Raw genomic sequence first — 144,179 nt, 5'->3', positions numbered from 1 at the left:
AGAATCCTGCAGACTTAATATCACGAGGAGTTTTTCCTTCAATGATTCAACAATTGGACATTTGGTGGAATGGGCCTTGTTTTCTTTCATCTAGTAGCTGACCAAACTTCAATGACGATCCTGGTGTCTCAGACGGCGAATATCTTGTTGAGGTGAAAGGAACTGCACGGAACTCAGAACATGAATAAGGATCCTATGATTAACCTTTCCATTTGTAATAATCCTAGTTTTTTAGAGTATCTATTAGAAATAAGTAACAATTATAGTAAAAGTATACATGTTTTAAGTTATGTTTCAGGTTTGGCAAGAACCTAAAAGACGCAGTGAAGACAACAGGTCCACTGAATGCTGAGGAGTTGAACTATGCAGAGACATATTTAATTAAAAATGTTCAAACCCAAGAGTTTGCTAAAGGCATCAGTAGTCTCCAAAAACACCACTGTGTGCCTCCTGGTAGTAAATTAAAAACGTTGAATCCTTACTTGGACTCTAAAGGATTGTTAAGAGTCGGGGGACGGTTGGGTAATAGTAATTTTAGTTTTAATAAAAAGAATCAAATAATTTTACCAAAAGTCCACAGGTAAATTCTAATTATAATAGAACATTTTCATAATAAATATTTACATGTTGGTGCTTCTTCTTTACTATATCTTGTTAGATAAAATTTTTGACCTCGGAATAGACGTAATGGCTGCAAAAAAAAATCGTTCATCAGTGTATCATTTGTTTCAAAGTCCAACCAATTGTGCCTACTCAAATCATGCGCAATATGTCCAAGGAAAGAAGGCCTCCATATTTTGTTTATAATTGTGCTGGGGCCGATTTCTTTGGGCAGTTTTCTATTAAGAATAAGGCTCAGCGTAAGGATGCTTTACAGAAAATTTATATTTGTATTTTTGTATGTTTTTGTTTTAAAGGTGTTCATATCGAAATTGTTTCAGATTTGACTTCTGATTCCTTTATAGCAACTTTAAAAAGATTCATGGCTCGAAGAGGTAAGTGTGCTAAATTGTTTTCAGATAATGCTAAGAATTTTGCAGGAGCTAATAAAGAAATTTAAAAACTTCATGAAATGGTTAGAAAACCAGATGAAAAGCTGGCAGGCTATTTAGCTGCAGATGGTATTGAGTGGAAATTTATTCCACCAAGATCCCCATACTTTGGCGGTCTTTGGGGGTCAGCTATAAAGTCATTTAAATACCATCTAGAAAGAGATTTTAAGGGAATAAACTTAACTTACGAAGAATTCCTAACGGTAATTGTGCACACTGAGGGCATTTTGAATTCTCGACCACTTTGTCCTTTGTCAGTTAACGAGGGCGATTTTGAGGTTCTTACTCCTGCACACTTCTTAGTAAATAGGTCTTTAACCTCTTTAAAGGAGCCTGATTTGACAAATTTAAGAGTCATCTCAAGAAATGGCAAAAGGTTACTAGACTTGTACAATGTATGCGGAAATTTTGGCATCGTAATTATTTAAGTCAATTACAACAGAGATCAAAATGGATGTTTCACAAAAATAATGTAAAATTAGGAGAGTTAGTGTTATTAATAGAAGATAATTTGCCTTGTTATAAATGGGGTAGGATAGTTAAAATTTATTTTGGTGAGGATAAGAAAATTCGTGTTGTTAAGATAAAAACGTAGTCTAGTACTTGGAAAAGAGCCATTTCTATAATTTGTGTATTGCCTATGGAACATAATTAATGGAATTATGGAACATAATTTAATTTTGTAAGTTTAGATTTTTTATTTCTTAAAGGTATTGATTATTATGTATCTTGTGTGTTTCTTACTAGCTTTGTGTAAAGGTTGTAACATTGTTTATGTTATTGAACATTGTAATCACTTGAAACCCTGGGGTTTCAAGGTGGGGAGAATTTTTCAGGTTCACGCCCATAGATGGCGTTTCTGTCGAGTGAGAAATTTTTATTCATTCGTTTTGTATCTTAACGTTCAGTTGAAGAACGATATTCTGTTTTCGAGACGTGGTACCCAATGCTAGTATTGAGAGAGGTTTCCTAATCTGTGATAGTCAACTTGAAGTGGCACAAAATGTGCACGAAAATAAAATGGTGTTAACAAGACAAGAGTTTTTATCTGAAGAGATTTACAAATTACACATTGTCGATTTTTTTAATAGTAGGTAATGAAAGAGTTGTTGAGTTTATTCCCCTGAAAATTATCATAAATCAAAGTCAGTATTTTTCATTACAAGTCGATTCAATTTATAAATACTTACTTGTGAGATCAAACCAATTGTTTTTCTTTTAACTTTATGAGCCCGGCCAATATGAAAATTCAAGACCAGATCACGAAACTATATTGGAGTCACTCATATCTTCAGAGAAAGACGCCTACTGAACTATCCGGAAAATAATGTAAAGACACCATATGTATGTCATTTGCGATTTGAGGGAAGGGTTTGTTGTTACACACATATTTGTTTCGATGATTTTATTTTATACTAGCCGCCTTTGGCGTCCAGCCGGTTCGCCATTCTTAATGTTCGTTTAAATTTTAATAATTAAATAGGTTGAACCGGAGTTTAACCCCCTTCTTCGCCAAGTTGCGATAACGCACCAAAGCTGGCAATCTTTATTATGCACTATAATTGAACATCTGCTTCTTTGCTTTTGATCATTTCGCAAGGTCGTTGTTTGCGATTTTTAAAAATTTCGCCAAGCAGGGGATAAAACTCCGGTCGTACCATTAAATATTTTACGCAATTCCAACTTTAATAGATTCTTCAGCAAAATATTTTAAAACTTCAAATTTTGATAGTCATATAATTCACTCATAATATTATAAAGGCCTTCAGTTATAGCGTGATATGTATCTCTCTAATTTTCTGTTACCCCTCGTAGAATGTATGCTTTAAATTAAAGTGTAAATGATTAATCTGCAATTAATATAATAATATTTTTTACTGAAACAAAGTATTTTTTTTTTGTAATATGATTATTGAAAACAGTCACTGAGTGTTTAAACTTTATGGGCACTAAAGAATATCTTTCTTAATTTATGTAATAGTTCAAAAATTTGTCAACAAAATTTTCTCAGATTCATCATGACCAGATTGATCAATTAACAATGTTTAATTTTAAATGCATCAAACACTAAAAAAAAAAAAAAGAATCGTTTAAAATAATCGGTCGAAAACAGGTTAAAAAAAACTACTTAAAAAACGATGTACTTAAAACTATAAGCATATACAAAAAATATATAACTAACATAAATACATTTTACTTACAAAAGCATGCAACTAACCTAAAAATAATTTAAATCGTTCGTTGGTTGTCATGCCAACAATCAGAACAATGCGCATGCGTGGATTTTCTTCGCCAGTTACGTTAACGCAAATGCGTAAGTTTTTCTACGCCAGTTGGGGTAACGCTATGCAGATTAGACATTTTTAATTTCCTTTATTCTGTGTTATTTTAATTCAAAAGTACTTCAGAATGAATCTGAAACATGGATTAATTAACAATCTTTAATTTTAAATGCCTGAAACATTAAGAAAATAAAGAGGATCTTTTGTAATAATCGATCGAAAACATGTTAAGCCTAATCTCATTACTGTTGGGAGAAAAAAACAACTTATGCCTTACTTATTTGGCGGTGGGGAAAATGGAAGATTTTTTTGGCGGAAAAGTTGGCGGTGGGGAAAATGGAAGATTTTTTTGGCGGGAAAGTTAGTTTTTAATTAATAATTAAAATTATAATTAAAATTTCAAAAAAAGGGGCCCCAGGTGCACATTCCCGACCTCTAAGGTATACATGTACCAAATTTGATAGCTGTATGTCAAATGACCTGGCCTATAGAGCGCCAACACACACATACACACACATACACACACACACACATTGAGCTTTATTATAAGTATAGATTATCTGTGTGTATGCATCTCATCCCGGCTATATTATTAATAGAAAATTTTAAAACATAAAATAAGAGTAGACGAAGCAAACATAAAACAATTTTATGCTTAGGGGAGAATGTTCGATACAAATACATATTTTAAAACTTTTTTTAAAAAATGTATTTGCTTAGTTTTAACCCTAACTGGAGACGGGAGTAAAAACGACTCCGCGTTGTTCATTAGCTCTGATTATCATGCGGTATTTTGTCCTTGAATACAATCATCTCAATACCTTCAAGTTGTTCTTTCAGCAGTATGTTGGCAAAAGTCTTAAGTATGAATACGTATAACCGAGTCATTCTTTTTCAAAGTTTTTATTGTTATTTATAGAGTTATTGACTCCATATCTCTGAAACTGCTTTTAATATGAATAATGCAAAAAAGAAAGAAATATTCTTAAAATAATATTTTAAAATATTATATTCTTCATTTTTGTTTGTTAAATTCTAACACTTCTTAACATTAGTGCAATTCCGTAATAACTAAACTAAGTAAATACTCAATAAAAATTGTTTAGACTTTTCTTATAATTCAGCAATTAGCATCGCCAATCGGTCGTGGGAAGGACCTTTGTGTGATGCACCTTTCACAACTGACTATTCTGGAACACGGAGTTATCATAGTCCTTTCACAATGACAAACATTTAGCATCCAGTTGTTTGGACACCCCTTTCTCTTTGAAGATACCATCAATGCCTCTTGGACGAGGAATTCCACATTTTGTCTTTCACTATAGTCTCTAATGAACAGATGCGAGACCAACCAGGTGAAAAGATCCACCATCTGGCTATCTCGAGGAGTTTAGTAGTTTACAGCGTCGACACAGCTGACTGTAAATGTCTTATCAGTACTGGGAAACGGGGAATGTTACAACTCCCCCACCCTTGCAGAAAGGATTTTTTCTTGGTTTTAACGAGAAAAAATTCCTGATTATCTCCAATAAACTTGTTCATACTACTGACAGAGGCCTAATTACAGCATTTAAAATTTAATCTTCCTGAATACAATATATAAACGAAAATAATAATAATAACATATTTATACACTTTTTACGGTATGGCAGCTCTCTGCCTTAACTGCTAAATCAAATATCATTTCTTAAATTTTTTTTAACAAAATTTTAAAAAAATAAAACCAAAAAAATTCTAATTTGCAATTTCAGTTCGAATTTACTGCGGCTAAGAGAGTAAGCATTTAAATGTTTTTTTCCTGCCTTGTGCCGCACTTTATATTGGAAGAGTTGTAATTCCAAAGACCATCGCATAAACCGCGCATTCGATCCGGAATTTGAATTCAACCCGACCAAAGGATTATGGTCCGTTTCAATTACACATTTCTGTCCATCCATATAGTATTTCAGTTTTTTTTATCGCGTAAATAATGGCTGCACACTCTCTTTCCGTTGTACTGTATTTGCTCTCAGTATTCGAAATTTTTTTACTTAAATACAAAATGGGATGTTCTTCTTCCTTTGAGTCACGTTGTGACATCACGATCCTTATTCCGATATCCGAAGCATCCGTCTGGAGGATAAATTCCTTTTTATAGTCAGGAGCGTACAATATTGGTATTTGGTCAGTCTGCGCTTTAACTCTTCAAAAGCCTGATTACATTCTTCTTTAGAAGTAATTTTTTTCTCTTCATTTTCCCTTTTAAAACATTTTTTAAGGGGGCTGCAATTACTGAAAAATCCTTTAAGTAGTGAGCGTAATATCCCGCTAATCCCAGAAAAGCTCTAATTTGCGTTTTTGTAGTGGTTGTAGGAAAATCTAAGACGCCGTGATTTTGGATTCCGCGGATGTTCGCACTCCTCCTCCTACGATATGTCCCAAATATTTAGTATGATTTGGGGCAAATTTGCATTTAGACGGTTTAATAGTTAAATCTGCGTCGCCTACTGGTTTTAAGACTTCTATGTGTTTCAAGTTATCCTCCCAATTCTGCGAGTAGATCGCTATGTCATCTAAATACGGAATGGCAAAGCTTTCACAGTTCTCTAACACCTGTGACATGAGCTTTCTAAAGAAATACGGGGCGTTAACCAAACCAAAAGACATTTTTAACGGGACATAGGTTCCGAAACTTGTCACAAACTCGAAATTTATGACGTACTGCGTTTTTGTCGTATCAAGTCTTTCGCTTCGCCTGGGCCTACGTCATTCTTTCCACGGCTAATTCCTGGCATCTCTTTATCCTGTTTATAAGGTCGAACATGTATTCGACTACAGAGGAGTCTGTTTCTTGGGGCTTCACCCAATGTTCATATAATAGGACTTCCGGCGTCCTTAATCATTATCGCTGGATTCAGGGTGGTGACAATAGCTTTCGGGGGAGATTATTTGGTGGCTTCGGGTAATCACCGCATTCAAATTCGTGGTTTGTTTTTGTTCCGATATCAGATTCGCGGTTCCGTTTCCTAATAAATAAATGCCATTGTCTAGACTGGAGTCTATGATGGCTGCGTTTGTTATAATGCGTCCAAAATCAGGGCTTTGAAGCTCTACTTTTGCGAGAAGAAGGCAATTAAAATTTACATCTAATGGTTGTTTTACCCAGATGGTCTCCCCTCTATAATCTTCGGCGCGGACATAATTACTACTCAATAAATCATTCGTCGCTCCCGAATCTCTCAGAATAGACATTTCTACATTATTTACAAAAGCCTTACTCATATAAGGAGCAAATAAGACTTCCGCACCTTTAGTCATCCCTACACAATTTACAAACGTATTAGGTTTATTTTTTCTTAATTGTGGACAATTCGGTCTTAAATGTTGAGTGGAGTAACAAACATAACACGCTGGTGCTGTCCGTCTTTCAAAATTGTCCTTCCTCCAATTTCCCTTTGCAGTGGATTTTTTCCAATACTTGTGGGTCGGATTTTTCACCGGGTTTATTTTTAATTTCTTTCATCGGCAAAGTAGGTCCAGCCCTTTCAAATGATTTCCGCTCGGGAATTTTAAAATTATTCGGTTTGCGGTTATTCCTGACCGATTCGTATTGGTCTATTTTTCCTGCTAATTTTAATGGGTCCACCAATGTTCCCCATTCGTCCAGAGAATGATCTTTCACCTCACTCGGTACGCGACGTTTAATCTGATCTGCGATCATAAGATTTTTCAAGATTTCGAAATCTTTAACTTCTGTTCCCTCCAACCAGCCTTCTAAATAGTTTCGGAGTTCAAAAACTAATTCTTTCCATAATGCGCCGGTTTTTTTCTCATGCTGCTTAAATTTTAATCGGAAAGTTTCATTTTAAACCTATCTAACAAAACTTCCTTTACGTTGCCATAATCCTGCATTTTTTTCTTCTGGCTCTATAATTGTAATTTGTGCTAGATCCAATGGTAAAAGTGAAATAAGTTGGGACACCCATTCTGTTTCCTCCAGTTCTGCCATGCGAGCTTGGCGCTCAAATAAGGCAAGGTATAAAGAAATATCTGTGAATTGTGCATCAAATTTTTGCATAAGATTTTTTTAGACCGGGTCGGTGTTTATTATTTTCTCTTCGATTTGAAATTACACTAATTGTTTCCGCGGCACTAGTTATTCTTAATTTCTCTAATTCGAACGCCTTTTCTTCAGGTTCTCTGGCCTAAGAACTTTCTTCAGCTTCTCTGGACCTAGAACTTTCTTCAGCTTCAGGTTTTCTGGCCCTATCTTCCACAGTCTCACGTTCCTGAACTATAACTTCCAACTAATTTTTAACAAATTCCTCTTCAAAATCTTTGAAACTCTTAATATTCCCGCATATGTTTACTACTCTATCAGCAGGAGTAATTTCAATCCCTAATTCCTGAGCTTACGTGGTCAAATCTACCTTCCTGAATTTCGCTAAGAAAGCCATTTCCTTGATTTTTTTTTAAAGGAATTTAACAATTGTCTATGAAACTAGATATGCCCTCACAATTTCAAAACAAAACAAAAAATTTTTACATTAACTGCATACTTAAATTTACTTTCTATTCAACTATATAAAAATACACAGCACAATTCAAAACTACAAATCAGTGTCAATTTTTCTAATTTGCATGATAATATTATACTATTAATTTCAATTCAGTTAAATACAATACGAATCCCTGAATAAAGTTTTAATTAACTTGATGATACTATCACTGACAAAATTATTCTTAGCCTCATGAACTTTTGAACTTAGACTTACATACAAAGTACAATCTACCAATTTTACAAAGCACAGCAATGAGAAAACAAATTCAAAATTAATCTAAAAATTTAAATTTAGCTGTTAAATTTAATAACAATGGACTGCAAAACAAAAGTAATAAAATGAATATATATATATATATATATATATATATATTATTTAGAAATAAATGTTCACTATATTTTTCAAAACTATTCGCCTCTGACAGTAGAAAATAAACAAGCTTACCGTTTGGTCGACTGCTCGTTCTTTTACTGTTTTCCAGGCTGGTTCCTTAGAAAGAGCTATATGATCTATTCTGGTCGTTTCTGGTTTCAGCCACTTCTCGGCGTCTCACTGGTCTCTGGAGTCGATTCTTTAGAAGAGCGGTAGGGTCTGGTCTTCCACGAAGACCACTGACGAAGGCAATGTATAGATTTTTTTGGGGGGACTAGAAAACTTCGGTTCAACTTAAACGTTGTAGCAAATTTTCTCAGGCTAGAAAGAAAACTTCTAAGCCCATACGCAAGTCCAGATATCTAATGATAGCTTACTGCGCAAAGTTCATCCTTTACCGCTGCCACCAATTTTATATAAAGCTGTAATGTCTTGATCTAGACTGATCAAATTACGAAGCAGAATTTCTGGACAATTCTTTATTTTACAGCCCTATATCTACAAAAGAATAACTTGTTTTAATCTTGGTTAAATAAATAGTCATTTACACCTGTAGTAGGAGACGCAACAGTCAAAGTCGAAGGCTTTGTTGAAACTCAGTTGGTTCTCGGACTCTGAACTCGTGGGCGTAGTCCAGCAGTCCATCTGCAATTCGTTTCTTCTCTCATCCTAAAAAAAAAATCCCGCACTTTATTTCGATGACAATCTCGGCCTCTTAATTTACATTAGTCATATAAGCTCTCTTTCGGCCAATCGGGGTTCAGCAATCTGCTCTCTCAGCGGCGCCAGTCGGTCGTGGGAATGTCCTTTGTGTGACGCACGTTTCACAACTGAATAATCTGGAACACGGAGTTATCATAGTCCTTTCACAATGAGAAACATTTAGCATCCAGATGTTTGGACACCCCTTTCCTTGACGAAATTATACGCTTCAGACCTTCTTGAGTGCGAAAAGTACAGGGTGAAGAAAACAGAGTATAATTTTTCATAGTCTCTGTTTCTTCCAACTGGGACCAAATTTCGATATACAGGGTGTCTTTTTTTAAACTGACACTGTTCAGAGATCTCTGTAGCTGAAACTATTTGCTGGAAAGCCCCAAAATTTGGTTTGTAGACTAATGACGACATCAAAAAAAGGAATCTACGAAAAAAAAATTAGTTCAAAAAGTCTTCGACAGGGGGAAACTTGGCGCTTTTCATATAAATTGGAGAATTAACTGCAAAATAAAATTTCTGACTATGTTTAAAAAATACAGTAAGCAGACAAATGACTGAAATTGCAGTCATTTTACTAGAAATGTGTTTTATTCAAGAAAATAACCCCCCCCCCAATGGTCGAAAATAACAAATGAAAAACAAATTTGGAATTAATGTTCAATTTTATTTCATTCTCTGTTTATTTTTCTTTACTCAGTAGTTTCATTTTCTCTGAGAAGAGATCGATAATTTTCAATGTGACCACCCAAGCAGCAAAAGATCGTCGGCCAATCATTGGCCAAACGTTGTCCCACGGAACGCGCGAGGTTGTTCACGACCTTCGTAATACCTGTTTTACGAAGGTCGTGGGTTGGGGTGAGATCGCCTCCAATCTCGCCCGACATTGGTCATGTCCGTCGGTGGGACGCCTCGCGATGATCGCCCCTGCTTGTTTCCGACGAATTTGTCGATCTTTTTCTGGCGTATAATATCACGGGCGACTTAATACCAAGCATTTTCCGATGTGTTTTATCAATGGGAGTCCCAATACCAATAATTTCCCCATGTATTTTAACAATGGACGGCCAAATGCCAATCATTAGACGATTTATTTCTGAACACTTGCCGGCGTCAAGTTTAAATATTAGTTTATTGGTTATTCAGTTTTCTCAAACTATAAATTAGTGTCATAATATTTAAAACTATCATACTTTCAAAATTTTGTCAAACGACTGAAAGTACGAAACATTTTGAGTAGTTTACTTTTTTTTTTTTTTACCTACGAATAATTTTGTTTGTTACTTATTTTAATAAATTTAAAATTCCATAAAGCACTTGCTTTTGATAGAATGACATTTTCCATAATTTTAACTTTTCTTCAACTTTTTTAACTATTATTATAGCATTTATTTTACCACTATCTTACCCTATAAAATTTTTAATAACATTTTTTTTACTACTCTTTAAGAAACGTTAAAATTATCTGTTAACGAAAAAATAAACGTTAAAATTATCTGAAATAATTTTAAATTTGATCACCTGCACATCTATCTATATATAAGATTTATTTCCTTCATTTATATTTCTTATTTATTTTCATTATTTAATGCATTGTTTTATGCAAGAAATGTTAACATAATCATAGTTTCAATTGTATAATTAATCAGTATAATTTTACTGATATATATATAAATATATATAATACACCTACTTTTAAATTTCTAATATTGCCTGTATCATCTGTTTTTAAAAGTTCTGTTCATAAAAATTCAAAACAGAAAAATATATAATTCTTATTAAAAAAATATTTTCTTTACTATACACACGTTTATATTGTTTAATATGAGAAATAAACAAAGAATTACTAAAAAATAATGAATAAAACACAAATTACTATTTTAATGTATTTTGAACACCCTACCCCCCCCCCTCCCTTTTTTTTTTTTTTAATGCATTGGTTAAAAATTCGTAAAACACTAAATTAAAGAATTCCTATTATATATTTCTTCAGTAGACAACATTTTACAATCACAAATTAATAATTTACTTCAAATTTCTAATATTTTCTTAATCTATGTTTAGTTTTGTGGCACAAGAACCAAATTTGATTAATGATTAACTATGAATATTTTACAAATATGTTTCACAAAAATTCCATACCCAAAAATGCAACACTTCCTCCCATTATAGGAAATTTTATTTACTATTAATTTACAAAATTACTTCATATTGCATTAATTTTATACCTCATTATAAATGTTAGTGTTAGCTAATCTTCAATAGACAACAATTTACAATCACAAATTAATAACTTACTTCAAGTTTCTAATATTTTCTTGATCCATGATTAGTTAGCTTTTGTTTTGTTTCACAAGAAACAAATTTGATCTATGATTAACTCAGAATATTTCAAAAATATGTCTCTCAAAAATTCCATACACAGAAATGCAACATTTGTTTCACTTATATGAAATCTCTTTTATTTATTATTAACTCACCAAGTTACTTCATGTTGTAGAGATTTTATACCTCTTTATAAATGTTAGTATTAGCTAATGTCCAATAGACAACATTTTACAAGCAAAAATTTATAATTTACTTCAAATTTTTTTTTCTTCTACGATTAGTTTGGTTTGGTGTTATGGCACAAGAACCAAATTTGATCTATGATTAACTCTGAATATTTCACAAAAATTCCATACCCAAAAATATAAACACTACTTTCAATTATACGAAATTTCTTTAGATAAATATTTTTTTAAAAAGCCTATCATTTTGCCCTTTTTATTTTTTGGAGAAAAGGAAAACAACTATGCAAAACAATTTATTTACAAAGACCTTCATTAAATAATATTTTAAAAATTCAAAGTAAAATAATTTACTTCAAATTTTTGACTGAATTTTCTGTAATGACTTGTACAGCCAAATCCTGAAACTAAGACTTTCAAGAATAACTGTTGTCACAAAGTCATTTATACACAAATTTATTTAACCTTTATTTACAATATCTGTAATACTTGAAGAGTTTCTAAAAATACACACACATTTACATAAATATTATATATAACTTAATCATCAGCTACTATCAATATATAACTAATCAAGAATTGTACATAAACATTTCCTTTAGATTCACTTTTCTGTTTTGATGACCTAGAAAACAATTATAATAATAATTGAGTTTTCACTTCGTTTAAAAGTACAAATAAAATATTTGTTAACATTTAGAGATATGTAATTAACAAGCAAAAGTCATAGAACTTCATAAGCATGATAATGTTTTCATTCTGATATTGGACTGATGAGGCAAAATTTATGAAAATGTTTAGAATATTAGAGAAAAATAACTCGAACTAATGGGAGTAAAATTTATGCTACTATTTTAGGAAATAAGAAATAATTAGAAACTATTCATAAAAGAGTATTCAAAAATGCTTACATAATCAAGATTTAAAGATTTTTTTAAAAAAAAAAATTGGCAATAAATATATTCTGCTAAGCCTTTTTTTTAGCCTCATGTCAAAATAAAAATAATTAGACAAATGTTATTGCAATACCAAAATATAAGAATGTTATTTACTACTTTTTAAAACTTCTTTCATTTGAGCATGTAAAAATGTTAACAAAAAGAAAGATATCGTAAATGAAAAGGAAAATTAACTAAGGTAACTTGAATTAAATTCACTTGAATTGCCATTCTGAAAAATTAATGAGGGTGTCATTCAAGCAAATTCAAAATATATATTAAAAAAATCAAAGTTGTACAAAACAAAATATATGCCTTTCTTATATAGAAGAAAAAGTTTTCATATAAAAAAAAACAGAAATTGAAATTAACCTACTTGTTGCAATGTGAGAGGTTTGAATGACGTTTGGAAATACATTTAATTACATTTTTCATGCAGAGACATTTCATATTTTGGCACTTTGTTTAACCCTCTCTAAGGCCGTGGGAAATATGCTTCCCACCAAATTTATCAATCTTTGTATGAATTTATGTAGGTTGGCATAAGTTCTGACACATTTTTTAGAAAGACAGAAACTTAGATGCTTCAATTCTTTATCTCACACAAAATGATATGTTTTGATTTGTTACTTAATTATTGATTAACCAAATTAATTAATTAATCAAATTAAATTTATCTAATAAGCTAAATGAATCCCTTTTCTTATTCTAATTTTAAGCCTAAAAATATTTTAACATAATATGACTAGAAAAAAATGGCCCTTTAAAGGGTTAATACATGCATTTGATAAATCCTGGGTTCTTTCACTAGGCCGAGCAATTGAAACTAACTTGAGAGGAATTTCGTGGTCTGGAATATCTACAATTCTAAAAGTTCTAAAGGCATAAAGTAAATTGAGATCTTGCATAAAATTGTTTTAAATTTTCTTTGAAGTTCCAAGTCGGTAGAAACCATACTCTGTCATATACATTATAATTGCCAATATATTGCGCAAATCATTTTGCCCCTCGTTGACTTCAGGATTAGGAACTCGCACAGTAGTTTCCAAAGAAACAGTGAGAAATAATTTTTTGCTTGTAATTCCAGATTGATTTTAGAATTTATTTTACCTTCAATTGCATTTTCAGTTTTGAAACAAAAGGTGCACAAAATTTTCATTTCATCAATTTGGAGATACATTACATACTTTTATAGGTTGTCATTTGGGATTCTATAGAATGCTTAGAAAATGTATGAAATATGAATTGTTTCATACGTTGTCAGCTAGTTTTAGACATTTTACGCAATGTCCAAGCATTCTATAAAATGTTGGATTTCATACTTTTCCAATAACGCGGATAAAATACTATACATATACTTTTCTTAAGGTTCACTTTCTCTTTTTGGCCAGATTTGATGAAGCTGCAAAACATATTTCTTAATTAGAATAATGATTGAGCTTTCACTTCGTTTAAAAGTATAATAAAATATTTGTTGACAATTGGAGATGTGTAGTTAATGAGCAAAAGTCTTATGGAACTTCATAAACATGATAATGTTTTCGATCTGATAATGGACTATGTAGACAAATTTTATAATAATGGATAGAAATAACTCAAATTATAGGATAATAGAGAGAAATAAAAATAATTCAAACTAATGGGAGTAAAATTTATGTTGCTATTTTATGAAATATGAAGTAATTAGAAACATTCATATAAGAGTATTCAAAAATGCCTAAATAATCAAAAGTTTAATTTTTTTTCTAAGCTTACAATAAATATATTATGCTTTTTTTAGCCTCATGTCAAAATAAAAATAATTACATAAATGTTATTGCCATACCAAAACATAAGAACGTTATTTAATACTTTTTAAAAATTTCTTTCATTTGAACATTTGAAATTGTTGTTAACAACATGAAAGTAATTGTAAATGAAAGGGAAAAATAATTGCAATAATTTAAAAACACACGGAATAAAAATCTAACAAGAAATAAAATACGAACAAGAAAAGAAATGACGATAGCTCAATTAACAAAGTAAAATTTCAGCACTTAGATGAAATCGAGAGATTAACAGTGGATCGTTAACATAAATATTTATTCCGCTTTATAGTCGCTTACATCTTACTCTAATAACATCACATACAACTCCATGTTTTAGGTAATCAACAAATTCTGATAACTTTAACAAAAATAATCTCTTTTATTCACTATTTAGAATAAATACTATACTATTCGCAAATACAGAAAAATAAATAAATTGCGTTTACCAAAATTCTTGGAATGACGGCATGCGTTGCTAAATAAATTCCAAAACAAGCCAGGTGACTCATGGGAAATTCCTAAAATATATTCGCATAGCTCCATCTAGGAAAGGCCACTTTCCAGACATCAGGGTGAGTACGGGGCGATTACATTAAAACGACAATTTTCACAAAATCACTGTGGGAACTCGCCCCGATGAAAAGGCGACCTATAGGGCGATAGAAAAAAATCCGATATCGCCCCGACCCAAAGGCGAGTATCGCGGAAAATGTGCGAGCTTTAGCCCAGCGATCCGATCATTGGCCAATCATTTAGTGACCACTCTTGCTGCTTGGGTGCCGTTTTCTTGGCCCAAACATACCATTCTGTATACAACATTCTCTACGACTGATCGTAACATATTACTAGGAATGTTAATGACAGTCCGTGATATGCTGTTTCTTAAACTCAACAAGTTCGACACTCCACCGACATAAATCTTCGATTTTAAATAACCCCATAGAAAATGAAATCACCGGGGAACGAAGCGGCCAAGCAACAGGAAAACAGCGACTGATAACCATTTCATCTTTAAAGTGATGCCGCAATAATTGTATCGGTCGACGAATGTGTGGTGGTGCTCCATCCTGCGTACCCTATCCAATTACTGCCTTCGTTGAAGTTGTGAAATTACAAAATTTGTCAGCATAACCTGATACTTTTGGGTGTTGAGTGTACAGGTCTGTGGTCCTGATTGGGTAATAGTCTCGTAAAATAATGATTCGATGATGAAGTCTGCAGTAAACTTAGTTTGTGCGAATGGAGTTGTTGATGCACATGACTTCTCAACCTAACCGAGATGGGTATGTGCTAATGGAGTGGGATGTCATTAACCACATGGGGATGTTCGGATGCCCAGATTCTGGAATTCTGAGTGTTAACAGTCCCATTCAAATGAAAATCGGCCTCATCAGTCCACAGAATTTTCCACGGCCAGGAATCGTCAACCTCCATTCTGGCAAGAAAAGTCAGAGCAAATGTTAATAGCTGAACATAATCGTTGGGTTTTAATTCCTGCAGGCAGATAATTTTATAAGAATAAAACTGGAGAATTTTTCACAAAACTTTCCTTACTGTTGAAGCACTTTAGTCGAGCTGTCGTGCAACTGTTCGTGCGCTGCTACTGCCAACAGTGGTAACCTGGGTGCTTTCAACAATTGCAGTCGCAACGTCAGTAACTGTTTGTTCTCATACCAGCTTCCGTCCTCTACCTTGGCGAAGTGCAAGATATCCTGTTTCTTCAAATTTCTGAATCATGGCTTTCAATGCATTAATCGATAATGGGCCTTTACGCAAATTATTTAGACTTCTAAATTTTCGAAGAGCAGCCGCAGCATTACATTGGCTGAGATAAAACAGCTTCACAAGTAACGCACGTTGTGGTAAAGTGAGACCCATCTTACAGTCGACTAATGCTTTCGAATTGCTACTTCTTTTATAACCCAGATTACTGGCGCTACTGTCGACTACATCATCAAGAATTTGCATTTTGCAGTTTTACTGGAGTTTTCATGCAAAAATTCAGCTGAAATAAAAAGTAAAGCGCCACTTTGCCACCTATTGGAAGAAAAATTATTTTCATTCTTTAAATTATTTTCATTATCTCTACTGAGTAAAGAAAAATGAACAAAGAATGAAATAAAATTGAACATTAATTCCAAATTTGCTTTTCATTTGTTATTTTCAACCATTAGGGGAAATTATTTTCTTGAATAAAACACGTTTCTAGTAAAATGACTGCTATTTCATTCATTTGTATGTTTACTGTATTTTTTAAACATAGTCAGAAATTTTATTTTACAGTTAAATCTCCAGTTTATGTGAAAAGCGCCAAATTCCCCGTGTCGGTGAGTTTTGGAAACTACTTTTTTTTTCCGCGGATTCCCGTGTTGTGATTAGTTCCCAAACCAAATTTCAGGGCTTTCCAGCCAATAGTTTCAGCTACAGAGATCTCTGAACAGTGTCAGTTTAAAAAAAGCCACCCTGTATATCGAAATTTGGTCCCAGTAGGCAGAAACAGAGACTATGAAAAATTATACTCTGTTTTCGTTGCATAGGCAACTGGAATTAATATTAATTTAAACATGTCGATCAACTTTGATGAACTACATCTTGTCATATGAAAAGAAAGTATTATTTTAAATTAAACTTGCACAATACTGATAGAATACTGCATTCTGATTGATTAGCTATACCTGAAAGTTACGAAAGTAACTGGTGAAACAGATTCAGTTGTTGACATTGAAAACTTTGTCAAAGTTTTGCAATATTTCTCAAAATGATGCGGAGGGAGTTGATGACACCACTGATGGCGTATCAACGGGACATGAGCATTCATATGAAAAAAAATATTCGAAATCGGTACAATATTTGTGGCTAGGGAACTGACGATGTTTTCCACTCCAAAAATGTGGAGTGATGCGATATAATTTTTGTGCTTTATCTCAAAATTGGAGAATTGTGAGAACCAAAGTCCCATCAATGGTATTCCTAGACACAAGTCTAGGTCTCATGAACCTTCATATGAAGAAATAAAACTTTTGAAATTGATTCAGTAGTTGCAATTGGTTTTCCTTATTACTTTAAATATATATATATTATTATTTATTGAAAGAATCCCCCCCAGAAACTTGCGCTTCAAATATCTTACTGCTGGAGAAATAAGAAATTTTCCACCAATTGAAAAAAAATTAAATTATTCAGAATTAGTAATTTTTTATTTAGATTTTTTTAAGCAGATGAATCTTGCAAATCAATTTCTCAAAAGCCTCAGAAGTTTTTATATTCAGTTTTCATCATTCCTTACATTCTATTGAAATGAAAATTTTGTCTAATATTTCTAGTAATTGTAGTGTGATTTGGTGGCATCAGAGACCAAATCTTTCTATACTACATACATAACTTAATCAAAATCACTAGTGAGATGAATAATTGAAAAAGAATAATGACCAAATAATATTGTAGTTTCAATAAAAATTTTCAGTTTTGAGAATTATGAGACCGATCAAAGAGCAATCATTGTAATACATTGTTCTTTTCATCACAATTCGTAATCTAATTATTTGCTTTTCCGTACGTAAGATGAATTGAGGTCTTCTTAGTCATGTATAGAGGAGTTAACTAGTTGGACTAGATGAACGGAAAACGATCTTGCAATGCATCAAATAGATATCTATGTAAACAGTGAGGATAATCAGGATAATCATTCCTTATCTAGTCATAATCATTCCTTATCTATCCATTCATTCATTATAAAACATCGAAACATTGAATACTTTCTTTGCGTCGTCATGTCATTAACATAAAAAGTTTTTAAGAATATAAATTAATTTAATAGTATTTAGTTAAATCTCGGAATGAATTGAAATAAATATCAAAACTAACGAAATTTCTTAACAAAATTCAAATATAACTATTGTCTAGTAAATTTTTTTATTTAAAAAAGCATTGCACTAAAGATGGTTTTTTTTCTTGAATTTCTGTATATCATAATAGGATAATTTCAAATTTCTCCTTATATCCAATAGTGACAATTATATAGTAATGTGCGGTAAAATTCAGGAAAGAAAAGAAATTTGAATAAAAGGATTCTAAAAAATATATCAATAAAAACGCCAAATTATCGTTACGTGTTGCTAAACTATTTGAAAGTTAAAATATCTTTAATTTTATTTTATTCTAAAATTTATTATTTGATGCCGAGACTGGAAATTCCAGAGCCGATAATTGCCTTCCTTTGTTGGGCTCCGTGGTGGGTTGCGCCTTCCGGCCCCAATCTTTTCTCCATATCATATGGGCTTAAAAAATAAGAGTAACTTCAGTGGGCGTCACATTATACCGATCACTTCAAATTTTGAGAACTATTTCGATAGTTTATTTATAATAAAACGTCAGTCAGAAAAAAAAAAGAAAAAAAACCGAATATTTTGAAGCAGTATCTCAATTCTTAGTTCAAAACGCAGTCACTGTAACTGTTGATGAAGTAAAATAAGTTAAAAAGATGCGATCTGGGACTTGTTTGTAGAGGTCAATTCTCGAAAGCAAGCCCAGAACATACAAATATTGAAAGCTATCGCAACAATCTCAATCAGTGTCAGTCACCATTAGGGATTGCAATACCGGACCAAAATTTCATTACCGGTATTCGGTATTTTATAAATCTTAATACCGGGATACCGGTTTTAATACCGGTATTAGAAATTTTAGAAAAAGTGTTTTATTTGCCAGTTTTGTTAGAGAGTGTAAATATCACAAAAAATAATTTGTAACTTATAAATTATAACAGTATATAATCACAAAAAAGTAAAGGAACAACTTATTCATTTAAATCACAATAAAAGTGTAAATATCACTATTCAGTCTGTGGTACTATTACAAATTTTTGAAAAGTGATCTTAAAAAAACACAATACATCAATTGTACTGTCATTAAGTCTGAAAAGTAATTTTGTGTAAAAATTACCAGCTGTCGAAAACGCTCTTTCGGCTTCTACGCTAGTTGGTAGTACTGTTAGCAATGCGCGATATACTTTTTCCAAGTATTTACCTCTAAATCCCTCACCTTCAAACAAATCGATTTCTCGGCGGATGGTTTTGGATATAGCTGATTTCTGTATTGTATTTCGGTTCGTTGAATTTTTTTTTATTTATCGCTAATTCTAATTTTTATTCAAGAGACAATTCCTTTTCACTATCGACAGAAGTGACATCATAATCTTCGATAATTGAACCAAATTCTTCTGAATGTGGATAGGTTTGTGGGTAAAAAATTTTAAGAAAATTTACTATAAACTTAATCAGATTTGAATTGGTTATTTTCTTTTCTTCATTTTCATTTTTAAAATCATTATAATTATGTAAATAATAAGACATTTTCTATTTCGGTATGCCTATCTTCTGTACGATTTTTCAATGTAATATATAATTCTTCAGATAGTGATGTGTACTGTTCTTTCAGTGACTGCAACATGAAATTTATTGTTGCGACTCGAATGAATTTAATCTCCTTTTGCTCGGCTCGTGTCTGCACCGCAACACCCTCTCGTGCTTCTCGCGCCCTCTACAGACGTTTGCGACCCCATGTTCCTATGCGATTTTTGATCCTTGTTGTATGACTGATCTGCCATGTCATTTTGTCCACGTTTTTTGGGAACACCCTGTATATTATAGTAATATATCCTTTTTATAGGAGAACGTTATATCTTAACAATTTTTCGAACTTTATAAATTATAGGAAACAATTCTTGATAGGTTAATATTTCATCCTCATTAGCAATATCTTCTTCAAGAATTACATTGTCATTATCTTCATTGTCAATATCACTCTCACTCTTACACTTTTCAAAGTTGGAATTCGAAATTTCTATATCCACAGTATTTGGATTCTTCTGTTCTTTATTTTTTTGGTATAATACATCTATTACTCCTAATTGAATTCCGTGTGCATAGCACAACTGCTGATTTGCACCAATCAACTTTCCAACTTTTTTCATAATTGTTGCCCCATCAGTCGTTATGGATACAATATTTTCTTTCAGGGATAATCCATGTTTCGCTAATTTAGATTTAAGCCATTAATTGAGTAATTAATTTCGCCCTTTAGGGAGACATAAAAACAAAAATGTATACTATTTTGCTATGTTCGCGATACCTGAACATATAGTGGAGACAATTTTAAAAATTTCTAGTAAATACCGATTAACCGGTATTTAAACTTGTGAATACCAGTATTACGAAATCGTACAAATGGCTCAAAATACCGGTATTCGGTATTGCAATCCCTAGTTACCATGCATTTTAAACACTTTCAAAGGTGTTATCACTTGTGGAGAAATTCTGAATCTCTCTGTTGACTTAATAACAGATGAGTTAAAAACGCAAGGAGTTCCACATGAAGCCGAATTGCCATCAGGCGTTATGGAGAAATTATTGATACCAAACACCATATCCTAACATTTAAATCTCCAAAATTACCAGAATATATCTATACAGGTTACATAAAATTACCTCCAAGACCATACATCCCGAACCCACTCAGATGCCAGCGCTTTAGCCATTCAAAGGCAAACTACCGTTGCACTTTCACTTTGTGCCCGCTCCCCCAGAAAAAGGCCAAGATAGCCAACAGTGTGCCGCAACTAAAAAGTGCGTAAACTGCTGGGGCGATCACACATCCTACTCTTAATCCTGCTCAAGCTCAAAGTTTGAAAAATAGATCACAACTCTCACAATTTGAAAAATAGATCACAACCCTCACAATTTGAAAAATAGATCACAACTCTCAAAATTAAAGAAAATTTATCTCATTTTGAAGCCAGGCTTATGGTTGAAACTCAAACTCCTACTCCTGACATAATGTACGCTTCCGTTGTACAAAAGGCATTTTGTGCAAACTATTCTTTTATAAACTGTGTTAAAAAGCCACAAAACCAAACACCCTAGAAAAGTTTCTTGTTCAGATAAGGCAAACTCCATCAATAGCATCCCTGAAACTTCTATAGTATTAAAAAAGAAATCAGAGGAAAAAAAACTAGAATATCACATATAATATGCTTCGCCATTTGAATCCCACTTCCCTTTCTAATCTGTTTGTGTTATTCAACAGAATTTGGAATGAGCAGAAGTATCCTTCACAATGGCGCGAAGCTATTGTGATTCCAATCCTAAAATCTGGCAGAGATTCGTCCAACTCTGTATTATAGGCCAATAGCTCTGATGAGTTGCCTTTTGTATGATTTTTGAGCTCATGGCCATTGCTCGCCTAATTTATGAATTGGAGAAACATGGATGCAACTCCCCGTTGCATAGTGGTTTCCGTAGAGGTTCATCTACCTTCGACAACCTCGTGTTATTGGAAATCCAAATTCGTAATGCATTTGTTAGGAGAAACCACTTTGTGTTCATATTCTTTGATGTAGAGAAAGCCTACGACAGTGATGGTTCTGTGGTATACTTTCAACACCCTTTAACTTTGTTTTAGGGGAAATTTTCCGGTATTTTCACAAAACTGTTTATTGCACCGAACATTTCGAGTTCGTGTTGCCAATTTTTATTCTAACCATTTTATTCAAACTGAGGGAGTTCCACAGGGAAGTGTCCTCAATGTCACATTTTTATCCTTCAACTCAGCTAAATCTTTAATAGTTTGCCTGCATCTGTATTTTGCAGTTTGTAAGTGTACGATCTGCAGATTTCTTGTGAAGGCAGTAAGTAACATGAGAGACAGTTACAAAACGCTGTTAGTAAAGTGGTGGCTTGGTGTAATGGCAATGGGTATGCTATCTCTCCTGGGAAGAGTCGCTGCTTACATTTCTGCAGGAAGAGAATGATTCATCTAGATCCAAATATTTGCCTTGGGGATATTTCTATTCCTGTGATGCACGAAAAACAGTTTTCAGAAGAGATTTTCAATAGTAAGCTCACTTCCGTTCCGCATACCTTTTATCTGCGGAAGAAGTTTGAAAAATCGTTAAATATTTTGAAGGTACTCTCCAAAGCATCTTGGGGAGCTCATCAAACATCCTTACATCGTATTTACCAAGCAGTAATTATCTCCCGATTAGATTACGGTTACATGATATACGGCTCAGCCCGTGCATCTGTTCTTCAGCACTTGACCATCATCATTCTGCTTTAAAGATCTGCTCGGGGGCATTTTGAACCTCCCCGGTAGAGAGCCTGTATGCTATTTGTTACGAACTATCTCTTTAAATAAGAAGAAAGAAGTTATCTGCCCTTTATCATTTTCAAACAAAGTCTATTTCAGATCATCCTATTTCCCAGACGACTTTACCAATTGGTCTTCGAAGACTATGATGCCCGTCCCTCTCCCATTCACTGAGAGGATTCAAGTTTTCCATGAGTTATATATTAGTGATGTTTAAATAAAATCTCATGATTTCTCTTTCTTTCCTCCCTGGGATATCCCAAAATTTCCCTTTTCAAATGCCTTCTCAGGATTCGACAAATCTTCAACTGCTCTAATTGTAACAGCTATTTAACTATCATCGCTGTCGGTATTCTTTGTTTATATCAACATCTACTGAAAGTTCAAAACCATTTGTTGTTCTATCCTATGGCATTTGCCATCGACAAGCCCGCTGTTACGAAGACAGTGATTTTAAGCCGGTGGGGGAGTGTCTCTTGTCTTTATAGTAGCACCATTTAGGGCCAAGAGAACGACTTAGCTACACACACGTTACAACCCTTTTTACGAGGCGGACTTCATTCACTCATCGTAATTTAGACCTGAATCAGAGAACGATCACCCTTGATCCAGTACCCCCAGTGGTATTACTCTCAACATGGAGGACTTTGTGACCACGACAGATTTATACGCGCGTCAGCCACCAAGCACGCGGGGAATCTTCGGTCTGCGGGGTTTGAACTCGCAACCTAAGGGACGCGAATCCAACGCTCTACCAACCAGGCTATCCCGGCGTGATCAAAGTCATTTAGTCATGTTAGTTGTGGCATAATTTCCTCATCTGATTTTCTGAGCAATCGTTTATATAATTACTGCTCTGTATTTACTGCTGAGCTGGTGGCTAATTTCTGCGTTCTCTAGAAAATTTCCTTCTTAGCTCAGTGGAATTTTATTATTTACACCGATAGTATGAGCGCTTTGGAAATGCTTTCTCATTACCTCAATCGGATGCATCTGATTCTAATAGCATTTTATTTACTTTGTGTCTTCTGAGAATCGGCGGTTTTAATTTCATTTTTTGCTGGGTGCCAAGTCACATTGGGAATAAAGTGGCAAATTTTTCAGCTAAATCTGCCTCACCTTTCCTAAATCAAGGACTCCCATACTGTGATGTAAAGAGATTATTGATGTGTCGCCTTTTGTTTACAAGAAACATGGGATCTACTGATCAATAATAAATTGCTCTCTGTCATGCCGACCATTAGTATGTGGCAAACTCTTCTTATGCATGAAGTTGATGTTAAGCTAACACGCCTTCATGTAGGAGATATACCCTATACTCACAGACATCTGATCTTTGGTTAAAGTGCACCAATGGACCAAATGTGTCATGTTGATTTTAGCATTAAGTATATTTTAATCGGATGCCCGTCTTATTATCTCCATCGCCTTCGTTTCTTTCATACACCATCCTTAACTCTACCCGACATAGTGAGTGAGAAATAACACCCAAATATTTTTAATTTTTTAAAAAGTTGTTTCTCTTTTCACTTGCATCTAGCTGTTTTTTTAATGTTTTTCAATGTTTTATTTTGATGTTATAATCATTAACGTCACATTTTACTTTGCTTCAAAATAGTTTTCCTTCTGAGGTCCTGTAATTTTAAAATCTTATCAATTGATTGTTACATCTCTTGTATTTTATGCATTTTTGTTTAAGTTAATATTTATTTATAATCTATTGAATGGATTTGTATTAATGTGCTCTTAGAATAAAACTTAAGTCTGATGCTGTATGGCCTAGCATGGCCCTTGTGCCAATAAACCCTACCTACTTACCTACCTCCCCTTTTTCCCTATTTTCAAACTTGGAATAAATTTAAAAAAAAAATAAAAACTGTGATTTGAAAAAGAATAGTAAAGCACTAAAAATTTCTTTGATATATCTCATTCATAATTTTCAAAAATGAATCACGACTTTACTTTTAGCGTAATCTATCTGTTCAAAATTTTGATTTGTTCTGTTAATAATGCAAAAATAAATTTGAATCGTCAACAATATAATAATCTAGGATGTTACACTAACTAGGACTCAAGATCAAGCTGAAAAAATTGTACACTCTAATTTATCTCAGATTTGGTTAAATCCAATTTTTTTAAAAAATTTTAAAAGAAATCTCTTGAATTTTTAACAATTTTGAACCTTTTGTAACACTTTCCAGACCATGCGTAAAACCTGTTGAAACTGAACTTTGCCAGAAATCGAAAAACGTTTTGAAAATAATTAATGCATTCTTAATAGTTTTGTCAGTTTTAGTTTCAAAATCATACCAAAGAAATATTTCAGAAATTTTTTAAGAAATATTATTTTTTTTAAATATTCAGTACAAGAATAATAGCATCTTAAAAATACTTTATATAAAGTTCATAATTCTATCAATATGTATAAAAACAAAAAGGTTATGCCTTATTACATGATGATAACCCTATAAGACCTAATGTCTCTGACATTCAAATATTGTACTTGTTCAATGTAAAAACAAACAGAATGATCCTTTCTTCTGTAACATATTAATGATACTTAACAAATTCTGTATTCAGGATGTAAGACGAGAATATAATTTATGTAAAAACTATGGTTTATAAACTATTTAAAAAACTATAGTATTTTATACTTACATAATATTATTCTCCCCACAATCAACTCTTCTGTAAAAAATATTTATTTCTAAATATGGAAGGAAAATTAACTTTGTGTGTGTGTGTGTGTGTGTGTGTGTGTGTGTGTGTGTGTGTGTGTGTGTGTGTGTGTGTGTGTGTGTGTGTGTGTGTGTGTGTGTGTGTGTGTGTGTGTGTGTGTGTGTGTGTGTGTGTGTGTGTGTGTGTGTGTGTGTGTGTGTGTGTGTAAACTGCTCTTTTCAAATACTAGAGGCTGTTACTATTAATTCTCTCTATATTACGGGCACTGGCATTCTTATATTTACGCTTAAACAATTTACAATCGAAGTTCCTCAATCCTTCTTATCTCCGTCCAAGATCAGATAATTTATTCCTTTGCAGAGTGGCTAACCAAAATCTTGTTGTCATTTCGAAATCCTCACTTACTTAAGTGTTTAATTCATATATTAACAAAATCCTTATTTTTAGCATACAATCAAAGAATGTTTTGAAATAGTAAATAGAAAAGAGAACAATTTTTTTAAGGGAGTGATCTTTCTTTAATTGTTAAAATAATTGATACTTCTTTCTCAGAAAAAAAAATTAATCAGCCCATATTAAAAAAGAAACGGTCAATTCACAACAGATTTCAGTTATTAATGAAATATTTTGTTTAGGTAATAACTCAAATTCGCTATAATGTTATTTAAAGTAATTTGTAAAATATGTCGAGTTAGATAATATTATTATTTTTATAACCGGTTGGTTGGTTTTGGTTTGTATGATTCATTGACGCAAGAGCCACACCTATCCGTACTGTGCCACTCATATGGTAAAATTAGAATAGATTTAAAAACACATTTATAAAAATATGAAGTACAGATGTGAAGATAAAATATCCTAAAATATGACAATGAAAAGGGTGGTTTTCGCGTTTTAAATTATAAAATTAAAAAAAAAAATTATGATTCAAGCAAATTTAAAAATCTAATGCAATGTAGAAACATAAAGAGAATCGTTAAATACCAAATGGAAAAAATGTTAAATATAAGTATAAAAACCAATCGCTTTTAAGAGTTTAAAAATATTTGGGTGGTATGTTTCACCCACCAAGTTCTTGTAAACTTTAAGGAAGACGAGGAAAAATACGAACACGCTAGAACTGAAAACAGGACAGTCAATTAAAATATGGTGAATAGTAAAATGTAAACTACATCTGTTGCATGTAAGCGCATTTTCTCCAAATATCAGATGCCTGTGAGTGAAACGAGTGTGTCCTGTACGGAGAAGAGTCCATTTAACATCCATCTCACGTATAAAAGGAACAGGCCACAAAATAATGTCAGTTTTTACAGAATGTAACTTATTTTCGATCTGCAGATCACATGAATTTTGCCAGTTAGAAAAAATGTGATGAGATATGGACGTTTTAATGTAATGAAAGGAAAGTTCTATGCTTAAAAATGCCATTGAAGATTTTGCAGCTGAATTCGCTTTTTCTTTTCCATAAATGCCTACGTGACTCGGAACCCAACAGAAAAACAACATCATTTTGTAAAAGTTGTAAAGTGAATAAAATTCTAATAGCAATCGGATGCATCCGATTGTGGTAGTGTGAAAGAGTCTCTAAAGCACTCATGCTATCGGTATAGATGGCAAATTTACTCTGAGCAGAAGCTGACATTTTCTGCGGGGCAAAGAAAGTAGCCACCAACTCAGCAGTAAAAACAGAAAACAATTGTGAAGACGGTGACTTAGTATATTAGAAGGGAAAATTATGCCGCAACCAACATGACCTTTCGATTTCGAGCCATCCATGAAAATTGGCACAAAAGATAAATACCGATAGCGATGTAGTAGAAAAAGCTGTTGGAAAATAATATGAGAGGCTGAAGATTTATCAAATTCACAGAAAGGATTCAAAAATGTAAATTGCGGAATATCCTAGGGTAGGAAACTAGAGAAGTCAACAGCTTTAAAATGAACTGAGTTAAGATCCGAGTCATGCAGGAGTATTTTGCCTAGGGCGTGCAGATCCATACACCATGCATCCATAATCTAGACGAGAAAGAATGACTGTCTCATAAATACGAAAAAGCGAGGTTCGATCGGCACCCAAAGATGTTTTGGAGAGTACTTTTAAAATGTTTAGAGATTGTTTACACTTCTTCAAGTGTAAAATATGTGGAAAGAAATTAAGCTTGTGATCAAAAATCACTCCCAAAAGACGTAATTCTTTAGCATCAGGAATAGGAAGATTTCGAATATGAATGTTCGGATCAAGGTGAATATTTCTTTTCCTGCAGAAATGGATGCACCGACTTTTATCGGCAGATATAGTGCGCCCAATATTATTGCCCCACGTTAACTTGCTGACTGCGCTTTGCAGCTATCGCTCAATCAACGACATGTTCTTACCTTGACAAGAGATTTGAAGGTCATCGACATATAAACTTCCATGAACAGATGGTAGCAAATTATTTAAAATCTGACTAAGATGAAGGATGAATAATGTGACGCTTAGAGCACTTCCTTGCGGGATAGCCTCAGCCTGGATGAAATTATCAGAATAAAAACTACCCATGCGAACATAAAACATTCTAAGAGATAAAAAAATTTTATAAAAATATTTGCAAATTATCTCTAAAACCAAAGTTAAAAAGAGCAGAAAGTATGCCGTGTCACCATGTACGATCATAAGCTTTTTCTATATCAACAAACATAGAGATAAGGTGGTTTCTTCTAACAAAGATGTTTCGTATTGGGTTTCCAGAAGAACGTTGTCGAAAGTAGACTGTCTCTACGAAATCCACTCTCTAATGGGGAAATGCCTCCCTGTTTCAGCTTATTTGAAACTTATGTTATCATAAAAAATAATTGAAAAATATATTTTGAATTTTGAAATGTACACGTTTTATTGCTGATTTAGATATTTGTTATTGTTTCAAATATACAGAATTTTGTTAAATATAGTTTACAAATTTAGTAAGTTTTTTTATCTTTTTTCTTCGCTGATTCAAACAAAAACAATTTATTTCTACATTTACAATATTATAAATTTGTATACGACCAAAATTTTACATGAATTGACTTCTTTTTCTTGAAATAAATATCTAAGACCTGTTTTGTATACATATAAATTCATGTCATCCTATTTTGCATATCGGGAAAACAGAGAATAAATAAGGTAGTAAACAAAATAGCACTTAAATCTTATATTCCGAACTGAATTTGAAATTTATTTAATGCTTAACGAGGAAGTGAATACCCCCTCCCCATTATTTATAAATATAACAGTTTGAAGTATTAATCATTAACCGGTGCAGCCCAATAATTTGCAATATTTAAAAATCTCAAAAATTCGTAACAAAAAAAATCGCTAACATTCACAATACCTAATAATATAAAAAAATTCACAACATGTAAAAATCACAATAATTCCCATTAAATAATTATCACAAAAATTCATAATATAAAATAAAACAATAATTGCAGCTTTTTAATTGAACCTGTCGTGATATTTCACTGTTTGTTCTTAAATCAACACACAATATGCTAACATGACTGTATCTCATTCTTATATATATTAATTAACGAATATTATTGATGTTTTGTTGTAAGATATATGTAAGCTTCTTCATAAATCTTCTCATAATATGGAAGTAGCAACAAAAATAATAAAATGTTTAATGTAGCAACGAAAATAATAATAATTTCCTGTTGCGATATGAATCCAACATTTTTCAATATTTAAAAAGAATTTGCTGTTCATGTACCGTTGAAGCAATTATCTAGATTATTTTGCCCTAGACATCCATAAAAACCTTTAAATCGAATTTGTGCTCTGATTCATACAAGTTGATAAAAAGCTATTTAATATATCTATTCGAATTTTATCATTTATAGAAGAATGTACTACAGTTAAGTTACAAATGTTATCAGGCTCTTTATATTCGTAATACATTTACTCAAACATCTATTTACTCATTCTATCTATTTTCTATTTTATTCATTGTTTTCATCTATACTCATGACCATAAATTAAGGATAATGCAAGTTTAGGAAAAGAAAGAGTCAGAAGCAAAACATTAATGTGACTTATTTGTGAAGCCTATTTATTAAATAAAAGGTAAAGAGCAAAAGAGATGCTATATGTTTGATATCATTAATAAAAAGTGCGATTTTTTCCTCCCTGGAGCGAATTAATAAAAAAAAACTATTTACAAAAACCAATATTACATGGTTGGTATGATGGTTAATACATAGTATGTCTCCCAGACGATGCAATACAATCCGTACAACGCCTAGGCATGCTGAGTATCAAATTATCCATCTGATCTTGGGGAATATTACACCATTCATCAAGCAATGCTCTCCGAACTTCCAGTAGACATGTAGAAGGTGGTTGACGGGCTGCAACTCGTCGGCCAAGCATGTCCCACACATGCTCTTCTGGATTCAAGTCCGATGAGAATGCTGGCCAGCCCATACGGGTGATATCCTCGGATCGAAGGCATTCGATTACGATGTTTGCACGGTCAGGACGGGTGTTGTCATCCAAAAACACGAATTCTGCGCTCATGGCGCCTCGAAAGAAAAGTACATGTTGTTCCAGAATGACGTCCCGATAGATTTGTCCTTTCATTGGAACCCAGAAAAATTTCTCCCCAAACGAGCAATCCTGCACCACCGTAACTGTGTCGTTCAATGATGTTCTCTTGGTGGTAACAGATACCTGGCGCTCTCCATATGAAAGTCTGGCGAGAATCAGACTTCAATCTAAACCTGAACTCGTCGAAAAACATCACACAAGCCCACTGTTGCAGTGTCCACAATGCATGCTCTCTACTCTAGGCTAACCGTATGCAACAGTGGGTTTCAATAAGTGGAACACATCTGACAGACCTACGAGCATATAGACCTATCTGCCCCAAGCGTCTGTACACGGTCTGCCTTGAAGCTGTGCTCCGTCTGTTTCTTTTGACAGTAACTGTCAAATGTCGGTCCTCTTTCAACGTTGTAACTCGGGGGTGACCTGTGCTGTAACGTCTACTCACATTACTATCATCTTGGAATCGTTGCCAAAGCCTGGATATGACACTCTGGGCGATTCCAAGTTCCTCGGATACTTCCAGCTGGGTACGCCCACATTCCAGACGGCCGATAATTCTACCATGTAAAAATCATCCAATTGTGTCCTTTGTGTCATAACTATGTGGTTATTGCACTGAAAGATTTATAAAGCGCTTGCGAACAATTTTACTTCTTTGCCTGTATTCCTTATACATCACTCTCTTACGCTCTCGTCATTGTGATGTACTATCGGTGTCATCTGGTGGCTTCCTGCAATTTGCATACGATTTTTGAAGATGTGTGTAGTCATTTTACGGGTGATATATGTACTTTAGAGTTCGATTTCCGCGTGACTCTGAATTATAACAGGAGTGTATTTGAGGTACATTAATGTGCGTAATAAATATAAATGACTTTCCAAATAAAAATAGTTTTAAAAATAAATTTTCTAATTTGTATTTTTTATGACTTAAAAATTATTTTCTACAATTCATTAAGGAAGTTTAAAATATCATCACGCTTAAAAAATGAACACAAACACCCACGTATACTCAAAAATTTAAAAAAAAATTTCTTTTTATCAACGCAATATTAAACGAAATAACTACTTTACACTGAAAGAATGAATCTACATCTGAGGATAGAAACAATATAACAATGTATTTTTTATATATTTCTTGAAATTCAAACTCTTTTGATTTTTTTTAAATTGCATCGGCTCATTTTGTACGAAGAAAAAAATTGTTGGCAGAGATTAAAATAAAAATTATAATTTAGTATCATAAAGAGAGTTGAACTAAGAAAAGAAAAGCGTCGGATAAAGAAACACGTTTAACTACATATAAATAGCAGTTTTTACCCCCTTCGGAGTTTGTAGTGCTTCGATGCGAGGTTTAATCCCAAGGGAGCGTAAAAGAACATTTTGAATAAACGGAATTTAACAACAACATTTCGATTAAACCAGCTATTTGATAGAAATACTAATTGAAGCAAAATACAATTTCATTCTAAGTCAACATAAAGCCATTATGGTAAGAAAATCCTCTTTCTAAAGAATGGCCCCTGAACGCGAGTCCCAGGCCTAAAGAAATGACATCTAAATGACCGTAAAGCCTTGTCGGAATTCATTGTATTGACTACCCTTCCATCTATCAAAATGTCAAACCTGTAGGGGGAGAGAACTACGTTGAAATAAGTCCGTGGAAACCGACCACACGTCGAAATGCTCCTGGACCCCTTATATTGCCCATATTGGTGCAATATCTTTCTAAAAAATGTAATTTGGAAGTCATAATTCATTGCCATTATTATCTGGTATATCTGCTGAATTTTTTTTTAATATTTTGCTATTTGAAACGAATCACCGTAAAATGAATTGAATGATTTTTGTAATTGTCTGGCGATGAATTAAACGATTCATGTCTTTAGAAATTGAAGAAATATAAATTTTAATTTATGTATTTTTAAAAATTTTTAACTCTATTCTTATTTTTTTAAGACTTCATTACATGCTCAAATGGCATTTTATAATATTCTCTCCTTAAGCCATCCTTTATTTAACTTTGTAGAAGTGAAAGAAATCCAAACCTATCTCTGTCATTCATGCCATATTAATTGTTCTCAATAAACGTAAGGGAATTTTTCCCTTCTTGTAAAAATAAAACTGTTTCCGAACTTTTCCGAAGATTCAATAAAGTGGAAGCAACTTCTTTAAGTCTGAATTGAAAATCCACCCACCAGTGGGAATGGTCTCCCCAAAACTACTCAATAAAGATGAGTTTGTGTTTTTGAGGCGTTTTCTCCCAATCATTTAAGACCAAAATTTGCCAATGAAATACAATTGCAGTCACAAAATCACATAAAAAAATTACTAAATTTAAGTCATCGCGTTTTTTGAACTATCGCGTTTACATGCTTCTGAAAGTAAAGACCGACAGACGTTCAACACTCTTTTTTTTATTTTTATATTTTTTTTTCACAAAATTTGATAAGTGTCTACACTATAGATGTTCAAATCGTGCACCAAATTTTATTCACCTAGCTGTCTTCGTTTTGTAGTAAACGTATTAACTTGTATTCCAATAACCGAACTTCCACAATAGATTTTGCTGAAAATTTGATATAAATCTACGAATTTGGTGTAAACACATATACCAAATTTCATTCATCTCTCAAAGCTTTTTTGAGTTATCTTTGTCACAAACAGACAGAAGGACGGACATTTTTCGAAAATGCGTTTTTTAAACTCGGGGGGGGGGGGTCTAAAACATAAAGATTTGTCAAAATCGATTTTTTTTTTTTTTTTTTGACGATTACAGTATATTTCGTATACGAGAAAGTAAAAAAAAAGTACTGTTTTATTCTTAATGAATTTGAGTTCGAACTAAAGCTCATAATAATACTTTCTGAAAAAAGCGAAATTATATATTCAGCTTTTTAAAAAACAGGTGTGAATTCTACGCTCGACATTCTCATTCGTTTACATCACTATTTTCAAGTAACTTTGAGTTTGCATGGAAGCGCATTTATAAAGTGGGGCCAAAAATAATCGTGCCTATGCGCTCTGCATTAAGTAAAGAATGTTGTTGCTCTGGAGTGGAAGTTTGGAAAGGCGGGTGAACCGTTCGTTTTATTCATAGCTGGTCTCTTTTAATGGCCAGCTGTTTCTCTGGCATCATTTGATTTCTTTGAAATCTTTTAGACATAACTTCATATCCATGTTTGTTTTAAATTATCTGGCATTTAAACCGTGTTATTTTGTCTTCCATCTGTTCATTGTGCACATGGACTTTTCTAATGGAGACTAGTTCCATCACAACATAACTCTATTAAAAATGCAACTGGGCAGTTTGACTAAATTTCACCTTTTTAAATTGCAAAATCCTACTCTTTTCATTTTCAGCAACGGTGATTAAATATTTGTAACAATGAAAACGTTTTGAATTTCAGAGCAACATTGTTGGAAATAGGTTAAAGAAAAAGAAATTGCTGAAATTCAGGAAAAATGTGCACTACTATTAAATTGTGTCATTAATTTTTTTTTTTTTTTGAAACGGTATGAAATTCATTCTTGTGCTATAACATTTTTTGAAATTGTCGCTGAAAGACGCCAAAAATTTGCTTAGTTTTTAATTAAGTAAAATTAAAATTAAAATTTCAACAAAAAAAATTGCTCAGAGGTGTACATTCCTACTCTTCATATTATATATGTGAAAAATTACAAATCAAATGGTTTTCCCTATACAGCGTCAACTCACAGACAGACAGACTTAGAAATGCGCGTTCCTCTTTATTATTAAGAAATACAATTTCTTCTCCAAAATAGCACTCGGTGCTTGATAACGAGAAGTGAATCTATATTCAATCAGGAAAAGCACTTAAATAGATGAAAACCTATGAAATCGCTTCACAATAGAAACTTTTTGTGCAATTTAAGATTTAAAAAAAATATTAACAGCATTTTGAAAATTAACATAGTAATTGCTGTTACCTATTGTACTTTCTAAATAAATTTTTTAAACTAAAAAGGTTTAACTGTGGTACTAGAACAATTTGAATAATTTTAAAGCTTAGGTCTTTTAACAGTAGAATGAACATGCAGTCGGAGTCATACCCATATATTCAGAATATTTCAAACCCGTTATTACTGAGGTCTTTAGATCCTGTTAGTCCAAGAAAGACAACAACACAAACCCTGCTGTTTTCAGTAGCTATAATAATTGCGCTAGCACAGTTAGTGAGAAAAAAAATGTTGCTAAACTTAATTCATTTGCTTTTGGTGCTTTAACTTACATTAGCACAAGATAAAACTTGTCTTTAAAAAAAATCTTTTTCTTGGCATTTAGATGACAAACAATCAAATGAAATGAACAAAAAAAAAAAAAAAAAAAAAAAAAAAGAAGAAGAAGAAGAAGAAAAGGCAAATAAGAATTTCAAAATATACACATTGGCCACTCTTAAAATAATTCAATAGTTAATTTCTAGACCATTAAAATTAGGAATATACTCCCAAATGGAAAAATTTTTTAAATGGCGCAATAAACCGTATTTTAGAATGTTAAAGTCAATAAATGGATTTCTGAAAAAAATTACGAAATCATAATTTATAAGCAGTTCATCAGTCTTATTAGTCACACTTAATAAAATACTCTTGAGACATTAACATTTTAAATAGAAAAAGTCCTATTCTTCTACGACTAAAACTGATAATACAGCTTTGAATCTAATAATTTTAAGCCAAACAAAGATGGTTTCGAGCAAAAGTCACCGGGTTATTAATTATCTCCGAGATAAACTATTGAAATCGCCTAAAACAATGAAATTCAAAGCTAATATAATTCGGTTAGTTTTAAGCGTTGGAAAAAAAAAAGTCTTTTCTGTTAGAAATGAGTATCAAGAATATTTTATTAAATACTAGCCGCCTTTGGCGACCAGCCGGTTCGCCAATCTTAATGTTCGCTAAAATTTTAATAATTAAATATTTTATGCAATTCCTACTTTAATAGCTTCTTCATCAAAATATTTTAAAACTTCAAATTTTGATAGTCATATAATTAATTCACTCATAATATTATAAAGGTCTTCAGTCATAACGTAATATGTATCTCACTAATTTTCTGAGATTCATCATGACCAGATCGATTAATTAACAATGTTTAATTTTAAATACATCAAACACTAAGAAAATAAAACGAAAAGTTTAAAATAATCGGTTGAAAACAGATTAAAAAAACTACTTAAAAAATGATGTACTTAAAACTATAAGCATATACAAAAATATATATAACTAACATAAATGCAATTTAATTAAAAAAGCATGCAACTAACCTAAAAATAATTTAAATCCAGTCCGCATCCGTTGTTAATAATTGTCAACAATCAGAACACAATGCGCATGCGTGAATTTTCAACGCCAGTTACGGTAACGCAAATGCGTGAATTTTTCTACCCCAGTTGGGATAACGCTATGCAGATTAGTAATTTTTAATTTCCTTTATTTTGTTTTATTTTAATTCAAAAGTACTTCAGAATGAATCTGAAAGATCAATTAATTAACAATGCTTAATTTTAAATGCATCAAACATTAAGAAAATAAACAGAATCGCTTGAAATAATCGGCCGAAAACTCTTAAGCCTAGCCTCATTAGAGTGGGGAAAAGAAACTGAATCCTTACTCATTTGGGGGTGGGGAAAATTATAGGATTTTTTTTGCCGGGAAAGTTAGTTTTTAATTAATAATTAAAATTCTAATTAAAAATTTTAAAAAAAAGGACCCTTGGTGCACACTCCCGACCTCCAAGGTATACATGAACCCAATTTGGTAGCTGTAGGTGAAACGGTCTGGCCTGTAGAGCGCCAACACACACACACATTGAGCTTTATATAAGTATAGATGATAAGTAGAATCGATCAGTTGCATAAAATTTCTTTTTTTTTAATTCATTTTTGCGTCATGACTTTTATGAACTCAAACAACACAAAATATACTTTACGTCACTTAATATATATTTCCATTTCAGTTATGCGCTCATCTCTAATGAGATATGCAAAGATTTAGAAATTAGCTATTGGAACACGACTAAAGTGGAACCCTGTATAAAGAGAATTCTATAAACAAATTATTTCTATTTATTAGCAAACAATTTATCGTGTGTCGTTTTAGTACGATTATCAAATAAAAACAAGATTATGGATTAACAGAGATCTTAAATTTATTTCCTCTTGAAGCTTTCAACTTAACACAAGATAAAATATCCTGCCCCTGGAAACGATTTTTTTTTTATAAAATATAATGAAGTCATAACGAAGGACAAATTCAATGAGCTAAGGAAGTTTAAAAGAGAGTAAGAATGATAAATACAAAATTTTAAAAAAGAAAACAAGCTTGTTGTTATATAAATAATCAATATGGCGATGTCTGAGAATTATCTCAAACAGTCAATATACATTTGAAAAAACTAATACAGACACATATCGAAATGTAAGCTATGTACAGAATCATCCCATGAGTTAGATTTCTGTTTGCAGTACATCATTGTAAATACAATTATTCAAGCATATTGAGAATCTTGCAAAAAATTATTTTTCCTTCGAGCTAAGGGTCTTCAACTGATTCAATTGCAGGTTGAAATGGCTTTTGAAAATATTCAATAACACGGCTGAGAATGATGTTAAGTTTAATGGTAAGAAATTTCAAACCAAACAAGATTCATTTGTTTACGTTTGGAAAGTGAAATAACATGATCTATCGATTTTCTACGACTGCTGTCCAATCCTATAGCTAAATAATGTATTTTCGGGAACATATTTTTATAGATGATAATGCTACATTTACGACGTGACAAAAATAAGCAGGAAATGTTATATTTATACCCTTCCTTTTTCTCATTCTTTCTAGAAAAAAAAAATGGTATAGGCTTGATGTTCTTCAAATAGGTGAGAAAAAGCAAGGATCAAAATTCATCTCTATTACAAGCTACTCAAGAATTAAAAAAATTCAATTCAAATTTTCTTCTATAATGTCTTTAGCTTGCTCTTTATTTAACAAAAATAAATGGGGGGAAAAGTGAAAAAATGGAATTTCTCAAAATGAGATAAATTTATCTGAATTCTAAAACTGTTGTTCCATAAAAATAAATATGGAATCATTTTAAAGTAGTTGAAACCGCTAAGAATCATCAAAATGTAGTTTATTTCACAAATTGATTTGCAGAACATATATTCATCTTTTGCAAAACCATGCCATTTTTGCCATTAACTACAACATAGTTTTAAATATACAATTAGATATTAACTCACAGCATACACACAAAAGCAAAATATTACATAATGTCAAAGAATTTTCTTACATCTAAATAATATGCAATTATAATTCAAAATAATTTTATATACATATTTTAAAAAATAAAATAACTTACTAATATTTTCTCTACGTTTTAAATCAAATACAGCTACATTAATACTACAATTTGAATTTAAAGTAAATACACTCAAAAGTAATTTATCAGCATGTTTAATTTTTTTTTACTAAGTGTCCTTGAAATTCTGTTTAATCAAACTACTAAATAAAATTTGAAACTACAGCTTATTCTTGTATACTGTGCAGATTTTCACTGCCTATTGGAAATTTCTGATTTGTCACAACAAAACTTTGCTAGATATCTAGAATTATACTAATCCTATAATAAATTGTTTTTTTTTTAAAGAAAACATACCAGAACTCGAACTCAATCAGTTTTTACAAAATCTAAGCTTCAATAACAAATTCAATCATATAAGATATCATTACATACAATTTCATTACAAATACAATAAAATAGAAGCCTCTTTTATAGCATAACTAAACATTTTGCAGAATAAAATTTAGTATTTACAAATCTAAATTAAAAGTCAATAGAGGCAAAGGCAAAAATAGCAGAAATATTTAGGACAAGTAACAGAATCATCTTACAAAACGTCCCTTTCAAAAATTTCAGCTGTTATGTACATCAAAATTCTTTTTTGCACTTGATTAAGAAACATGAATAAAACTTTTTTAGATATATTTAATGAATTAGTATTTATTTAGAATTATTTTCCAGTTTATTAACAATTATTCAGTTATTTAACTAAGTAAGATCAATTGAAAATAACTAAGTGTTAAGGATGAATAAATTTATCATAAACGAGTAACAAATAATTTATAGACATTTTTTGCCATCATTGTACTTATTACTGCAATCAATATGGTTCACTTTACAATCCTTAAAAATTTACATTACTTAATTCACTTTTACATGTTAATCATACAATGCAATCTTAAAATGCAATTACAATAGATAAAACATAAAGATGAGAAAAATAATTTTTGTAAAATTTATAATATGGTATCAAAATAAAGAGAAAATCATGCTAGGGTGCTTTTTTGACAAAAAATCAAGCTGTAAAACAATTTTAAATTTTTCATATTTCATTTAAAATAAAAGATGAATTAAAAACAAAAATGGTGAACACAAGCTAAGTAAGTAAAGGAATTACATTTTTCAATAAACAAAATCATTATATATGTATATATATATAGATAGATAGATAAAGAGAGAGAGAGAGAGTGAAAGAGAGAGACAGAGATTTGTTTAATGACACATAAGTAGAGGAGTTTATGTAACAATGTCATTTAAGATATCATAGATTAGAATCATGACAATACATTATAGCACAGAACAAAGAGAAATACATCAAAGATTAAGTCTTGAGACACACATACTAAAAAAATTCAACTTGTTTGTTTAAAATGACAGAATATTTGTAGTGAATATTGAATATAGTGCCCTGTATTTTGATAATATGACTACTATATATATTTTTTTAATTTTAAATAAATGAAAATAAATGAAACTATAAATCCGAATCTCAAATCTTATGAAGTAAAATACATTTCAACAATCATCAGAATGTTTTAAATAACAATAAAGTAATTCAGTAATCTTACATTATAATAAAACAAAAATAACACATATATGTTCCTAAAATAATGCACTTTCTCAAGAATTAAAGCATTTTAAATATAAATATTATTCACTAAATTATAGGTTGCATTCAAAATAAATTAAATTTATTTTATATAAAATTCAAAAATACTACTTGTTATAGTTTTATTTTAACTTAAATGTACATTACAAAATAAGATTAAAGAAATATTCAAGCAACACCAAGAAATTATGCATTCTCTATTCTTAATACAACTATAAAAGTTAGATCGGAAAGAAAATATAAACATGAAATCAACAAATATATGTCACATCATTAATAAAACATAGTAATCACTTCTCATAGAGGAAATTTAAATATATTTTGAAAACATTTTTTCCATAATTTCTACATTGCCATATGCATTTATTTCTATGCATAATAATAAGATTGTTAACACAGAAATTATATTTTAAAGTGAGATTGATATTTTGCAAGTCTAGTGAATAGGATTGATTTATTTTTATCCTCTTTTTATTTTAATAATTTCTAATGGATCTGTACATTAAACTATATATTCTAGTCATTAAACAATTTCTCCAGTAAAAAAAAAATAGCTTAAAACAAAAAATTTACCAAGCTAATTACATAGCTAACAAAAACAGATAAAAAGGAAAATAATGTCTTGTAAACTGAAAAATAATTTTCTTAAATAATCACAGAAGAGGATATATGAAGCTTTGAACAAAACCATTTAATGATAAAATATAATACTTTCCAGTCTTATTCAAGAAAATATTTTGATTCCTACAATGTATTATTATTTATTTTGTGATGATAAGAAAATTATCATAATTCATTTTCATAATTATATACAAGTTTTGATAATTTTCAAAAAAGAAAACTTTTATCAATAAAAATAAATTTAATGTATTGATAAATTAATTTTAGAAATCACAGCTAACAGTAAATAATTTTATTTACAAACATAAAATAGAACGCCTACATAAATGCCAAAGATATTTATGATACATTTAAAAAGAAAAATGGAACAGTTAATGTAACAGAGTTGCCACTCAAAACTGGAGAAAAAAAATCTGTTCTTTCTGTGTATATATATTCCAAGATATGAGGAAATGTACAAATTGCACTCATGTGCTAGTTATAATGCAATATGATATTAAGGAGTGTAAAAAGCAAGGAAAGGAAGCAACAATTTAACATTATTCGAAACAATAGCATATTAAAAGAAGGTTTATATTTACATACAAAAAAATTATATTTATTACTTAGAATTTAGCAACACCAAATATATACATTAAGCGAGGAAGATATATTACCTCTCATGCTCTTTAATTGGAAGTCACACGAAATTAATTAAGGACTCGGATGAAATAAAGCATTTTTGTTTTCATGATACAAATCATTTAATGATTACTTTACAAAAAACATTACAAAGCAGGATTATTTTTTTAAAAATTATTTATTCCTTTTTGCCAATTCAAGTATTTGGGCATCAATTTCTGCAGATTATTCAGCCATTAGTTTCATGGAGCTAATCTTTAACAAATAAGGTACAGTATTTTTGTACGACCTAACGCACATTTTTTAGTTATTTTACTTTCAGTAAACATATATGAAAATATTTCCTTTATTAATTCCGTTGAAGGCATTAAAGGGCGAATGTGACGCAACAAGTTTCAATGCCCATAAAAAATTCAGCTTTAAATTATTGCTCTTGAACTAAATTTAATATTCGAAATGGGTTTATTTTCGAATATTAAATTTAACGCTTTCGGATTGTACATCTTTTCCTGTATTCCTTTTTGATAATAAGTCAAACATCAATGATGCCGCTTCTGAACTGGCATGCAGTCTTGTATGTTTTCCCCTTCTGGCATGACTAGTAAATGCCTGTTTTCCCATAACCTGATTTTTTTAAAACTGGTTTAAAAATTTGATTTCAAGATCTTTTACCTTTGTTACATCACAATAGTATACGAAAAAAAATTTTTGCTGATCAAACAATTTTAAGTCCCATAATTTTAAGGTACACATATGTGTACCTCGGGTCTTAAGTAAGTCAAAGCCTCCTCAACAACAACAACAACAAAAATAAATAATAATAATTTTCCTGGTTACTTAATAGCTATACTTTTCTTATTCTAAGGCCTTATTGATGAAAAAAAATACAAAATTTATTATATTAATAATCTATTAAACCTTATTTTGAAGGAAATTTCATTTTTTTATATATATTACGTAAGTAGATACTGCATTTTGAGCACTTGACTCTTCTCCTAGAGGTGCATGCATTTCGATATATACTTATCGTCCATGTAATGTTGCAGATGGCTTGACATATCTAGTCTTATTTCTTTTTTAATTGGGAAAGGACAATTTTTCTTGCTCTTTTAGAGGTATTTTAACCATATGGTGGTAATGAAATCTCCAATTGTCTTGTATTTGTATTTCCATCATTTGATGACCCTTCTCCTATTAATTTGTCTTCATTGAAAGATGAATTTTTTATTTGTTCTTGGTTTCCTTTCTTGCTGATTATGAGAATTCCCTCATATTTTAACAATGACCGAATTATATGCATTTGAAATTGCAAGAAGATCATAAGATTTTCACTTTCATTCCTAACAGCTCAACTTGTCGCTTTGCCACCATTTTATAGTATATCAAGCAATTGACAACTACTAAATCTACAAAATGCTTGAATGCTCGCGTCGGTCGGTTTTTTGTAATTACTACATACCGGTAATATGCAAAATAATGGTCGATGCCTCCGATATTATATGTTTTCATAAAAGCAGATTATTTTATATCAGCTTTTTGTTTCAATTATTTTGTCTATCTTCTGCCTATTCCAATTGACTCATTACCTATACATGTGGATAATAGTCACGGATTTATTATCTTTCTACTTGACAAGGCACATTTGACTATCGTCTGTGACCCATTCATCCTATTTGCCAGGTTTCATTATTTTTGATACATGAAAAATTCTATTGTTTCCCCTAAAATCTATTTTTCCTAAAAGTTCAAAAACCTCCTTTTGAGTTTAAGCCACTTGACGTGAAAAAAATATTATTAGCTTATAAAATTTTGTATATTCTATACAGGATGTCGGTTTGAAATATCAATTACTAACTTCAAGACAGCTATAAAATTAAATTTCTTACTAAAATTTAAAAATAAATATTTTTAAATTTATATTTTATTACATTACAGAACATAAGAATTATTTAATATAAAAAGATATACAATATATTCAAGGACAAGACATGACAATTTGAAAACAAGCACACAAAAGATAAGCAGCGCAATGGATCGCAAGCATTCAGCAAACCGGGGCGAAAAAGCCCGAGGTACACATATGTGTACCTTAGTTAAATTTGTATTTTCACCGATTCTATTATAGATCACAAGATATAATTTGGTAATGACTTTAACCAGACACTTAATATTTTATAAAAAAATATACAAGCATTTATTTTAATAATAAATATTAAAAAATGTACTTATATTTGTTGCGTTTTCTGTTCAATGACAATTTCGTTATGTCTCTAATTAATAGCGATGGATATGAAAAAAATATCGAACTGTAGCAAACTGTATTGATGCAAAATTGAAGCTTAATTCATAAAACGTTAAAATGCATGCATTATTTCGTCAAAATTTAACTTTACAGGATAAGAAAAATGAAAAAAATTACAGGTACACATATGTGTACCTCGGGACTGAAGAGGATAATACTTAAGCTTATTATCTCCTTACAAAGCCAGCTAGAAGCAATAAATTGATTTTTCAGAATTTCTCGAACCCATTCATTTTCCCATTCCCAGGATTGATTTTTTTTTATCCGTTCAATTCGTATAAAATACGGTTTTTGAGCAGTTCATTGTTTTTAAAAAAAATTCTCTAATCTACTTTGAATAATCTCTCAGTTTCTCAAATAATAAACAAACCATTCAATAAACTCAAGTCTGGTGGATTTAACATCACCGCGCTGCTTCTGCAGATTGAATGTTGCTATTCCCGCCAGAAAAAAAATGTATTATATTCTTTCACGCAGTTACAGAAGTCTCGTGCATGTTCATTAGCTGTGATTCGGGAATCTCATGGGAAAAAGAACAACTGTCTTGCAAATTAAAATTGGACTGATCTGTACAGAAAAAAAGGGGAGAAGAAAAGGAGCGTTTCAGCATTACACAATTACGAATGGTATTGTTTTATTTTCGGAAGCTATGACTACGATTTTTTATTTTTGCAATCTTTAGTGATCGACATTTTTTAGATGGGAAAAAAATAACAACGAAACTTAAAATTCTCCGTATTTTCCAGGCTTTAATGAAAATTTTCAAATTTCCCTGCATTTTCAAGTTTTTTCTGTCGATTATTAAATTCCCTGTGTTTTCCAGGTTCTCCAGGTGGCGTAGCAACCCTGTGTTAATAACTGTATACATCATCACTCAAATGAAATATGAAAAACTCCCGGACAAAAACAGCTGCACAAAGTATTGCATAATAACCACATAAATAAATTTAAAATGAAAATAGGTCAAATTAAAGTTGCGAAAATACATTAGACTAAATAAACCTAACAAGTACAGTGATTTATATAGTTACACTTTTAAACATAACAGCCATATGTAGCCAACACGCATTAAATACTTATGGGTTTCAGCCAGAGAAAATAAGTTTGAATAAGAACACAAACTTGCAAAACAATTTAAGAAGTAGGCGAAGAAGGCGGAGAAGAACTACTTGAGGAATCAATGCTATCAGGTCGGCGAGTCTGTACGATTTTTAAACGAGGACCTTCTACATTTTGATCCTCGCAAATATGCACTACAATGCCAGGTTGTGTTCTTGATGGTGGGTGCAATTCATGAGCTTCCCCTGGTAAAATAAAATAAAGAATTCAATGGTGCTAATAAATAAGAAATATAACTCTTTCTCTAAAAGTTAAATATGATCAGAGGATGAAAATATAATACTAGATAGCTGCTATTTTTCATCGTTTGTACTTGAGAAGAAAAAAAATCACAACATCCAGCATACCACTTACTGTCACTAAACCACTAGCAGTAAAAAACATTAAAAAACGTTGAACATATCAATGCTGTCTGATTTTAATTTCTACTCTTACTAGATCCGTAACTATGTATAATATACAATATTTGCTGAAATATGCTACAATAAAGAACTTAATTAAAAAGCTGCATTTCTATATCCGTTACCCGTATATAGATATAGATAATATACATGCAAGAAAGTTTTTTAATCGCGGCTTTAAGACTTCTAGCAATGTAATTTACAATGCCTTCGTCAGTTAGTTTCAGAGAAGTTGGATCTTCGACTGATCCGAGTATCCATAGGATTAAACAAATGAGCTCTGTGTTGCCAATGCATTATGAGCAAACCACATAGACAAGAAATTTTAAGAGAGCTCTATTGTTAGACATCAGAGATCAGGGTACATGATATGCTACTGCAGCATTAAGACATTCAGACGATGATACAGAAGCCAATAAGCTGTATATGATTAAATTTTTATAAAGGCATATGTATAAAGTGAAAGCAATTCTTATATATCAGGGATGTGCAAAATTATATAGGAGTTGGTCAAAACAAAATTAAGAGACAGTGTAATTTATTTTGTAACTCAAAAAAGAAAAAAAAAAACTTATTCTGATGCAATAAATGAAGGTGCAACTAGAATTTTTTTAACATTTAGACGCCGAATGCTGCTTTTACTATACATAACCAATTTCTTTTTACTAAAGTATTAAGAGAATAAGATGAACCTCTAATGGTAGTTGTTTTCAATAGTCTACATAATGAAAATGCTATTAAGTCAATTCATAAAATAAATAAATCGCGACATTCACTGTGAAACTAAAAATAAATTGATGCTTTTTACTTGTAACTGCAAGCCTTTTCAGTTCTGTTTGCACGATTGAAAACACCATAATTTATTCTGCAATGTTGAATTTAAAGCTGCTACTTGAAAAAAGTAAGATATATAAGTTTATATTTATCATTGTTCACAAATATTTTTACTCAACAAAAATCCAATGTTGTTGATTGGCAGCACTGTTTTTTAGACGTAAACTGCACTTAAAGATTTTTAAAAGATTTTCCCCGCGATTTATTAGTAAAAAACACCAATTTATATCATTTTTAAAAAATTTAAAGCAATGAAAACAAAACCTCAAGCATTTAAGGGCTAGGTTACTTATCATCTCTTTTCAGGGATGTACTAATTATGTCATTATCTTAAAACATTGTATTATCATTTTAGGATATATTATTATTTTAATATTTAACACGGGTAGGATAGAATCTTTAAGGAGGGAAGTAGTTTGCTCATTACTGTTTTAGATGAATAAATGTAAAGCGTGTATGAAAAAAATATGACATAACTTGAAAGTAAAGACCAATGCCTGTCTTTTTCCCTGGAGCAGAAATTATTAATAAGGGTAATATTTCCTTTTTCAAACAAAATATTGCACTTATTGGCTTTGAATGAATGAAATGTTTAATATTTTAATTCCCAAAAATAAGATTTTTTTTTTTTCATTTCAAATGCATTAGCTGCTAATTCTTTAATTTAAATAATAATAGCTAATTTAGAGTACAGATAATAATTCTATTCTCTACTACAACTAAAAAACAATATTATATATATATATATATATATATATATATATATTTAAATACAGGCTCACCAAAAGTAATCGCACAGCAAATTTTTAGAAATACATATTCATAAGTATGATAGAATTTAATAGAGAATGCAACATTACATAAATAAATTAAATAAGTACTTTTCTTCCTAAGATAAACGCACTATATATGCCGAAAAGAAAACTTATCAGAAATAAAGAATTGATTAAAACATGAATTAAAAAGTGGGAAGATCACTATCAAACGCAAATAAAAAACGCTTAAAAACATTTTTTTTAAAAAATCAACGCACATTCATCATTTTGCTTAGGAAACAGTCTATTCCGATCTTTTCACATAAAGAGTATGCTTGATCGCAATGAATGGGAAATTCATTGAGATGTATTTTTTGTAACTCTTGTCGAATTTCGATGAGGACATTCAAAACGGCAAAATCCGAAATGATTTCAATGTCATCCGATTGTTAATGAATCCAAAAATACACTAAATAGCTTTCACATTACTGTTTCAATTTATCGAGAATTTCAAGTCAAATCTGAAAGAGATTGATTGCCGAATGTAGAATTCTTTTCTTTCCAATAACTTTTGTTCGATTTGATGAATAGACGGTTACTATAGCAGTAACAAATTCTCTCTGTATGTCGCTTTTTAGATAATTTTCTCACAAATTTTTTGAAGATACATTTAAGCTACTTTTTTTTATGGTTTGGTTATTCATTATCCTTTTCATCTCTGCTGTTTTCAGCTAAAATTATACAGTTATGAAACATATATGTCTCATTGTTTTTACTTCAAAACAGTTGGCTATATATATATATATATATATATATATATATATATATATATATATATATATATGCATATATATATATATATATACATATACATACATATACATACATATACATATACATATATATATACATATACATATATATATACATATATATATACATATATATACATATACATATACATATACATATATATATACATATACATATATATATACATATATATACATATACATATATATATACATATATATTTCCCAATCCTAAGTATTTTCAAAGAAAATATTTGAAGAAATTAGCAGGCTTAATTATCAGGGAGACAAGCAATTACTTTTATCAATTTTGAAAAAGAAATAAGGAAGATCTGAATTTCAGAGCAAAACTTTATTTTAATGAAAGATTTTTTTCCTTCTTCTTTTTTTTCCCCCCCTGAAAGTTGTATAAAAATAAATTTATCATCACAGAAGCAGTCTTTGAATTAAATGACAGCTTAGTAAACTGAAAAAACAATTTCAAATGTTGGTGACTAAAGTTATTTTCCTTCAGCAAAAAAGCATAAAACTCTATTTGCTTTAAATTTGTAGTCTTAAATTTATATGACTATCTTATTCCAAAGAAATATTGAAAAAAAATTCTTTCTAGATATCTATGGTTTTTAAATATTAAGACTGCTTTCTTTGGAAGTTCCAAGTTTAAAATTATGAGAGCAAGAAAAACAAAACCTTCTTCTGACAAAACCGAATTCGAGTTCCACACTAAATAACAGTTTTAAGTTCCAAAATACAAAAGCCGTTTGTTATTTTCAGACGATAATCCAATATCGTTTCCTCTACAGGCAATTTTCTTTATCTAACCTATCTAGCAGCAGATAATTATGCATCTATATTATTTCTCAAGATAAAAAAAAATCTGATTACTGAAGGAGGGAACACATTTTTCCACATGCAGATGTGTGACGATGACGTCACCTACCTTATCTATGGAACTATAGAATTACTAGTATCAGGGCAAATGAGCTATCACTCGATTATTAACTGGCTCGCTCACTCATTCATTCATTCGCCTGGACTGGAGCATTCGCAGAGTTTTTTGTATTTATTGAACAATGTTACCGTAATTCTCCAGCAAGTTTGTTTCCTATGTTTAACATATTTTTAATTGTTGTTTAAAAATTGCTCAGTAAATTGAGATTAATTTTTTTTTTTTTAGTTCTGATTACATAGTCAACTAGGATGTTTGGCCATCAGAAGTCCTCCATAAGCTGTTGAACAGGGCAAGGAATACGTCGAGTTGGAAGCAACACTATCGAACGGACTGGCTGTGTGGATCAAATTTTCGAGACGGTACTCTCCCAATACTTGCTAACTCTGAGGAAGAACCGGCAATTTTTTATTTTTTTGTTACTTTTTCAGTTTTTGAATGGTTTATCGGTGTTAGTATGCCAGGTGAAGGTTAGGTTAATGAAAATTCTAAAGGTGAAGTTCTAATAGGTCGAGCACAGGTTGCAACAGAGGTTGAAGTTAGCATCCCAAATACAGCTTGAAGCTAGTTTCAGGTTAGTAGCTCTTACATTTGAGCAAACTAAATTTAATTATTTGGTTGTGGCTTTCAATCCTAGAACTTTCGCATGCCTCAGATATAGTACGAGAACCGCCCTCGCATCCTTTAAATGGCACTCGAAAATTGTCTATTAATTCGGTTTAAATTGTCTCAAAATAAAAAATAAAAAAGTAATAATAAGTAAAAATTGTGTTGAAAATTTGGAATATTAGGTGATAGATCCCCATCCATGCTGTTCAGACAAATTTGTAAATTAAGTCAAAATCATGTGAATGAAAACTTCCCAAAGAATATGAGGATAAGATGGTTATTATCTCATGCGCAGGTCGATTTGGCACGGGAGATCTTAAACTGGATAATATGACGGACACAATCGACAATTTTTTTTTTCCTGGAATGCTTCAATGTTAATGCTTCAGTTACCGGTCTTATCAATCACCGATATAAGTAATTGTTTAAAATACAACAGCAGATAGATGAGTTTTCCAGATTAATTAGGTAGGTCTCAAGGTGCATACCGCCGAGGCAACGAAGTAGATGAAGTCCATAGCGATCTAGAGGTGATAATAACAATCGTGGAAGATTGGAAACCTGGTACCAATCTAGAAATAAAGAAAAGGCGAAAGGTTGTGCACCTCCTTGTGCATTTACACAAAAATATTATTAAAAAAAAACTCGATCACCTACAGGAGTAGCGATGATTTCTATTTCTCGAAGTAGAAATCGCAGACTTTATCTAAATTATGTTAATGCGCATACAGGTTTTCTAACAGATACGAGTATTGATGTTTTCTGTTATCCTAAGTCTTTTCTTTCTACAGACTTTCTTTCGGACTTCCTACAGCACTTAGGTTATTAGTATATTTGAAAGAAGCATTGCTTGATTGATCTTACTGCAAGTGATAAATTCGTTCAATGTTATATCCTAGTAGTGAAGATCATCATCGGTAATTCGGAGCTTTTAGAAAAGTTTAAAGAAATTATAAATTTGAATTCATCTAAGAATACAATCAAGCGCGACACGGCATATTTCACTGGCCCCTAAAGGAGTTTCTGATTGGCGAATAATGGAAGATTGTAGGTCCTTGAATCGCATTACCGTACTTGATAAAAACACTATTCCTCGCATTCAGGATTGTATGTTTATGCTAAGGAAGAAAAGGTGTTTCCAAAAATAAATTTAGTATGTGCTTATCAAAAGATAGCCGTTCACCCTCCAGATATCCCCCAAACCGCGGTTATTACAACGTTCGGACTTTTTTATAGTCTGTGTATTTTCTGTAGGCGGTTCAAGGTCACATTTTCTACCGCGTTTCTGGTACCAGACAACCAATAACAAGGTAGAAAATGTGACCTTGAACCGCCTACAGAAAATGGATTATAATTACGTTCAGCAACGCAAACTTTTCATAGGTTTATTAATGAAGTTTCACGGAAACTCGATTACTGCCTCCTTTATTTGGATTATATACTGATTGTCAGTAAAATCAGTTTGAGCATAAAAAGCATTTAGAGAAAGTTTTCACCCGATGTAGGAACTATGGTATCGTAATAAATGAGTCGAAACATGAACCTGGTAAAGATACAATAAAGGCATACAATTAACAGTAAAGGGTGCACCCCACATTGCGACAAAATTAAGACAATTATCGAGTATTCCAAACTTGTATCTATTAGCGATTTACATTGGTTTTTAGGCATAGTCAATTACTACTCTAGGTATATACCTAATATTGCAACCAATTAATCGCCAATGAATATACTATAGGTAGGTGCGAAGAAATGAGATTCATTGGAATACAGACATTGAAAAAAGCCTTCAGGATATTAAAAGATGCTATGGCTAAAGCAATGTCATTATACCATCCTTTTGCGGTTGCGAAATTAACGTTGGTTACAGATTCTATTGACTTCTTACTGGGTACTACAGAATATCTCGCCTGATGGTCTTACGACTCTTGGGATCTTTTAAAGAAACTCTCTCAAAAAAATGGTTATAAGCAGAAATCTAGGCAATGCCAATATTCTAATCATGGTCGACAATTATAAACGGCATAAGTGCTATACAACATTTTAAATATTTACTATACTAGAAGCTCGCATTTTTACCTTGTACATAGATCATAAACATTTGTACATTGTCCTGAATTTAAGAAATACACTTTTCATCTTTGTCTGATTTCGAATCGTAGGCGAATTTACAAAATAATGACGAAGAGTAAGATCTTCATTGTAAGATAAAGCAAAATTTGGTGGTAATTCACTAAAAGTAAAGACACGGCATGGTACTAGGTCAATAAATGCTAATAATTCTAATGGAGAAAACAGATTTTTAGTTCCTTTACACTTAAAACTGAGAGTGATTGACGAACTACATGGTTTATTCCACCCAGGAGTTCGCGGTACAAAGGTGCTCATAAATTTGAAATACGTTTGCCAGGAATGAATAAGGGCATAGGTGTTTGGTTTAAGACTTCTATCTATTGTCAGCAATCGAAAATTCATTCACATATTAAAGCCCCCTTTGGCACAATTCCTTGACTCCGATTAGAGGTTTGCGCTTATCTATTTGGATATTACACAACTGCGTCTAGTACGTGGTATACAAGATGCACCTTCTATATGTATAGATGCTACATAACTCATAACTGATAGATAAATATACAAGACCGGCGGACGCTGCGCCCACGGCGGCTCTCCGTCGTCTTTTAAACAGGCTATGGCATATAATCAAACCAACTGGTTATATGCACTGCCTTTCGTTCTGTTAAGTCTCCGGATTGTGTTGCACGAAGATCTCAATCCACCAGCTGCGGAATGGGTACACAGATCAAGTCTTCGACAACTGCATGAAGAGATGCAATCAATGTCCTGACGTGGTTGCAATGATTCTTCAGAGTGGTTAGTCCTGTCTTTCCTCTTCATCACAGTAAGCAACAGATCCACATACCAAAGGATCTCGATACGCGTAATCATGTTTTTGTTCATCGGCCTCCATTCAAGAATGCCTTCCACATTTCTTATGAGGGCCTTTTTGAAGTGGGATGTCGCCTACCAAAAGACTTAACCATGTTCAGCAAGGAGCAAAAAAAAACTCATCTCTATGGATCGTCTAAAGCCTACTTTCCTAATGGAAGCATTTGAAGAATCGACGGCATAGAAGCAGCAGACTTACCGACAACGTCCGGGAGAGTTGTCTCACTTCCAGAGACGGGAAGGCGAATCATGTGACGACGTCATCTACCTCATCTGCGGAGCTATTGAATTACTAGTATAAAAGCAGAGGAGCTGTCACTCAATTACTGAGTGACAGCTACCCTAGAGACTCAATTACTCACTCATTCATTCGTCTGGAATGGAAACAAACGTGGATTATTTGTATTTACAGCATAATATTGTAGTAATTCTCTAATAAGTTTGTTTCTTATGTTTTAAATGTCGTTTAAAATTTTAAAAAGCTACTTAATAAAGTCAGATTAAATTGCTTTTTTCTGACTACATGGAATCGTATGGGGTGTTCGACTATTAAAAGTCTGCTATATATAGCAGAAGTCGAAGTAAGATTTTAGAAAAGCCTAAATTTTTTACCGAATTAAAAAATATATATATATTTACACTACACATTAAAATATTTTTTTTTTTATTTATACAATGATATTATTCAAAAAAATGCTTGAGACAAGATTAAACAAAAACAGTAAAAACAGTTGTAGTAGTTGGTTACATTAAGTTTTATTTCAAATTAAAAATTCGTAGAATAGTCTGATGCTATAAGTCAGGGTCGGTTTATCAAATAGGCAGAGTAGACAACTGCCTAGGGGCCCTGCAACTTTAGGGGGTTCTGAGATAAATTTTGTGGTATAAATTATCATTTATTTTGATTTACAAGGGCATTGTACTCGAACACATTCTAATGAAAATCAGCATTCATCTAACCCCTCAGGGGATCACCTACTATAGGTGAGTACGGGTGTCCCAATCCCGAGGTTCCCTGGGATCTTACTCCCTTTATGTTTACTCTCCTCTCCACCTTCTGCTTTTGACTTTCATTCTTCTTTCTTGAGAGCTTGTAAGTCATATGTCACCAGTTACCTCTTCATATACGCCGTACAAAATTATCAGTTTTGTTTTATTTCCGTACACAATCCATGCCTCATCATCCCATTTGTCACAACAAGCTTCCAGTTGGTCTACGTAGACTTTACGATGCCCGTTCTGATTGCATTCTGCCATTATCTGAGATAGCCAAAATGATACTACACGACTCGGACTTTAATGATGTAATAGTCAAAGTTCATAACCCTTTTATTTTTCCACCTTGGGATATCCCGCAATTTTCATTTCTGAATCCATTCGCTAGTTTCGATAAGTCGTCAACAGCTTCTGTAGTGTGCCAACAGCTCTTTTTACTTCATCGTTAACAGTATTGTTTATTTGTGCCAATTTTCACGGATGGCTCGAAATCAGCTGAACATGTTGGTTGTGGTATCATATTGCCATCTGATACATTGAGCTACCGATTTAATAATTGCTGCTCTGTTTTTACTGCTGAGCTGATGGCAATTTTCTCTGCTCTCCAGGGAATTTCGCCTGCTCCTCAGAATAATTTCATTATTTACTCTGACAGCATGAGTGCTTTGGAATTGCTATCTAATTATAATAATCGGATACATCCTATCGATACCCACATTTTATTCACTTTGTGTTTACTGAAAACCGTGGTTTTAATATCATTTTTTGTTGGGCTCCGAGTTATGTAGGCATTTCAGGTAATGAAAAGGCCGACCCGGCTGCAAAATCTGCGATGTCTAACTTAAGGACTAGACTACCGTTTTGTGACATTAAGATGGCATTTTCCCGCAAAATATTTTTTTCCTGGTAAGAGGTATGGGATCGGCAGACGCATAATACGCGAGTACCTATACGTGAGATGGATATCAAACTGACTCGTCTCCGTACAGGACACATACGATACACCCATAGGCATCTTTCTTTTGGTGAGAGGACACCAGTGTGTCCTGCATGCCATGTTGATTTTAGCATCAAACATATTTTAACTAAATGCCCTGTTTTTAATCCTGAACGTGTTTACCAATTTTCTACATCTTAAACAACTTTAGAGGACTTGGTGGGTGAAAAATTCCCCCCAAACATTTTTAACTTTTTACGAGCCATTCGTTTTTATACTTGAATTTAGCACTTTTTACCGTTTGTTTGTGTTTTGCATGGTCTCATTGTTTCTCATTAAATTTTCATTGTCATACGTTAACACTCATGTTCATATTGTACTATCACAAATTGAATTTTTACAGTACTGTATTTTAACCAGGTTTATGTTGATATAGATTTTATATTTCATAATCTGCTCTGATTTTATCGTCTGCTTGGCGCAGTATAACCAAATATGGGTTTTGCGCCATTAAACCACAAAACAGCATTCATTTAAATTGAAACACTTCGTGAGCTTAGGGTTTGCCACTATTGCAAGAAATTCTTTGCAAAGAAAAGGAAGTGACATTGGCTTCCTTTGACCTTATGCGGAGGGGTTGAAAAAATATTGTAGATATTTCTGAGTCTTTTCGTTTATTATCTGTTATGATTTATTAAACCGTAGCTTCGATTCCTAGTATTACTAGAAATAAAAATACTTTTACATGTAATAGATTTTATGCATGTTAAAATTAATTCTTTTTTAAATATTATAATGCACAAAACCCTTTTACTTTCTGAAATGTTTTTAATTAAAATGAGAATGTCAACTGAACCAGATGATTTTAAAAATCCAACAATAAAACAGAGAGAAGCAGTATAGTAAAATTAAAAACAATATTTAGATTTTTAGTTGATATTTCAAAAAGAATCAACGTCGCAATTAAGGAAGTTGCTCATAAATTTAAAGAATAATATCAAGAGGACACTGCATTTTAGTTTGGCGAAGTAATGGTGCATTTTAAATATTTCAGACACAATTTCTCGAAGTAAACGAAGAAAAAAAATAGTACATGCAATGGATTATAATAAACTGATGTATGATAAAATAGTACAATCAACTTTTGCGACTGTTGAAGGCGTTGAAAATTTACAGAATGCCAGATGGTCACAAATGAGTTTTTTGAAATTCAAGCAACTGGAAAACTGTAACAGATCGTCAACAAATCAAGAACGCCCGAACTCTCTGCCTATTTTGGATAATGAACATAATGTTAGAAAAATGATTTCAAAGATATTTTAACAGAATTTGTATAAAAAAGAATTGAGGATAGTTGCAATATGAAATTGTGCATAATATAATATAAACAGTTTCATTAAACAGGGCCTTTTTTAATTTTAAAAAGCCTAATTATCCACATAAGAGTATTTAGAATCTGCTAAAAAGCTTTAATATATTTTTATTATTTTGCTTAAAATTAAATATTTTTGTTATTTCAGTTTGGTATAAAAAATGTTTACTTAAAAAACTGTTTTACTAAAACATAGTTAAGAGAGTCAAATTTAAAATAACTAATTAAATTAAAAAATAAAATTTATCAAATATTATAACAAGTATGATAATAATATAAATTTTATTATTTATAGCTTGCATTTTAGCTATAAAATAATTATTTAAAAATGAAAGTAAAGGTAAAAAGTATATCGGGTTTTGAAAAGAGGGACCCCAAAAACTGATATGCTATGGGCCCCCTACTGGGCTTATTTCGGCTTTATTGCATGTACAAATAAAGAATCACGAAAACAGGAAATAAAGAATGGGAAAAATTGAGTTAAATCATATGCATCAATCTTTTATTCAAGTAGCCTTTGCTAACATAGTAAAAAATATTTTATTAATATTATTAATAAAATATATTTATTATAATGTTTAATAAATATTTTATTATTAAATAAAAATTTCTTTTATATTTGTTTCCTAGAAATGCTGTAAAAAATTCTATAATAAAGCAATAAGGTAAGTGAAATGTAGGAAAATGAAATTGCAGGCACGAATTAAAAACAGTTTTCTAACATAAATTAATGCAGTATTAAGAAAAAAAAATTTAACTATATAATGCTTTGAATTGTAAGATAACCATTCCATTTTCAAAATACATGCTGGCTGCTGGAAACAACAATTTTAAACAATGGAAATGTTTAAGGAATGGAAAGTTAAATGTTAATGTTACAATCGAAATCACAGCTCTACTCTTCAGTCTTTCGCATCATATCAATCTAAAAATATATGATCAAAAAAAAATCAAATTTAGTGTACATCACTCTCACATAAATAGCAGATCTACAGAAGCAAAGTCTGGATATGTCAGTAGAATCTTGCAATTCTTATAAGAAGGAAGAAATAAAATAAAAATTGTGATCCATACAGAGTTGCATAATGTATGAACACAAAATCCTGTATCTTTTTGTAGAATAAGGGTTCAGTTGGTATTTCATTTCAAACTTCTGTTTCCTTTGTAAAACTACAATCATTGATATTCAAAGCAGACAGTAAAAATAAAATTATGAGATCCATAATTACATCCAGTTCAAAAGTTTCCCATACTTTTAAAAGTAACTGATAGAATAAAAAAAAAGTTGTTTCAAATATCTATATTTCATATTCTACATTATGAATAGTTTAATGGATATTTTATCAGATAATGGTTTTTGAATTAACTAAAAACCATAAATAAGCATTTATTTAGTTACATTTTTATTAAGCGTTTTTTTATTCACTTTCTGTAGAGTATCAAGGTCAGACATCTGGGTAGCATTATAATGACTGTTACTGGTAATTCCGAATTGATTACACCACTTTGGTAGTGAATGTCATTGTTAACTTTTATTATCCTTTTGTGTTTGTTTATACTTATTGTTTCAATCAATCAGAGTAAGCACATTCTTGTACCACTACATCCAATCAACTTCAAAGAGTTTTTTACTTATTTATTTATTTTTCATGGAGAAAAACTTAAAACAATTACATATAAGAAAAAGATAAAACTCGAAAAAAAGTTGCTAGCGATTACGATATTGGCTATGCAACTACTGACTGAAAAAAAAAAAAAGAATAAGAAATAAATTCACAAATCATATTCACCAAAGTAAGTAAGAATAGCATTTAAGGACAGAAAGAAATGTAATTATGGATAAACTCAAGTTTGGGCTGATTTCTTTTTCGTAAGACGGCAGATATAGCAACTAGAAAACATTGATTTGCAGTGAAACAAACCACTATCACAAATATAAAAACTTTTTTTTTTAATTTTTAAAAAATAAAATAGCCATACATGATTAAATTGTTGATTATTTTTCTGCTCTTTTTATTTTGGAAAAACAAAATATCGTGAAACTTACTGTTTATTATCGGGTATTTTACACATAATTTCTCCTGTCTTTTCTACTAATACCATATTTGACATTGACAATCTCTGTTTATATCAGATATGAGACTATTGCAAACCAAATAAATAGTTTTTAAAAAAGAACAAACCAGGTTGCAGCTTTGCAAGGGCAGTAAGAAGATCATAATTTATACATGGCTGTGCTTCATCAACTGGTTCCCAACCAACAGGAGGCGAAGCTGGTGGGGATATTAGAAACTGACGAACAGGTGAAGGTGGTTGCAAGTATGAAGAATCTGAGGTTTCTCCTTCTTTATTTCCAGTTGATGTTATTGGCTAGAAAAGTGGTAGACTATGTCCTTTATTATGCACTTACTATTTTTCACTTTTAAATGAAAAGAAATGCACAGATCATAATAAAACATAAGAAGTACACAGCTTGAAAATGCAGTAAAAAATTTTCAATGGACTATAGTAAGTTATAACTTCTAAGAAATATAAGTCTTATGCATCAATTAAATTTACAGCAGAATCTTTGGTGAAGTTCATGATACAGGTTTTGACAAATTTGAAAACTGCATCTCCAGTATCTCTAAGGCAAATAAATTGAATGGTTATTTAATTAAGGATTAAAAAGACATATTTAAAATGTAATTCTTACTAGAAAGGATACATAGTTAACTGTTCTACCACTAGCATTTCAGTTTCTCTTTATTCTTTCGGTTTCGAGATGACATGTTTAACTGATATTTATGATCAGTTATTTCACAGTTGTTATTGCGAACAATCATTTTTAACAGGGTTGCCACTCAAAACCAGAAAAAAAAATCCCTGTGTTTTTCCCTGTACGTATATATACAAAATACGAGGAAATGCGCTAACAGCACTTATATGCTAATTATAATGCAATATGATTTTAAGGAATGGAAAAGGCAAGAAAAGGTAGCAACAATTTAACATTATTCGAAATAATAAGCATATTAAAGGTTTATATTTACATAAAAGAAAACAATTTCTCTTTATTTATTATCTAGAATTTGGCAAGCCACACATTTATTTATTAAGCGGGGGCGGGGGAATTTATTACCTCTCATGCTCTTTAATTGCAAGTCACACAAAATAAATGACTCACGTTAAATAAAACACAAAACAATTTTGTTATCATGATACAAATCAGTTATTAATTACTTAAAAAAACATTAAAAGCAACATTACTTTTTTTTAAATTCAGTTTTACCAACTCCTGCAGATTTTTCAGGCATCAGTATTATGGTGCTAATCCTTAACAAATAAAATACGACATTTTTGTACTGCCTAATGTACATTTTTTTAGCTATTTCACTTTCAGTGAAAATATTTTAAAATATTTCCGATATATCATTGAATATATTAAAAGGGCAAATGTGACACAACAAATAATATTGCCCAAAAAAATTCAGCTATAAATTATTGTTTGTTAACTAAAAAGTTAGAAATAGACATTTTCGGATTGTACATATGTTTAAGTAATTTTATTATTTGTAATTTTTTTTATTTAATTATTTTATTTGTATCTTTTATTCTTTGTAGAGTTATTCATATAGTAAATATTAATTAATACTGAACATAGATGGCACAGTATGCTCTAAACCATATATATATTTGGAATGTGAGTGAAGTGCACTTAAGCGCTTATATTGTACACACTTCAACTAAAGAGTTGACACGAAACTGGTGCGATTCTACTTTGAATAAGCTCACAGTTTCTCAAATAATAAACAAACCATTCAATAAACGAACGTATGGTACAGCCAGAGAAATGCATTCTATTCTTTCACGCAGTTACAGAAGTCTTGTCCATACTCATTAGCTTCAATTCCGGAATTTCATACTAAAAGAACAACTGTCTCGCAAATCGCAACTGGAATGATCTATGAAGCAAATAAAAAGGGGGGAGAGAGTGTAGAGAAGGGGCGAGTTTCCGCATTACACAATCGCCAATGGTATTGTTTCGTTTTCGGAAGCTTGACACGATCTTTTATTCTTGCAATATTTAGAGATCGTCATTTTTTAGATGGGGAAAAAAATAATTAAGAAACTTAAAATTCCCAGTACTTTTCCTGTTTTTATGAAAATTTTCATGAATTTTCCCGGTTTTTTCAGTCGATTTATAAATTCCCTATGTTTTCCCGGTTTTCTAGATTCTCCCAGTGGCATGGCAACCCGGTTGAATAGCTTTTAAATTCCAGAAATGAAAGATTCAATAAAGATCTAATAAAAGCAGCGACAGCTTGCTCTGAAATTATTTTTTTAAATTACATTTCATTCTGAGAATATAAAGTTTGCCAACTTTTTCACACTGCAAGAATAATTATCAAGAAAAAAAATAATAAAAACATGAAAATAAGGCAAAAAATGAATCAAAAAGCAAGAGAAACACAAGTCGGGGGCAATTTACGAATAGCTTATGAAAGACCATTGTACACACAAATGGTTCACTGTTTGGAGACGAAAAGAATTCTTTCAACTCAAAGGCGTCACAGCTGCGATCAGAAAAATCCTTGCGAAATAGCTCCTTTTTTTCAATTACATCCACATTCGGCTTAGTTCTCTCAGCTTACTTATCTCTCATTTTCCATTTTCGAGTTTTGATTTCGGCTATCTCGATAAAAACACATTTGGTTTTCGATATTGATTTTATTTTGTTGGAAGTCACTCTTCTAAACACGTGTATGGATAATTTTCTAAAATTTCAAGCAGATTATCAGTTTTATGTGCCAATTATTAATACTACATGCAAAAAAACATTGACTGTTGCAGATCATTTATTGACCATCTCATTTGATATTCATTTCTGGATGAGAATTATAAACTGGAATGGAGAATGTTAGAAGACTCTGTGTGGGGTGTTACTTTTATCACTGTATCATCCCTTGACCATTCACATAATTTTCTACTAACAAAAACTATAAGGAATTATATCATGTACTAGTTATTTAATATTTTTGAAATGTAATAACTTCACAGATGGATTTAAAACTAAAAACCTTAGGAAACTTATAAGTAATATATATATATTTAAATTTGCTATGTCTTGATAAATACTTTTCGCAGGACTGCCAATTTCTCAGCTGACAAACTGCCACTGTATTAAACTTGGGTTTGCTAATAAATTAACAAATAAAAGATTTAGTAAATAATAACTAGTTATACTTTATCGTAATCATATTAAAAATTTCCAAAAATTATATATTTCAATAAAAAAAATACATATCATTGTTTGCAGTATCACTTTTCACCTTTCTACATTTTATAAGAGGAAGAGAATACTGTATTTTTCACATCTGATAAGAAAATGCATGCCTCATGTGAAAAAAAATTAGAAATATTCATTACTGATTAAGAAAATGCAACATTTTTTTTTCTCATATATGATCTAAAAAAATTGAGATTCGCAGTATTGCATGTTAAATGATTATTTTTGTGACTACAGTATAATATAAACATCATACTATAGAGGTATTGTCAACAAAGCTTGATTAAATGGTTTTGAAATCTGAGATGAAGTCAATGGATAAAATTTTCTCCTAATGTGAATTTCTTAAACCCTTTTATTAAACTTTTAATATTTTACAAGGTATTATTTGAAAACATTAATTTTAAATCAAATATTATCCTCTGGTAAATGAGGAAAATATCAAAATTATAACACTAGGTCTTGATTTTGCATTGATATATATATATATCAATGTGGTGGGGTATATATATATATATATATATATATATATATATATATATATATATATATATATATATATATATATATACCCCACCTCTGGATAATAGAGCTTTTTAATATAAATAACAGAAAGCCTCAAATCAAGGCAATAACTTTCAGAAATGCTCCACAATACCGCAAAAATGTTACAGTAAGCATATGGTTAAGACGTGTAAACAATAATCAATGGCATTTTACAGATTCCAACATTCAGGAAAGACATGCTTCATTTTCAAAGGAAAATGATTTATGTGCTCCTAATAACACAGTAGTTGTCATGATAGGAAATAATCATAAAATAATAATGGATGAACAAGCAGATAAATTCATTCACAATCCAGAACTGTCATCATCACTTGTGAAACCATTGATGTAAAAGGGAGTTGTTTTTGTTAATTTCATAAAAGAAACACAAATGATAGTAGATATAAGTCAAGATCCTCAAAATCAGATATTAGAAAGCAAAATAAGTTTGAAAATCATTACTACTGTAGATAAGTATAGTACTTCATTACAGAGCTAGAAAAAAAAATATTGTAATTATGATTAAATTTTTAAACAAGTTTCATCAAATAAGAATTACCTGTGCAAAATAACAATTGACAACACTATCACCAATTTTAGTTTGGTGACACTGAATTCTTGCATTAGCAGCAGCTGTAGGATTTGTAAAATTGACACGAACTCTATGGAAGCTCTTAAAATATTGGAAAGAAGCCTCCTCATCAAACTTTTGGAAAATTTCTTCTAACTGATTCTAAAATATAAACACACATTTTTTTTTTTTTTTTACAGAATTAAAATAAATAAGAAAATTAATTAGCAATACAAACTAATACAAAAATAATTTTAGAATGTGTATACATTATGACATAATTAAGAAAAGGTAAAATTTAAAAGATCTGAAATACAAAAATAAATCATTTGTACTACTACTATATGGATTTTCAACAAGAACTGGAAATAAAAGAATACTGCAAACAGTTAATGGCTTTTCTGTCAGTAATATGACTGAAGGAAAAACCAATATAAATAATTCATATCTTTTATTGATGCTATAGGCCAACCAAGACAATGTAGAACAGTATTAAAAAATTAAATACTTATAGAAAATTAGTAGGGAGTATATCAATTGGGGCAACTTACTTTATTCTTCACAATCCAAATATCTAAGGTATTAATTGAATGTTACAATGAATCTGAACAAAGAAAGAAAACTTAAACTTCACTTAATTATGAGACAAAAATTATTCTTTATTTTGATTTGGTAAAAAATATCAATCGTGCAGTTCTAAAACTAATCAAAGCAAGAATACTTTCAATGCAAATAGAGTCAGTAACAAAAGAATTACAGATTGAAAAAAATATAATATTTGACAGCATATTCAAATTCTTCCTCTTCTGAATGCTATTTAATAAGTTTATATACAATTAAAATTGTTTAGATATAGGAAAATCCAGAACATTTCTAAGCTTAAGACATTTTTGATTCACCACTAGTTACTAAATTGTTCAAACACAGATTTTGGCCCATCTTCTAAAAATATCCCTTCAAATTTAGGCTCATCAAGAAAAGAAAAAAAAATGAGTAGTAAAAATCAATGTAAAAAATAAAAACTTGGAATGGTAAAAGGACAAATTCCATTTACTTAGAGCATCTTCTTTATGTTTTAAATTAAATAATCAGATAAAATTCCCTTACCATTATATTCGTAACATTTTCTTTGAAAAGAACATTTCAAGTAATTCTACATAGTCTAAAACAAAGATTTCAATAAAATTCTTTTAAATTATATTAAAAACAGTAAGAATAAAATAACGATGAAATAAAATTAAATTTTGAAACAAAATTTAGTTTCACTTGTTTAATTTTATTCTTGAAAAATTAGTAAAATAAAAAATAATTATCACTTTTAAATTCTGTTCATTATCTAAAAAATAAATAAAATTTAAAAAACATTAACTTACATTGTAACCTTTTTTTACTTCAAAACCTGGCTAAAATGTGGTATATGCCAACTGAAACTCATTTATAAGATTAGAAAAATATACTGCCATCTCAAAAAAAAAAAAAAAAAAATGGGAGGCATTTGACTTGACAGAAATGAAAAGTAAATATAAATAGGATAATGGGTATTAACACATTAACCATTTCCATTGCAGCGTTCCACTACATGAAACACCTAACATTATTTTTCAAACCATTAAATTCAACTATAAATGGAAAGCATTAAGTTTACAATTCACTTTCAACTTCCTTTCTTAGAAAAAAGGATGCACGAACCAAGCAGATCCATATTTTAAGCTCTGACACACTATTTAAAAGCCTGTTTTTTAAGTTTCTGTTTTACAGAATTTTTAATGCAACAAAGAAAAATTTTTGGTAAAAAATTTCCATGCCATTTTTTTTTTTTTTTACTGCATCTTAAACATACACATGATAGTCAAATAAAATTAGGTGGCCCATCAGTAGGAACACAGCAGCAATGATATCATATGACAAGACATAGAACATTTGTGTCTTTCTTTCCTGTTTTTAACTTTTTTCTGGGGATAAAGAACTCAATTCAAGAAATATTACAGAAAAGAGTTTAAAAGTTTAGTAATAACTGACTTTTAATCTCGGTCTCAGAAGCTTAGTGTTTTTTTTAATCAGTAGTCCTGGTCATTTTTACTTGGAGCTGTATGAATTTTTACATGCGATACAGAGTTTTGGAACTATTTTATATGATTGGGCAAATATTTTTTTTTAATTATATGTATATTATAACTTAGTTTTCAATTGTAAATATAACAGTAGTTAATTTTTTTATTGTCAGTTGATTACATTGGAAATGGCAAGGCAAGGCAAGGTATACTTAATCTCTTTGAAACACTGAAAATATTTCAAGAATCGCCTTTGGAAAGTGAATCTGAGCATTCTCCCTTGTGGTGCAATCTAGGGCTTGCTAATTCTGCTACAAAAATATAAAATAGTGCTTTTTCATTCATATGTAAAAGTTTTGACTCATTTTACAATTTGTTGACTCATTTTGCAGCATTTGCTTTATATTACTTTTCATAGCTCTTGTGATACAGTGATTCAGCTGATGGAACACTCATAGAATCAAAATCATGAATACAATTTTTACAAAATTTTATCAACATACTCCTTTAAGCCTAAACAGATGGCTTAAAACATCTTTTCATTTGAGCTGAAACTTTAAAGCATTGTGTATCCCAAAGGCTAAAGGGAATTAAAATATAACAATTCAACTATATACATAAAAAGAGAAAAGGCATCATTTTAATTCTTCTACATTAAACTGACACAAGGCACAATCAAAAAATCTCATTCAGCATCTTCTTGTCTAATATTTTAATAGCGTCTTACTGTTTCCACCCAATATGTAAGATAATAATTTAAAGATAATAACTCAATGCAAATGCTTGCCTATTACAATTCAAATTTGAAACATTACAAATAATAATACTTAATATGTAAATTGAAATATAAGTTAATAGAATACTAATAGAAAATACATGGTTTAAAATATCGAATCCTTTCTTTAAATGAATGAAAAGTTTTAAAAGCTTCTTTTTGCAAAATTGCTCTTAAACTCTCTTTTTGAGCTGTCTCAAAGAATTAATATTATTATTTTGCTTTTCCATTCTTTGTGCTGCTACTTTGCTTCTTTTTTTTTTTTCTTCCTTTCTTTCTTTTTATATTTGGTTCAGGAATTCCTCACATTTCAAATTAATTGTTCCAACACTTCAAAATTACTTATTCTACCATTTGCTTGAACGCTGTCTGAAAAAATTCTTCTGGCAATATGTGCTTTTTTTCATATTCTCCCACAGATAATCTTTACCAACCAAAAATCTTCTCTCAACATTATTGTTGCCATGAGAAAGTGTCATTGTAATCTTTAACAATGATATGATTATGAGGTTTTGAGTTGAGAGAAGGTCAAACCAAAATTTATTTAACTTGTTCTGATCTTTGAAAAGCAATAACTGATCTTACCAAAAGTTTCATTAGGGTTGCAGTTAGCAACATTCATCAGCTTATTACTCATCTTATAAAATTTCAAAAAGTTGTCAAACCCCTGAGGAAAATTTTTCCTAGTTGCTATTGCTATGATTGTTTCGGCACATTAGGCTTAGAATGAAGAGAAATAATAATGTAAAATCACCAACTACATGCATGCTTGACACGAAATGCACTCATCCACAATTTCCTCTGATTTTTAGACATATTTATAAATTTCCCCAGCTTTAAATTGATATTCCTGATGTCTCAATTCTTAAACTACCTTCGGGAAACAGCTCACAAATAATTTACTGATACTAACACTTAGTACTAATTTACTTTAAATAACAGTATTAAGGTATTCAAACTTTTTAAGAGTATATATAAAATTAAATGTAAATGATTATCTGACATGCCTCTATAGAAACAGAAAAAAAAACTCAATAAATTATAATATTGTTATAATTTATTGAAATTATTTCAATGAATTATATTACTGTTATAATTACTGACAATGACTAACAACATTTTCATTCATAATTCCAGCCATATAAAATCAGTAAAAAGGAAAAAAAAATCCTTTCTGTTATTAATTTAGTTGAATTATTTTTTAAAATCATGGGACACATATCACTAAAAAGTAAAACTTGAAATAACAATATAACACAAGAAAAAGTGAATTTCATTTCAAGAATTAAGTAATTTCTGAAAGAGAAAAACTGCTTGTATAATGAATAAAATTACAATTCTATTTATTTCAAAAAAAAAAAAAAAATCTAAAAATGCTAAGTTGTGTAAGGTATCAATATTTTAATTTTTAGGAAAAATATCTGAATAGTATACAAAATATAATAATGAAATAATAAATATAAGTTTTAAAAAAAATATAAAGATGGAAAAATCTAGCTAATTTTCATAAATTGAAAAAAAAAGTAAATTTTTTTAAAAAGAAAAAAATCTCATAAATCTACAATATAATTTATTGAAATATCTACACATTTTTATTATATACCAAACTGAACAATTTCTAGAGCATATTTAAGGATTTTTTTCCCCAAAACAAATGATGATGCATTGAAAATTGGAAAGTGCATAAATTAAGCCTTGTGACAAATAAAAGCCACAGATAATGGGGGGGGGGGCTACAAATACATGGATGATTCTTCACCTAATCAGATTAAGCTACTGTACTCATTCCAATATGAGCTTTCATTAAAGATTAAGTACAAACTAAAGATTAAAGGAAACAGTTAACACTTTAGTGACAGAATCATAATCAGAGGATTCTTTCAACATTCTATAAAAATAACCAATACATCTTTTCAAAGAGATAAAACTTAGTATTATTATTTGCTTTTAATACAAGAACATGATTTTATAAATTCAAAATCAATCACAAAACCAAGAATCTAGAGAAAAATAGTAAAAACATGCAAATTATATTCTTCCAGCGAACTTGCAATATTACTTCAGCTATATTTTAGGTTTTTGCATTGTTATTCAGCTTCAGAATCGCACTTGCATTATTACTTCAACTATTTTTATTTTTACTTCTTTTAATAAATTTATAAATACATCTGAATTGAAATGAAATGAACTGGTTTTACAGACCATGAGTAAATAATAAATAATTTTGACTTAATTTATGTCTTCTGATAAAGAGACTACTTTCCAAGTAAAGCCCATGCTATTGGAACAAGGTACATGGAAGATGCAGCATTATTATTTAAAAGATATATCTGCCCAAAAGGTAAAAATATTTATTTTCAAACAGTAGACAATAATTATAAAGAAATACAAAATAAAAGACAATTTTTAGAGTTGTCAGTGGCTTGAAAAAAAAATATATAATTCAATAATAAAATTTTAAAAAAATGGATAGAGAAAATCTCTGTACTTTACATTTTTCAGGGTGAAAGATGGAGTAAATCATTTTCAAAATTCATAGATTAAGACTTTCTATTATTAGGAACATTTTGATTCCACTAAAAATTTATCAGAATTAAAATTTCAAAAGTAAAGCATTTCACTTGAGCACTAAAAGTGAAAATAAGTTTTTTTTTTTTTTTTTTTTACTTGTCAAATTCAAAATATAATATGTTTTACCAAAAATGTGAATTTCAAAGGTAATAAAGTATTATAAATAATAAAAAAAAACATGCAATTGAAAACATTAATTAGACAAATAATAGATATTAGTATTTACCTTTTGACTTTCATCAGAAAATATATTATTGTCAACATTCGTTATTATTAGAGATGTAGGAAGATCAGATGTATCAGCAAGTTCTTCTGAAATATCAACATCATCTTCAATGTTATCCAACATGTTTTCGCCAATTAAATCGATATTAGCAGTAAAATATTTCATGCTTTCATAAGGTACTTCAATAATTATTGGCTCTGTATCCGATTCTGCTCTCTAAAGTAAACAACCTTGATTAAAATTTCATTAATGGGCGATTTTACAAAGAAAAAAAAACCTTGAAATATACTATTGCATAAAAAAACAAAACATTAAGTACAGTACACAAATAAAAACATTGAATAATATAACTGGTCAAATCACAAGATAGGATGAATTAAAAAAAAAAAAACAGCATTCAAGTTTCGGTACTAAGTAAAAATATTTGTAAATAAAAGCTAATATTGAATAGCATTGCCCTTCGATTTCATGATCTGTTTTAACAGGAATGTCAATACCAACCCTTTTCCCTATAAGTTGGGTGAGTCCATTGCAAGTAGTATTTTCGCAGGTATGATCAGACGGGAGTTCTTACCTTACTGTGGATGGTCGCCAAGAGATTATCGCCAAGTAGTAAACAAAGTGAGCGATAGCTCACCGACGTCGTATATAACCATTCGTTTCTTCCCTGCGAGTGTTATAGAGATGTGTCGTTAGCGAACGAACGGATCATCGAAGTAAACCAGCCGAACCACGTCGCCATTTTTCGGAGTTTTTTTTTTTTTTTTTTTTTTTTTTTGCGCAAGGGTTATGTTTGGCTATGCTGCCCCAAGCAAATGGTCTAAAACAGAGGTGGCGAACCTTTAAGGAACAACGTGCCCTTTTTTCAAAAGAAATGATCAATAAGGTATAAACGTGCTGTCAAATAATTTTGACTTGTGATTATTGGGAAAATAATAAAACTAAATACTAACAACTCAAAACCTTTTATTTATTACGAAAAAATACATTTTGCACTGTATAGTAGTAAATGTTTTTGTTATAAGTGTAATTCAAATTAAAGTAACATTGTTTGTTTGTTTCTTATGGCACTTGCCACTGACAAGCCCGCTGTTACGAAGACAGCGATTTAAGCCTGAGGGGGACGTCTCTTATTTTTTATAGCAGCGCCAACTAGGGCCAAGAGTACGACTTTGCTACTCACGCATCACTCATTCGCTTGCACAACCCCTTTTTACAGGAGGGCACATTCACACATCTCACAGATAGAACAACCATGCCCAAACCGGGACTCGAACCCGGGACGCTCAGATCACGGGGAAGACGCGCTACCCCTATGCCAGGACGCCGGCTAAAGTAACATTAAGAGTGGCTTCTGTTGTTGGAGATTAGATGACAAATATCTTCTATTAGGATTGTAAGGTGTTGCTTTTAGCAGAATGCCTGCTGAATTACGAGTCATCTGCCCAACAGTTTCTAAGCGAGTCTTTAATGTTATTCATCTCTGTAAATAATGACTCGCTGGCATAGGTAGATGAAAATATTGTTAAAATAGCATAACTTTTTCAAACAGTTGAATGTGTCTGAAATCGAATTCCATGTTTCCAAAATTTAGTTATTGGCATTTTTACTTATATTGCTTGAAAATCTTCCTGTTTCAATCTATTCCAACTTTTCTGTTGTTTCAATAAATTTTTAATTCTATATCGAACAAGACTGGAAATCAATCAGTTGCATTTCAAATTCTTCCATTTCCAACCAATCGAATTGGGGAAAAATTCAATTTATCAAATGTAGTCACATCGGAGTACATAATAAATTAATTCTCTAAATTGAGAAAATCTCGCTGAAAATTCCTTGCTTAAAGAATCGATTACCGAAATAAATTCTTCAATAATTTTCTTCGTCTGGTTTCTCATATTCATCTAAATCTGATATATAATAATGATATTTTTTTTCAAGTTTTTAGTTTCTTGTAATAATATTGTTTCTGAAAACAAGTAATTTAGCGACAGAAGCGCGAATGAAATCCATCATGAGGACATTTTTTTTATTTGTGCCTTGAATCTTTACTTTCAATTCATTGAAATGTTGGCGTATGTTCATAAAAAACATCCATTTTGAAAGCCACATAATATTCAACAACTGTGAGTATTCATCCATTCAACTTCCCCCTCATTTTGCAGAAACAGTCTGATTTCTTCCAAGCAGTCAACAAACCTTTGAAGTACGTTCCCGCGGCTCAACTAGCGAACATTATTATACGTTAGTAAACCATTATACACCGAGTTGACTTCATCCAACAAAGCATCAAACTTTCGCTTATTTAAAGCCTGCGACGATATGAGGTTAACTATTTTTGTGACTAACGCCATTACATTATCAAAAGATGTTAAACCACTCTTAACACACAAGGTTTGTTATTGAATAATGCAGTGGAATTCCAGAATTGAATGTCCTGCGTCTGTTTGAAATAAACTAATGAAGTCGTTTTATTTATTTACTTTTTGGCCCAGCATATTTGAAGCACCATCAGTTGTTACTGTGAAGCGGTAAGCGATGCGCGAGGATAGAACCTGGGTCCTTGTGGTTCGCAGTCCAGTAACTAAACCACAATACAAAAGGATATGCTCGTGTAGCGTAATTGTTAACTGGCTTATATGCTATTCACCACAGACTCTCCCTCCTGTGAGTCGGAGGTGAGACGAACGATATGGATGTTGAGTTGTGATGTATTGACTAGCGGTTGTCTAAATGGGCCTATACCCAGTTACATAGCGAGTGTGTGGGTGAGTGGTTGCTGCATCAAGTGAGTCTGACGACTTTGGTTTTGCTGCGTCAAGTGAGTCTGACAACTTTGGTTGCGGATAGATGGCGCCACAACAGCTGCTCGAAGGTTGAAGGGTCATTGTCCGAGGTCACCAATGAAGCGGTAAGCGATGCGCGAGGATAGAACCTGGGACCTTGTGGCTCGCAATCCAGTAACTAAACCACAATACAAAAGGATATGGTCGTGTAGCGTAGCTGTTAACTGGCTTATATGCTATTTTCCACAACTGAAACAATTCTTTTCAAATCAATTTCTTTTTCAGCACGCGAATTTTTAACAGCTTTACGAATATCTGTGCCCTTTGTAGTTGTTAGCAACGATGTTATTGCAATTAATTCTTCCTTAATGACGTTTCCTACAAAATATCGAGCAAAAATAGCTAAAAGTGCAGATTTAGTGATGTCAGTACTTTCGTCAAGACACAGCGATATAAAAGGAGCGCAGTTAATGTCATCTGTTACATTTCCGGGAAGTTTTAAGATTCTTTCTTTTATTGTGTGGTGAAAGCTTATAAGCCATTTAACAGCAACGCTACCCCAGCAATTGCTTTTGTATCGTGGGCATGTTAGTGGGCTGCGAACCACAAGGTCCCATGTTCTATCCTCGCTCATCACAATTCGTCACATTGGTGACCTCGGACGATGAATCTTCAACCTTCGTACAGCTGTTGTGTCCCCATCTACCCGCAACCAAAGTCGTCATACTCACTTGACGCAGCAACACAAAAAGGCCGCAACAGCACAAAGTCGTCAGATTAACTTGACACAGCAACCCAAAGTCGTCAGACTCACTTGGCGCAGCAACAACAACCACTCACCCACACACGCTCGCCATAACGCTTGGCGCTACTCAAATGGGTACAGGCGCTTTAGATTCAACAGCTAATACATCACCACGCTACAGCCATATCGTTCCTGTTACCTCCGACTCACTGGAGGGAGAGTCTGTGGTGAAAGCTTATAAGCCAGTTAACCCTCCAAGTGGCAAACCCGGAAAAAGACGGAATCTTTTCTCACTTCAAAATGGCGGACCCGTCTATAGACGGAAACAAAAACTCCCTTAAAACTGTCCCTGCCCTTATTTTTACGGGTTCCAGTTTTTCCCTTCCCCCAATCTCAAGCTGTGAGATAATGAGAAGGGAATGTGAGATAAGGAAAAGTGAATCGTTATCAGTGGACAATATAATTGATATTTTCCTGCTCGCGCTCTTTTAAGCATTTTAAAATCTCGCTTACGTTCTGAGCCGTTACTTTTGATATTTTGATAATAATTACGTATCCAAAATGAGTTTTAAATAACGAGAATAAAATTGAACGTATGAAAATATATACCTGGAATGAATACATACATAAACGTATTATTATTAATAATTTGATCCATAAGATTTTAAAGCTTTCTAGCATAAGAAAATAGTTAATCTAAAAAATAAATAAAAAATATAAAATTAAAATTTGACAAGTTTCTTTTTTATAGCGTGCTTTCATTTAAGGATTTTAGAATTGACATTGCTTATGCAACTTATTTTTGAAAATAAGACACTAAACTTATTTACAGAATTTACTTAACGAACGAAACTTTTTAACTTTTAATGAAATTTTTTTTTAGTATTCATTAATAAGTGTATTTAAAAACGGGGAGATATATAGAACCAATATATTAAAGTGCGATTTTTCGGAAAGATTAGTATTCGCTACATTAAATCCTTATTTTTATAACGTAATAAACTATATATGAAAATTGAATATTTGTTTCATTCTTTAAACCTTATAGAATTTCACACTCTTTGACGAATTCGAACAAAAATGTAAGCATTGTAGAGATATAAGTTTCATTGTTTTTATATTTTTCCTCTGGTTTTTAATATTTTCAAAGTTAATATAAGCGCAGTTTTTATAGGTTCTATTTTTTGTATCGAAATATTAATCTTATTTCACTGTACAATCTTATATATACATCGCACGATTCTGTTAATGTGAAACTGGTTTATATTGACATTTTTACTCTTAATGCTGAGTAATTTAATCCACGAATTTTAATCCACTTGAAAGTGAGTGAATGTGCGAGTTAAATGTGAGAATTAATAATTGTGCCATTATTTTAACTCCTTGGTCTAATTTTATCTCATATGTTAGCATTTAAAAATTTTTTAATGCGTACAACTGGCATTTAGACTATTTTCTTCTCCTGTTTGATCAATTCAAGTTCACTGGATGTGATTTTAACAAACAAGACGGGATATGAACTTTGTTTTATTTTATTTTTGATCACGAGAGTAAAAAAAAATTCGGAAACTCCCACTTCCAAGTAATTTGAAATTCTTTATTCTTAATAACCTTTAGCCTTTCATTTTTTAAAAACAGAACTAGTTTGAACAAGGGTGTCAGACATGAAAGCCGCTTGCGAATATTTCTATTAAAGTAGCGAATATCTCTAATTATAATGAATGTGAATGTTCGTATTGGCGATCTCCAGATCAAACTGTTTGACCTAGAGCGAACACACTTCGCCCTTAAATAATTAGAAAACTGTAAATGTTCACCTCGAGATGAAATTTTCAAAATTTTAATTAGAACTTCTGTTAATTAAAAATTACTTAAAATTTTACCATTTATCAGCGATAAAATCCGAAATTATTCCAATACAATTTATACAATGTGTCATTTATACATTTGAATGTATCACCAAGAAAATTCATTCTTTGAGGTAAAATTAAGATCTTGAACTTTTAGTGTCTTATTTATTGAGATGCTAATTATGGAGCATTCTCTTCAGTCACATGGTTTATTTGTATTTCAGTAAAGAAATGTTTACCCCTTTGCTTTTAGCTTAGATCTTTTTAACCTTTTAACTAAATCATCATCAATGGGAAAAAAGCCGGAATGAAATATAAGGATAACAATGAAAACGTTTAGTTTCAATTCAAAAATAAAATATATTATTTAAAATATGCTAAAATATTTTTATTTTAATTAAAAGTGGGAAAATTACATGACACAAAATTTCGCATCATTGATAAAAAAATTCGAATGCACAACTAATGTACAAATTATTTTTCTACTGTGATATTTTCGAATGAACTTTAAAATTTTAATAATTTTTATTAACCCTTTAAAGGGCCTTTTTTTCCTAGTCATGTTGGAGTAAAATGTTTTTTAAATTAAGATTGGCCTAGGAAAAGTAATTCATTCAACTTATTAGATCAATTTAATCTGATTTATTAATTTATTTTGCCAATTAATAACTAAGAAATAAATCAAGACACTTCATTTTATTTGAGATAAACAATTGAAGTTTCTGCCTTATTGAAAAATTCGTAAGAATTTATGCCAACTTACATAACTTTATTCAAAAATTGATGAATTTGGTGATGAGCATACTTGCCTTGTCCCTTGAAAGGGTTAATTAAAATTTTAAAGAAATGATTCCCACTGTCCAAAGTATGTATCTGCAGATTTTGGTAATTCTATTTCAAATCGTCTGGTCTGAAGAACACCAATACAAACAGACAAATAATGACACACACACTCGTCCATTTTTATTATTAACGGAGACGAATGTTTGTGCGTGGCGTCTATTAGAGCTTCCATATATATCTTAGTGGAATATACATCTTAGAAAATGAAAATGTGCACTATAGAGAATATTTTTTTTTACTTCTGAAAAATTTTAAAAATTATGAATTAAAAATAAAATGAGATTTTGAAGTGTATTCCATCATAACTTTCAAAATTATTACAGAATAAGAAGGAATTTTTGGAAATTTTTATTGAATAAGAGATATGAGAAATCATCTGAGACATTTCAAAAATTAAAAAGAAATATTCAATAGTATACATAAAACTTTATTGCTGAATGATTCTATTCCCTGTATTTAGAAATTTAATAAGCCTGATTGGTTTCAACAAAACAGGTTTTGCATTAATTGAAGTATATTTACTGCAGTTTTAAATTAAGGATTTACTGTCAAGGAGCTGACAGAAAATTCAAAAAATCTGCAATACAGAATGGTACAATGAGTCTGCAATAGTATGAATTATATGACTATCAAAATTTGAAATTTCAAGACGTTTTGCTGAAGAAAACATTTAATTAAAAATTTTATATTGGCTAGTAACCTCGACGTAACACATGTGTTGATCACCAAAAGCAATAAATAATGTAAAAGTAAAAAGTAAAAAGATCAATGCAACTGTATTTGCAAAGCTTTTAAATTCAGGTTTTTCTTTTTAATGATTCGTTTACCCGACGGTTTGTCGTTATCTAATTGCAAAATAGTAAGAGCTTTGATTCTAACCCGAAAAACTTAAAAATGAGATTTTTCAAAAATTGTAATTTATTTTAAAACAGTACTTAATATTCTGTAGGAACTTGATTTGAAGGTATTCAAAAAATTCCAGTTGCAAATAGTTAATTATGAGTCTAAATAATCTGTATTATTTGAGTCATTTTTCCAAGCCAAATTTGTATCATGAATATTACAAAGAAATATTTTGACAATTATTTTTATTTGTTACAGTCATAAGGCGTATCGACCAGTTATTTCAGCATTACTGAACAACTGACCAATTAGCTTTGCCAATTAAATATTGTAAAATATATTTAATTATAAAATTTTAATCATGCAGATAAATACTGAAAATCGATATGTTTGGAAGTGAAACATCGCATAAAATTCCCTAATTACACAATTATTTTTTTGAATACTGAAGAAACAAAGTTATAACGTAGTGCTACTTATCGCAATTAATGTTTTAAACACGCATTTTAAAATATTAAAATAAATTGGCAATGCGCTGAAAGGGTTTTTTTAAAAAAAAATTAAATTGCCTGTACGTAATTTTGAGAAATAATTTCACAGTACTATGGAATAAAATAATTTGCGAAACATATTGCAATGAAAAAACTATTAGACGTGGACTTTCAATTTATAAAAACTAGACTAGTATCAAAATAAACATGATAATAACTTATTCCTAACATAAATTTTATGTATCGTTTTATAAAATAATTGGAAAACCTCTAAAAAAACAATCACATTTTCGCATTCTCAATCGATGTTATTGTCAATCTCTTACTAAGCACTGAAAGAAAAATGCTCTTTGAAATCAAAAGACTACGATAAGCAACACCTGTCACTCACGCCATGAAATTTGCTAATCACTTCCCACCTGCAGCGCTGAACTGACCGCAAAAGGGGAAAGCAATCCTTTTGACCAAACCGCGACATTTTTAAGGTTGAACCTGTTATTCCGGCGTGCCACTTTCTGTAAGGATAGCAATCTGAAAGCCGCCGGCAGGAGGGTTAACAGCTACGCTACCCGAGCAATTGCTTTTGTATCGTGGGCATGTTAACTGGGCTGTGAAGCACAAGGTCCCAGGTTCTATCCTATCTCATCCCAATTCGCTACAATTGTATTTCTGGATGGAGGAATATCTTTGATGCGCTGAATTATCTTACCAATATTATCAAAATTCTCAAAAAGTGAGGAAGCGCATGCTAACCAGGCTTCCTTCAAAAACTCGACCTCTTGAAAAGACTTACTACAATATTTGCTAACATATTTAATCATAGATGTTGATTGTTTAATTCTGTCTTTTATTGCACTTGCAGTAATGGGAATATGCGCACCGCAACCGATCACTCGCGCTTGTTCGTAATACTTCATAGCGAACTTTGTTATTTTGAACTAAAAGGCAAACCGTTTTGATCGGTAACGTGCCCAAAATATTCTGCCGCGTGCCATCAATGGCACGCGTGCCACTGGTTCGCCATTCCTGATCTAAAATCCCACTAGATAAAAATAATGCATCAATTAAAATATAAAATCATTTGGCTGCAGTAAGATAATGCAAAAAATGATTAAATTACAATAAATAGATAAAATTCAGAAATTTAAAATAAGAAATGATGATTCAAAATTGTAAGTAAAAAATGAAAAATAATAATGTTATTTTTAAAGCTGTCACACAAATTGAAAACACACACAAAAAAAATGTATTAGATTTATGTAAAAAGGCGAATAGCCTTTAAGAATTTGAAAATATTTTGGTGGTACATCACTCCCATCAAGTCTGATAAAGCTGATGACGATGTTTTAAAAAACGAATTCTTTGAGAAATAAATGAGGAACATTCGATAAAAATGTATTTAATGCTAAAAACGACCCGACATGTGCGGACTTCGGTGCGCTGTCTCTAAAAATGAGATGTTTATGTGTAAAACGTGTGTGTCCTATACGATGACGTGTCAGTTTAACATCCAGCTCTCGTATAGGAATCGTCGGCCATAAACTAATGAATGGCTTGATGGAATGTAACTTATTTTCAGTTTGCAGATCCCATTTTCCTTGCTTGGACGGGTGGTGCACTGTGGTCTCCGGTGTATCAATCGGCTGTTAGATAGTCATATGAGTGATTAGCCTGCTAGGGATCAAGCGAAAGGGTTACTTATTGGGCTTGGCGTTAAAGGTGGCCATTGTCCCCGGGGGTAACGCTAAGTGTACAGGTTCCGTCTAGGACTAAGGTAAGCGCAGGGGCTAGGAATGGCCAGAGCCGATGGCTGCCTTCCTTTGTTGGGCCCCGTGATGGGCGGGCCTGAATTTCTCTCTATATCACATCGGCTCCTCCAAAAAATCTCCCTTCAGTGGACATAAATAATTTAAGAATTTAAGAGTGGTTATTTGTTTCTCGAATGTCCAACGTCTGCATAGACGCGAAAATTATCATTACCACGATTGACGCACTTTCCCAGCGTAGTGCACTCCTGGCTTTCATGACCTCTTTCAGCACATAGATCACAAGTTACTATCCCGAGGCAATTAGCTTTGGATAGGATAGGATAGTGGGATTTAGTGGCGCAAGAGTCATATTTGACTACACTGTGCCAGTCGTATGGTTAAAATATAAAATTCTGTAAAATTATAAACTGATTAATAAAATTGCAAAGCCATGTCTAATAACATTGTAAAAAAATGACAACAAATTGAAATGTTGAATAAAAAGGTAAAAACCAATTGCTTGTAAAAATTTAAAAACGTTTTTGTGGGGACGTTCCCCATGAGCATTTGCATGTCCACTGTTGAAGCATTAAAAAATCGTAAGCGATGACGGTCAAAATTAGGACACTCAAATAAGAGATGAAGAACCGTTAAAATCACTTGGCATCTTGAACAGAAAAGAGATCGATCGCCGAATAAAAGGTGTTTATGAGTAAAATGAATGTGACCAGTGCGGAGTCTAGACAATTTGACGTCTAGCTCTCCCACTGGTAAACAAGGCCAAGATGAAATGATAGGTTTTATGTTATGAAGTTTGTTATTAATATGATTATTCCATGATTCCTACCAGAGTTAATAGAGATGACGTTGAAAAATACTTTCACCATCAGAACGGGATGTATCGCTGTAAAAGCCAAGATGCACTCTTTGCTACATTATTTACCAACTGATTACCAGTGATTCCGACATACTCGGAATTCAGCAAAATAATATCTCAAACTCCCGGTTCTTTTAAGTCCTTAGAAGATCAAGGATTTCCACGGCAACTGGGTGAATCTGATTATTACAATTTGAAAAAGTTTTCAATCAACTCATGCTGTCAGTATAGATACAAAATTTAGGAGCAGAAGAGAGTGAAATCCTCTGAAGAGTATAAAAGATTGCTAATAATTCAGCAGAAAAAACAGAAAGAGATGAATCTAGACGGTAACTGAATGTATCGGTATCAAAAACAATACCGCAATCAACATGACCATCTGATTTCGAACCATCCATAAACATTTTTAAGTAATCTGAATACTGACAGCAATGAGAATTAAACAGATTCTGGTATACAATAGGGGAAGTACTCTGCTTCTCAAAACCAGAGAAGGGATTTAAAAATGAAAACTGAGAGAATATTCCAGGGAGGAAAGGGAAATAGATCGGTTGTCTGGATTACCTTATTATGAAGCTCATAATCACGAAGGAGCAGTTTAATTCTCTCGCAGAATGGAAGTATGTGAGAGCGACGAACACTATAAAGTATCCGAAGACTAACCGGAAATAGAAAACAAAGGGTGCTTCGGAATAGGCAGTGCTGGAAGATAATGTTGGGCAGATAATTTTTCCCGCCGTAAACTTAATGGTAGATGATAGCAGAGAACATACAGACTATTCACTGGCGAGGTGCGAAATGCTCCTTAGCAAATTCTCAAAGCATAATGATGTATAGTATCAAGTCTGCGTAGAACCGTAGGACGAGTAGAGCCATACATCATACATCCGTAATCAATACGGGATAAAGTCACTGCTTGGTAAAACTGAGCAGGGAAGTGCGATCTGCTCCCCAAGTGGTTCTGGAAATTAGCCTGAGAATGTTTAATGACTTATCACACTTCTTCCGCAGATGTAGGACATGCGGAAGGAAAGTGAGCTTACGGTCAAATATTATCCCTAAAAACTTTATTTCATTTACCACAAGGATGCTAGCATTACGAATTTGAATTTTGGGATCTAACTGAATACTGAATACCCCGCTTCCTTCAAAAATGGACGCATTTAATTTTTTTCTGGAGAAATCGTATGTTCTGTTTCATTGCACCAATCTACAAGTTAGTTTACAGCAACTTGAAATTACCTCTCTATCAAATGCATATTGCTCCCTTGGCAAGAGATCTACAAATCATCTGGATATCTGGAGATCATCAACATACAAAGTGCCTTTCACAGATGGAGGTAATTGGTCTAAAATCTGACTAAGGTGAAGGATAAAAAGTGTCACACTGAGGACGCTTCCTTGGAGAACTCCCTGAGTTTGAATAAAAGGGTTGGAATTAGAACTTCCAACGCGTACTCTAAAAATGCGAGAGGATAAAAAATTCTGAATAAACTCGGCAAATTGCCATAAAAACCAAACTTTAAAAGTGATCGAAGAATGCCATAAAGCCAGGCTCGATCATAAGCCTTTCCTATATCAAAGAAGACAGAAACAAGATGATTGCGTCTTACAAAGGCATTACGTATTTCAGTTTCTAGAAGCACGAGATTGTCTATAGTAGACCAGCCCCTAAGGAAACCACTTTGTAAAGGAGGAATGCAGTTACGTATCTCCAATTCATAAATAAGGTGGGAGTTGATCATGCGCTCTAGAGTATTACATATGAGATTTGTTAAAGCGATCGGCCTGTAGTTTAGAGGGTTGGTCGAATCTTTACCAGGTTTCAGAATCGGAATAACAATAGCTTCATGCCATTGTGAAGGAAACTCTTTTTCAATGCATATTCTATTGAAAAGGTGTAAAAGATTAAAGAGAGAAGCTGTGTTCAAATGGCGAGGCATATTGCATGTAACTCCGTCAGGTCCTGGAGTGGTATCACGAACTTCATTAAAAGCCATTTTCAATTCAAACATCGTGAATGACGAATTATATAAAAGATGTCTGTTGGTTTTAAAATGTAAAGGCTTCTGATCAGCGCGTCTCTTAGTCTCAAGGAATGCTGGACTATACGAGTCTGCGCATGACACTTTCACAAACGAGTGTCCAATGATATTGGCTATATCTGCTGTGGATGAATACTGAGTATTTCGAGTCTTCAATACTGGAAAGGAAAACTCATTGTATATCCCATTCGCAGCTTTAATTTTCTTCCAAATTTGTGCTTTAGATGTCGAAGATGTAATTGAGGAAATGAAGCATATCCAAGATTCCCTCTGACTTTGCCGACGAGTGCGACGGGCATCAGCTCTAGCACGCTTAAAAGCAATTAGATTATCAATTGTGGGATACCGGTGAAAAATATTCCCTCACCCTTTTTGTTCTTTATGCTGTCGTAACATGCTCTATTCCACCACGGTCTATAAAATTTCCTTGGAGGAGGAGAGCTCTTTGGAATAGTATTGTCAGCAGCAAGAATTATACAGACTATTATCTTTTGTATTGCTTCTGTTATGTTTTCAAGACTGACCACAGTTTCAGTAATTTCTGCCAGTCGAGAGAAAGCAACCCAATCTGCTCGCTGGAATAGGTAGCGTGGGGGAATTTGTCGTATCAGCTTGAGAAATTATTATGGGAAAGTGGTCACTATTATTAAGACCACTTTCAACCATGAAATCATGCAAATGGTAAAAGTTCAGGGAAACAAATAGCCAAATCAAGAGTATGAAAGGTGCGTGTGGGTTCATGGAAATACATTTTCTCGTTATTGTTAATAAATTGTTCGATCTATCGCCCTCGAATATTCGTACCTTCCGATCCCCACAAATGACTATGCTCATTAAAATCACCATTACAAAAGATGTCGGAAGCTGGTCAACCAAATTATCGAGATCCTGCTGACTTACACTGTCATGTGGTGGCAAGTAAACACAGCATATTGTAATAAGAGATTTAACATGGACTTGAATTGCCATAGCTTGTAAGGAAGTGTATAGTGGAAGTGGTAGATTAGATATAGATTTGAAGTCAAGATGCAGACTCCACCGGAAGTACATATGTCAGTTACAGCGTCTTGACGAACACTATTATAACCACGTATTTTGAAAGGAATATCCAATTTCAAGAAACTTTCTTGAAATTGGATATTCCTTTCAGGGCGATACAAAAGGGATGAAATTTGTTAATGAGAGATTTAATGTCCATCATTTTTGAGCGAATGCCGCGACAATTCCATGAAAGAAATGTACCCATTAGGAAATTTGAGGTGTAAAAGAACTGGAGGCGGAAACATTAGGAGTTGGAGTAACTTCGCAACTCATCTTAAAATCTTCATTTTCCTTCTTTAATGGATGTAGGCTAATTTCAACAGAACTTTTCTGGACGCACCGAACAAAGAAGGAAAATCCTTATGTACGAGGCCTTTCTTCGCAATACTCAAGGCTAAAGATTGCTTTTTTGATTATTTCTTGAACGTCTTTGCCAAATCCTTGTGAGAAAAACCGTGCTTAGAGATTTTAAACTTTAAAGACTTTTCAGCTTTATAAGGATTCTTACGTTGAGCTTTAACTGTTTCTGAGTTGATCGTATCAGAAGTATTTGTATCAGTATCAGGGGGGGAAATCTTTTATTTCCTATTGTGTACTTTGGTTAACAAGCGTTTTCTTCAATGCCGAAGCATAAGTACTACCAGACGTCGTTGTCCGAGCTTTGACAATCCGTCGGGCTTCGGGATAAGACATCTGTTCTTTGTATTTAACCTCAATGACCTCTTTTTCAAACTTCCAGACAGGGCAATACCGGGAATATGAAGTGTGATTGCTCTTACAATTTACGCATTTCTCTGTTGCTTTACACTCAACGTTATCATGACCGACTTTCGCAGAGCGAGCACAAGCAAGTTTATTGCAGCAAGCAGTTTTCGGATGACCAAAACGCTGACAATAAAAACAACGTAAAGGAGTGGGGATATATTACCTGACTGGGCAGTTAATATATCATGCCTTGATAGAAACGGGAAGTTTTGGAGATCTGAAGGTCAGGATCAGATGTTTCGTTGGAAGGAACTGTCCACCCCTTTCGTATGAAAATGCGTCGCACATATGTAATTCCTTTTGGTTTCAATTCATATGTGATTTCCTCTAAAGGAACGTTAAAAAGTTCTCCAAGGCTTATGATGCCTTTAGCAGAATTTAGAGTTTTATGAGGCTCCAATGTTATTTTTATATCAGCTAAAGCTTTAATTTTCATAATTTGTTTCGCCTGCTTAATAGAATAACTTCAACAAGTAGATCTGCTGAGCGAATTTTCTTTATTGATGTGACATCTACAAAAGTAGCAGAAATAGCCTTTTGGACAAGGAAAGGTAAGACATTCTCAAAAGTTTCGTTATTTGTGGAAATACGTTTGACAAGAAAGAAAGAATCAAAATTTGTTGCTACGTTTTGAACAGTGACATGCTCACTTAAGGTACGCAGTTTGCCTTTGGCACCCATGCAGCATGAAAAAGAGAATTCGGGCCCCGACGGCACCGCCCACCACCGAGTCCAACGAGGGAAAGCAGCCACCTGCTCTGGCCACTCCCAGCCTCAGTGCTTACCTTGGTGCTAGCCCGAGCCTATACGCTCCGAGTCATCTCCAGGAACGTCGACCACCCTTAACGCCAAGCCTCAGAGACTGACCCTTTCGCTTGATCCCTAGCAGACTAACAAAATGGTTAGGATACCAGCCGATTGATACAACGGGTACCACAGTGCCCCGCCCGGCAAATGGGTCGCCACGCACGGCCAGCACGTGGGGTTTTTACTGCCCATGAGAAGCAAGAAGCAAGAAGCAAACAGAGCTGCGACAGCTTCTCATGGAGAGCTCCCTCGCTTGCCGTCGAGGGATGGAAGGATCAAGCAGATAACAGAAGGTATAGGTGAGAGTGAACTGAAAGGGAGTAAAGATCCCTGGTTACCTCGGGATTGGGAAGCCCGTACTCACCTAAAGAAGGTGATCCCCTGAGGGGAGTAAAATTTTTGGATCCAAATGGAGTTCACGTCTTCTGAAAAAATGTATGACATTTGTCTTTTGAGTTTAAATCTGGAATCCATTTTCTCTGCCCCATTGGCTGATATTATTTACTGCCTCTTGCAATTCCTTCTCAATATAGATCATATCTGTGCCGGAGCTGTGAATCGCTAGATCATCTACAAAAAGAGAGCTTTCACACATATCAGTAATTGCTTCATGACTCCATTTATTTTAATAATGAATAAGATAAAACTAAGAACGCTACCTTGAGGAACACCCTCCTCTTAATAAAAGTTGTGAGATAAATATTTCCAATTCGAACTTGAAAGGTTCTTGTCTTTAAAAAGTTCTTAATAAAAATTGGGAGATTGCCTCTAAAACCAATTTCATAGAGGTCTTTTAGAATTCCGTATCTCCATGTTTTATCATAGGCCTTCTCCATGTCAAACAGAATTCAAACAAGGGTTTTTTTGCTAACGAAGGCCTCTCGTATTGAAGTTTCTAGTTGTAAGATGTTTTCCGCTGTTCCTCTACCGACTCAGAAATCGCTTTGAAAAAGTGACAACCATTTATTTTTTTCAGAACATGTATAAGTCTAGAATTTACCACCCTTTCCAATATCTTGCAGAGACAGCTGGTGAGAACTATAGGTCGATAACTGATAGGATTTTTAGCATCTTTCCCAGGTTTTAAAACAGGGATTACTATGGTTCTTCTCCAGGAATTGGGGAACATGTTCTTTCCATATTCTGTTCAGTAAAATTAAAAGTTTATGCATGGACATCTCAGTTAGATGAGTGAGCATGAGGAGATGGATCTTATCAGGACCAGCGGAAGTAGCATGATATTTACTCAAAACCTGTTTGAGTTAATTAAGATAAAAATCAAAATTATATTCATCGTCTGTAACGGTATTAAAATTTATATCATGCCTCTCTTCATTTGTCTTGAATAAAATAAAATTTGGCGAATATGAATTCGCACTAGAAACAGCAGAGAAAATTTCTCATAACGTGTTTGTAATCTCTTTAGCATCTGTTATGACTTGTCCATTGTATTTCAAAAAGGATAATGCTGGGTTATCATTATATCTACCAGAAAGTTTCCGTATCTTGTCCCACAGCTTTTTTGATGATATTTCCTTATTTACGGAGTTAATGAAATTTTGCCAAGATTTCCTTCTACTTACGCGTTTGATTCTTCTAAAATTTGCTCCAGCCAATAAGTTGAACGATAACGACTCAAAATTATAACATCGAATGTAAACAAAAAATCCGCTACATACTTGGCGGAGAACGTTAATGGCAGACTGATCGACGAAAGCGGTGCGGATGAAACTTAAATGTCATGTGCAAGAGGTACATAACATGTGACTTTTACGTCACATGAATTGACCCCGATAGGTTAAATGTAGTCGGATAGCATCGGAATTTTCCCCAAGCTTTCCTTGTATCTTTCATAGTAATTCGGCATTCTTGATTCCACCAGGGTTTCCATATTTTTGTGTTTTCCTTGATGTTTTAGGGATAGTTATATCTGCTGCTTGAATAATTGAATTTGTAACTTTGTCAACCGCGTCTTCTATGCTATACTCTTCTACCATTTCCAGTGTTATTATATCAATAGTGAATATAGAAAATAGTGCCCAGTTTGCCTCCTAAAATATGAATTTCGTTGGTATTTCGGGATAACTGCCATCGTCCATGTAAGTTAATATGGTCGGGAAATGATCACAGGTTATCTTCTGTATTGAAATCCCATTTGATGACTAGAGAAGCGGAGCTAAGAGCCAAATCAAGTGTGTGGAACGTCCGGGTTGGTTGATGAAAGTATGTATAGTTATTATTATTTAATAAACAGATACAGTGATCATCAATTAAGGTTTCTATTTGTTTCCCTCTTACATTAATATTTGGACTGCCCCATATTGGGTTATGGCCTTTGAAATCCCCAAGAAGAAAGAACGGTTCAGTAATGGTCCGGCTCGATGCTTGGTTGGTTAATTGGTTTTACTGGCGCAAGAGCCCTATTTGGCTATGCTGTGTCAAACATATGGTAGATAAGTAGGATCATGGTATCATAAAATAGTGTATAAAATTTTAGAATATAAAAATAGTTGTCTCTTATGTGCATGAATATAAGTGTCTTTAAAATCTTTGAAAACAAGCACTATACATGTGAAATGCTTGAATAAATTTACGGCAAAGATTAAAAGGAATAAACTGAGTATATAACGTCATACAATAAATGAAAGTTTTAAAACCAACAGATAACTACAAAATTGATAATTTTAAAATCTAAAATTGAAAAGAAGATATATATTCATTTATATTTTGTTGGAATAATAATATGGGAGTATCTTTTCTTCCGTTTGCGTGTAGTAGTTGATTCGAAAACTTAGAGGATACATTTGAAGACACTTGTCTTCCAACTCCACCTCTATCAACTACTTCTTCTTCTTCGGCTTTACACAAGAAGAAGAAGAAGTAGTTGATAGAGGCGGAGTTGGAAGACAAGTGTCTTCAAATGTATCCTCTAAGTTTTCGGACATATTGTATTCCAGTGTATCACCTTCTGATGCAGTAGAACACATTTCTGAGTCAGTATCAGATTCCTAGGGTAATGGATCACTGGATTTTCCCGAAGGGAAGACTGCCAATATTTGAGGCTCAGAATCAGCAGAACAAACAAGGGCTGGAGAGTTTGTAATCAAATCCGGACCTGTTACGTCATTCGCTCCAGAATTGCCCTCTGTGGAAGCGGAAAGTGAAGGCTTTCTAGGTGAAGTTTTAAGAAACTTTGCACTCTGTTTTATATCCAAATTCATCTTGTAAGACTCTAAAAGCAGCGAGATTTTATAATGTTTCGATACTTTATCAATATTTAGCTTTTGATTATCTTTGTTAATCAGGTAATTGATCGATTTATTCATCTAATTCCTGTTGAGCGCAATTATAATTAGGAAGGAGGTAAATAAAACAAACGGTAACAAGGTCATCAAACTGCAGCTGAATGCCAATGCTTGTATATCATCATTTATTGGGACCTGTATAAAAGGGAAAACTTTTGAGATTAAAATTGCTACACCGCCTGAAGCTCTTGCGCCTTGAGTGTGATCTTTCCTTATTATATTATAATATTTAATTTTAATAAAATGTTTAGGAGAAAGACAAATCTCCTGTAAGCCGAGACAAAAGGACTGGTATTTATTTAAAAATGATTTAATACCATCAACATGGGACTTTAAACCATGGCTGGGCTTTAAACCACGAAATAAGATTAAGTGCCATAATTTTTTTTTTATTTGGTGTATTTAAAATCTCTTCGGCCCCGTCAGTGAACATCACGTCATCATCAGATGGATGAATTTTAAAATCATCAGTATCATCGTCTTCGTCAATTCTTGATGGTTTAAAAAAAAATGTTTAGTAAGCGTACGTTTTTTAATGCAATCTTTTATTTTTCCATCCAAGTTATTTTTCATTGTCTATATTCTAGTGTTCCGAATTTTCTCCTTATTGACGAGTTCTCTTTTATAATGGATGTATGGTGAAGAGAACTCACAATCAGCAGGCCTCAGTAGAAAACAACGACGTTTATTTACACGAAGACAGGACAGTACACAGACGACAAATATTTACAGCAGAGACGAACACAGGACAGCACACAGTTTCACACCACAGACGACGGTAGCCCACAAGTAGTAATTGTCCACAGCACACGAAGCGGCCAGACAGAATCCAGCAGGAGAGGGGATCCTTGGAGCTTCGCTCTACGGTCTCTCCAATGGCTGAATTTCTCGCTGTCTTCTCTCGCTTTAGCTGCCGACTCACTACTTCTCCGACTCCGACTACTCACTCACACGACTTTTCTCTCAACTTGAGAGTGCCGGCCTTTTATAGCTCTCGGGAGGCGGAGCTAGAAACTTCTAGACCAATCAGGGCGTATCTGGGTGTATCTCGGTTCTTAGTGGATGGATCGTGAAAGTTCTCGAACTTTCCAGCATTATCCATTTTGCCACCAAATTCGTCGCCAAGCTCTGAGGTCATTGACGCGGCACCCGCTCAACACGCACAGGACAAATCGTACAACCGTTTTTCCCACGATGACACTATTCGTGCAGGGAAGCAAAATTACAGGTTTGTAACACTAGGGTTTCTCATTGCTTTTGTTTCTTTGAAAAGTTTTAACGTTCTCTTAAGTGTTTCTGCTTTTTTATTATTGGTTGTAGGTATACGAGATGTTTTGTTATCAATAATGTTAGCATTGTTTAATTGAATAGTCGGTGGTAATTTTAAGGTACTCTTGTCATTTAGATTTCCTAAGTGAGTTTCTTTTTGGTTTCTTTGGTCATTTACTTTAGATATATTTGAAAGTTCAGTTTTATTTTGTAATATTTCTTTTTCAGGATCATTGGATCTATTGCGATTAGCTGAATATTGTCTGGATGAAGGCGTTGGATTATTATCAGATGTTGTTGTGTGTAGTGTTTTATGGCGCAAGAGCCATGTTTGACCATACTTCTCCAAGCAAATAGTAAAATGACAAACTATAAAAACACATATATTAAGATTTAAAAGCAGAAGGTATCAACATGAAAATGAAAAAAAAATAATAATAATAATGCAATGTTAATAAATTTAAATAAAATACTGATGCAGAAAAAGCATTACAATGAATCTATATAAAATAACAAACATGAACAGAAGGTATAAAATACTAAATACAGCTTTAAAATTCAATGTTTTTTAAAAATGTGAAAAGGTTTGGCTGGAATTTCTCACCTCTGTCCTGTAAAATTAATGAAGATGACTTAAAAAATTGTAACCAGCAGAATTAAAAGAAGGGCACTCAGTTAAAATTTATCTTATCATAAAATACATATAACACGTGGAGCACTTTGGTGCCGCCTCGCTAAAAATGAAATGACGATGTGTGAAACGGGTGTGTCCTATACGAAGACGAGTGAACTTGACATCGACCTCTCGTACAGGGAGAATCGGCCATACACCAATTGTGGGTTTTATGGAATGTAACTTATTGTTGATATGCAGGTCCCATGCCTTCTGCCAAGTATAATTGAAATAATTAATGATGGACTTTCTCACGTCACAATACGGAAGTCCATATGTCAAAACGAATGTTGCTTGTTTAGCAACCCAGTCTGTGGTTTCATTTCCGGAGATGCCAACATGCCCTGGAACCCAACAAAACATGACATTGAAACATCTATTGTGAAGGAGCCATAAGATGAGAAGCATTTGGATAGAAATAGGATGTATCCGATTGTGATAGTGAGAAAGGGTTTCTAAGGCATTCAAACTGTCAGAATAAATTATAAAATTACCCTCAGTAGAAGGCGAGATTTTTTGAAGGGAACATAAAATTGACACTAACTCAGCAGTAAAGACTGAACAACAACTGGGCAAACGATAGCTCAGTGTATCAGATGGAAATACGGTGCGACACCCGACATGTCCATCCGATTTGGAATCATCTGTAAAATTTGGTGAGAACGAAGAGAACTGACAGCGATGATAATGAAAAAGTTGCTGGAAAACAACGGCAGCAGTAGAGGATTTAACAAAACCTGTAAAGGGATTCAGAAAAGAAAAGCACAAGAAATCCTATGTCTGAAAACAAAAGAAATCAAGACTTTCAATGGTAATATTAGAGAGTTCCGTGTCATGCAAAAGTGAATCAGCTCTCTCATTGAATGGAAGAATATGACAAGGACGGGCATCATACAGTCTAGGACAACTAACTGGTAATGTCATATGAGCAATGGGATGATTCGGTAAAGATTTGGTGTGGAAATAATATAAAGTAGACAGTTTCTTACGCCTTAAATGAAGAGGTAGTTGGTGACAGATAATGTACAAGTTCTCTATTGCAGAAATCCGAAAAGCTCCAGAGTAGATTTTAAGGGCTGTATGGTGGATGGTGTCTAATCTCCGCAAAACAGAGCCATATACCATACAGCCGTAATCAATATGGGATAGGATGAATGCTTGGTAAATACAGAATAGAGAAGTTCGATCGGCACCCCAAGATATTTTCGAGAGGAACTTCAAAATGTTCAAGGGCTTCTTACGAAGGTGCAAGATATGCGGAAGGAAGGTGAGCTTCCGATCGAGAATATCTCCCAAAAACCGTATTTCGTTCACCACAGGAATACTAAGTTCAAGGTGAAGCTTTCTTTTCCTGCAGAAATGGATGCATCGCTTCTTCTCCAGAGAGATAGTGTGCCCATTCTTCTAATACCAAGCTACCAATTTATTGACGACAATTTGTAACTGTTGTTCAATTAGATACATACTGTTTCCTTGGCTGGTTGGTTGGTTGATTGTCTGCTTTAAAGGCACAAGAACCAGAATAGGCTATATTGCGCCAGACGTATAGTTAATAAAAGATTTTTCTAATATAATCTAAAAACCTTCATTAAGAACAAAAGATGCATTGAAAGTCTACGTTAAAGCAGTAAAACGAAACGGTGGAATACTGAACAAATTTAAAATTATAGAGTTTAAATAAAATGATAAAAACCAATTGCTTTTATAAATTTAAAAAGATTTTTTGTGGGGATTTTACCCCAACAGCGTTTGCATGTCCAGTGACGAGGAGTTAAAAAACGTAAACGATGAAAATTAAAATCAGGGCATTCAATAAAAATATGACGAATCGTTAAAATCACTTGGAATTTCGAACAGAGAGGAGCACGATAACCAAATAGAAGATATTTGGGAGTTATACGAGTATGACCAATGCGGAGTCTAGTCAATTTGACATCCAGCTCACACATTGGATGAGAAGGCCAGGATGTAATTGTGGGTTTTATGCTACGCAATTTATTATTTATCTGCTGATTCCATGATTGTTGCCATTGTTCGTGGGTAATCAAATAAAAGGGACCTGATCTGTCTTTTTTCCATTTATTATACATAAAGCAGCTACTGACGAAGACATCTAAAGCACATTAACATAACATCACAAAAGCACGCGCACACACAGCAACAGGAAACACATCCGTTACATCTCTCATTAGGCATTACAAAATTCTGAATCATAAAGTAATAAAAAAGAAGCGTATCAAAGTTCAACAGAAACTGCGCATGCGCCGGTTTCCTGATGACTACAGCTGGAATAGGGGAAAGGCGTCTCTAAGACGGAACATCCCGGCCCCCGTTGGACAGTTGTCCAACACCTTCTTCGAAAGGGAGTGGGCAGAGTCTGTTGATACTTCGCCGAAAAATTCCTTTAGGGGTTCTGATGTCTGCGACACGGACTAGTCCATCTGTTCCAGGATATGTCCTTTCAATTCGGGCCAAGTTCCATTCCATGGGGCTCTTGCTATTATCCTTCAGGAGTACCAGCTGTCCGGGTTTGATATTCAGTTCAGGTAGTTTCCATTTAGCTCGAGACTGCAAGGAGTTGAGATATTCTTGACTCCATCTTTTCCAAAATTTGGATCTAAGAGACTGGATGAGAGACCATCTAGAAGATAAAGAAATGTTAGTCAAGGAATCACTGGGTTCTGGTATTGACAACAGTGGTGCTCCCACCAAAAAATGGCCAGGTGTCAAAGGTTGAATATCAGCTGGATCGGCAGAAAGAGGACACAGTGGTCTTGAATTCAAAACTGCTTCAATCTGTGTCACCAGCTTAGTAAGCTCTTCAAAAGTCAACACTGTTGATTTAGTCACCTTCAACAAGATCCGTTTCATAGCTCCAATATTTGCCTCCCATAATCCACCGAAGTGAGGAGATGCTGGAGGTATGAAGTTCCACACTATACCTTCCTTGGCACAAAATCTTTGCACGGAATCCGATTTGCATGCTTTTAGCAGAGAATCCAAAATATTTTTTGCGCCCTTAAAATTAGTGGCATTATCACTCCATATGATTGAGGGTTTTGACCGCCTAGCTATGAATCTCCTAAGACAAGCTAAAAAACTCTCAGTAGTCAAATCAGACACTACTTCAAAATGAGTAGCTCTTGTACTAAAACATATGAAAATTGCAATGTATGATTTTAAAGTCACCCTAGATCTTTTTAGATTAGGTTTAGTAATTATGGGACCAGCGAAATCGAGTCCCACCTTTTCAAATGGTCGAGATGGGATAACTCGATCTCTTGGTAAATCGCCCATCATCTGTTGAATAGTTTTATTTTTTACTCTAAAACAGGTTAAGCATCTTTTGATTACACTTTTTACTTTGGCTTGACCAGCTGGTATCCAGTATTGCTGTCTAATTAAATACAGAGTAGTTTGAACACCGGAGTGGAGTGCCTTTTTATGAAAGTATTCTATAAGTGTATCTGTGAAATGGTGTTTCTTTGGTAAGAGTAGAGGAAATTTTTGTGAATCTGGAAGATCAGAAAATTTTAATCTTCCGCCTACTCTTAAAAGTTCATCATTATCTAAGAATGCATTTAAGTTCAGAAGGGGATTATTCTTTGGAAGAACTTTATTCCTTTTTAGACAATTTATTTCAAATTCAAACTCTCTCATTTGTATAATTTTTATTAAAGATTTTGTAGCATTTTGTAATTTTTTTACATTTAAATGATCTTTCTTTCTGTTTTGCAGAGCTGATTTACAATTATGTAAGAATCTTAAACACCATGCAGTTACTCTTATTAATTTGCTGAAAGAAGAATATCTTTTAATCAAATCATCATTTAATGGATTTACTTTTGCTATTGTAGAACTTATTAGAACATTCTTTTTCAATTCTAAATTGTCTGCGTCTTCTTTGATATTTGTCTCATTATTTATTTTAGCTAATTTAGGCCATTTACATTCATTTTTTAACAACCAATTTGGCCCATGCCACCAGAAGTTAGAGTTTCTCAGTTCATGTACCGTTAACCCTCTTGATATTAGATCAGCCGGATTATCAGTTCCAGGAGTGTGATTCCATTCAGTGGGATTGGTTATATTTTGGATTTCTTTAATTCTGTTTTTTACGAACACTTTAAATCTTTCAGGGTCACCCTTCATCCAATAGTAAACAATTGAAGAGTCAGTCCAGAAGAATCGTGTAACAGGAAAGTTAATGCACTTAACTATTTTACAGCCTAGTCTTGCTGCTAAAAGAGCACCCATTAGTTCTAATCTTGGGATCGAAAGTGTCTTTAGAGGGGCTACTCTACTTTTTGAAGCGACCAAATTTGATTTGATTTCCCCGTTTTTCAATAAGACTCTAATGTACGCTACAGTTCCATATGCCCTCTTAGAGGCGTCGGAGAAACAATGTAGTTGAGCTTCAACTATTTCATTGGTTTTCGCTTCGGCGAAAAAATATCTAGGTATTTTAATAAGATGCAAATTTTTTATTTCTTCGCACCATTCATTTATTTTAGTGGTCAGTGTTTTCGGGAGAGGATCATCCCAGTCTAATCCCAAGCACCAAATATCCTGTATTAGACATTTTATCTTGATGGTAAAAGGTCCTAAAAACCCCACTGGATCAAAAATGCGTCCAGCTACTTGAAGAACATATCGTTTGGAATTTATCTTTTTAGACAGGAATTTCTCTAAGCTTCGAGTGTCAAACTGGAATATATCTAAATCGGAATCCCAGGCCAATCCTAGCACTTTACAAGGAGTTAAAGCAGAGTTGTCATTAATTGAATATTTTTCTTCGTCTATTTCTAAACCTGCCTCTCTCCATTTATCACGAAGCTCAACTGAGTTAGTTTTCCATTTCCTTAATTCCATGCTCGCTTCTTTAAAGATGTTATAACATTCTAGGCTTATTTTAAAAGCTGAATCAAAGTCTCTTTGACTACAGATTAAATCGTCGACATACAATGATTTTTCTAGCATTTGACAAGTATTAGAAAATTGTTCTACATACCTCTTTAGATGGTATTGGATTGTAGCTGCAAGGAGGAAGGGGCTTGATTTGACACCGAAAAGAACTCGAGTCATCTTGAAAATTTCCTCTTCTTCCTTTTCCGGATCTTCCGTCCAGAAGAAACTAGTATAATTCTGATCTTCTTCGGCAATCTGCATTTGCAGAAAGGCCTTCTTTATGTCGGCAGTTATGGCAACAGCCTGTTCTCTAAAACCTATTAAAATCTCAAAAAGATCTGGAATGAGATTGATACCAGTATGTAAACAATCATTTAACGACAACTGTCCTTTCGCATGAGAACTCGCTTCAAATACCACTCTCAAACGAGTGGTAGTTTTATCTTCCCTTATTACCGCCCTGTGAGGCAAATAAAATGAAGGTTTTTCTTCTTCACATGTTATAACTTTCTTAATGATACCTTCTTTTAAATGATCTTCAATAACAGCTTTATAATCTAAAAACAACGAATTATCTTTAATAAATTTTGATTTTAAATGCGAAAACCTCCTTTTAGACACTTCAAAGTTATTAGCTAAATATTCTTTCATATTTGTTTTCCAAGGAAACTTTACAGTATATCTTTTATTTTGATAAACAATATTTTCTTCAAATTGTTTCATAATTTCTTTATCTACAGTATGTTTTTCGAAATCATCCTCTTCAACCCCTTCTACCCCTAAATTCTCAAGATCCCAAAATTGTTTAAGTTGGTCCTAAATATCCTTTTCATCTACTACAATCTTCATGGTCATTAAATCATTTGATAAACCTACGTGACCTTGCAAGCGCCAACCAAAAATTGTTTCAGTCGCTACCAGTTTGTTATTTAATCTTTTTATTCTGCCTGAAACGATTTCATAATAATAATCTACACCAATTAATATTGAGATATTCTTGCCTCTATTATCAATAATATCAGCTAGCTGTAAATGCTTCAATTTATTGTACGTTTTAGTAATATTGTTGTTAGGTGCAGGAAGAGTAGTGGCTGAAATGTTTTCTGTAACCAAGCTTCTACTTCAATACGTAAAGAGGGATCCTCACGGTTTTTTAATTCTACTCTCACTATATTATAAGAATGTTCCTTTGCTTGCTTAGCGCCAAAAGAGTATACCGATAAAGATTCTTTTCTTATTACTTTTAACTTTAATTTTTCTGAAACTTCACGCGTTATAAATGTTCTCATACTTCCATTATCTAACATTAGTCGTACTGTTTCAAATTCGTTTGTTTCATCATTGCGTACTAGGGCTGCACATGTTTGAAGAAATATATTACCGCGAGAAAAGTTTTTGTTTTTATCGTAATGTGAAATTGCGGTAATTACGTTCTTATTATCTTTATTCAAATCGGGTGTATTAGAGTCTGCTTGAGAGCAAATAGATTTATTATGCTTCTTTCCACATATTTCACATGTCAAATATCTTCTCTGGCGGCATTCATTAACTCGATGTTTTGGCTTCAAGCATAAAAAACATCTGCCATCTTGTTTTAAAACACCGAGTTTCGTTTCTAAGTCGGTTTGCGAACATAACTCCGATCGATGCTCTCCTTTACAATATAAACAATTTTCGTTTAATGCTGACGCGTAAAAACATTGAAGATCTTTCGGTTTTGCGCTTGACCTTGGACTTCGCAATATATCATGCGAGCTAGCTGTGTTTCGACTGAAGTTGTTGAAAGGATTCTGTTTCGCTTTCGGGAGCGAATTTTCTTTGCGTCTATCGCCTTTTGAGGTATGCATAAACGCAGAGGATTCTCTACATTCAATTTCAATTCTTAAAAAATTTAGTAATTCAGTTACATTAAATTCGAACTTCACCGAATTATCAACTTTTTTTCTATTAAATTCAAGGACAAGATATTCGGGAATCAATTTAATTAAAATGGGCTAGAGTAAATGCCCATACATCTCTGAAGTAACTTTTAATGATTCTAAACTTCTTAAGTTTATCTCTACGGTATCATACAACTTCCTAAGACCATAAATATTATTTGAATCAGTTACTGGTACAAGATTTATTAATTTTGACATGTGTGCGTTAATGACCAGTTCTTCTCTGCCAAATCTTTGCTTCAACAATTTTAAAGCCTGATCATAATTCTCGTCTGAGAGCGCAAAGCCATTAACCGCAATCGCGGCCGCGCCCCCTAATAGTGACTTTAAATATGAGAATTTATCTATTTTTGACAGATATTTGTTATTATCAATAGAATTTTGAAATTGATTCCAAAATTCTAACCAGCAACAAGGGTCTCCATAATATTTTTCAATTGTAAGTTTATGCAATTTTATGGTCTTAAAATTATATTCGTTTACAGGTACGATGGCTGAACTTTCCTGAGTGTTGTTTATTGCATCTAAATTAGGATTTCCTGTAGCGCGAAATAAAGAAACATTTGATGATATTGATTGGCGCTCTGATTCGTCTTGTAAGCATTTTAATTGCGCTGATAACTTGGACAAACAAACTATGATTTTTTCATTGTATTCGAAAGCCGACTCAATTTCGGTTTCGAATTCCTTATCATCTTTGATTAGATTTTGTATAAGTTTATCATAGTCTTTTAACTGTGTAGACGATATATTCAAATAATTTAAGGCCTCTTGCAAATCTTTGGTGGTAAGAGAATCTATTTTCTCTTCCAAATCGCTATTAATCTTGTTAATGTACTTTGTAACTGAAGATCTATGCAAACCTCTGGTTTTTCTCAATTTAGAAAGTTCATCCATCGTTCTTATATTTAATATTCAAAAACTCCAAATTAAAATTGTATTTCTAATACATCAAATTTCAATATCAATTTTAGATTTATTCATGCATTATCAATCAATATTTCAATAGTATTCTATCAGTAACCAATATCTTTAAAGCGAATATAGTATCAATATGTAACAAAAATTCAACTTCAAATATAAAAATCAAATTTCACTATATTGTTACATTCATTCCTTTTAATTTCGGACATTCCAATCCATGAAATTAAATTATTTTAAATGTCCCAGTTTCTCTTAAATAAAGGAAAATATTCGCTCACCTTTCTGGTTACTGATTCCTTTCGATCTTCATAGCTGCTTTTCCATTAGATCAGGCCCCACGTTGGGCGCCAAAATGTTCGTGGGTAATCAAATAAAAGGGACCTGATCTGTCTTTTTTCCATTTATTATACATAAAGCAGCTACTGACGAAGACATCTAAAGCACATTAACATAACATCACAAAAGCACGCGCACACACAGCAACAGGAAACACATCCGTTACATCTCTCATTAGGCATTACAAAATTCTGAATCATAAAGTAATAAAAAAGAAGCGTATCAAAGTTCAACAGAAACTGCGCATGCGCCGGTTTCCTGATGACTACAGCTGGAATAGGGGAAAGGCGTCTCTAAGACGGAACAGTCATAACGAATAAATATGTCTTGAATAAAAGTTCTTCGCGTAGGAGAAGGGTATTTCATGCGGCATAAACAAAGTTGCGGTTTTAGCAGCGTTATCCGCCAGCTCATTTCCAATTATTCTGACATGACTTGGGACCCAACAAAATAATAATTTATAGTCTATATTCTTTAGAGTCCTCAAAAGATCCAAATTTCCAAGGTAATGGGATGAAGCCGACTATGAAAATGGGAAAGAGCTTCTAAGGAACTCATGCTGTCAATATAAACACAAAATTTACGTTCAGAGCTTTGAGAAATTTTCTGTACGGCATAGAAAATTTCCAGTAAATCGGTAGACAAAACAGAAAGGCATGTATGTAGACTGTAGCCGAATGTTTGTGTTCCAAAAACAATACCACATCCAACATGATCATCTGACCTAGAACCATCTGTAAAAATAGGCATATACAATGAAAACTGAAAGTGATGAGAACTGAAAAGTATTTTAAAAACCACAGGTACCGTTGTAGACTTTTCGAACTCACAGAAAGGGTTTAAAAAGGGAAATTGAGGAATATACCAAGGTGGAAATGAAAATAAATCAAATGACCGAATACCCACATCATGAAGTTCAGAATCAGCTAGGAAAAATTTTACTCTCTTATAAAAAGGAAGAATGCGAGATGGTCGGGTTGCGTAAAATCTCCGAAGCCGAGCGAGAAGCATCATAGAAATCATGGGATGTTTCGGGACAGACAATGATAGGAGGTAATACAGGACATGGTGAGGTTCGGAACACTCCGGAGCAAATTCTCAGGGCGGTGTGGTGTATAGTATCTAGTCTACGCAAAACGGAGGACCGTGCAGAACCATACACCATACATCCATAATCATTACGGGATAAAATAATTGCTTCATAAATTCGTAGCAAAGATGTACGGTCTGCTCCCCAAGAGGTTTTAGAAAATACTTTTAGAATGTTCATTGACCTGTCACACTTCTTCCGCAGATATAAAATATGCGGAAGGGAAGTGAGCTTACGATCAAACACTACTCCCAAAAACATTATTTCATCAACCACAGAAATTGAGGTATTCCTAATATTAATTAAAGGGTCCAAATGAATTTCTCGCTTCCGACAAAAGTGAACGCATCGACTTTTTTCGGGGGAAATCGTATGCCCGTTTTCCTCACACCAATCTACTATCTTATTAACTGCAATTTGCAGCTCTCGCTCGATTAGATGTATATTGCCTCCTTGACAGGAGATCTGAAGATCATCCACATACAAAGTGCCCTCGACAGATGGTGGTAAAATGTTAAGAATTTGACTAAAATGAATAATAAAGAGCGTTACACTAAGGACGCTTCCTTGTGGAACCCCCTCAGCTTAAATAAAAGGATCTGAATAAGAATTCGTGCCATTGCAAGGGGAACTTCTGTTCAATCCATATACGGCTGAATAAATGTAGCAGATTAGACAGAGAGAACGTAGATAAATGGCGAAGCATATTATACGTGATTCTATCCTGTCCGGGACTGGTATCATGTACTTTAGATAAGGCCAATAATAGTTCATGCATGCTGAACTCGGAATTATAGGTAAGGGATCTTCGGGTTGAAAAACGTAAATTCTTCCGTTACGCACAATTCTTAGTCGCCACGAATGCACGCTGGTATGAATCAGCAGCGGAAACTTGTGTGAATGCTTCCGCCAGAGTATTGGCAATGTCTAAGGGAGATGAAACCATTCCATTTTCTATCTTCAATACAGGAAAAGAAAAATCTTTACAGATTCCGTTTGAAGCCTTCACCTTCTTCCAAAGCAATTTGCTAGAAATAGAGGATGTAATTGATTAGATAAAGTGAATCCATGATTCCCTCTGACACTGTCGGCGAGTCCGCCGTGCATTGACTCTGGCAAATTTAAAAGCAATAAGATTCTCGGTTGAAGGGTACCTGCGATTTGTACCTGTAAGGGTACCTGTTCCATCTTTTCTTTTGTTCTTTATGACTGTCACGGCAAGCTTCATTCCACCACGGGCGACGCAATTTTCGTAAAGGTGGGGAACATTTTGGAATGGTGTAATTAGCTGATTATATAATGCAATCAATAACATTTTTCGCTGCCTCCGTAATATCGAAAGTAATTAACCATAGTCTCGGTAATTTCTGCCATCTGTGTGAAAGTAGCCCAATTTGTCCTCTGGAATAGGAAACGTGGAGGACGTAAGGTCGCACCACTTCTATCAGCTTGTGAGACTATTAAGGGATAGTGAGGTTAAGGACTGTTGTAGAGATCTTCACTGATAGCAAAGTTCCACAATGGCAGTAGTTCAGGCGAACATATGGCCAAGTCAATACTGTGGAAAGTACGTGTGGCTTCGTGGAAGTATGTTTTTTTTTTCATTATTGAGTAGACCGAGACAGTTATTAGTTATAAACTGTTCGATATGTCGTCCACAAGAATGTGTACTATTCGCATTAGCATTGAAATCCCTTATTATCAGTAAAGGTGACGGAAGCTGGTCGATCAAATTGTTAAGTGTCTGTTGGCTAATGACATTATGAGGTGGCAAATAGATACAGCAGACTGTAACCAGTGTTCGGGTGTGAACTGGAACTGCTACTGCCTGCAGTGAAGTATGAAAAGTAAAAGATGTGCTCGGGTATAGATTTGAAGTCAAAATACAGATACCAGACACCACCAGAACGATGCCCTACAGCGCCTGCATCTTTCTGAAAACAATTGTAGCCACGTAATTTTAATGGAATATTAGGTGTCATGAAAATTTCCTGAAGACCAAAACAAATAGAATGAGAGGTGTTAATAATGGCCTTGATGTCATGAAGTTTGGACCGTATGCCGCGACAATTCCAAGAAAAGAAGGTACCCATTAAGAGATAAGCGTCCCTGTAGAATTATTAGGCGCAACAACAGGAGTTGCAGAAATGTCGCAACTCATTTCAAATTCAGATTCATCCCCCGAAGGATGGAGTTTGAGATCGGGACTATTTGGCATGCCACCAAAAATAGACGTCAAGTCTTTATGGGCTATACCTTGACTTGCAAATCCCAAAGCTACTGAATTTTTAGTAGCTGATTTCTTAAATTTTGCAGAGAGATTTATCTTCGAGACCCCACGTTTTGCAAGTTTAAGTTTCAGTGATTTATCTGGTTTTGATGATTTTCGCTTAGTTGTTTCTGACTTCTCAGTGTCAAGATCATTAACAATAGATTTATAACTATCGGAATCAGATGAAGGTTTAGGAGATGGTAAAGGATTCTTACTTTTAGTACAATTTTGATATGTGCAGTTTTCACAAAACTTCTTCCGGACAACGGAGGCCTAGCTAATGCCAGGTGAAGGTGTTTGAGAAAGAACTTTCTTTCAGGCTTCTGGGTATGATAATTCTTCTTTAAATTTAACTGCGGTTATTTCTTTTTCAAGTTGCCATCGAGGGCACGAGTGGGAAAAGGAAGTATGGTCACCTTTGCCGTTCACGCACTTTTCCTGTGCGGAATACTCCTGGCTCTCATGTCCTCTCTCAGCATATCGGGCACAAGTTACAGTGCCACGGCAATTTGCTTTCGAGTAGCCAAAACGTTTACACTTAAAACATCTCAAGGGGTTCGGAATAATTCGGTAATTCGGCGGACATGGGTAACACCTTAGGATTTTAACTCCTTAATAATTAATCTAATTGGATATTTGATATTTGACTACAACTTATAGACACTTTTTGAAGTGTTTAATGACAGGTGAGGGGTAACACGAAACGGTATAGTTGCCAAAGATTTTATTTTTTATAATTGCTGAGCTTGCTTACGAGAGTTGATCTCTATCAGTAAGTCACATGAACGCATCTTATGGATAGAATTTGGTTCACCAATCGTGGCATTGATTGCCTTTTTTACCAGAAACAGAGATACTGTTTGAAATGTCTCATCCTTTTCAGAAATGCATTTCACTATATAAAACCAATCAAAATGATTAGCAATATTAAAAGTTTGAGGAATGCGTTGCCCACTGAAGGGACCCTTGTTGCGAGGTGCCATGCGACATAAAAGGAGGTTCGGGTTTGACGGCATCGCCCATCACGAAGCCCAATAAGAGAAGGCAGACACCGGCTCTGGACATTTCCAACCTCGGCGCTTACCTAAGTGCTAATCGGTACCTATACGCTGGGAGTTACTCCCGGAGACAGTGACTACCCTTATCGCCAAGCCCAAGGAGTAACCACTTCGCTTGATCCCTAGCAGACTAACCACTCAGGTGGTCAGGTACCGGCCGATTGATACACCGGGGACCACAGTGCACCTAACATCTAATGGGTCACCACGCACGGCAAATACGTGGGGGTATGAAGTTTAAAAGAAGAAATTGTATGAGGGAAACAAAAGTAAAGGACACATGAGCAGCTGATTTTGACACGTTTGTAAAAATTTGAATAAAACTTTGATAATGCTGTCTATGTTCTAAGAAAATTTCTTGAAAAATAATATCAGCTGTATCAGACATGGTAAAATTTTCAAAAGGATTTAGATATTGCATTTTACGGATTTTCCAAGGTGTAAAACTATTTTCCGGCTGATGAGCTGCATGGAGATGCAGTAGATCAATGTCTAAAAGAATGTTACAAACTCTTATAAAAAAGACAGGTAGACCTACAAGCAAACTAGAAATGAACGAAATTTAAAATCATGAAATGGATGATTAATGTTTGACTGGGTTCTAAAATAATAATTGAGACAAATACTGTCTTCTTAATTCAAGGGCCGGTTCACAAGTTTCAACATACAAGCTCTTAACTAGGGATGTCCAGAAAGCTCCTAAACAGAGACGCAGAGCTATGTGGTGAATCGAGTCCAATTCTTGTAAAATGCTTAACCTTATATTCAGCAACCATAATCCAGCTTGGAAAGTACAACGGCCTTGTACATTTTAACCATAGAATTTCTTTCGGCTCCCCAAGCTGTAGTTGATAAGACTTTTGAAAAATACAGATTATAAAGAAGAAAGTACAAAGAAAAGTTTTATGTGAGGGTGACAGGTTAGCTTTTTATTAAAGGCAATGCCCAAAAATTGAATTTCATCTAAAAACAGTATTGTCTCTTCGTTTAGTTTCAGATCACCATCAAAATGAAAGTTACGTTTCCGACAGAAGTGGACATCAGCCGTTTTCAATATTGAGATGGTAAAACTATTAGTATTATTCCGTTGAGTAACATTATTGATTGCAATCTGCATTTATCTTTGTATAAAATTCATATGCATCCCTATACAAGAGATGTACAGGCCGTCAACATATAAAAAAACCTTCACTGAAATTTGAAGTTGTTTTAAAATGTTATTTATTTTTAAAATAAATAGAGTCGCGCTTTAAACGCTGCCTTGAGGAACACCTTCCTCTTGTACAAAAGAATCTGAAAGTTCAGATTCCACCTTAACACAGAATTTTCCAAGCTTTAAAAAATTCTGATGAAAACAGGAAGATCTCCTCTTAGTTCTAGATCATATCAATCTTTTAAAATTCCATATCTCCAAGTTCGACCGTATGCCTTTTCAATGTTGAAAAAAAGGGCAACTAAGTGCTTCCTTCGTAAAAATGCTAGGCGAATGTCGGATTCGAGAGCAAGAAGATTATCAAAAATGCTCTGTCCTCTTCGAAATCCACTCTGAGATAGGCGAAGTAAGTTATTTGCCTCCAGATAGCCTTCGATTTATCAGTTTTTTCAAGCAATTTGCAAAGACAACAGGTCAAAGCTATGGGTCGATAATTTGATGGATTAGTTAGATCTTTGCCCGATTTTAATAAAGAAATTATTATAGCTTGTTGCCAAAAAGTAAGAAAATATTGTTCTTCCCAGATGCGGTTATACAGATATAATAAGCGTTTTTTCGACTCTGTTGTTAAGTTCTTGATTATATAGTAACTAATGTTATCAGGACCGGGAGAAGAATCATGTACATTGGCAAAACATGTTTGGAATTCTAAAAACGTAAAATCGCTGTTGTAGGGCAGATTAGTCTGAGAATTAAAATTTAGTTTTTGCTTTTCTGCATTCTTTTTATATTTCAAAAACGTAGGAGAATAAGTTTTGCTACTAGATGTGTGAGCTAATATCGAAGCTATGGAATTTGAAATATCTTTAGTGGATGATATGGTGTTTACTTTATCAATTAAAACTGAAACAGTACTGGAATGAGAAGCACCTGAAGCTTTTTTAACTTTATTCCACAGATGACGGTCAGATATTGTCGAAATGATACTAGAAACGAATTTTTGCCAAGAAATTCGTTGGCTTCGTCATTTTTGGATTCTGCTCTAGATTTTTTTAAAATTGATAAAATTATCAGCAGAGGGACATCAGCGAAAAATATGCCAGGCTCTTTTTGTCATTTATTTGCTTGTTGGCAATTATCATTCCATCATAGTTTGTTTTGTTTCCTACGAACTCCAGATTTCTTTGGAATAGAGTTATCTGCTGCCTCAATTATAATGCTAACAATATGTTTCAGAGCTTCCTCAATAGAGGAAGATTTAACTATTTCTGAATTGATATTATTAGCCAGAGAGATGAGTTTTTGCCAGTTTGCTGCATTTAATACATATTTGGTGGTCGGAAAAAACTAGTTACATTGTGTCTACTGTCAGTTAACATTAAAGGAAAATAGTCGCTATTATGAAGATCATTGTCAACAGTTAAACTGAAAAAGGGCAATAAAGATGAACAAATGGCGAGATCAACTGAAAGAAAATTTCGTGTTGGTAAGTGAAAATGCGTTTTTTCGTCAGAGTTTAAATTGCATAAATTGTGATCTGCAAGAAATTGTTCGATTTGCTAACCACGCGAATTTGAATCGGTGCTTCTCCCAAAGGACTATAGCCATTAAGATCTCCGAAAATAATAAAAGGAGATGGTAATTGGCAAATAAAGTTATTTAGGTCCGTTTGACTGATTTGTTGTTTAGGTGGCAAGTAGAGGCTGCAGACAGTTATTCAATTTTGCATCTGAATTCGTACAGTCACAGCTTGCAAATTAAGTTAAGATTAAATTGCATGGATGGGATATCTGTGGCGACAGCCATGCTCCTAGAAAATCTGTTTTAAATATCGTGCTTGCTGAAATTTTTGTAATGATGGATATTCTGCTTATCTGTTTTAACGAACGTTTCTTGGAGTGCAATGCAGGCGAGATGGTATTGGTTTATGTCTCTCAATTCAGAAGATTTATTCATGTACCCTCTGCAGTTCCACGACACGAAAGCAGACATAAATATTTAAAAAGGGGGAAAGGAAAAAGGAGATTGCCTTAAGTAAACTGAGATTGTAGGTGAAAGAACATCAACTTTTAGGTTTCTTGAAAAAAATTGATTTAAAATAGTCCGACGAAATTCGAGTTGGGTCAAAATCCACTCTGTTATCATCCATATCACTTATAGTGTCATCAGAAGGAAGAATTTAAAAATGTTCTTCCCTTTCTTCAATTTTTTTTCCCGCTTTTGGCATCTTTTTTCCTTTTAGCATTTTTTCCTTCATTGAAACATTTTTCCTTTTTGTCTTTTTAAGAGAAGAGGAAGAAGTTTCTTCCCAAGATTTTTTTTTTATTTCCAGAAGTGCAAGATAGTCTGTTTTCATTATAGTTATGGTGTCAGGGTCTGCTGTTGGAAGAGTTGCAGGATATTTATTTCTATGTTTATTGATGGCTGATTTTGTGAATTACATGACTCTGAAGATTTTTTTAATTGTAATCCTGCGAACTGCTATTACTTTTTGATCTTTTACTTTTTCTAAACTGACCTCTTCCATGTCTCCATGGAATTCTCTTTCAGATATGACGCCTCTAGAATAGTTAAAGAAGCGGTGGGCAAATACAGTGATCTTCCTATCTTTTTTAATTTTGATATTTTCAGAGTGTTGGTTATTATTTTACTTCAATTAGAAAATTTCCAATATTTAATTTTTTTTATATATATATTTTGAACTTCCCCAACAAGATCAAGTGCAGATTTCTGTATCAAAATAGATGAGGCAAATTTTTAAGAAGTAATTTCAGAATTAACAACAAAAAATTTTGAAAACGCGTTACTGTAGAGAACATTAGAAGCCATGCGATATTGAGAAAAATTCGGGCCCGATGGCATCGCCCACCACGGACCCAACAAAGGATGGCAGTTATCGACTCTGGAAATCCTTAACCTCGGCACTTGCCATAATGCTATCCGGAACCTATATGCCGGGAGTCTCATCCGAGGATGGTGATCACCCTTAACGCCAATTACAAAGAGAGACCCTTCGCTTTATCCCCTTGAGCAGCCCAGTCAAGTGTCTGGAATATCAGCCGATTGATACAGCAGGGACCGAAATGTACCACAAGACCAACCGTCTTATGGGTCGCCGCGAACGGCAAACACGTGGGGATATTTGCTGTCCATGAGAAGCAGGAAGCAAACAGAGCGGAAACAGCTTAGCATAGAGAGCTCCCTCGCCTACCCTCGAGGGAAGGAAGAATGAAAGCCAAAAGTATATGACGAAGGGGAGAGAATCTGGGAGGCAGACCAGATCACTAGGGTAACTCGGGGTCGTGAAGCCCGTCACTCCTAAAGAAGATATGACCCAGAGGGCATCGGCCTACTGAATTCAAAATTCAAGACAGAGCTATAATTTTAGAAATAAGATAACTTTCCAAATTTTATTTATCTACGTTTTGCGGAGATTTTTTTTTGTTTTAATGCTTACATACATGTGAACATACACACCGCAAGATTGTCAACTCATGAATGGATTCGGATCAAAATTTTGATATAGATCTACACTTCAGATGCGAGCCAAATATTATCGATGTAGCGCTTTGCGTTTATAAGTTATCTTGTTCACTTGTACTCGAATAAACAAATAAGTAATTCTTTCATGTAAATGAACTTTATTCAAAATTTGGTAAAAATCTGCAAAATTAATATTTAGAATGGCTGATTGGTTGTGTGCGGGTTGAGGTTCGAACTCGCAACGTTAGGGTTCATAGCCGAGTAACATAACCATTAAACAAAAGAGCACTCTCTTCTCCGGAAGTTGTTATCTGGCTTATAATGTTACCACCACAGTAGTCCCCCACCAGCGAGTCGGTAGAGTTTATCGCGCCAGTTATGGCGAGCGACGAACGTGATTATCGCGCCAAGCGTTATGGCGGGTGACGGCTAGTGTGTGTGAGTGGTTGCTGCCGGTAGATGGAGCCACAACAGCTGAATGAAGGATGCGGTTATTCAGAACCAGGGTCACCAATGTGCGGTTTGAGGTTCGAACTCGCAACGTTAGGGTTCATAGCCGAGTAACATAACCACTAGACAAAAGAGCACTCTCTTCTCCGGAAGTTGTTATCTGGCTTATAATGTTACCACCACAGTTGCTTTGTATTTTTTTTTTTCGGCGCAAGGCCCATTCTTGACTATACTGCGCCATACCTGCCATAAACATTAATATTTAGAAACTCCAGCTCACAGACACACATAATTCCAAAAATGCGTTATTCGGAGGTTTGAATAATGGCGATTAGGCAAAATCTGGAGTTCGAAATTTTTGGTGCTAACAATTCCTACTGTCTGAATAGTTAGTATAAGAAAAAAGGAATTTTATTGGCATTAATTTATTTTTGGTATCGTTTGACAAGAATAACAAATTACTACAAATAATTCTGGAGTATCATAAGCAATTCTCTATATGTTAATTTTTGAGAACCTTGAATCATTCAGTGTATTCACTTATCGAAATCCACAGTGAATGAAATACTCACGCTCCATCATATTGATAAAAAATTCTAAATGTTTGCACAAAAATTAATCGAAGCAAAAATATTCAAATGATTCACCAATAGGTTTTCACTAAATGCTGTTAAAATGTAAACAAATGATCTACAAACAAGTAATTATGTGTAGAAAAGCATCTATGAGCTGTAGTTAACAACAAACAGTCATAATTTTATACGAATACATAAAATTGAAAAAAGAAAGAATTTTTTCCCATATCTAAACAAGCAAAAGGTGAGTCAAGTAAATAGAGCAGATACATTTTCTCATTTCTATCAATATTTCTTGGAACCAAGATAAAAAAAAATTTTCACTGACCTTCGGATTTATTAAACATTGAAAATTCCGACAATGTAAAGAAAATACAATCTATAATGGTGCAGACCTAGAGTGACGAAATGTTTTTTTTTTTTTTTTTTTTTTTTTTTTGTCATCAGAAAGAAAATATAAGCACGAGTAAAAAAAAAGCACTTTTAAGGCCCTTATATAAGGACTATGAAAAATAAGCAGTTTTTAAGGACTTTTAATGACACTACGCATCCTGTTAATATATTATGGGGTATTTTCAGCCACCTCACAAAAGGCAGCCACTATGCGATAAAATGCTTTATAAATAAATTGGTTTTCCAATAAACAGACATAACACGAGCTTAGATTAAAAATAAACTGAACCTCATAAAAGCAAATATTGAGAAGTAAAACCATTATAATTAATTGAACAATAAAAAATAATTAATCCTAACAAAAAGTGCTTCAGATATTAAAAACATTGCAGAATTATTACAAAGAAAAAAATCATTCAACTTCAACAATGATGAAATTCAATATCAAAAACAATGAAATTCAAATTTTTGCAGAAATATATCATATTTGAATGAAATATAATTTCCAAATACTTCCCTTACTCATCAGTCAACGGCAATGAATTATGTATATTTACGGCCACATTCACCAATCGTAGTTAAACATCAGCTGATGATTAATCACTCACTGCTCAGCGGACAAATCGGTATTCTCCAGACCAAACCGGTTGTCAATTCCCCCTGTTTTGATGATCCGACAACGGATAATCACGTTCTGCTCAACTGCTTTTCGGAAGAAGCGGATAGCGAGAGAACGATCATGTAATGTTAACAGACTTAGAACATTTTTTCGGGAGAAATATCTACCAGGCAGCTCTAATCGATAATATTTCGCTAAGGTGCTTAATTTTTGCATCCGTTTCACACTACGTACCCTGGATCAGATACAATATTATTTAAAGTTTATTATTGTATGCAAATAATTTTAGACTATTTGTTTTATTAATTCTACAATTTTTTTGCTTTGATTTAGATTTTTGTTTAACACTTTAAATGTGTCATCATCTAGAATTATGTATATATATGTATGGATAGGGATATAAATAATTTTAATTGAATTATTCTATGCAATGATTTAAATTAAAATTTTAATTATTTGAGTGATTAATTTTATCAAATTTTTTGAAACTGCAATTATTAAAAATTAAAATTTACACTATTATAAATATCAGCTTTGTAAAAAAATGTTTTGTTTTATTATCATTTTGTCCTATTTAATCATATGTATATATATAGATAGATAATATAAAATTCTTTATGGTTCTGTACTGTTTTTCAATATATGCTTTATTAATCACATACTTTCACAATTACATATATCACTTTCATTGTTATTTAATTTTTGTATATTTCTGATTAGTGCATATCCAAAAGCAATATATATATTTTTTTTTGTTCTTTTTTTTTTTTTCAATTATAACACAAGGAATATGATGATAAGGTTTCATAAGGAATATAATAATCTTACATATCTGATTTTAAATTCATTTATAAATTTTACATTATTTTAGATTCTCTATTAAGTCAGTCATGTATTTCTTTAACCCTCTATATTTTTCATTTTTAAATGTATATAATTTTAAATTTTCATTATATTGTTCTTTGAATTTTTGTATTACTGATTTCTTCATGAAAAATAGCATTTATTTTCAATAATGGCACAATGTATGTTATATTTTATGTATATTTGATTGTAAACTTTATATTGAACTTTCTATCTTGTCAATCTAGATTTCTACTACTATTCTGCAATTTTTTTCCTCAAAATCTCTTCAATTATATTGTTTGAGTTTTTGTATTATTAATTAGTCCAAAAGATTCAGAATTTGTTATGCTTTTTAATTTTTATAATTTGTATACAATGGCAATTATATCTATGTTGCGTGATTTTCAGATATTTTAGAGAATTAATCCTTTTTTTTTTTCTTACCTTGATTTTTATCTTTTCTACCTATACATTGTAAAACGTTTGTAAATTCTACTCATAATAATTTACTTTATAATTTCAAAATTTGTTTTGTGATTTTGATATTTGAAAAATGTTTATATTTATAACTTAGTGCAGTATTCATCTTATATTTTGTAAAGAGTAATCAGATGCATTTTGTAATTCTGATGTCTGTAATAAAATTTCAAAATTGTTTATAATTCTTCTAATTTATTATTCTCATTCAGTTTTACATTTCAGTACACTTTTTCCTTCATTTAGTTTAGAAAAATGTCAAGTAAAAATATCAAAATATTTATTGCTTAAAATAAATAAAATGAATACGATGATATAAGAAATCTCTTATAATTTTTCTATAAAAACATTTTGATGTGGCAACATAATATATCTTATGAGATTTTTATAAAAATATAAAATTATTAATATTTATAATTTCAAACAAAAAAAATTGAAACTTTTATTTAAATTAAAATGTTCTGAAATCAAATTTTTAAAAATATATTTGTATTATTTAAATATATCTGAAAGAATGAAATAGTAAATTAAAATCTCTTAATTAAAAAAAAAATGCCAAAAAATCTTGGCAGCTACACAAGTAGTCCTGGATGGACAAAAGTTGAAATCATATGAGTTATTAAGATTTTTTTAAAAGAAGAAATGGTTAATAGTTATTCTTGGAATTATTGATTAATTTTGTTTCTGATAAATGCATATCAATCATGGTAGTGAAAACATGTAGATTTTCTATTTTATCTTACTTGCCTAACTACAGAAAACTATTTCAACAAGACATGACCAAGGTAGTTATTCCATGATTGACTCCCTTTTTAGTATATAGTCATGTTAAATTTTATCTAAATATTGTTTATTTTTAAGAATCCAAAGAATTTGGGGAGGGGATCTTATTAAATTTTTTTTTTTGATAAACATGTTATTATTAATTTAAACTGATGATTTTTTTCCAGTTATCTTTCTCTGATGCTACCATAATAAAAACTTAAATATTTATCAAACTTAAAGTATATGCTGTAACAAAAAGTGTATATGTTTTAAAAGAAAGTCCTTGCCACTGAAGAAAAAAAAATGTAGCTGCAGAAAAATTCACGGTTATCACAGTTAATTTGACAAATGGCTTTTTTCTTTGCCAGAACTGAATTTCAAATCTATAATTCACTATTATTATTTTTTCAATTATTTATTAGACTGAAATAAAATTTAAGGAATGATTGAAATCAGTAGAAGTATATTTCCTTAAATTCTTTGCTCAATAAAAGGTTTTAGATCAAATTTTCATTCCATTGAGAGGATGTAAATAATTATTATGTACACAAAGTGCTTTTATTGCAAAAATAGTTAAAGTGATTATTTCATTAAAAAATACATTGAATAAATGGAATTTAGATTGATTACATGGAATCTTTAAGTGGAAGATTTATTAAATTCTTATAAAAATTAAGAAACATGATGTAAATAATCCTATTTTTTATGAACTAGGATTACGATGGTAATTGGAATCTTTAGTATTATATATAATTAGTGTATTACTTCAAATTACTACAAAAATAAGATCTAGAATTTGTAATTTTTTATCAGCTCATCTTTCAATTTAAAAAAAAAAAAGAAGAATTTTTTTAAACTAAAATACTCAACAAAATAAGATATGAAGAAAAGCAGAAGCTTCAATTAATATGCTGGTTGAGACTTCGTTGTTGCTCAAAAGTCCTTTTTAAAATGATTTCAAATGTTATTCTCGGAAATTCCTCAAAGGAAGATAAATTTCTTTAAGTTTTCTAAATTTTTATATTAAATTCATAGATATGGGTATTTGATTACTAACATTTTTAAATAAAGCATTTAAAAATTTTAAAAAATAAGGTTAACCTTTATTTCACTTTAAATATAAGAAAAAAAAAAAAAACATAACCATACTTTCCTAACTTACATCCTCAATATAGTGCTGAAGACACATTAATTTTACTCTCAATTTTCAGGAAGTTTCATTAAATATTTAAGAAATCAAAAATGAACTCTATTTTTAAAGTTTGAATTATAAAACATTTTTATTTATTACTTTTTTAATTAACTTTCGGAAAAAAAAACATTCCTACTTTTTTTAATAGTTGTAAATGATAAAATATTTTTAACATTTTTGATTTTCTAAACACCGAAAAAATTCATCCGGCTGACGCTCCTGACGTAAGCGGATAGCGAGAGAACAATCATGAACCATAGTGAATATTATTTATTTTCTTCAGTAAAATCGGAGCATGCGCAGAGACACTCATTCCTGTTCAGAAAATTTCTAAGTCCGTTAACATTGTATGATCGTTCTTTCGCTATGCGCTTCTGCACCACCCAATTCAGCGGATAATCGGGAGTGTACTGTATACAAAGAAATGTTTCAAGGTTTGTCAAAAAATTTCAAAAGATAGTTTATTATTATGAAATTTTCCTTTTTTGTAGCATGGCATGTTTTTGTAGCATACAAAAGTATGTTTTTTTATATATATTTTTTTATTACTTTTTTAAAAGGAAGTAGTAAATTTCCTTAGAGCTTAGTAACAAAATACAAATGCATGAACAACAGTTTTCAACAACAGAAAAAATCCCCTATAATATTAATTAACAGTAATTTAAATTACAAATCAGAAAATAAATATTTCAAACACACTCATGAAGTAACTGGATTTGAAATATAATTGTTTTATTTATGCAGTCATATGAAATAAAATGTCTTCATTTGAAAGAAAGAAATGAGAATTATATTAGAAAACTGATGGGAGAAAAATTTTCAGATTTACTGTCATAAAAGTTGGTTTAATTTACAAACAAGTTTTCTTTCCTCCTCAATATATTTAAATGCAGGTTTCTAATGCATTGTTAAGTACATAAAATATTCTAAACTAAAATATTTTATAAATATTGTAAGAATTTTTTGGTAAACCCAAGAGAATCGGTTAACTCAATAGTTTGGAAGATGTAAAATTTATTATGAATTCCTGAAAAACATAGAACTTGAGAATGATCTAATATGAACCCCCACTGCTTTGATAATGCTATTAAACAGAAAGTTTTAATGTTAGGATTCAAATACTAAAGATTGAAAAATTTATTAATTTAACAATTTAAAGAAAGAACAAGAAATTTATTTTCTTGATAATTATAGAAACGTTTCAAGCAATCACATTTTCTGTTTAATTTTAATTATCATAATTCATTGCTTAGTTATAATGGAGTACATTTTTATTCCATTAAATCCAAAACAACAAATATCTCCAAGAGGGAATCAAATAAAAATTAGGTGTTATATAGAAATTTTTATATTAGTATTAGGAAAATTAAGTTTCATAATGTAAAAATGAACCTTGATTTTTTTTAGTATCTTTATACAGCATTTTCATAAAGATTTGGTTGTTTACTATTCATGAATCATGCACATATTTGATATGAAAATATCGACTCTAAAATAACCATAATTAATTTCATTCTTATTCAAATTTATTAGAACTATACATTTTCAAGTTAACAACTGTTTACTCATTCAAATAAATTTCAAAATTTTACAAAAGTTTCATATATGAGATACTAATAAACTCTCTTCTCTTACACGGTAAAATTCAGCAGTATTATATTATTATTTAAATTGACATATAATTATTTGCTTTGCTTAAATAGATAAAAATTCCTCCGTTTTTATACACAGTTTTGATTGATTTTAAATTATACTTTTTGCAGTTGCAATTTCTTATTTGGATATTCTCATAAACAAAAGGCATAAATTACTTTAAATTAATAAAATACATTTCTTTCAGAAATTAAATAGTCAGATAAAAATTTAATTTCTTTAGGAAACTATTGATCTTAATATAAAAAATAAAATGCTGTGAAAATTTACAGCCTACCTGCTAAATAAATCAAGTCAGAGAAACAATCCCCCCCCAAAAAAAAAGCTGAGTTGATATCATACAAGCATTTCTATGAGATTGTCACTAGACATTAGTGAAATTAATTTATTGTAAATGGAAATTTGATTTCTTGTAAGTAGAATTGATGAACGAGGAAAACAGCAAGCGTATAAAAACAGTAACATTTTAAAGCGCCAACTTTCAGCTGATAATCATGTGACATATTTGGACCGATGAAGATCCACTAGCGGGTGGAAATCGCAGAAAAAACTGGCTACATCAGCGCCACCTGTTGGCTTGATGTTTGATCGTAAAACTAACATTTGTGCATGCCAGTGATTATTGGTTGATGATCTGTCATTGATTGAACGATCCGTTGTTTAGCAATCAGTTTGGTGACGGAAGTAGTGATGAATTTGTTATGGGCAGTTGCATGGCTAATTAAAGTTAATCATTTCTACTCTTTTGAAATTGAAATCATATTATTTGTTCTTGTCTATAAATTTTCAATATTGATAACATAATAAAAAAGAAAATGTTTTACAATAAAGGATGAAAAAAACTTCTTAGGAGTGTTTAATATTAACAGCATGGAACATATTTGCCTTATAATTAATCACAGATTTGTCCATGTTTTTTTCTTTTCATAATATAATAGATCTAGCTCTATATATTTGAAGAAAAACTTTATCTGGTTGATTTTTCTATGTTGTCAGCCACCATTTTTAACAAGAGGTTGTTAAAATTCTACCTTCAGCCTTTATGATAAAAAAAAATTTTAAGATATAAATTTATTAAATGTTATTATTATATGTATTCAGATATTTAAATACATTTTCAATGATTAAGGCAAATTCTTTCTTTCTTTTTTTTCTTATTCAGAGATTATAAAATTTTATATAAAAACATCCTAAATATTAGAATTACGAGAATGCTTTAAAAAAAAATATTGACTGAAATTTGACATTCTTATAATTAGAGCTGCCAGCACAATTAGTTTTGTGTACCAAGAAGCATACTGAGAAATCTTGTTCACGATGGATTGCCTGAAGGGTCTTGACAAATTGAATATTATTCTTACTGTAGCTATAGAATGAAAATTATTAAAATAGTTAACAGATATAGTGAAACGTGAATTTCCAAAGAAAGTTATTATTTATCAAATATTGTGCACATGATTATGATCTCAGATAACAGAAAAAATCCTTTTAAAGTTAAGTGTCCAGAAAAAAAAAACTAATTTATTTTTGAAACAAAACCCTGGACTTATAAAAAATACAAGCACTTTAAAAAAGAAAGATGTAGTAAGAGAACATGCTTTTCAAATGAGCAAAATAACTTACACATTATTCAGGATACAAACAGCACTTTAAATGGTAATAAAATACCATTCAAGATATGCTATCTCTGTTTAATAAAATTATGAAATAATTGTACCAAAAGGATGGGGAAAATGCATATCAGTTGCAACAGGAGAATAAAAAAGGAATTATTAAAAGCATACTTACATTTTCTGCATTAGTTGAAGGTAAGTAATAAATTATAGGATACCTGAATGGTTTATGGAGGAATATAATACAGACTGTATTAAAAGTGAAATATATATATATATATTAATAAATTGCAAATGGAATAAAGAAGTGAAGTGAAGTGAAAACTATTAGTTGATGTGTAAAGCTTGCCAATAGTGAAGTTTACAAATATATTAGATTTTTGATATACTAAATGAATAATTTTGATATATAAAACAACTACTAATTCAACTCGCACTACCCTGTCTGCTTATACAAATGATGGGGATAAAAACTGTGAGATTACTTGAAACAAATTCAAAACATCAATTCTGCTATTGTTATTCAAGCTACACTTTATCCTTTTTTATCAAGCATGTTTGCAAAACATAAAACTTACTGGCATAATTATTAATGGATTTGAGAAATATATACTCTTTCCCTAACACCAGATACCATAGATTATATTATGCATATAAAATGCGATTGGAAATTTACTAGTTCAACACAGTCGGTAAACAATCGTCCATTTGGAAACTTCCAAGTAATTATTTTGAAATTCCAAGGTCTTATTAAAGTTATAGAGTCCATTTTATCAAAGCAAGCAGTGGATATTCAAATGGTCAATGAAAAAAAAAAACAATTACTTTGTCCAGTCTCCAATTCATAATACTGAAAATAACATTGGAAAACATAGCAACTTTGAGGAAGAAATTTGTTATTTTGAGAACATCAAACAAGGTAATTATAAAATTGATGACAATGATTCCCTTGCACCCAAACAGAATAAAAATCAGAATTATACAAGATACTGTTCTTGAAAGAGATAAAAACTGTCATTACAAAATTTTTCTTACATGCGCTTTCAACAAGAGTACCCGTTTTTGCAAAATTGAGCGACTTTTCCAAACCAGATACACAATCTTAGAAAATCATAGTAGGAAAAGTCAAATTAAAGGTTCTTTCTTCTTTCTTTTTTTTTAAAGTTTTTATAGACCTCTGTTTATATCTCAAACCAACTACTAATTTTAACAAAATTCAAGTAGGAGTGCCCAAGATTATTTCTTCAGCAGAATGGTAAGAATTTACAAAAAAACAAAAGAAAAAATATGAAAATTTTTGAAAATAAGAAAGTACAAGAGAAACAGAAGAATGAGAAAGCAAGGAAAAAATAAACTTTAAGAAAATGAAAAGAACTTATGGACATCTCTGACCATGGGTGTTATCACCCAGTAAATAAGAAATATCAAATACAGGGGTGTTTGTGCTCCGGGGAAACCCCGGAATTCCAGGGATTTTGAACTTCGATACCCGGAAATCCCGGGGATCGTCGTTCAAAAGGAAGTAGGAATAATAATGAATTATTTATTTTGATCTGGGTAATTTTGTTTGCTTTGAAAGCAGAAAACGCAAGGTCAGTTTGTGTGGTGAAAATTTTTCCTTTCTTTCTCCAAAGGCAGTAATAATGCGTGAAAAGGGGGAAAAAAACTTCTTTTTTGTTCTTTCCTTATTGCGAGTTATGACTCATTCCCCCGGTTCTCGGACATTCTCTTCTGGATTCTTTTCGGCAAGTAGGCGCGGCAAAAAAAAAAAAAAAAAGGGAGAGACTTCGTTCGACCAGATGTGCGATCACGTGACTCTGGGTTCAAAGGTCTTATCTCTCCTGGCGTGGCGCCAATAAGTTGAGAAGGGGGATTTTTCGCCGTATTAGCTATTTGTCATTGATCGTTTCGCAATTTTTTTTTCTCCGCTGTGTAAAATTGTCGTTTCATTTATTGATGCACGTGTAAATTTTTCCTTTCGCTCATTGAAATATTTTTTTATTTATGTACGCAAGAGAATTTCACTATGAAATTCTCTTGCGTACTAAACTCGTTGGAAATGTCCGGCACTAAACTCGTTGGAAATGTCCAGGACTACTGCATGTTATAAGATGAAATATGGGCTCGCAAAAACTATTAAGGAAAATATCATTAAAACTTTAAAGGAGACTCCATTTTCACTAAATTTGGATGAAAGTACTAGCAATGCTCAAGAAAGTATACTGGCAATATTGGTGCAGTTTTATGACAACAATCAAAATGAAGTTGTAGTTCATCATTTTGCATCTCTAAAGATGGAATCTTGCAATTCAGAAGCTGTTTTTAAAGCAGTTGTTAATACTAATGAAGATAATAATATTCCATGGGCAAACTTAATTAGTGTATTAATGGACTCATGTAACAACATGCGTGAAAAAAAAATTGATATCACCAAAGAAATGCTCTACACATCTGATGAAAGTGGAAATCAAGTCAAGTGTACAATTGATAAATATTGATCTAAAGTTTTTAATTTAAAAGATGATTTCACAAATGATTATAAGTATCCTACATTGGCTAAATTGGTCAAAGCCTGCCTTAGCTGTTTCCATAGCCCATTAGTGGAAAGTGCATTCAACTTAATGGATACACTTGTCACTGACTATAGAACCTCTCTTAAGATTGATTCCCTAGATGCAGTGCAGACTATTAAATATGATTTAATGGCTTCTAAAGAAACCTCATGTGAAAAATATGGCTCAAAAAATCCAATGACTGATCCAATTCACAAAGATCTCTTACTGAATATGAACAGAAGTTGGAAAACATATCAAGAGGACTTAAAAACATGTATTTCAGATGAGTCACCTATAAAAGTCTCTGAAAAACCTTCTACATTAGCAGAAAAGCAAACTGCTTCTACCTCTGCATGTGCTGTTCTCGAGGAAATTTCTTCAACTGTAAATGAGGAAAATAAAAGTCAACCTTCCTGCAATTATGAAGTTCACCACAAAAGAAAGACAAGCCCACAATAAAATTTAAAAAAAGCAGCAGAAATTAGATAATTCTTTTTAAAGAATTAATTCAGGTAATTTAAAATATTTACATAAAATGTAGTAGTTTATATGTTTGAAAATTTATGGTTATTAATTTTGCAAAAAAAGCAATTCATTGAACTTTTATAATTAGGTCATTCAATACTTCATAATTGTAATTTTTCATTTCTCCTCCCCCCCCCCTTCTCGAAACTCCAAAATGTCGGTAGTAAGTCCGTAAAAGTTTCAGGGGATTTTTTGGGGTCCCACAAACACCCCTGCAAATAAGTTTTATGCATAATGGAGCTTGGAGATCGTGACACAATCTGAAAATCACAAAATAAACCAAAGATCAAAAATATCCACAATTCCAAGAAAGATACTAGATGCACCATTATTTTAATAAATAATGAAGATGAAAAATTCAAATAATATTGGGTACAATTCATGTCCAAATTGGTAACACCTTAGATGTATTTCCTCTTTTAGTAATGAAAACTAAAAAAAGAATTAGAAATTTTAATTTTACAAGATTTTTTTCCCTTTCAACATTATTTAAAGGTTCTTTTCCCCAACAAAGTTATACCATTTCAATTCAATAAAATGTTATTAACTATATATACTATACTTTTATTATTAAACTTGCCAAAATGGAATGGCATTCCCAGACTGAATGAAAACTTTTAAATCCTTAGATAGAAGATTTGATTTTTGTCCTGCATTAAAAGGGAGAAATATTCAGTTTCCTTCAATGATGGCACAAAATATTAATTGAACTATATCAGTAATAATTCATAATGTTTAAAATTTAACCACAGAACTTATAACAAATTTGATACCAAATCATTTTAAATATGACAGGTATGTAACTGAAGGCAAGCAAGTAAAGAAGAGAGAGCCTCACATACAAAATATAACTACTCACTCATTTCCATCTTCATTGAAGTTAATAATTCAAGGACTTTATATTAAGATGTGTTTAGTTTTTATTTTTTGAAAAAAGAGTAATTCATTATTCCACAATCATTAAATTCTATATACATCCATTTAATTGTCCTAAGAGAATATATTACTGACTCACCTCACCTCCATGACACATGCATGCATATGAATAACTCGGCAGCCTCACTGTCAACAATTCAGCCTATGCATTATTTTGCAAATGAAGGAAGGTTTCAAGATTTTAAAATGTATACAGATATTTTGAAATGGAATTATTATTGTGAAAGGTTGAATACTACTCATAGAATTTGATTCAAATGTAATTAGCTATACCGATTAGATATCAATCCATTATTTTTGTTATCATAATATCTAAGTCTTTTCTCGTAAGTTAACAAGCAGTTACAAATCATTTTCTGAATCAAGAGAATTGATATGCTACAAATAATCAATATAGTCTAAGCGTCTATTATTATACTCTTTTAAACCTACTCAATATATTGAAAAACATAACTGTAGTAGTAGCATTAGTAATATCTCAATGTTCATGCAAGCATAGAAAAAAGTAAATCATCAACTGAATATATTGTATCAAGTGATACGATATATTCAGTTCATTTTCCTACACTGGCATGCTTGAAATGCATAAATGATGCAATGAAGATCTTTATAACTTAAATATACATACAAAATTACTGTAACAAAATTATTCCAATATCAAATGAAAGACTATGTCAAATCATGTTTGCACTCACTCTCAATACCTTGGAACCAAAGTAAGGTAACAGGTACAAGTAATCTCATCCAATTGGTCTAAAAACTTAAACATAAAAATATAATCTTTTTTTTTAATTATCTAACAGAAGATTAATCTTGCATCTACATATTTCACTTGATGCTAATTATCATAATGTTTATGTAAAGTTCGATATTTTTTAAAATAGCCATCCTTCCACATCTGAAGAAATATATATTCAATAAAAAGATGTTTGTTAGGATATACAAATGATACAGAGCTTATTCTCTTTTTGCTTATAGCAGTTCAAAATTGAGTTTTTTAATTGTAAATCTTTAATAATATCACAAACAATACTTCATAGTCATATTAATCTCCTGTTCCTAAATTCCGTCCAGCTTAAATCTATCCCCGGCATATGCAAATAAACATGTTGAATGTATCACATGATATTCAGCATAAGTAAGTTTCCTCTTCTTTCTTTCTACATTATTAGAATCTAGCAATTCTTCAGTAATATACACATATAATGCAGAAAACATAGCAATTGTTAAGTAATAGGCAGAACCTTGCAATTGTTAGGTCATATACACATGTAAGCAGAAAATTGTCTTTGCAAAGAAACACATTTATGCTCAAAATTATTTAAGGAACGTTCGACTATTGAATGAAGATCTATGAAAATGCTTTTGTATTCACTATCCATATCCTGCAACCAAGCAAGACAACAAGTATGAATGAAAAAAAATCAATCTCAACTAATTTACCTTACTTGTCAGCAGTCACAGAAGCAGAACACAAAATTGCACATAAAATAGATGATCTATAAATATTGATTTTGAATCTGAGTTTTGATTGATGATGATACTAAAACTGTTTATAGTAAAAAAGAATTTTCACATAATTATTCATTTTTCTATGTTTGAATAAATTTTCAATTATTTTCCAGAAAGCAGAGAAGAAAACTGAGAGTTCATAGTCCTTTTTGTTATAAGCAGTTGAGTCGAAATATAATTATGAGTTTTCCTCTCATATCACAAAACTCATATTTCCCTCTTAAGTCACACACATTCTGACAAAAAAATAAGGTCTTTAAAACAAGTTTGTGTTCAAAATTACTTCCAGAATGTTAAACTATCAACTGAAGACCTATGAAAATGCATTTGTATTCACTATCCATATCCTGCAACCAAGCAAGACAACAAGTATGAGAGGAAAAAGATCAATTTCAACTTCAGCCAAACTATCTTACTGGTCAACAGTCACACAAAATTGCACATAAAATAAATCATCTATAAATATTGACTTTGAATCTGAGTTTAACTTGTTCATGCTAATAAAACTGTTCATATCGAAACACTATTTTTTTCCTTTATAATTATTCATTCGTGTATGTTTGAACAAATACATAAATTTTCAATTGCTTTCTGGTTGATAGAAAATCTTTTTGTTATCAGCAGTTGAGTCAAAATATGCGATATCATGGAAAGAAAAAAAAAACGTATTTCACTTTCAGGTAGTAATAGTACTTTGATATTTAAGTACAAGAAGAAAATACACTCTACTAAAATAATTGAAAAGTGATTGACAGTACTAATTTGAATTCTTGAAGTAATGTAAGAAATAATTTCAATTCTAAAATCAAAAGTTCTCCTTTTGTAGGATCAATGATAACAAACTACAGATAAGATGATCGAGACGGGTACCGCCAAGTTTGGCGCCAAATTTTAAAGCTAAAGTCGCCAATATGGCAACTCCTCTACGCTTCCAATGTATGGCAACCCTGTTAAGAGAATGCGATATCGGGGGTGTAATTTTTAACCAATCAGGTTTGAATTGACTTTGAATTTCAACCAATTAGGTCTAAAAAATTTCTGCTGCTCCTCAACGTTTGGTAGCGAAAGCTCTAAATTCACCAGCACATTTCTCCACCAACTGGGAGAACTTTCGGCATATTTTAAATTTAAAACCCCTCCCTCCCTTCAAAATTCATAGCAATGATGACGCAGAATTTGCAGTTGGAAGTCTAGGAAAAACTCTAACGGAGGCGCTCGCAGAAGCCTCAAAACCAAAATTTAATAAACCTCCAGAAAAGCTTCCTTTCGAAATCCAAACCAAAATTAAACTGCGAAATTACCTGCGAAGAATTTGGCAACGTTCTCGCGACCCTCAAGTGAGAACGGAACTTCGCAGAATCCAGGATGAGATCAAAGGGTTAAAAGTAGGTCACTTCGAGCAACAGCGAGCTAGTCAATTAGAGAACCTAGACACAAAAGGCCTCTGGCGCCGCTCCTCCTTTATCAGAAAACCATTCTCCCCGATTCCCCCCCTCAGAGGGGGGACGGGGGAACTCGCTCTTGCTCCCATTGAAAAGGCGGAAACTTTGGCAGATAGCCTACAGGACCAGTTTGCCCCCCACGCGGACGCGTGGCTGGCGAACCCCCCACTGACTCAATTCGTCACAGATCAGCTGGAGAGCTTCTTATCGCAACAACACGTAAACAACCTGCAGCCCGTTCGGCCCACGGAAATCATGGAATTCATGAATAACCTTAAGCCGAATAAATCGCCAGGATTGGATTTAATTACAAATCGCATGATTAAAAACCTCCCTTTTAGATTTATTTTATACTTAACTTTTTTAATAAATAAATTAATGGAATTGTGTTATTTTCCCGATTGCTGGAAAACAGCTGTGGTTGTCCCTATTCCAAAACCAAACTCTGATTTGACTTTACCTCAAAATTTCCGTCCCATCTCGCTACTTAGTAGCTTGAGCAAAGTGTACGAATCTGTGCTCCTCAAACGCCTGAATCAATTTCTCAGCGACAAAAATATTTTAATTTCCGAGCAATTCGGATTTCGTAAAAATCTGTCGACGAATCACCAGCTAATTCGTGTTACAGAATTGATTCACAGTGGCTTTGAGAAGTCCCAAACCACAGGTGCACTTTTTCTGGACGTAGCCAAAGCCTTTGACAAAATTTGGCACGAAGGGCTTTTATTCAAGTGCATGCGACTTGGATTTTCGGCGCAATTTGTCAAAATTTTACGCTCGTACCTACTTTCTCGTAATTTTCGGGTACGAGTTAACGATGTAATTTCTTCCCCCAGACCAATCCGAAGCGGTTGTGCGCAAGGAAGTTTACTCTCTCCAACTCTTTTTAACATTTATGTTAACGATCTACCTAGAGCTAGCAATTGTCACTTAGCAATTTTTGCAGACGATACCGCCATTCTTACACAGCATAGGGACCCAAACATAGTCATATCAAACATTCAACAGTACATGACCATTTTGCAGTGCTGGCTCATCGGCTGGAAAATAAAAGTCAACCCAAGTAAATGCGCGTGCCTCCTGTTTACTAAAAAAGTGAATATGCCTGACCTAGCCCCTATCCAAATTTTTGGCCAACCCGTCCCCTTTGTAAATGAATACAAATACTTAGGGTTAATTTTAGACGCAAAATTAAGCTTTAATAGTCATATTAAAGCAGCCCTCACCAAAGCTACTAGAACGAGTGTTAAACTCAACAGCTTAATTTCTCCTAGGAGTAAGCTATCGATTAGGCTCAAGCTTCTGCTCTACAAAGCTATTTTAAGACCAATACTGATGTACGGCTCCCAAATATGGGGGGCGACATCAGCCACAAACATTAAGAGGTTGCAAGTTTTTCAAAATAGGCACCTGATGAAGATTGTTAACGCCCCCTGGTATATCAGGAGAAAGATCTTACATGACGATCTCAAAATTGAACCTGTTTCGGAATTTATTAGAAGAACATCAATAAATTTCTTCGAAAAACTGCCCCAGATTCGTAACAAGTTACTTAATCTACCTGCTTATGATCCTGCAGTACCCAGCTCTAGGAAAAGACCTAGAGCTGCAATAGACAATGTCTATGTAAATTTCCCCTCAGTTAAAAAACTGAGAATTAATTAACTCTGTTACCAATCTGGTGGATTAAATTTATCAAAATTATTTGTTTTGGCCTCAGATAGCTACGATGAGCTACACGCGTGAAATTCCTTGAAATTTTTCCTTCAGAAAGTTTAGTTCCAAAAAAAAAGCCCCAATAGTTAAGGCACGTGCAACGTAATTCCACTAAAGTTCTATTTTACCCCATAAATAATATAAATATTATTTTAAATTAATTAATTGTATCAAAATAATAATAATATGAATTAAATACCAAATTTCATGACGTTAGAGCTTTATTGCGCTCGTCCAAACTAGTTCAATTAAATTTAACTTTTCCCTAAACTAACAAATTAAAGTATCTATTCCAAATTATGATGTGGAGGTGCTCGTGACCACTTTGTCACATCGCGGAACTCCGAAACATCACGACGTTGCCGTTGCCGTTGCCGTGGTAGCGAAAGCGTGTGTTGAATGGTGCATGAAAATGGATTTAATTGCTGATGGAAGTATGGTGAATGCGGGCAGGATATGGTATTTACAGAAAGGAAAGGTTTGTAGAAGAGAAGGGCATTATTGTAAATTAACGAAATTCACATCGTTAAATCGGGTGAGTTCAAAAAAATTTGTATTGTTATTTTTGTGCATTTTTTTAAATTTAGCATTGTTCAAATTGAGCTATTTTTAATTATTTCTTATATAATTATTCTTATTTTATTATTATAATATTCTAAATTCTGTAATATTCTAAATATAATATTATAATATTCTATTAAATATAATTATTCTTATTTTTGTATACTTCATGCCAAATTTTTCTCCTGCCATCGCCCCAAGGACGCTGTAATCTTCAGAAAAGAATCTCTTGAAAATAGTCATAATATTGAGAAATACAATTCTGAAGATTACAGCGGCCGCGGGGCTTGGCGGGAAATCGCCAAATGGTACCCGTCTCTAGAACTGTCCCATCTCACTGTTTTACAATGAGGGCTCTCTTTATTGGCGATTCCATGGTCAAATACTTGCATAAGTATGTATCTGTTGAATCACTTGACTTTCATTTGGACATTGTTTCCTATCCTGGTGCAACTATTGAAAGATTAGCTAGCAATATTTCTGTACACAAATAATGCATCTTTGGATACTATTGAAGTAATACTTAAAAAATATAGAGCTTTGGCCACTGAGGTATTACTTCATAACCCAGGTGCAAGAATAATTTTCTCGAGTATTGTTCCAAGAGATTTTGATTTCCACAGAAAGGAGTATAAGGAATCGGAATATTATTTACAGACACTAAACTATAAGATTCGAGCCATAAACTGTGCACTTAAAGAACTATGTTATTTTCAAATGTTTTTCTTTTGCAGTTCTTACCAGCCATCTTGCAAGAGATGGCTTGCATTTAAACAGATGGGGTAATAAGCTGCTTGCAGGTTGTTTTCTTGAATCCTTAACAGGATGCATTTCAGCAGATACAGCATCTAAAAAGGTATGTATGAATACATTGTTGTTTTTTTTTCACAATGATTTTAAAAATTTATGCAAGCCTGAAGTCGATAATTTATAATTGGTTTTTGTTTTATTTTCGTAGATTGTAAAGAGTCAGTCTTCCAACTCTGGTTTTTCTTTTGATGATTCAGAGTTTCCTCTATTGTCATCTTTTCCCGCAGCATTTGTTTCTTCTGCTAGGCCAAAGCAAGAGTCTGCCAATCCAGTTTCTAGGCCCGTGCAACCTGCTAGGCCAAAGCAAGAGTCTGCCAATCCAGTTCCTAGGCCCGTGCAACCTGCTAGGCCAAAGCAAGAGTCTGCCAAGCCAGTTTCTAGGCCCGTGCAACCTGCTAGGCCAAAGCAAGAGTCTGCCAAGCCAGTTTCTAGGCCAAAGCAAGAGTCTGCCAAGCCAGTTTCTAGGCCAAAGCAAGAGTCTGCCAAGCCAGTTCCTAGGCCCGTGCAACCTGCTAGGCCAAAGCAAGAGTCTACAAGGCTAATTTCTACACCCGTGCAATAGTCAGCTGCTCTGCTGACGAAAGATATTTCTTCTCTGCCATCTTCTAAAGGTAATACTCAATTTGTACTGCCTGTGATCCCATGCATTCCATTCAATCAGTTTAGTGAAAATGTTTTTAGTAGTATTCCCACATCAAATAAATTTTCAGTTTTGGCACCGAATTGTAAAATATTGCATGGTGGAGGTGCTCAAAATTGTTCCTATTCTAAAAACTGTGTTTATTGTGGGAAAACATATTCTATGCGGTCCTCGTTTTCAAATCACCTGAAGAAATTTAAATGCCCTCAACCTGTCAAAGACTGTTATCCTAAACTATGTGAAAAATGTTTGAAGTCCCATTCCTCTAAATCTTCTTTTTCAAACCATTTAAATCAATGCAACAAATCAAAAACTCGTGTTTTCTTATCCCCATCTGGAAAAAATTTCAGTAGGGTTTTGGAAACAAATGCATGTCTGACAGAATCAGTGGCAGGACCTGCAAAGGATCTACAAGCAAGTAGAGATATTAAATTAACATCTTCAGTTTCAGATGTTTGTCAAAAATTTAAAAGTCCTTCCAAAGTTAAAAATACATATCCTAGAATTTGTAAAGTATGTTTAAAGTCTTATTCTTCTAAATCCTCTTTTAGCTATCATTTAAAGCGTAGCTGTAAATCTGAGGTTCAAACTGTATCATGTTTGCCAGTTAAAAGTAACTGTATTGTATTGGATAATAACTCTCACAAGGAATCAATAATAAACCCCATTGCAGATGTAGGAATAAATCAAAATGTACATAATTCTCAATTTATGAGTAATAATTATGAAAAATCCCCAAAAAGTTTAAAATGTGGTAGCATTATTCCTGTAAAACCTTTTAAGTCATCAAGAAACTTGCAATTTTACCAAGAAAAATTAACTGTTTTTTTGTGTACAATCTGAGTGCAATCAAGTCTTTTCTAATCTATGCCATTTAAATAAACATCATAGTGCTGTGCATCAAATTCAGAATGTCAAAACATTTTCTTTTGATTCTTTTAAGATTTGGTTGGAAGCTGAAAGTTCTTCTACTTATACTTTTTTCTGGAAATCAACAGGCAAAAAAGTTTTGGTTGATAAAACATTTCATTATTATGTTTGATAATTTTTTTATCCTTCATATCTGTCAAGGATTCAATCAAGAGTAGAACGACATGCTAATCGTAAAAATAGAAAAGGAGTAATACCTTTCCATTTGAATTGCCCGGTTAGAATTTGTGTGTGTGAACATACAAATTTAGTGACAGTAACATATTATCCAGTTCACAATCATCATACTGGGTATGAAAATACAAGATACCACCCACTTAAAGAAAATACACGTAATTTAATTAAATCTTATTTATTGCTATCATTTCCTGTTTCAAAAATAGTAAGCTTAATTCGTGGTGATGCAGGCTGTCGGGATAAAAGAAATTTCTGCCCATCAAAAGAAGTTATTATTTCTCTGAAGACTATACAGTCTCATTCAAGGCATCTACATAATACAATAAAGCCGATTAATGATGTCATGTCTGTTTTCTGTACTGTGGAGAAATTAAAAAATGAAAAATATAATCCCATTTTAATTTTCAAATTACAAAAGTCGGATACTATCTTTGGACCTTCTTATTTGGATAGCTTACCAAATTGTGAAAATTCTTTTGCATTAGGTTTTCAAACTGAAGCTCAAAAAGACATGCTTATGAAACATTCCCATAAAATCCTTTGTATTGATGCTACCCATGGCACAAACCATTATGATTTTTTTCTTCTTTCATTGCATGTGCAAGATGAATATGGTCAGGGATATCCTGTTGCGCATTTTATTACAAATGATTTAGATTTTCGTACATTAGTGGCTTTATTTTCTAGTTTACATTGTCGCATTCCTAATTTGAAAGTTAATACAGTCATGACTGATGATGATGGTTTTACTTTTAATGCTTTTAATTCTGTATTTGGTCCCGATATCAAGCATCTATTTCGTCAATGGCATGTATACCGTGCTTGGAAAAGGCAGTTGACTGTTAAAGTCCATGATAAATGTCTCCTTATGAAGATGTCGTATGAATTATTAAATATAATGAATGAAAAGTCTCTAGAGGATTTTGATAATAAAGTTTCAATTTTTATTAGTAAATATTTAAATGAATGCCAAAATTTTGTTGATTATTTTGTAAAAAATTATTCTGCTAGAAAAGCATTATGGGCTACCTGCTATAGACAGTTTCCACATGGTGATACCAATACAAATAATTATTGTGAATTGTTTCATAATCAGTTAAAAACTGTATATTTTGAGCGTAAATTTAAAAGGTGCATAGATGAGCTAATTTTAACTCTTTTAAAGATGGAAACAGATAGGTTTTTAAAATATTCTTCTAATGTTGTAAATAATGTTCCATTAAATTCAAATTTCAATAAAACTATTAAAGAAAAGCATGAAATGGGTGTAAAAATTCCTATTAATGATATAGTTAAACATGATGATCAATGGTTAGTAAATTCACAGACGAAAAAGGGAATAGTATACTCAGTAAAAAATATTACAGATGTTTGTCTTTTATTAGATCATTGCTGTTTTAAATGTACTGATATTAACTGTACTGTACGATGTAGTCATTTGTATGTGTGTTCTTGTGAAGACAATAGTAACCTTTGCAAACATATTCATAAAGTACATTTATTGTATTCTGAAATGAAAACATACATAACAGATGATTTTTATGCTGTTGAAAATGAAAGAAATGCACAAGGAACTGAGCCCCAAATCTTAAATTTGAAATTAAAAGGTAATGTTTCGTCTGAATGTTTTAACACAAAAGAAGCTGAATGCAAAAAACTATGCTCCGAGATTTTGGAATTAATTAAAATTCCTCGTATTCAAGAAACTATGCTAACTTAATGTAGTAAATTGTTTAAATACTTTAGTATCTGGTATGTGTGGAGTTGTCTGTCACAAAGATGATCCTGCTCCTGTCACGCCTCGGGTATATGTTGCACCCAATCAAAAAATTCCCCCACAGATTAAATTTTATAAAACTTCTCAAAGACATAAGAGGAGAAAATCATTTCAGGAAAAAAATGGAAAACGGCAAAGATTAAATGAAAAAAATATTGATGAACCTGACAGTATTATAGATGAGATTGCACCTTTACAATCGTATCCTGCCGGAGAAATTTCTAAATGCTTTAGTCATGATGAAAAAAGTAATGATGATCCTGATGGTCATAAAAAGGAAATTATTCCTTTAAAAGCTTATTCTGCTAGAGAAAATTTTGTACGTACTGGCCTTAATATATTCAATAAATTTAGTAAGATGAATGCGGGTAATCCTACTGCAACAGTAGTAACTATTAATAATATCAATCTTTCTTTTTATATATTAAAATCTTTAGATCCTTTTGTTACTCGAAAAGAAGAGAATTATCTAAAGTCTGTGTCACCGGGCTTTAAGAAGGGTTGGCTTTATGATTCTGTTATTGATGCTTTTCTTTTCCTGTTAACCGAGAAATTCAGAAATTGTAAAGCAATAGAATCCTTGCAATCAGTTTTAATTTTTAATCAGAAGGATATTCTTAAATTTTCTTGGATTCAAGAGTTGCCAAATCTAGATTTATTAATTATCCCTGTCGATTTAAATTGTCATTGGACTTTGATTATTGTTAATATAAAACTTAAAACATTTGAATATTTTGATCCACTTGGTGGCAGACCAGATAATAATACTGCAATTTTGATTAGGAAGTGGTCTAAGATTTTAAATAAATTGCTTAATTCAGAAAGCCACTGGCAGATACTTTTTCCACCTCATATAAAAAAAAAACTGATTTTAATTGTGGAGTTTATATAAGTTTCTATGCACATCAAAAATTGAATAAATTTTCTTAAACTCAGGACTTCAACATACTTTCATTTAGAGCCCTAATGTTTGAACAGATTACTAAAAACTTAAATTTTTAAATCTTTTATTGTGAAAATTTTAATTTTGATATTAATTTAAAAATAATAAATTTGATTAATTGTTAATCTTACTTAATGGGAATTATCCCTTATTCCTTCTAAATTTTAAACACCATAAACAAATAATTCCCAATGGTTAATTTTAAGTGATTGTCTAAAGTTTTTTAGCTTTCTCTTAAGCTTAACTTTTAGGAAGTTCTTTTATTATTAGTTTCACAGAAGATTTAATGCAAGTTATGATTGCTAATCTCAGTGAGAATAGATAATTTTGGAAATGGAGTGCCTTGATGGTGTCAAGAAAAGGTAAGTGACTAAATTCAAAAATTTAAGTTAATCACATATTCAAAACAGGAAGAAACAAGCTCATAATGGAAGCAATATACTAAAAACGACTTAATATAAGTATATGATTATGTTACTTTAAATTGTTCTTGTCTCATTTTAATGGGTTTATTAAATGTTGTTTGTTATTTAGTGAATGTAATTTGAATCAGTATATCAATAAAAGCTCACTGTGACCAAAATAGTATATATTTTTATAAGAAAAATAAATTAATTTTTTATACTGCAGTTTATATTGTATATATTTCAGTTTATTCATTTTCTCCTGTCTTAAAATAAAGGAACAAATTCCCGATGGTTTAGCTGAAAAGATTGTCCAGAAATTTCTGGCTTTCTTTTTAAGCTTTTAACTTTTAGGAAGTTCCTTTATGAAAAAAAAATTTAGTATCAGGATAAATCCATACCAGAAATTGTGGTGAAGCTTACAAGCCAGATAACAGCCTCTGGAAAGAGTGTACACTTATGTCCAGGGGTCTTGTTACTCGGCTACAAACCCCAACGTCACGAGTTTGCTCCTCGTCCTCATCAATCTTCCTCATTGGTGACCCTGGCTCTGAACCAACAAATGTATCCAAACAAGAATTTAAGAAATAAAGCAGTAAGTGACAGCTAAGAAATGGAACATTTTCCATGCTATAGCTGCGTTGTATTCAAAATTAAAATAGATCATTTAGATAATATGAAAAGAATTGTATTTCATTTGTTTAATGTACATTCTTATAAGGGGGGGGGCATAGAAATCTGTATAAAAATTATTTAGATGTAGATGGTTGAAATATATGTAGAAATTTATAATGTTATATTATCTATTCATTGTCTGCATATTTCATCACTTTGCCATGCTTGTTAAAAATCTGCAAGGATATTGCTGAGCTTGATTTTTCTTCTTTCAGCTCATATAAAGATGTATAGTTCTCACACTCTGAAGTGAAACAAAACAATAAGAATATGTTACATTATTACTTTTCACAAATTACAGATTTTTAATGATTCTATGTTATTTTATTTTTCCATTTATACCTATTACTTAATGATTTCTTTTTACATAGTTAATAAATATAATTAATCTTTGGTTATCAATTAATTTTATAAATGTCTCCCAGATACAGTTTTCTTTTCTTCATTTTGCAAATGAAACAAATTTATAAGTGCTTGGAATAGTATATAAAATTAGTGAACTTAATAAAATTCATCTATTTCTTTGGCACATTGGAGTACTGAGAGAATGTCATATATTTATAACTTGAAAGAATAAAATAAAAATGTCAAAATAGAAACAAATTTTATATTTAACAAAATTTATGATTTTGAAGATTTGTATTTTAAAAAAATGAATTATACAGTGGCAATAAACTATCTAGCAAGGTAAAAAAAGAAAAGAAAAAAGTACTGTTTCCTGATTTTATGTTTTATATAATTTACTACACAGCACATTTTTGCAGTGTCTTGCTTGGAGTCAGTTGACTGAATATTTTTTGGAAAATGTGACTAGGTTATTGCCAATATCCAACGTAAAAGGCCATGTCCATGAAGTTAAGAATAAATATACAACATCTTTTTAGTCTTTTTTTCTTTTTTTCATAAGGTAATGAAGATATTTGTTAAATATTGTAAAATTTTTAATTATGAGTTAAGATTTTTTATAAGCAAAATAGGTATGTGATAAATCCTAATTTTAAAATGTAGTGACAAGTGAATCACTAAAAAATCAGCTCATTCAGTTATAAAACTTTTCCTGCCAAATGCTGATATTGATTGTTTATGCTCATAGGGTGCGAGTGGGAAATTTCAATGGAAAAAAGAAAGGTAGAATGTGAATACTGGATTTTATGACTATACTTCCTACTTTTAAACTTTCAGCTTGAGAAAATAAGTTCTTGTCTTTTTTTTTTTTTTTCTTTTCTAGGGAAGAGCTGATTTTCCGTTTTTTCTGTGAAATTCAGAAAGAATGAGTACCAAATTTATAGAAAAAAAATAATTAAACTGTCTTAAAATTCTGTAAAAAAAGAAGTCTCTCATAATATATGAACACTATATTTGGACTAGTTTTTCCTTACCAAATTTCATTTGAAGGCTATATTATTGCATGCAATTTTTTTGGGGTGAATTAAATATATTGAATCTAAAAAACTCTGTAAAATTAAGGTAATTTTCATTTTTTAAGAAATGAGGTTTCATTATAGTGTCGACAAGTTTAACACATAACCGACAACACATAACCAGTCTGAAGAATTAATAATTGTATGAATTTTTTATCCAAAAAATTTATATCCTAATATTGAAGACAAACTATTTCTTTTTATCTAAATGATGAATGAAACAGCTTGTCACTGAAATATTAAGCAATTTTTATTTTTAAGAAGTCAATCATGCGGTTATTTCTTTTAATAATTTTTCACATCTGATAGTTTAGCAACTTATGTTCCTTGCATTGTTTTTATTCGTGTAAAAAAAAGTTCATTTTAATGAAAAATATCTTCAACAAAGTATATGTTGATAGTCTGAATACAATTCTGCAGTGCCTGAATATGACCTTTTTATTAAATAGACAACTGCTTAGGTCCCTCTAGATATTTTTTTTTGTGTGGTATTTCCGATAGTTTCATTTTGTACTGTCGCCTAGTGTACAAAAGCCGTGCAAACTTAATTATTATTATAAATATTGATATTAATTTTAGAATATTTTTCTAGCAGTTCGTTATTTACTTTTAGAACATTGTTCTACCGAAACTTTTATATTTTGTTGTTCCATAATTAAAAAAAAAAAAGCTGCATTATAATTTAAAATAAATATATCAAATCTATAATTAAATATTATTTAGATTGTCTTTAAAAAGTCTTAAAACTTATTTTGTGTTGAATTCTTCGAAAATTTAATTTGGCATTGCGATATACTGAACTTTAGAAAGTGATCCGCAATAAAAATTTTTGTTATTTCAGTTTGATGAAAATTTCTTCTTAAAACTGTTTATATAGATATTGTTAAGGAGAGGAAAAGAGAAACGACCCCTTGAGGGTTTAATTGGCATTCGAGGACTTCGTTTTAGTCCGGTTCACTATCTGACTTAAGATCTTCAACTTCTTGGAAATATTCTTTATAAGAATTTTTATTATGATGAATGGGTTTATTTTTCCATAGCATTCCTTTAAAGACTTTCATTCTAAATTTCTAAACGTTATTCTGTCTGACTACTAAAAAACACAATTGCCCCAATGATAGAAAATCGTTTTCAATTGAATTTTTTAGAATTGCAAATAAGTCCTTTAATTCGACTTTAAGAATACATTGTGATCAGAGACGTGTTGAAAGGAGAGGGGATTATCGCTCCTAAATTTTTTTTCCCGAACTTGCTCCACATTTTGGTACTTTTCATGATAATTCGACTGGAATATTTTATGTTTGATTCCTCTGATTTTATTGTACCGAAAATAATTACTAACGAATATACTTAATATCTTTGGAATGTGTGTGAGTATAAATTAATTATAATTAGTATATTAAAAAATATTTTTAAAATTTTATATAAATTACAGGTAAAAACACGCACGGCAATAAAATAAATTTCATCGGAAAACTCATTTTTGTATTTTTAAAATAATTTAAAAAATGGGTTGTGTCTGATATGCTTCAAAATTATTGAAGGAAAAATTTAAAGTTTTAAATAATGTTTAGGTGAAAAATCTAATTCAAATTTTGAAAAACTCTTCCTTAATCCTTTAAAAGGTCATTTTTTTTACACAATCATGATTTGTTAAAATATTTTTAGGATTGAATTTGGCTTAAGAAAAGTGACTCATTTAGCTAATTACATTAATTCAATTTGGTTTCTTGATAATTAAGTAACAAATCAAGACACACTATTTTATGTGAAATAAGGAACTGAAGCATCTAAGTTCCTGTCTTATAGAAAATTTGTCCCCTCAGGGGCTCACCTTCTTTAGGTGAGTACAGGTGTTCCAATCCCGAGGTACCCAGGGATCTTTACTCTTTCTTTTCTCTTCCTACTCCTCTATCCCTTTTCTCTTCTTTATCCCCTTCTCTCTTAAAATCCTCCCTTCCCCTTCTGTTTTCTTCATTCTTCCATCTCTCGACGGTAAGCGAGGGAGCTTTCCATGAGAAGCTGTCGGCGCCCTGTTTGCTTCTTGCTTCGCATGGACAACCAAAAACCCCACGTGTTCGCCATGCGTGGCGACCCTCTAAGGGTCTAAGCCGAAATGTACCACCCGTCTAAACGGGTGGTACATTTCGGTCCCTGATGCATCAATCGGCCGGTATCCCAGATATTTGACTGGGCTGCTCAAGAGGATCAAGCGAAGGGGTTACTCCTTGGGCTTGGCGTTAAGGGTGGTCACTGTCCCCGGGGGTGACTCTCAGCGTATAGGTTCCAGCTAGCGCCATGATAAGCGCTAAGGCTGGGAATGGGCAGAGCCGGTGGCTGCCTTCCCTTGTTGGGCTCCGTGGAAGGCGGTGTCGTCGTGGCCCGAATTTTTTTTCCCCTTTTTGCATGGGTTTTCAGACACTTTGCCATGTTTACCTATCACTGAAGATACTAGATTTCTAATATTACACACACCAAAGACCTTTCATAGGTCAAAGATTGATTTCTTCATTTATTGGTGATGTGAAATCTACTAAAAAACTTCCATCCGGGGATCTTCTTATTGAGACCTCATCAAAAACACAGATTGCTACGATGCAGAAATTAACAAAACTTGAAGACTTCCCTGTAGAGGTAACTCCTCACAGGACACTGAATTTTTCTCGAGGAGTCATCTCTGATTTAGATCTTTTTGATTGTTCGGAGAATGAACTCATTCGGGAATTGCATTCCCAAAAAGTTTGTGCAGCTCATCGCATAAAAATTAAACGTAATGGTTCATTCATTCCAAACAAAACATATCATTCTAACTTTCAGTAGTCCGGAACTTCCGAAATTTATACGTGTTGGCTATATGCAATCCAAAGTTAAACCATATGTACAGAATCTTCTACGTTGCTTTAAATGTCAGAGATTCGGACATTCGCAGGGAACTTGCCATTGCAGCCGTCGATGTGCCAAATGCTCAGCTGATGTTCATGAAACTTCAGTTTGTAGCTCACAGACCTTCAAATGTTTAAACTGCTCTGGGCTCCATCCTACTTATTCCCGTGACTGTCCTAAATGGAAAAAGTAATTCAAAGCCTGAAAGTTAGAAGAAATATTTCATACGCAGAAGCGAAAAAATTTGTTTTAGACAGAACACCCAAACCTGGCCTTATTATAGTGCCGCCATAAGTTCAACATTAAAATGTACTTGTTCTCAGACCGAATTACTTTTGTGGTCAGTTTTACCACACCGATGCGCAGATGTGAAATTAATTCGTCTATGCATTGGACACACATAGACATTTGCTGTTTGGTGAACAAGCTCCTCATTGTACGAACTGTGGAGTGATCAATTCTATTGCACATATTCTTACTCAATGTCCTAATTTTACTTCTGATCGTTTAACTCACTTTCATTCGCCTATTTCAAATTTACAGGACCTGGTGGGTGAGAAACCTCACTGAAAATTTTTTACTTTTTAAAACCAACTGGTTTCTTTCATAGCATTTAAAATTTATTTTTATTCTTGTGCCAAATCATTATAAATCATAGACCTTTTAAACTTTTGACGTTTTACAATGTATCCTTGTTTTATTTACACCTTTCTGATGTAACTGATTAAATATCCTTGTGGATGACACAACTTGTCCTAAATTGTACCTTGTGCCAGAAAACCTAAACTATACCATACCATGCTATAGAAAATTTGAGTCAGAACTTAAGTAAACCTACATAACTTCACACAAAAATTGAAATATTTGGGAGGAAGCATATTTTCCATATCTCTTGAAAGGGTTAATGAGCATCAGCAACGTAAGAAGTAACTTTTGTAGTTGCAGATGCGATGATCTGTTCTGTAAACCATTTTGAATGATTTTTGTCATGCATGGTGAAATTATAAACAGTACACAAGTCTATAAACGCTATCATGTTAGAAATATAATCCAAATCTTTGCACTATGTACCACATTTGGGTTCATTAAATTTGTGTTACATGTTGTATCATTTTTATTTTATTAATATTATATTCTTTGTTAGCCCAATAAGCAGTAAATGAAAAAAAAATTGAATGGATTAGAACCTAATAATGGATAGCAGGTCAAAATTAAACTCTGTAGAGGCATATAGGCAAGCAAAATCAGTTTACATTGAACTAGGATTATACAACATTTATTTATTAATATTGTTTAAATTAAATATTTCCAGAAAATGAAATAGCAAAGCATTTAATTTTTGCTAAGTTTCAAGAGAAAGAATTTTGGCATCTTATTTGTTAGAAAGCTATTTTAATTTAAAAACAAATTTTAACAAAATAGCAAATTGTTAAAAGGGATGAAAAATAAATATTACTCTTTTTTTGCTTCACTATATTATGTGAAGAGATGAAGTTGCAATGTAATGTAAAAGTTTGGAAACTGAAGATTAATATAAAACCAGGACAAGGTTTATATAAAATTAGAGATATTTTAAGAACTTAAATCTTAAAACATTTATTTGACACTGAGATAATCGTCAACAAATGTAATTGCTGAATAGTACCAACTTTAATTGTATTTAAAATAAATTCACTAATTCATTAATAATTAAACAAATTCATTAGGAGCTAACTAAGTACTATTTATTATGCTTGCATGAAACTTCTGTATAACTTATTTTAAATATACATAATTTCTCAATCCTTTAAAAAAATGTAACATGTATGCATTTTAATATCATACGATAATCATTATATTTCTTTAACGAGTAAAATATTGTATTAAAATTCTAAGTGCATTATATGAGGCCTCATACATCTGTATAAAGCCTTCCATAAAAGGATTTTAAAATATTCACCTTTACACGAAAAAAGGTATTCAATAGATTGGCATATTGTACCTTCATTGGAATACGAAAGTTTTTGTATTTGATATATATGTTATTGAAAGAACTAATTCAAACCAATTCAGAAAAAATATGCTGAAAATTTTTTTGAAGAAATATAACATGGCTATTTAAAATTACATTATATATATGTATTACAAAATATTGAGTAAAATACAGAAAACGTGTTATTAGAAGTATGTCTTTTATTGAAATTTGGATATATTTTAAAATGGTTAATATGAAATAAAGTAAAAGCAGATGGTATATAAATATTTCAATGTAAATTCACACACAAACAATTCAAAAATTCACACATATATGAGTTGCTTGATCTTCATAATTTATATCGAAGGAATAGCAATTAAGAATTGCACAAATTGTCGTGGCATTATAGTTTGAGAAAGACATTTGTTTGACTAATTCTGCTGAAATTGCTATATAAATAGAAATCAATGTCTAAGTCTATGTAATTGATTTTAAGAAGTAAAAAAAAAACAAAAAAAAACAACCAATTTTATATTTTTAAAATACAAATTTTCCTTTTCACTTTGAATATGTTCAATATATGAGTATTTTTTCCCCTACATATTCCATTTCAATGCAAAATAAATAAATAAACAAAAAAAGGGCAATGCTTATTACGACTTGTCATGTAACAATTAGGTAAAATTAGTATTTAATAAGAATATCAATAATTAGTTGGGCTTAAGTGTTATTGAAACAAAGGGGAACAAAAAGTAAAGAGATGAAAGTATTTAAAATTGAGGAAATATGAATATCTGCAGCAATAAAGTTCTGATAGTTAAATATGAACATGATAATCATTGTTAAAAATTATGACTCAATACTTGTGAAAACATGATATTGATAGAAATCCTTCTTTGCATGTTCTGCACGAAAAAAAAAATCACTAGAAAATAAAATCTTTGAAATATATTTTTAAAAAAATCATTTATCTAAATATGCTACTTATTTGGTGATACATACAAATATACTTTAAATCATAATCATGCCACATGTTACTGAAGATTTGTAAGTTAATGTAAATGGAATAACATTATGTACATGATAAAAAGAACTATATTTTTATGTTTACTATCCCACATATATCAACAATTGCTCATAAATTCTTTCACACTTCTGTGTCTCAAACCACCTGTGAATTTTCAAAGATTAACCAGACAGAATCTGACACAAGTTTGCTGTTCATTTCCAAAATGTAAACATACACAATCAATCACGTTTGCACGTTAGCCAATCACATGTACGATTGCATTGCTCATATACATGGATATACGTAGCGGCTTTCTTCCGCGAGCTGGGATTGGTCAATATGAAAAGTGAATTTTAGTACACATTCTGGGGTACACATTTCCTCCCATCTTCCTCTTTCAATATGTTGTGTTTGCTTTAAGAAAAGAAATTTTGTACGGGTTTAACTCCCGGTAGTAAGTCAAAATTTGGCACCCTGCCAAAAGTGACGAAGTTTTCCTACCGAGCTTATAAAAGGAATTCGCATTTTGTTTACGTCATCATAACGTGTTAATCATTCTATTACTGAGTGTGCTATTTCATTAATATTCATTCTTTGTTTCAAGAGGAAGGAAGAATTAACGATTGTCAGTGAGTGATACAGGCCTTATTCTTATTTAATCTCTTTAGGAAAATTTGTTATAATTTTTTTCATTTACTTAAAACTATTGTTTTTAAGATAGTACTAATTAGGGTTAAGAGTAAACGAGGAGTTTGATTAGTGTTATTTGTTTTTTCATGTAATAAGTGTATCTAAATTTAATTGCATAGTCTTAAATATTTATTTCTCATTGATTGTTTGCCATATTTTTCTGTTTAATTATAGTTTTAATTAGGGTTAAATAGTGAGAGGAATTTTACTAGTGCTTTTGTCTATTTATTTATTTACAGTAAATTTTTCTTTCAATTGTGCCAAAAACTATTAAGAAATAAATTTCTTTATTATGTTGTATAGAAATGTTATTTATTGTATTACAGTAGAAAGTATATCATTCATGTAGTAGCTAGTGGGAATATCTCAGTATTGTATTGACTTTGCTCTATTTGATCTTGGATTAGCTTATATGTGTGCATATTATTCAGATATTTATTGCTATTAATCGTTTGTTATAAGGAAATCAGTTTAGAATATTTAACTGTGTCGCAATGAATATTCTTTTGATTGGAGATTCAATGATTAAACGCTTGAAAGTGCATTTATCTTAAGATTTGGATGTTATTTTTTACCGAGGAACAACCATTGAGAGGTTAACCAGTAGAAATTCTAAAATAAAGAAATGTAGAAACAATACTTCGAAAGTATAGGTCACTGGCTAACGAGATTTTACGAATCAATCCAAAGGCAAGAATTATTTTCTCCAGTATCATTCCTAGAGATTTTAATTACTATGAAAACGATTACTGGAAAATTGTTCAACATATAAAAATCTTAAACCATAAGATTGAAGCTGTAAATAAAGCATTAGAAAAGTTGTGCCATAATGAAGATGCTTTTATCTTTTGCAGTTCTAACAAGCCATCCTGGTCTGGTTTCCTTGGAAAGGATGGTTTACATCCTAATAAAAGTGTTGATCTTCGCTTGACCAATTATTTCTGTAGGTTTTTAAAAAAATGCATTTCAGATAATGCATCTCGGAAGGTATGTGTGAATATTATTGTTTATATGCAATTTATAATATATATTTTTTAAGTACTGATGAAAGTTGGAAAAATATTTGTATTTATTTTGGTTTTAACTTTTATAGAGGAAAAATTGCCAGTCGATCACCCCAGGATATATTTTAGATTCTTTGGCGTTTCCTCCATTGCCTTCCTGTGATCAACCTTTCATTTTTGTCATCATGGCCACAGCATTCTTGTTCTGCTTTGCCTTGTAGCATGGTACCAACTTCTGTTGACCCAGTTCCTTCATTTGTTTCTTCTTTTTCATCAGCTTCTCAAAAGGTATATATATATATATATATATATATATGCATCTGTTATCTCATATATAATTTATATTGATATTTTTAATGTCCAGAGTGTTCTGAAACATCTGTTATTCATTTTTCTTATATATTTTTACAGGATCAAAAATGTCAATCAATTGCTCCTAAATTCATTTTGGATTCTATTGAGTTTCCTGCATTGTCTTCCTCAAGGCAATCTTTATTTTTACCATCTTGGTCTAAACATCCTGCTCCTTGGCCTTTAGCACGGCCATCTGTTTCAGCTTGTGCAGTCTCAACCGCTTCTCGCTCTCTTCCACCCTCTCCGCCTGTGCCTCCTACTGGTCATGATCAATTTCTTGTACCTATTGTTTCTTATATGCCTATGGTTCAGTTCTTGCCATTCCATTCTGTTGCTGTGTCATATCCTCCATTTTATATACCTGTTGTTCCACCATTTCTACCAGCTATTGTACCTGCTGCCGTTTTCTCTCTTCCAACTTGCAGTTAGTCAGTTGTTGCATGCACTCTGGCAACTTGTTTGCACATCCCCAGTGCACTCTGAACCAGAACCTGCTCACACATCCCCAGTCCACTCTGAACCAGAAGCTCCTCGCATCTCCCCAGCCCAGTGTCGGCCAGCATGTGCTTGTTGTGCTTTTAACAAACTTGGAAAAGCAAGAATTATTAAGATAAGTAAAAAAAATTTTTCAAAATGTGACAAAAATATCTATGAAAATGTTATTTGCAGTATTCGTACAACAAATAAATTGCAGTGTTACTAGATGATTGTAAAGAAGAAAATAGGACAGATATAGTTTGGGCTCTAAATTTAAAAAAAAAAAAATATCACTGGAGGAGGTGACCAGGATTTCTCATATTTAAAGACTAGTGATTATTGTGGGAAAACTTATTTATTATTATTTGCTTACGCAATTCAATTCATCCAGCCAATGATGCCATGTCTGTTTCTTGTATGGTAGAGGAATTAAGGAAAGAGCCATACAATCCTATTTTAATTTTTTTTTAAATTACAGAAGTTGAAAACAATTTTGGGCCCTGCACATTTAGATAATTTGCCAAACTATGAAAGTAATTTTGCATTAGGTTAACAGACTTAAGCACAAAAGGATATGTTAGTTAAGCATTCAGATAAAATTCTTTGTATTGATGTAACTTGTGGCATAAACTTTTATGACTTTTATCTTCTTTCTCTGCATGTTCAGGATGAGTATGGTCAAGGTTATCCAGTTGCACATTTTATAACTAATGATTTAGATTATCATACCTTAATTGCTTTATTTTCAAGTTTACATTGTCAGATTCCTGACCTGAATGTAAATATTGTAGTGACCGATGATGATGGTTATTTCTTTAAAGCATTTAATTCTATATTTGGTCCAAATATAAAGTATCTACTATGCCAATGGCACGTTTTTTGCGCTTGGAAAAGACAGTTATCTTCAAAAGTAATAAATAAGTTTTGCCATCAAAAAATGTTACACGGGTTATTAAAAATAATGAAGGAAGTATCTGAAATTTTGAAAATAAACTTTTAATGTTTATTGACTGCAATTCAAATTAATGCCAAAATTTTATTTATTATTTTTTTAGAAATTATTCTGGGAGAAAAGAATTATGGGCAACCTGTTTTAGATGATTTCCACATGGTAATACCAATACTAACAATTATTGCGAATCTTTCCACAATTGGTTAAAATCAATATACCTTGAGCGTTAGTATAATAGGCAAATAGATCTTTTGAAAATGGAAAGGGATCGATTTTTAAAATATTCTTGTAATGCTATTAATATTCCTACTCATTCCAAGTTCACTAAAACTGTTAAAGACAAACATGACAGGGCTGTAAAGATTCAGAATACAGATGTCATTGAATATGACAATCATTAGGAGGTTAAATCTCAATCTGTAAAAGGAAAAATATATGTAGTAAGAAAAATTGCATATGCTTGTGTTTTATTGGATCATTGCAGCTTTAAATGTACAAATATTAATTGTGCGGCATTGTGCAGTTATTTGTATCATTGTGAAGACTGTAGCAATTTGTGTAAGCGCATACATGAAATTCATTTAATGTCTTCCAAACCTAATATGTACACAACTGATGATTTTCATAAATTTGATGAAGAAAATAGTATTAATTAATTCTGATATTTTGAGTGAAAAATTAAATCCCAACATGTTATCTACTAATGAGAAGTGCAGATTGAAGGAGGCAGAGTGCCAAAAGTTATGTTCAGAAATATTAGAATTAATAGAAATTCCACAGATTAAAGAATTCATGTTAAATAATGTAGTTAGTTGTTTGAATAATTTAGTAGCTGGTATGCATGGGGTTTTGAATCTTAAAAATAATCCGGCTTCTGTTACACCTAAATTATATGTTGGACCTAATCAAAAAATTAATCTGTGGATTAAGTTTTTAAAAACTTCTTGTAAAAAAAAAAAAAAGATTAATTGCTTGGCTTGTGAAAATTGTAACAAGAAGCAAAAATTAAATGAACTTCTTGGTGAACCTAATCTTTCTGAGCAAGAGGCAGATTTGAAATCCTTTAATGTTAAAAATTCTGAATTTGTTAATATTGATGTTTCATAGATTTAATAAGTTTAATGTCACAAATCCTACTGCTACAATATTAACTATTAATAATATTGATCTTTCATTTTATATGTTAAAATCTTTAGATTCATTTGTTACTGTGAAAGAAGAAAAATATCTTAAATCAATATCATCCAATTTCAAAAAAGGTTGGCTATACGATTCAGTCATTGATGCATTTAATTTTGTCTTAACTAGAAGATTCACAAATTTCAAAGCTGTAGAATCTTTACACACTCTTTTTATTTTTAATTTAAAAAAAACATTATTAAATTTCCTTGGATTTCAGAAATAGCAAATTTTGATTTTCTTATAATTCCTGTAAATTTAAATTCCCATTGGACTCTAATTATAGCTGATTTGAAAAATAAAATATTTGAATATTTTGACCCACTTTGTTATAAGCCAGATAAGGATACCTTAACATTAATAAACCATTGGTGTACAGTATTAAATAATTTGCTCAATTCAAATATCCACTGGCAGATTGTTTTTTCACCTCATGTAAAAGAAATAGATGATTTTAATTGTGGTGTCTATATTAGTTACTATGTGTATCAAAAATTAAACAATTTATCATTGACTGAAAATTTCGATATAGTTGCTTTTAGAGCATTAATGTTTGCACAAATTACTGCAGGCTTAAATATTTAAAATGCTAGTTTTATTTTGAATGCACATTTTCAGCATTGTATGCTCACTAAATTTCTTTAAGTAATTTTTAAAAAACGGGAATTGGGCTGTACACCAGTAATATTTTAAATTTTAATAAAATTCCCAATGGTTGGGTTTAGGTGATTGTCTAGACATTTTCTGGTTTTCACTTAAGCTCTTAACTTTTAGGAAAATTCCTTGTTTGTTTCAGTAACAATCGAATGCGAATTATCAATATTGAATTGATGTAAGAATGGAGAACCCGACTTCCTAGTAAGTATATGGAATTTAAATCTGTAATATAAATTAGAAGATTATGATGTGAATTCTAGATATTGAAGTGTGTGCTTTTTTATGTGCTTTGAAGGGTTGAAAAAACTGTTAAATATTCATGTTGCTGCTTGCATTATTAAAAACCCCATTTTATTTATTTTGTCTTCCAATAAAGGAATTACATTCCCAATGGTTGGGTTTAAGTGATTGTCTGGATATTTTCTGGCTTTCTCTTAAGCTTTTAACTTTTAGGAAAGTTCCTTTTAAGTATTTTAGATTCAGCTGAAGTAATTAATTCTGCATTGAAATTGGAATGGAGAACTAATTTTCATGGATGTTCAAGAACTTTTTTAAATATGGGAAGCTGTAAATAATGTAAGCTGAAATGTACTGTAAATTTTTTTGAGTAATAGAAATTGAAAATTCAATTAAATTGTTTTTCATTTGCGTCTGAAATAATCCTCTTATAGGAATTGAAAATGTAATCATTTTTTATTAAAATTGTTACATTTTTCTTTGTTATTTATAAACTTATTAATTAACAGCCAACTTGCCAACAAAAAAAGCCTTATTCACTTTCTTAATCTTATTTCTAGATATTTTGTTCTGTTGTTATTGTCTTTGTTTTTGGCAATAACCTTTCAATATTACTACAACATAAAATAATTGTTTTCAATCTTCAGTCAGTTTTTAAATAATTTAAACATGCGTTTCAACAATATGTTTGTGTACATACATACACACACACACACACACACATACAACCATATAACGTGCAAAAATGCATTATGCTTGTATTTGAAAAAAAAAAAAAAAAAAAAAAGATTGAACAATGTTTTGATAGCATGTTAACAAAAGCTGAAAATAATAGGTTAACTCTCACAAAAAAACTAAATCTAGGAAAATGTTATTCTTAACATGTATCTATGAAATAAAATATGAAACATATTTTTTAGAAGAACAAATGCAAGAAAAGGATTTCTGTAACTTAAAATACCTTTTATTAATTTGATAGTTATAGTCAGCTCAATGCCTTTGGAGTTTTCTTTGACCTATTAATGTTTATGATTGCAATATAAATATTTACTGATATATATATAAACTGAGATTTTATGATTTGAAATGAAAATGTTAGTTTTTATTAATAAAAATACTTTTTAATATTTTTATTTGCTGAAAAATTTGTAAATCATAGGATTTTATGATAATGTTTTAGAACTCTAAATATTAATGTATAATCAGAATTTGATTATTGTAAAATCAAGTACATGTAAATAAAGTATAAATGCCAAAGGCTGTGATTTTATTCATCTAAATTTAGTATAGAAATGTAGCCTATAAAAAAAATCATGTTGGAATTTAAAATTATCAACTTTATTATTTATTAGATGTCTTTGCCTACATGGCTGATTTGTCAGGATATTGGTTGTACTTAATTTCAATTATATCCCATATTTGACACTGTAGGTCAAATGATGTGGGCTGTAGAGAGTTAACACACATTCATTCATCTTTATTATTATTTTAATAGATATTATTTTTTTTAAAAAAATGGATCAAAAGTGATAAATCTTGTGCTTCCTCCTTATCTGACAGTAAAATAATTTTGATAGTATGTAAATATATAATATATTAAATGAAAAAAAAGAAAGAATTGTATTTTTATGATTATGTATTTGTCTTTTTTTAAATTTAAAATCTAAAAAAATTCTTTATTTAAAGATTTATATCAGTATATGTTTTGCTACCTGAAGTATACAAGGAAGTTTGGCAAAAAATCATTACTCCTCTTTTATTTCTGTATAATGTAATTAAGTTTATATGTGCTGTTTATATGTGTGGTATGGCATGAAATAAGAAAGGTGAAATATTAAGAGAAAACTTCAGCATGCATGCTAACAAATAACAGAAATGGGACTTAATTTTAGAAAATATATTCTCATAAACACATCTATCAATAATTGTAAAAATGTTTATATTAATAACATAAAATTTTAATAAAATCACTAAGAAAGAGATTACATATATATATGTTCATTACTTTATAATTTCTTTCAACACTTAGAATGAGAAACCCCATTAAATAATATAGAGCATTATTATTAATAACAATTTTTGTTATGGCAAAAGCAGTGGTAGTGATAATCATTAGAATAATCTTATTTGCTTTGAATACCAATTTTGATGAGAATTTTTAGAAGTATGCAAGTATACATTTATCATACAAGTTTGTAATTCTGTTATTGAATGCCTTTAGAAATTTGAGGGAAGAAAATGTGAAAAAAAATTATTCATTTTTAAGCTATCACATGTCTTATTCCTCAAAACAACAGTTTGAGCCACATTAAATATGTTAATGGTCCAGTCAGTAGCCATAACACTATATAATAAAATTGTAAATAATACATTTTTACTGTAATTTTTAAAATTCATAATTAAACTCTTTTAACAGATCAAGTTCAGTAGAAACTGCATGGTACCAAAAATATACAGGGGGAAAAACATTTTAAGGCTGAAAATTGTATATGGAACAAGTTTCAGGATTTAAAATCCTTGGAATCATAGTTTTATTCATTTCTTGAAATTTTTTCCATAGACATAGAATGTATATTTCGCAAACAGATTTGAACTTTGAAATATAAAATTATTTCCCTCTTCTGAAGTAAATATAGATATGAGCAATTATTTTCACTTGACATGAAATAAGTTCACTGTCAGATAGAGAATTACTGATATTCACCTTGTATCATTTTGAAATTAATACTATTCACAACTTATTTCCTGAAATAGGAATGAGGGTAGTTGAAGAAGCCTCGTGCAAAGAAGGAAGCATTGATATCAGTTTGTCTTTCTTCTTTTATATGACATTTTTGAAATAGGCCAACATTTCCAGAAAGATTTTTTTTTTTGTCTTCTATATAAACCATGTTTAATATGAGTTTGATATATTTGCTATAAAGAATGAGTGGAATTTATGATAGAGTTAATCACTTTACAATGCAATTGGAACAAGATTTTGTATAAATATTTCAAATAAATTATTGAATCCATGAATCAAGAATCCTTTTACTTAAATAAATGTCGGTTTGATGATACCTATAATTTGATGCCACCTAATTGATACTGATAATTTGATGTCATCTAATTGATACTGATAATTTGATGTCAGCTAATTACATATTTCATTGTTTTTTATTATGTACAAGTTAAAATTTTTGGATGTTGATTCCAAAGAAATATTTCACCCTATGAGCCCTGACCGCCCGATATCGCCCCATTCGATAGGCGCCTGCTTCAGGCGCTTTGAAGCGGTTAAATGAGTTTAAAGGAGCACTCGTCAACAAATACCTTTCGCCCCTTCAACTTATTTAACCGCCTCAAAGCGCCTGAATCAGGCGCCTATCGAATGGGGTCGAATGGGGCGCGTAGGATTAAAGCAGATTGTAGGTAAAACTGGTAATGCAAAATATCATATGTGCATATATCTATTGTAAAGTATAAGCATATAATTTAAACGCATCAAATATTTTAATAAATTTAACCCTGAAGTCATGACTAAGATAGTTGTGAAAGTATAAAACTACAGGGTTGTGTAAAAATACTTTTTTTATGCAAAATAAAATTTCCTATTTATGAAGTCTACAATAAAATAAGAATTTCAGAAAAATAACTTTAATTTAAAAATTATCTTTATATAAGATTTTAAAGCAGGAAACACATAGTAATATTAACTATTGCTGAATAACTATTACTTAATTATTACATAATTTAAGCAAACAAAGTTAATTTATAACGCAAGAACTACTGAAAATTTCGGAATGGAATTTGACACTCACTTATATATAAAGGCATATTGGGCCCAAAATTTTGAAAAATCTGTTTCCGTAATGGAAATATTCCGTGATACTAACACTACGTTAATCAACTTTATTAATTATTTTTTCGACCTATATAAACCTGTTTTCTTTAATAATTTTCATCGACACCAAACATAACATGAAAAGTCATAAACATCACGAAAACTCAGATTTTTATTTTCAGAGGCCCGTATATGAAAGTAATGAGAAACCGTATATGCATTTTTGGAGATAATTTCT

General features: G+C 31.9%; 1 protein-coding gene and 1 pseudogene across 1 annotated transcript; both read right to left on the bottom strand.

Annotated features, from left to right (window-relative positions):
* Positions 1-36,743: 36,743 nt before the first annotated feature.
* On the bottom strand, positions 36,744-78,046 carry LOC129958476 (calcipressin-3-like). The gene is made up of 6 exons (XM_056070974.1): positions 77,660-78,046; positions 66,365-66,416; positions 65,864-65,949; positions 60,229-60,402; positions 56,038-56,224; positions 36,744-43,428 (listed from the first exon to the last, which is right to left on the bottom strand). The coding sequence occupies exons 1-6, from the start codon at positions 78,044-78,046 to the stop codon at positions 43,259-43,261; spliced, it is 1,056 nt and encodes a 351-aa protein (XP_055926949.1). The 3' UTR covers positions 36,744-43,258.
* A 10,466-nt stretch (positions 78,047-88,512) lies between these two features.
* Positions 88,513-92,706, bottom strand: LOC129958475 (uncharacterized; annotated as a pseudogene).
* Positions 92,707-144,179: the final 51,473 nt, after the last annotated feature.

This window comes from Argiope bruennichi, chromosome X1 (genome assembly GCF_947563725.1).
Source record: "Argiope bruennichi chromosome X1, qqArgBrue1.1, whole genome shotgun sequence".
Lineage (NCBI taxonomy): Eukaryota > Metazoa > Arthropoda > Arachnida > Araneae > Araneidae > Argiope > Argiope bruennichi.
This window is presented reverse-complemented; position numbering and strand designations above follow the sequence as displayed.

Bases quoted from the DNA above. Each gene is read 5' to 3' on its own strand.
- LOC129958476 (XM_056070974.1), bottom strand. From the start codon at position 78,046: ATGGCTTTTAATGAAGTTCGTGATACCACTCCAGGACCTGACGGAGTT. The intron at 66,417-77,659 runs GTAAGACGCAAT...CCCGTCTGATCA, and splicing joins CTGAAATACGTAATGCCTTT to TACCTGCGAAAATACTACTT. The intron at 65,950-66,364 runs GTTGGTATTGAC...TTGATATTTCAG, and splicing joins CCCAACTTATAGGGAAAAGG to AAGAACTTGCTGATACATCT.